Genomic DNA, 132,004 nt, shown 5'->3' with positions numbered 1-132,004 from the left:
CAGTTTTATGATGCAAAAATTGCATCATAATTTGGTTCAGATACTATCATAATAACATATTCCCTAGCTACTTGGTTTTGTCAAATATCAAAATCTAGTTCAGATACCTAAACCCCCTTCTTCAGTTGGTAAATTCCATTATTTATTTTTTTAAAATTGCTACATCAGCAAAAAAAAAAGAAAAAAAAATGAAACATGTTCTTGAATTATGTTTTTTTTTTGTTTTGGGAAGTAAAACTAAGTTGGTTTTGTTAAAAAAAATCCATGTTTTTTTTTAAATTTGAGACTCACTATATGGGAAAAGAAACACACTATTTAGCATTCTCATCCACACCTAGTACCATTCCAAGGTAACCTCAAGAATGCATGTTCCTTGCTACCTCCCCTCACATCACATGTCCTCACAAAACAATATTATATCATATGCAAAGAGCCCACATTTAGCTCACATTCATCTGCCCTAAAACTTAAGGTATTGTTCCCTTTCAATTCCCCATCCCACATTCATCTGCCCTAAAACTTAATCTGCTAAGCAAATGTGAATTATTTCGTTAACACTAGGTATGACTACGGTAACTTCTACCATAAAATATGGGGCAAGAAAATCATAAAAGAACGTTACTTTCAATAGGCAACCAATAAAAAAATTAAACATTCAAATTAAACCAGATTAACATGTTGCAGGAAGTATGTTTGGTTATTAACATTCAAACTAAACCCAGATCATCAAAAACTTTCCATATATAAATGATTATTATGTATATTTGGTTGTTTTGAAGATCCAACATCTTCTGACCTACTAGTTGCTATAATGCTCTTTAGTTATGACTTATGAGAAATTAGAAGAGGCCATTGGAATCGAAGCATAACATTAGCATGTAATGAAATTTGTTTACTCTAGTAATAGCATGGGTGGTGGTTTCAGTGGTTTTGGGATTGGGTGTTACCTTTGAATGTTGGATGGCTAGTTCAAAGTAGTTGATGGAAGCCAATCAGTCCTTCCAACTTCAAACTCTCAGAGTTGTACAAAGGACAAAGAAAAACCCAAATCAAGAAGAAGAAGAAGAAGAATCTAAGAGACTGAGACTATGAGAGGTAAGAGCCTGAGAGCTAAGAGTATCGTCGGGCATTGCCACATCAGTCATTGGGCGTCGGCTGTGAGAAACTGAGAGAGTGAGAGGTGAGAGGTTGAGAGATGACTAGCTGAGACTTGAGAGTACCGCTAGTCCATCGATGCCGGGCGTCGACTCAACTATGACGACTTTGTGATCGTGAGAGTATGAGTTTGAGACTGAGAGAGCTTGAGGTAGGGTTGTAGGCTTGCACGTAGCTCGTAGAGTCGTAGGGAAAGGGAGGGTTGAAAGTTGAAACTGAAAGGGTTTCTTGACATCTTCGATTGATTTTCCCTATTTCTCTTTCGTTTGCTAATTGCTTTCTTAGGTTAGAATAGGATGTGAATGGGGCCATCATACATCTGTATCCCCACCAATAACATTCTTTTCCAGAAATATAATATATGTATAATAAATATTACACACACACACAGGAAGAAAATGAAAGGGGATAAGGGGGAAGAAACTCCTTGAACCGATGGATCACTATCCTTCTCAGAGGCAGGCGCTGATTGGTCAATTTCCTTTTGTTGCAACACTATGGACCACTAATGGATTTTGTTCCTCGAGTGTTCATAGGATTGGTTTGTTCCTGACCTATTGATCCTATTTACAGGCACCTTGTTCTTGTGTCTTATGTGTTTTTACCATTTCTTCTCCTTATGGTTTGTCAACACCTAGTTTTTGCTCGATCCCTTCACCCTACCTCTATGTACCCTACTTTAGACCCCAAAATTTTGAAGCACAACTAGATCAGTTGAGACTTTACAAAACCAACCCCCCCTCCTTTTGACACAATCAAAGGATAAATAAAAAACTCAATATCAACATCGACATCTAGTTAAATGTGGCATACAAACTTAATAAACTATAAATTAGTCAAACTTCCACCGTTCATCATGCCAAATTCCTTTCTAATAGCCCTAGTCCAACAATCCACCGGCTTAAGATCACTAGGATACAATCAACTAGTGAATCCTATTACATATCCATAACAATTAATCGTAAAAACATAAATGTCCTATTTTGATGGCCCCGAACAATAACCAAGATCGATCATTTCTTTGTTAGATCAAAACCATCCACTTGACTCCTCATCATAAGGTGTGCATACCCACCAAATTTTATCCCAAAATTCTCACGTTTAACCTACCATCAAGCCCAAATCCTATTTCATCAAATCTCATCAATAAAAGCTTATTATCCATTATCCCAAATTCATTTGACCAATCAGACCTCATCACTATGTTCAGATATCCAAAAAACTCTAACATGTTAAATTTTACAACCAAACTCCTCCATTTGACCGTTAAGAAAGTGATATTTCATTTCAAGCTTTCTCATTAATTGATAAACCATTGGCTAAAACCTAGACCCAAACCAAATATATCAATCTACACTTTTAATCAAATATCCATCACCTCCATTAGATTAAGAATGTTAAAAAATTCCTACCCACCAAATTCCATCATTTGACCCTTCATCAAGCAAAGATTATACTTCAACAAATCTCGTTGATCTGAATTTGTCAGCCATAGATATCCATCATGACTCTATTTGGCCAATCAGACCTCGCCACCATGTTCAGAGACCCAAAAAACCTAACACCAACACATCAAATTTCACGATTTGATTCACCTATTTGACTGTTAAACTAGGAAAAATACCATTCTAACATGCCAGGTCGAATTACCACCTCACTTATCACAACCTGAAACATCAAAGGGGTGATGGCTAGTGTCAGACCCATTCTTGACCTGTTCAAACACCTGGACCAATGAAATTGAGCCTTATAGACTCAAAAAGCCCCAAACCCCAAAGATACCCCCACTTAAAACTAAGAAATGACAAAACCACTTTTAAAAGTTCGTTAAATTTACATTTTCTACCACTGACCGCCCAAAATACAAGACTACCATGACAAGCATGCCCCAAGCTCCCATTGGACGAACAAAACCAGTAAAAACCACCCCCAAATCGAAGAAAACCTTTTACCAAAGAAGAAGGCTTGACTGGACACCATTTTCTTTGACAAACTTTGCCTATTCATGTAAAAAATATCAGTTAAATGCCAGACACTATAGTTGAACGAGTTTCAGACCTCTTCATCTCCCTTCATCTATAAATACAAACCCAAATCAAGCTTACGAAAAAAAGGGAGAAAGCCTGAGGGAGGCTTTTATGAGAACTTTGGGTGTGGATCTGAAGATAAGAGATCTTAGGAGCACTCCCAACCTCTGTAAAACTCCCTTTCATAGGAAACCTCCAAAATTTTTAACCTTAAACTTCAAAACCACCATATGTGTTTCAAATCTGAAATTTTCCTAAAATCCCTAAGAATTCGTCCATCCCAAACCTCTATTGAGCCCATTCAACTACTATTTTGATTAATTCGATTGTTGGAGTATCGTTGTTAATGTTACATACAGGAGATAAGCCTCTCACCTTATCTGTAGCTCGAGTTTATGCTTTATGTATTGTTTGAAGTTCAGAGACATTGGATAGCCATTGTTTTCCACTTCTTCTAGGCTAAAAATAGAGGCAAAGAGGTGAGGGTCTTAGGAAAGTCAGTACCTAAGACCCAATAATATCAGCTTAAAATTGGTCTTAGGAGAAGTTGAGAGCATGTTTCTCTAGATTTTAGAAATTATAACAATTTTTTCTGTTGTTTTTTACGTGAAATAGATCCTAGACAACTAGGGGTGGCCCCAACTTCATGAGCTATTCGAGCTCGGTTCGGCTCGGTTTCAACCGATCTTCGAGTCAAGCTCAAGCGCAATTTATAGGCTTGTTTATTAATCAAGCTGAACTTGGCTCGTGAGGCTTGCGAGCCGAGCTTGAATAGCTACATACATACATACATACATACAATAATAATAATAATAATAATAATAATAACGAAATATAAAATTATAGAAAATAGTATATATAATAATTTTTATTTTTATATATAATAATAACTAATTATTATAATTCTTAATTTTTTAAATATCAAATAAAAATATTTATATATATATATTTATTTTTATTTTTATAAACACTTTTCTCAAATCGAGCTTGAGCAAAGCCAAGCTTGAGCTTACGAGATTTTGACTTGAGTCAGGTTCGAACTCAAGGTTCTAGTTCGAGCTCAAGCCCCATACTGCCTTGGCGACCCGAGCTCGAATAGCTAGCTATTTGGCTCAGCTCGGCTCAAATCCACCCCATAGACAACTCTCGTTTTGGGCTGCTACAACAGCTTGGAGAGAGGGGTGCCTAACTCCTTCCCTCTCCCAATCCTTCCAAATTTAGAATATCTCGGTTGTGTGTCTTTTCATGTATAGAATGGAGTACTATCAAAGATGTAAATTGACTATTCAAATCTAAAAATGATGGCCAATTTTCTCTAAAAAATGGGTGGCGACTCCATTTCTTTGAGCCGGCCATGAACTTCGTGGAGCTCACATGGTTTCCTTCAGGGATCCCTCATCATTAGTGGTCACTTCTTCTTATCCTATCTCTAATGGTTCTATTACTTCTGTTCCAAAGTATTCTTCGAAGAAGAGGTCCGTTCCAAACTATTCTAGCTCCACGATCTTGCAACCCTTTGTTGAGTTCATACTTCCAATGCTTGATGGCTGATTTATTTATTTTTTAATCAAAAAATAACATAGGTAGATGTTACTTGGATATGTGTTACTCGGGAAACACTTAGCTATAAAAATGAATTGAACCCTAGTGTTATTGAACTTAGGTTCAAATTCAAACAAACGGATACCATTTGTAGCCTTAAGGATAATGTTCGGTTCCATAACTCTTCCAAAAGGATTTGCTCTACTTCCTTGTTAACATGGTTAGTTGGTCATCCCAATTACCATCTTCTACAATGCGATCAATAGGCAAGGTTGTCCGCAACATAATTACTTTCTTTGAGCTTTAGTTTCACTTGATAACAAAATAACATGGGAAAAGGTTGAGGAAAAGTTCTTAAGGGTGTGTTTGGTTGTAGTGCAATCTTATTTGCACTTTATGAGTGCAAATGAGAAGAATGCAAATTACAGTCTAATTTTGTTTTGGGTTTTACTTCATCTTGTTTCAGATATTATTTTAGTTCACTTGTACTACAATCAAATAAAATAAGATAAATTTTGAAACAAAAAATAAATTAGAATTTGCATCCAAATCATTTGCACTACCTTCCTTTTGCATCTTTGCAATTTGCACTACAACCAAACACAGCCTAAGGAATTTTGATAAATCCATTTAACTGAATTGTGATTAAATGTCCTCAACTTTTTGTTTCTCTTATTTCCCCTTAAACCAAACATAGCCTAAACGCCTATTTAGGTTGATCTCTCCATTGTACAATAGAATATCTTGGTTTTGTTAATAATATCTTACCAGTGATTTAACTTTCCTTGTGAGTCTAACAATCACTGGTTGAAAATCCTCTTTAACATCACTTATTTGCACCCCAAGTCAGAAGTCTCACAACTTATTTAACTAACTATACCGTATGAACATTGATGGTAGTGAGTCCTGTTCTCTTGGCTTTTCCAAAAAAAGATTACTTCATAAGCATAAATCCCATTGAGATATTAAACACTTTGTTCATGTAGTTATTTTCTCTATATATAAATGTTGTTTTGTTTTTCTCTTTTTGTGCCACACATGCACCTCATGCAAAAAAAAAACACACTTTTTATATGATGTGAATTTAATAACGTGGTATGGATGGCAATTTCCCATAAAATTGGGGCCATACCCCGTCTGCCTTGAACATGTGCCTGAACCTAGTGGTAAATTAATTATTTAAATACACCATATGCTTAATTTTAATTTTTGAAAATACCCTTGAATTTTCTTTAAAATCCTAAAATCATAGGACCCATAATCCCATTACTAATATACCCCAAAATTCCCATAATCATATTTCTATAATAGCCCTGAACTAACATATTTTTTTGTGGTTGCCTCGTGATTAGGAAAATTTGAGGATTCCTCATCCTTGATGGGAGGGGGTGTTCCCCCCTAAACCTGCCCCACCATCAAAGATAGGGTAGGGAATTTTGACAATAAGGTGAGGATAAGGAGGGGATGCCCTACCCCATTGTGTTGGCAGGGGGCACCAAATTAGAGCCTTTAAATTATATGGAGGGATGTCTTGGTATGGTCACAACATTACATTGAAGTTCATGATTCATGGTTTCAACCTTGTACTAAAACTATGCCATAGCAATTGGGAAATATGTACATTTTGAAGCTCATAATCACTATGGAGTATCAATTTTCCGAATAAGCTAATATGGGATACTAAGAAATAACTAAGAAATATATTTGTTCATTGGCTGAGTTCAGGCCTAGCTTTAGCAAATTTTTAATGGGCCTAACTCGAATCCTGAGATTTAAGCAATGTAAAGTTGAACCTAAAGCCTGGTCCGTGAACAAGTCTTAAGGAGTATTGACGAATTAAATAGGATAATACGTGAACAAAACTTTGAGGCCTTAACTAGCTTGATTAAATTATGTGTTGGGTTAGCATTGAAGCCTTAGCTAACATGAACCTAACTTCATAAATATTATATCTTTTCTTTTTATTGGGTGGGGTGGGGTGGGGTGGGGTGGGGGGGGGGGGGGGCGCTGAGTGAGTACATGTGTATTCACTATTAATTGCATACGAAGGAATGTTTGGGGGAAATAACAAAGGGCAAAGAGGAAATGTTCAAAAGGAACCACCTGTGAGGGGCGTGTTAAAAAGGGACAATCCTGTAAATATATAATAAGGATGTCTTGACCATTTCAGGCATTTTCAGAAATCTGAAATCAGGGTGTGTTGGACGATTCATCCATTTCCATTTTTATAAATGGGTAAGATCTCTCTCTCTATATATATTTCTTAATTAAATATTCTAATAAAACTATATAATAACTTCAAAATATTTATTGAAAGCACAAAAATTAATTTTATATTTTTATAAAATATATCACGAAATTATGTACTAACAATTTAAATAATGTTTTTCCTGATTATCAATTTAAATCCTTTTCAAATATTTAATAATATGTAATAGATTTAAATAAATAAAATTTAAATAAATAAAATTTAAATAACAAAAAATTAAATATTTTATAGATTATTTAAATATTTAAGTAACTAAATATACATCATAACTATATTTTAAATAGTTAAAATAAATCAATTATGTAATAATACTATAAATTATGATTTTATGGATAATTAATATTTTAAAATTTACATACTTTACATATTATTTAAGTATTTAAATAACGAAATATTTTAAATAACAAAGTATTTAAAATAACTAGATTTTAAATAGTTAAAATAAAGAAATTATGTAATAAATTAAAATAATCTCAAAAGTAGAAAAAATAATTATAACATAATACTGAAATTAATAATAATTTAATATTTTTACATAATATTATAAATAACTAATTTCACTAATATCAAGTAATAATTTGAGAAAATAACTTTCAAAAAAAATTAATATTTATTAATAATAATTTTGGACTCTTAATCTGTATTTATTATATAATTATATATACTAAAATTAATATTTATTGTATTTCAATAATTATTTATTGTTTTTTGTGATAAATGTATTTTCAATGATTATGTATAAATTTATTTTGTTTTTTTATTTAACAGAAAACTTTCAAAAATTATTGAAGATTAAACTACTATTATTGAAAATTTTAAATTTAATTTATTGTACTTATTGTATTTTTCTTATAACTTATTGATTAATTAATATTTATTAGAGATTAAACTATTATTTGAGATTATACTATTTATTGACTAAGTTAATATATCTTTAGTACTTATTGTATTTTTTTCATTATCAATAATTGTGTACTTATTGTACTTATTGTATTTTCATTATCAATAATTGTGTATTTTCACTATTAATTTAGCAAAAATTATGAGTGTTCATGAGTTGGTTCGGTCCGATCGTCGGCTATTTGGCCAACCAAATTAACCTGGTCAGGTTGGGGAGATGGTTAGCTGAAATCGACTAGCCTTTTGTGAAAACCGACCCACTCAAGTTGTATCGGTTTGGGTCAGTTTTCACAAAAGGTCAGTCGATCCAAAAGATTTAAACTTAAAAATTAATTTAAATTTTAAAAATTACAATGCAATTATTAAAAAAATAAAAATTAAATTTATGAAATAAAACATTTTAGACTAAGAAATATGAGAAATTTCTCACTTTTTTCATATTAAAAATTATTTAAAATATAAAATATTAATATATATCCATGGTTAGGTCATTCAATTTTGGTCGGTTTACAAATGGTTAAAGTGAAACTGATCCAACTTTGTCAAATTGGGAATTTTTTTAACAAAAGCCAACATAAAATACTAGAAAACAGACCAACTCGGGTTGAGTTGATCGGGTTGGTCGGTTTCATAAGTTTGATGAATAAACCTAACTGAAATTAATTAGTTATTTTTGTATTATGAAAAATTTATTAAAAGTAGTATATAAAATATGAATAATTATTAATTATTTAAAAATTTGAAAATATAAAACAATTGTATACTCTTATGCTTTCTATTAGGGTCATTTAGTAGAACACACCTTATAGTTTTACATATTTACTTAAACGTACCTTATAGTTATCATTTTACTAAAACATCCCATATATTTTAACAACTTATTTACTTAATCAACCTTCCATTAAGGAGTGCTTGTTTTGCCTTTAGGCTCATGATTTTTTTTCCAAAAATACCCTTAACACTTTTTTATACAAAAAACAAAATTGGCCAAATATATCTAATAAAGTGGTTGCTCGTGTCTTATTAAGGGCAAAAATGATATTTTTATTTCTATTTTATTTTGATTAAATTTATTTAAATGAACATTAGGGTTAACACTATCATTTTCCACTATCATCTAATGGAAGATTGATTAAATCCGTTGCAAATTATAAGTAGTGTTTTAGTAAAATGCTAACTATTGGGTAGATTTTAGTAAATCCATGAAAATATAAGAGTATTTTAGAAAATGAACATTTCTATTATTTATCTTTCACTTAATAAATCTCGTACATTGCATAGGTCCCCACTATTAACATTATGTTTTGTTGTTTTCTAACTCAGTTAGAAAGCCTTCGCAAGAATTCGGATTTCCTTCACAATGGTTCCTGAAGACCTTCCTGTACATCCAATAAAAGAGTGCCATGTAAGCACTCTCTTGTGTTAAACTTTCACATGTGCTTGTTAAAGTAACGGACGTTTCAAACGTCTTTCTCCTTATTAGAATATTAAAATTTTAAAATAAATAAAAAATACTAATTAGGGTTTCCTATTTCATTCAAATAAAAACAAAAAAAAAAACAATCAAGAATAAGAGATACTCCAACTTCAGATTTCCAAAATTTAAACATGTGAAAGCTAAGACAGACTCTTGACTGACCTCCGAGTTCTAAACTCATGAAAGCTGAGACAACAACTCTCTATGATTGACTTCCGATTTTGAAAAACTAAACCTGCGAATCAATAGTCGAGGTAAAGTATTTGATTAACCTTTCTCTATCAATTTTAATATATAGATAGACATTATTTAATTGATCTTACTCTATCGATTTTAATATAGATAAATCATTTATAGCTTTTTTTGGGATTTGCATAGAATTCAATATTGTTGTCCATAATCGTGACATCAAACATTTACATTGTGTTCCTTTAAAAAATAAATTTTCTAATTATTAATTATTTAATCCTTGATTTTTGTTTTACATGTCAGCATGATTGTAATTTGTGCGGTAGTTTTTTTTTTTACCTAATACCTTTAAATTGAAAGATGAATATGTGAAAGGAGTTTTTCCCCTTTTTGTCTTTTGTTTCGACTTCCATCGTTCTTTAGTAATACTTAACCTGATCTCTCATTCATGGGTTTCAAAACCAAACTGGACTGGTGGTCGTTCCGGAAAAATAGAGAACCGGTTAGGTGATTGGTTCCGATTTTCCCCAAAACTAAATTTTTGCTAAAAACCGTTGATTTTGGTCAGCAAAGACCCAGGTGGTTAACCGTTCAAACCGTTTGATAGTTTTGACCATTTTTCATTTTTTCATTTTTGTTTTTTTTTTACTTTTTTGTTAGAACAGGTCAACCATTCGGTTTGAACAGTCGGATTGTTCGACCCAGGAACCGGACCCCTGACTGGTTCATTGTTCGGGTCGGTTTTAAAAACCTTGCTCATTGGTGAGCAAACAAACCAAAAAACCAAACCGACCGATCCGAATTGAAAAATCAATTAACCGAATCGATTGATTCGGCTTCAGTTCAGTGTTTTTAAAACTGAAGGTATCAATTCGGTTTCGGTTAACTAATTTAGAAAACTGGTGGTTAACCAAACTGACCGATATACATATATTTCTATATATTTTATATATATTTATGTATATTATATATTATATATTATAAATTAATAAATATGCATTATATAAAAATATATATTAATAATATATTATTTATTATTTAAAATATAATATAATTTATATAATTTTTTATTATATATTTATAATATATTTGTAAAAACTAAAAAACTGACAAACTGAACCAATCAACTGGTTAACCGATTGGCTTCGATTCAGTTTCGGTTACCGGTTTTCCAGAAACTGATAATACTGGTTCAATTCCAAAAAATTCCCCACGGCTCGGTTAGTCGAACCGTGAGCACCCCTACCTCTCATCGTTTCTTTGATACTTAATTGCAATCCTCATTGTTCAATACTTGTGTCTTTAGTCATTAGTGGGAAAATTTTCATTGAACCCTCTCTCAAGCTTTGATCTCCGACCCTCATTGTCTGAATGGTACTTAACCTATAATCCTCATTGAACATTGCTTATATTCACCTTTATTTGTGTGAAGTTTTAAAATTTTCTTATTATTATAATTATTTTCTCGCATTTATTTTCTTCTAGATATAACTTTAATCCTATTTACTTACAAATTTAATTTAGAAGCTATTTGCTTTCTTTCAAATTAAATGTTAATTGCTAAAGTAAATCCTATTTGTGTTGTATCAAAGATTATGGAGATTGATCCTTGTAGGCTGATTTTTGAACACAAAGGTGACAATGAACATTCTACTTCTAGTTCATTTGAGGTACATGAAAGGATTAACACAGTTGGAATGGATAAGGGAGAATGCACTTTGGATGATTTAACTACAAATAAAGAACAACAAATCATGGATGCATGTATGCATCGCCTAGTTTTTCATTCCTTTGGTGACAAAGAACATATAACTACTATTTCACTTGAGGCACATGAAATGGCTAAGGCTATTGATTTGGATAAGGGAAAATGTGTTGGTGATATGGCTACAAATGAAGAGCAACAAAGTCTGGATGCAAGTATAAAAAACAGTCTGAAGATTCATCTTTTGTCTATGCAATTCAATTGGACCAAACTGAATTAGTCACAAACATATGTTAGGCAAATGCACAAATAATTATAGATTGTGCTCATTTTGGTGACGTTGTGTATTTTGACGCAACCTATAGAACAAACAATGAGAATCGACCATTCACACTTTTGTGGGAGTGAATAACTATAAGCAATCAATCATTTTTGGTGCTGCATTATTATATGATGAAACTGTAGAAACATTTGAATGGTTGTTTGAGACTTTTATTAAAACAATGGGTGGGAAAAAGCCAAAGACTATCTTGACCGATGATGATGCAACTTTGGCAAAGACTATCAATTCAATATTATCAAAATCACATCATAGACTATGTGTTTGGCATATTTTTCAAAATGTTGCAAAACACTTTAGTGGGATATTTGAGAAATTTAAGACATTTTCTAAGGAATTCAGCAAATGTATATATGATTATGAAGAAGTGGATTTGTTTGAAAATGCATGGGAAAGCTTGATTACCAAGTATAATCTTCAAGAAAATGTCTGGTTGCAAAATCTATATAGCAAAAGGCATAAATGGACTCTAGTGTTTGGGAGACAAACATTTTCTGCTAGTATGGGTACAACACAAAGAAGTGAGAGTTTGAATAATTGTCTAAAGAGTTATCTTAACATCAAGCATAATTTGTTCAGATTTTTTTGACATTTTGAGAGAGTGGTTGCTGATAGGCGATATGAAAAGTTGAAAGCAGAATTTTCCGCAACACAAAGTGTTCCAATTTTGTCAATGCAATTAGATATATTGAATCATGTTGCTCGTACATGCACTCCACTTATTTTTTCCATGTTCAATGCTGAAGTATTACAACAACTAAATTGCAACATTGGTAAAGATCATATTGTGGATGAAACAATAACTGAATATGTAGTGAATGTATATGGAAAAAAACAACACAGAGTTGTTTTTGACTCAACAAATGATTCAGTAAGATGCAGTTGCAAAAAGTTTGAATATGTAGGGATCTTATGTGGGCATTCCATGAAAGTGCTTGATCTTAAACACATTAGGATGATCACCTCATGTTACATACTAAAAAGATGGATTATTGATGCAAAAAAAAAAGTGTTGATGCTTCACATGGCTTTAATATTAGTTTGGAGCAAAACACAAGAACAACAATGCACTATAAGGAGTTGAATTGTTTGTTTATTCAAATAGCAAGTAGAGCTGCACAAGATGAGGGTGTTTATAAAATTGCTGTGGAATCTTCCGAAAAGCTTCTCAAAGAGGTTAATGAATGTTTAAAAGAGACATATGCATCAAAGAGTTTGAGAGCAAAGGCTAATGAAACCATTAGCTCTCCTACAAATCCTAGAGAAATATGTAAGGATGTTGGTATAAATAATATCATTTCAGAAGGAACCACACCAACAGTAATCAAAGGAATTAAACACAAGGTGAGTAATACGCATTTTTCAAAGAGGCTCAAAAATGCTTTAGAAAAGACTGTAACACAAAGAACAAAAAGGAAGAAGAAGCAAACTAATGATGAATGTTCTATCCAACAACCCACACATGTATTTTTAAATTCATTAATATAATGCACTATACTTTTTTTTGCTATTATTGATTAAACTATTACAATGTAGAAAATTGGAATCGGAGATGATATAACTAATGTCTTAAAGAAGAGGACAAAAGTGACAAAGGTAAAAGAGTTTTGAGGAACCTTTTTCATCAAGACAAGTATTTATAAGATTTGATTATGAATTTGTTTTTAATTTTGATACTAAAATTCTTATATTATAGGATTCAAAGTTTGGAGAAAATAATGAGAATCAAAATAATGCTATTCATAGTCACGTATGAAATCGTTGGTCCAATTCCAATGACAATGAAAGTTGGTTTGCAAAATGTTTGTACCATTCATTATCTATTTTGGATAATTGTAATTAAAGTATGTCTTATACATTTTTTTAGGATTTTTTTTTGTACAGCCACAAAATTATTTCATGTATAGAGAGACCAATTCTTCCAGTAGTGATTATACCATGTCTCAATTATTACAGGTGAGTAGTGCATATGGATATTTTTAGGACCACTATTTATTTATTTTTTATTCACATGTTTTAATTAATCTCTCTTATGGGTTTAATATATTTTGATTTTTCATTCACTTTTTTTACATATGCGCAATTATCTTGTAATGTTTTTGGGGAATTTATTCATACCAACTCTCAAATGAAACATGTGAGGATTTAAGTGTTTACAACTCTTATATTTATTTTAAAATACATGTTTTGCAATTCATAATATCATTTTCATTGTATTAATAGTGCTTTGGGTTTTCAGGTTGAGCAATTATTAGGGATTGAGCACAAGGAAAAAAGTAACCATCCGGCAAAGAAATGACTTGAACAAATATTTTTTGTTTAAACTTGAAAAATGATATTTATTTAAACTTTGATACTTGGGTTTCGTCTCATGTGTAGCAATTACTATAATATTTTTTCAACACTTAAGCTCATATTATGGTATTTTTTATAGTGGTTATGGATGGAGTTCAACAAAATGGTTAGAATTCATTTTATGCTTAAACATAAAAAGGGTTGTATAATTGTTCATAGATGTGGAGGTATTTATATTTTAATTTTGTCTAAAGTTGAACAAATAAAAATCATCATTTATGTTTATCTTGTGTAAATAATAATAGGTTTTCAATGATTGTTGATTCTATTGTGAATATTGGCCAACCAATACAACATAAAGCTGATACATGTAATGTTGGAAAATCTGGGTTCATTTTGGTTAATGACTAAATATCTAATGTTTTTCTCCATTAGGGTTGATCTGGGTTGATCCATGTTCTGTTAACGGTTGTTTTTCCTTTATATGCACATGACCATGCCACTATGAGCAAGAATGATCACTCAATAAAAGCAAAAGGAAAGTGCCTTACCAATGACTTCCTATCAACCCACTACACCTTTAACCAAACTAGTAAAATTAATTGATTAACCATGTCCCACCGAGGGACCAAGATAATTAGTACATCCATCTTGAATTTTGTCAACCATAAAACAAATCAATTCACAAAGTAAATAGCTTCGTGTTAAAAAATAGCTAAATTATTAGCTTCTAAACAAACCAATTCACATTGCGTCTAAATTAGAAGCAATGTTCAATGAGGATTACAGGTTAAGTACCATTAAGACAATGAGGGTTAGAGATCAAAGCTTGAGAGAAGGTTCAATGAAAAATTCCCCACTAATGACTAAAGACACAAGTATTGAACAATGATGATTGCAGTTAAGTATCAATGAAACAATGAGAGGTAGGGGTACTCACGGTTCGATTAACCGAGCCGTGGGGAATTTTTTGGAACCGAACTAGTACTATCAGTTTTTGGAAAACCGGTAACCAGAACTGAATCGAAGCCAATCGGTTAACCGGTTGACCGGTTCGGTTCGTCGATTTTTTAGTTTTTAGAAAATATAATAAAAATTATAGATAGTATTATATTTTAAATAATAAATAATATATTATTAATATATAATGCATATTTATTAATTTATAATATATAAAATATATAATATACATAAATATGTAAAATATATAGAAATATATGTATATCGGTCAGTTTAGTTAACCAAAATTGAACTGATACCTTCGGTTTTAAAAACATTGAACCAAAGTCGAACCAACCGATTCGGTTAACCGATTTTTCGATTCGGTTTTTTTGCTCACCTATGAGCAAAGTTTTTAAAACCGACCCGAACAACAAACCGGTCAGGGGTCTGGTTCTCGTGTTGAACAGTCCAACTGTTCGAATCGAATGGTCGGCTCGTTCTAACAAAAAAATAAAATAAAAGAATGAAAAAATAGTCAAAACTATCAAATAGTTTGAATGGTTAACCGCTTGGGCCAGCGGTTTGCTGACCAAAATCAACGGCTTTTAGCAAAAATATAATTTTGGGAAAAATTGGAACCGACCACCTAACTGGTTCCCTATTTCCTGGTCCGACTAGTTTTAAAAACCATGAATGAGAGGTGAGATTAAGTATTATTAAAGAATGGTAGAAGTCGAAACAAAAGACAAAAGATTCACTGGTTTTAGGGTTGCCCAAGGTTCAGGTCCGTGGGCCTTTTTTTTGGACAGAACCGGTAGTACCGGTTTTAGAAAACCAATCATTAGAACTGAACTGAAACCAGTCAGTTAACTGGTTGATCGGTTTGGTTCATTGGTTTTTCGTTTTTTTTGATTTTATAATATTTATTATAAAAATATATAAATATATAATAAAAATATAAATATATATAAAATATTATATTTAAATAATAAATAATATATAATATATTATAAATATATATTTATATATATAGTGCGTATTTATTAATTTATAATATATAAAATACATATAATATATATATATATATAATATACATAAATATATAAAAAATATATACAAAATCATATATACCGGTCAGTTCGATTAATTGCCGGTTTTTTAAATTGGTTAACCAAAACCGAATCGATACCTTTGATTTTTTTAAAATCACCGAATCAAAACCAAATCGACCAGTTCAATTAACCGATTTTTCAATTTGATTTCGGTCAGTTCGGTTTTTCTTGCTCACCCCTAATTGGTTTAATTCTTGAAAGTCGAAAGTCAGTTAAGAATTTGTCTCAGCTTTCACGGGTTTAGAAATTGGAAGTCAATAAAAAGTCTGTCTTAGCTTTCACAGGTTTAATTTTTGGAAATCTGTAGTCGGCGGATCTCTTATTCTTGATTGTTTTTTATTTTTTTTGTTTTTATTTGATTGAAATAGGAAATCCATCAGTATTTTTTATTTATTTTAAAATTTTAATATACTAAAAATAAGGAGGAAGACTTTTGAAACGTCCGTTAGTTAACAATCACATGTGAAATTTTAACACAAGAGAGTGCTTACGTGGCACTCTTTTATTGGATGTACAGGAAGGTCTTCAGGAAACATTGTGCAGGAAATTCGGACTCCCTTCGCAACACACAGGAACTAAAAAGTTCGGATGGATCGTCTCGGAAGCCCTTGTTTCCCAAATTATCCAGTTTTTAAAACCGACAAAAACCAGGATGTTCTTTTGGCCGAACGGTCCGGCTCAAAAATTTTCCTTTGCCGTTCGCCATTTGATGTTTTCTGCATCCTCATTAACACAGGCAGCTAAGCCCGAATGTCTTTCCAGCATCAAAGAAATAGCTTACTAAGTAGTAACCATCTTCATTTTTTCAGATAGAAATTGAGGCAATCAGCAAATCAAATGCCCAGGTCTAAAGTGACAAACCTAAGCTCGCTGTTCGGTTCCGCCATTAAGACGACCTCGGAGAAAAGTTCGAGAAAGGTGGCTCAGGATATCAAAAAGCTTGTTGTTTCCTCGCTCGACTCCACATCTCCTTGCACTTCCAATTCGGCAGATGCAGATAAACCGTCAAAGAGTTCGCTTAAGGTTTTATCCAAAACAGCAGCTAAGTCCAAGAAATTCGTTTCGATAACCCAGAGTAAATTAGCGGTGGAACCTGTCTCGTCGGAGACACAGACGATTAGTTCCAGTAATATATCATTATGTCTTTTATTTTGAACTTTTATGTGGGGTGGACTGAGAAGTATGTTATTAATCATCAAACTCTCATTTACTTCCCTCACATTGGTCATGTAGGCGGCGATTCGGTGAAGCAGCTAATGAGGGACGTAACTTCTCTAATCTGTGGTAGGTTTTCGTGAACTGGGTTGTTACCAAATACATTGATATCTTCTATCCTCCAGGTTCTGTCACTTTGCTTATTGACATTTGCCTCTTTTCCCTGGCAAACAATCTGTCTTATTAAGACTAACAATTCCTCAATAACTCAATTCAGTTTTCATATTTTCCACACGACATTATGATCCTTATTCATACACGGAAAATATCACCTCTTCTTTTTATTCTATGTTGGTAAAGAATGGCCATATGGCATATGACCTTTATCGTATATATTGGTAAAGAATGATCTTTGGTTTTGATGTTTGCTCTTTTCACTGGTCTGGAGTTTCTATATTTTCAGGTAATACTGTCTTGGAGTCACAAAAATCCTCTGATTTGCAATTGCCTAATGATGAAAGGACCATAGAGAAAGTCTTAAATATACCATGGTTCACAAATATGTCTCCAACCAGCATATTGCAGCGTCGCAAGGATATATCACGTGAAAGGAAACAAAAATGGATTTTCAAGAACACCCAAACTCATCGTTTCCAGAAGTTGGTGAAAATGTGTGCGCAAAAACTGGGTACAGAAGCTACTCTTGAAGTGTTTGGTAAGTTAGGACGAGAAACTGGTGTCAAAGAATACAATGCATTGATAGGACTCTGTATCGAGAAGGCTAGGAATAGCAAAGATGAAGAAGTTTCAATAGACCAAATCCATAAGACTTTTCAATTATTTAAATCAATGAGGGAACAGGGTTTTCACATAGAAGAACAAACATATGGCCCGTTGCTTATGTATTTGATTGACATGGAAATGATACAAGAATTCCAGTTTTTCAGTGAAATCGTCAAAGAGGAGGGCCCTACTTCATTTCCTAGATTAGGTTACTATGAGATGCTGCTTTGGATTAAAGTAGATAATAAGCAGAAAATTCAAGAGCTTTGTGATGCTGTTGGAGATAGGTACAGCTTTGCAGGTAAACCACTAGTTTAATAAATCTACAACAATTATGCAAGTTTAATTGATAAAATATGGTAGCTTCTTTCTTCTGCATATGTTGTGGCAATTTTATGATATTCTTTGTTTTTCTTCTTTATGTGTTTTGGGTTAGATCTGTGGGGGATTCAGCAATGAAGCTTTGTATTCTCCTAGATAGACTGGAAAAGAATTGATTGTGAATGATTTTGGTTTTAAACTTGTGAATTTTTTTTGCCTCCATATTATTTCATACATGGCTCTAATTAGTATTATATTAAAATTTCATATTTTTCATATGCTTGTGCTTGTAAAAGTTTGCATGAGAGAGATACTGGTTAACTGTTTGTAAATTTTCTTCTTAAATTATATTTCTTTATTGAAACTTAAAGGAGAGCTTAGAAAGATTATTTGGAACTTAAAGAAAGCTTAGAAAGAAACAATCCTTCATTGACAATAGACAGATGGAAACAATATCTATAAGCTTACAATGCCCTTACAGCAAATTGTTCTACTTTCGATCTTACAAAACGCTGTCTTTATCTTTAGTCATTTTTATTTTTTTATGGTTGAATGCATCTAGGATTTGATGTTAGGGAGAAATAGAAGATCAGTTGAATGAGAAAGAAGGAAAAGAGATTTGAGAGAACGACTTAATAAGGGTCACACTCTTTAGACACTGTTTTATTAATTATGAAGAATGAAAGGAAATTATGTTATTGTATTGCCCTTAATTAGTTATAATCCTAGTCAACTTATAGTGTAAAACACACTCTAATATCACTCCCTCTCAAGCTGGCGTGTAGATATCTAGCTCCACTCGCTTATCAAGAGCACCCACTAACTGTGTTTTACTAATAGCCTTCATTAACATATTGGCGAATACATAGCTGGTCATGACTCTTACAAAATTTCCTTTAGACTGGTCTCTACCACGTATCCCTTTCTTATTACAGCCTTTTTGCCAATCATTTTACATTATCATTCCCCATTTGGCCCTGAAAACAGTAGTTGCCTATTCACCCCTTATTTTGCTAGGCATCTGCATTGCATTAACCATTCTTGGGGTCCAGTTAAATGGTTAAATCTGAAATTCTTGTCCATTCCCAATCATCTAATCTTCCTCAAAGTGATTGAGAGTTGCCAAGGAATCTCTCTGTCATTTCTCAGCCAGCGTATCTCAACTTTGGAATCTCCCTTCACAATCAGATTATTGATACCATTACCAAGGTTCCCAAAAACAGTAGTTGTCTACAATGTTTTAAAAATCCACCCGAAGGACGAACCGTTTTTGCCTCCAGGTCATGGGTCACTGGTTTGACTGTCCAGGTCGAATGGGGCAGACTGTGCCGCATCAGCACTCTACATTTTTTAAGTGTATATATATATATATCTATATGTATGTATATATTTTTATAAAGACATAATTTATCAATAAATAATGTATAATTACGTTATACATGTATATATGCATTATTTTATATTTACTTTATGTTTTTAATTTTTTATTTGTAAAAAAAATTAAAAAATGCAAATTGAGGCCAAAAAATGTTTTTTTTTGGGCAAAAATAGTGGGGCAAGGCGCCTATGGCTCCTTGGGACGCATAGATCTCGAAAAGTTACCCAAAATTTAAAAAAAATCATCCCAATCGGATATTGGAGCACAAAGTTATGGCCTCTAGAAGTTGCATACAGTCTGCAACCCATGACCTAGTCATCGGGTTGAACGGGTCAATGGTCCAACCGCCCGGGTCGGATGGTTTTTGACCTGGTTAACGATCTTGACCAATTTTTGGGGTTTACTAGAACCGAACCCAAAATCATGGCCAGATGATGGTTCAAATGGTTCAGCCGGCTGGGTCAATGACACTGGTTGTCTATTTACCCCTTATTTTTCTAGGCATCTGCATTGCATTAACCATTCTTGGAATCCAGTTAAACCTGAAATTCTTGTCCATTCCCAATCATCTAAACTTCCTGATAGTGATTGAGAGTTGCCAAGGAATCTTGCTGTCATTTCTCATCCAGCATACCTTGAAGTAGTGCCTTTAACTTTTTTAGAAAGGGTAAGGTAATTTCATTAATAAGTATTTGTAAATTTGTACAAGAGTGTTCCATGTACGGTGAGAGGCCTATGCACGAGACAAATGTACAAGTATACTGTATCTCGACCTTTTGACAAAAACCACTCAAGCCATTACATCAACTATGATTCAAAAAGTGTTGTTTAATTAAAACAATCCTGATGAGATACCCCCTTGAACAGCTTATGGACAGCAATCCAGGAATCCAATGTTGCTACTTACCAGTTACCACCTGAAAACGTCATCCCCTAATTTTGCTCGATTATCAAAGAACTTGCTGTGCCCAACTTTCTTGTTCAGCCTAGCAACTTCCAGCTTGTAATGAGTTCTCTAACCATTTGAGGAGGGCACCAACTGTAACCCATTAAATTGCTGAAATGATCCCAAACTCTTCTAGCACTGCACATCCAATAAATAAACTGTCGAAAGATTCAGGGTGAAGGCCACAAAGAGGACAATCTGTAGAACTTTGGTTGATACCCATATGCATCAAAGACTCCTTAGAGTTTTCCATAACTCCGCAGTCCAACAAGGAAATTCACCTTTGATGGGACATGGGATATCCATACCTCTCTCCAAGGGAAATCCCCAACTTCAGGTTCGGCCAGCTTGCTGTAGGAATTCACCAAGAACCTGCCATCTTTTGCCCACCTTCAACACCTTTCATCTTCTGGATTAAAAGATGGTTTTGCAGTTCTGAAGTAGAGATAGGAGCCACAGTAGGTCCTCTATCTCCCAATCGTTTAGTTGTCTTCTAAATGTTGGGCACCACACTAGTGTATGACCAGACCACTTCATTTGGTCAGCTAACAAAATGTCCCTATCTTCTGCCATGAGGAACAGAGCTGGGAAATCTTCCATTAAGGGTCTGTCCCCACACCATCTATCTAACCAAGATTTAACACTTCTTCCATTCCCAAATTTGAATACTGTATCCTTGGTGATCTGCAGTTGCACTTTCTCTATCCCTTTCCAAGCTGAACAGCCATACGGCATATTATTTGATGCCGGATCTCAATTTAGGTTGCTGATACTAAACATTTCTGCTATTGTTTTTCTGCATATACTGTTAGGGAAGGCATTAAACAATCAATGTCACCTACCAACCAATGTCACCTACCAAGCTGTACCCTTGGTGATCTGCAGTTGCACTTTCTCTATCCCTTTCCAAGCGGAACAGCCATACGGCATATTATTTGATGCCGGATCTCAATTTAGGTTGCTGATACTAAACATTTCTGCTATTGTTTTTCTGCATATACTGTTAGGGAAGGCATTAAACAACCAATGTCACCTACCCATAAGGGCTGTATTAAACTGCCGAAGCCTCTTGACACCTAGCCCCCGAAAACACTTAGCCCTCTACAATCCCTAATGGTACCCCTGATTCCGGAAGGGCCAGGATTACCCATACTAGTACCACAGCCATCAAAATTTAGTTTTAGAAAGCTTTCTTCTGGTGGCTACCATTAATAGTGGTCCCAAGGTTTAGTTATTGGGCCGAGGGGACCCTCTCTCTCTCCTTTGCTTTTCACTTTGGTGGTTGATCTACTAAGTAGAATGATCTCAAAGGCAGATGAAAGTAATCTTATAAGGGGTTGGAGAGTAGGGAGGCAAGAAGTGACTGTGACACACCTTCTCTTTGTGGGCGATATTATCATTTTCTGCGAGGAAGTAAATGAGGTTTGGTGGAGGAATTTGAAAGAAATCATCTCTGCTTTTGAGTGCAGCTCTAGATTGAGAACAAACTTGGGGAGGAGTTTTTTGATAGGGGTAAATATACAAGAGGAAGAGGTAGGTGGAAACCCTAAATCTGAGTTCTTTTGGAAGCCAGTCTTGGAGAAATTTGCAGAGAAGCTTGCAGTATGGAAGAGAAATTATATCTCTTTGGGGGGAAGGGTTTCTTTTATTAAATCAACCTTGGCAAATCTTCCAACCTTTTTTTTTTTTGATCAATAACATCAACTTCATTAAATTAAGAGAATAGAGGGAAAAGAATACAAAGGGAGATAAAATAACTTAGCTCCCCAAAAACAAAAAACACAGGGAATGCAAAAAAAATTAAAAACTAGCCCAAAAAACAGCCTCCCTATTCACTCCTTGCTTGGCCAACCCATCCGCAAATGAGTTGGCACTCCTCTTCACCCAGCTGTACTGAATCTCAATGTCCCTACCCAGCCATAAGAACTGTTTTTTCTCATTGTTAAAGTTCCACAAACCACTGTCCTCTGTCTTCAACCAATTAACCACCACCTTCGAGTCACCTTCCAGAATCAAATGGCTAATATTTAGATCTTTTGCTCTTCGAATTCCTTCATGCGCTGCAAGGATCTCAGCCCTAAGAGAGTCACCTTCTCCAATAGGGCCAGAGAATAAAGCAGTAACAATCCCTTCCTCATTCCTGAAGACTCCTCCAATCCCAGAGGGCCCTGGATTCCTTACACTGCTACCATCAAAATTCAGCTTTATAAAGCCCGAGGGGGGAGGGGACCAGGACGGACAAGGAGTCCTCTTGCATCTAGCAGTGAAAGTAATCTCTTTCCAGTTTCTTGGTAAGTCATCCATAGGACAATCTGAAAACAACTCCAAAGATTTTAGCCAGTGGACTGCTCTTATGAGGATTCGATCTAACAAATCTTCCAAAGTTTTTTCCTTGTCAGAAAAAATGCGTGAGTTTCTTTCTTCCCACAAAGACCAGCAAACCGCTGCCCTAATACACCTCCACATAGTCTTCCCTCGCTTCTTAGGCCAACTGAAAAAAGAAGGAGAAAACAAACCTTGGACAGTCTCCGGAGGATACCAAGAATGCCCAAAACGGGAGAAAACCCACTCCCAAACAGATTTAGCAACCTTACAAGAGACCATGAGGTGGTAGCTAGATTCCCCATCAGCTTTACAAAGAGCACATCTATTAGGAAGTAGACAATAGTTGGGTCTCTTTCTTTGGAGTAAGTCTAAAGTGTTGATTCTTTCTAGGAAAATTTCCCAACAAAAAAACCCCACCCGAGGAGGAATAGGTCTGCTCCAAATTTCCTTAACTGGAAAGGACAACCCCAGGGGGGTAGGAGGCTGAGTTAAGGTTTCAAAGAAAGAAGCACAAGAAAAGGTACCAGAGTTAGAAAGGGTCCAAAATCTGGTGTCTTCCTTTGCATGGTTTAGGAAGACACCCTCAAGGGAGGCTAGTAGAGCTACCAGGCTATCCAAGTCCGTATCTCTAATTGCCCTACGCAGGCCAAGGTTCCAACTAAAGCTCGAAGTGGAAGCTGAAGGGACTAAGAAGGAATAAATGGGTTCATTTTTCAAGTCTGAAAGAGCATACAAGGAAGGAAACTTGTCTTTCAGAGGAGAATCCCCGACCCAAAGATGTTCCCAGAAATTTATTCGGTTACTAGAGTTTAGACCATACCTGATCCAAGGGGAGAAAACTGGAAGCAGATTGTGGATGGATTTCCAAGGAGAAGCAGCTGAAGCCCTTGCCAAGATTCCAGGATCCCAACCATTGTCTTCTAGCCCATGAATGCTAGCCACAATCTTAGTCCACAATTTATCCCTTTCCAAAGAGAACCTCCACAACCACTTCCCTAGAAGAGCCATGTTCCTTTTCTTGAAATTACCAATCCCAAGACCTCCTTGTGTTTTACACCTAGAGACCACCTCCCAACTCACCCTATGATCTCTCTTCTCCTCTCCAAGCTCCCAGAGAAAGTTCCTTATTAATTTTTCCAAAAGATTTGAAACCTTTGAGGGGATCTTAAACACTGACATAAAGTAAACAGGAAGGTTGGCTAGGGTAGATCTAATGAGAGAGACTCTTCCACCTAAAGAAAGATAACTCCTCTTCCAGGCCGCTAGCCTCTTCTCAAACCTCTCTACTACTGGAGCCCAAAAGCTAACACTCTTAGGATTATCTCCTAAAGGGAGGCCCAAATAAGTCAGGGGCCAAACCGTAATAGCACAACCTAGCTCGTCTGCAGATTCCCTTAGATCTCTTTCGTTCACATTCACTCCCACCACACAACTCTTGTCAAAGTTTACCTTTAGGTTAGATATCCGCTAAAAAGTTGTATTGTCAGCTTTAGATTCCGGATCCAACTGAGGTTCCCTCCTTCACAGAAAAGGATAGTATCATCTGCAAATTGTAGAAGAGTCAAGGGAACCTCCTCCCTTCCTACTCTCCACCCTCTTATCAGATTCCTCGAGTCTGCTCTATGGATTAATCGCCCAAACACATCAACAGTAAGGGTGAAAAGAAAAGGGGAAAGAGGATCTCCTTGTCTTAGACCTCTCAATGCCGGAAAGAAGTCAACCACAGTCCTGTTCACCAGGATAGAATAACGGCAAGTCCTAACACAACCCCAGATCCACTTGCACCACCTGTCACCAAAACCAAAACTCCTCAACACCTCCATCAAGAAAGACCAATCAACCAAGTCGAAAGCCTTCTCCAAATCCAATTTGCAGACCCGTCCCTTCTTCTTTGACTTTCTAAAGCTCTCCAGGCTCTCATTTGCAATGAGGATCTGATCGGTGATCTGTCTTCCCTCCACAAAAGCACTTTGGTTGGGTGCAATAATAGAGGGGAGCACCTTCTTTATCCTGAGAGACAACATCTTTGCAATGATTTTGTACAAGCTAGTCACCAGACTGATAGGTCTAAAATCTTTTGGTTGAGAAGCATCTTTCTTCTTTGGGACTAAGGCAATGAAAGTTGAGTTCAAGCCCGGGTTTATTACACCCCTCCTGTGGAACTCCTCAAAGACCGAAGCAAGATCATTCTCCAAAATATCCCAACAATCCTGGTAAAAGGCCATTGTGAACCCATCTGGACCTGGAGCTTTTGTCCTATCCATAGAGAATACTGCTTCCTTTACCTCTTCCATATCGAACATTTTTTCTAGCCACTCTCTCTTCTCTGCACTTAGAGTCGGCCAATCCAAACCCTCCAACCATACTCTCTCATTCATAGGCCTTCTAAAAATAGATTTGAAGTGGTTTACCAGGGCCTCTGCAATTTCAGCCGGGTGAGACAATACTGCTCCATCAACTTCCAAGTTAGAGATGTAGTTCTTCTTTCTCCTTCCATTTGCCACTGAATGGAAAAACCTTGTGTTTCTGTCTCCCTCCTTTAGCCACTTACACCTAGATTTTTGCCTCAAACTGATTTCCTCATTGATCAGGATGTCCTCCATCTGCCTCCTTAAAACCCATCTCAACTTCCTTTCTTCCTCTCCAAAGGGGCCTCTCTCTTCCTTCAGGTCCAAATCCTCAATTTGCTCCACCAGAACTTGCTTTCTCTCTTCTAATATTCCAAACTCTAGCCTATTCCACTCCTTTAATTAATTGAGATTTTAGGTATTGGAGTTTCTTGTGGAACCTCATTCCCTTCCAATCAACTACCGGATTAGCTTGCTCCCACCACTCTCTGATTTTCTCAGTGAAACCCGGATGAGACAACCACATATTTTCAAACTTGAAAGGGGTAGGCCCTACTCCTCTTAATTCCTCCTTGACCAAAACTATTGGCCAGTGGTCTGAAGTAAGTCTAGGGAGAGCCCTAGAAGTAATATTGCCCCAATGTTCCTCCCAATCTGTTGAGAACAAAAATCTGTCCAACTTAGAGCAAATTGGCCGAGATTGAAGGTTGGACCAAGTGAAGTTATTATTTAGGAAAGGAAGTTCTTTGAGATTAAAAGAGTCCACAAATTGGTTGAACTTCCTCATACTTGTTGTCACTCTCTGTCTAGGGTTGTTGGTTTCCTCCATAAATCTCACTACATTAAAGTCCCCTCCCACACGCCAGGGTCCATCCCAAAGGCCTCTAATGTCACTCAATTCTTCCCATAATTTCTCCCTTTGCCTATAGTCATTGAGGCCATACACATTTGTTAGTACCCATTCATACCCATCGGCCACCTGTTTGAACTTCAGGGAGACAGAGTGATCTCCAATTAGCTCCTCCACACCTAAGAGAATCTCTTCTTTCCACAGGGTCACAATCCCTCCCGAGGAACCCCACGAAGGAGCAGCCACCCACTTAATACCTCTAGAACTCCACACACTCCTTGCCTAGCTGCAATCAAAGTCCATTCTTTTGGACTCCTGAAGCATAACCACATCCGGATTAAACTTCTTAATTACCTCTTTGATTGTTGCTCTCTTCCTACTGCTGCCCAACCCCCTCACATTCCAACTTAGGATTCTCATTGAAAACTATAAGCTTTAACCCCAACTCCTCCAAGAACTATTTAGACCCTTTTCTTCTAATCCCTTTCACTTCGAATTTCTTGTCCCCCTCAATATCTTTTTTTAATCTCTCCACTTCACTCAACCTTCTAAACTTCATCTTGCTGTCCTCTTTATTTTGCATGTAGGCTTTTAGATCATTCGGGTTCTTCAGCTTGCACCCCAACTTTTTCACAAACTCTGCAACTGACTCTTCCCCAAAAGTTTCCTCTTTTTCTAAAGAAGCACTCTCCTCACTCCTAGGAAGCTTCTTGTTCCTTCTCACATTACCTCCAACCACAGCCCTGTCTGTCCCCTCCAGGCTCCCTCTCTGCAAGTCCTTCCTTTCCACTTCACCCAAGAGGCTTTCTAAGATTTCCCAAATTATTGTCTCTCAGCAAGTTTCCTCACCCACTTCCCCCCCTTGTAGACTCACTGTGGCTTTCAGACCAAGGGCTTCCGACTCTTGGTTGGGAAGAGAATCTGGTACAAGAGATACAAAGTGCTCATCAGTATCCAAAACTGAATTGACAGAGTTGAGGGATTTACCTGAGGTAGAGAAGTGAGGAGAGAGCAAAGGCGAAGGAGAGGTAGTCACTTTCTTTTTTGAGAAAATAGAGCACTCTGTCTCCCAGAGATGGGGGAGGGAAATCCCTGTCGCTGTATCAACACAAAGACCCCTTTCTCTCCATTTTTCGTATCCCGACCAAAGTAGCACAGAAGCTAGAGAAAATCATGAGAGATTTCCTTTGGGAACCGGGGGAGGAAAAGAAAGATCACTTGTAAAGTGGGAGATAGTGTGTAGACCTAAGAGTCAAGGGGGATTAGGTTTGGGAAACTTGAAACATATGAGCACGACTCTACTTGGGAAATGGTTGTGGCACTTGTCTCAAGAGGAGAGTTTGCGGCACAAAGTCATAGTAAGTATAAGCGATGCTTTGGGCAATGGATGGAATGCAAAGGTCTCGCCTCTTGCTTCAACTTCTTCCCCTTGTAAAGCCATTAACAAGGTACTTCCTACTTAAATTTTACAAAATTTGATGTTGGAAATGGTAATAAAGTCCTTTTTTGGGAGGATGTTTGGTTGGGGCATATCCCTTTAAATTCCCAATTTCCTTTGCTCTTTGCACTTTCTAGTCTTCAAAAGAAGCCCATTTCTTGTTTTTGGAATCTCTCTTCTTCAGGGCTAAACTGGGACTTTGGATTTAGAAGGGGTTTAAGGGACAAAGAATGTGAGCTTGTGATAATCTTGTTACATAAACTACGGTCAGTCTTCCTGGATATAAGGGTGGATGACAATAGAATCTGGATACCTTCCCCTTCCGTATCTTTCTCTTGTGCTTTCTTTGACACCTTAGTTTCCTTAGAACCAGAGGGGGGGGGGGGGTTCCTGTGAAAGAAATTTGGAGCAAGCATATTCTTTCAAAAGTCCAAGTCTTCTGTTGGGAAGTTTTCCTGGGAAAGATAAATACCTATGATGTGCTTCAGAGAATAAGGCTAAACAAATGCCTATCCCCTCATATGTGTATCTTATGTAAGGCAAATGGTGAAACAACTTCCCACCTACTACTATCTTGCTCTTTTGCAAATTATGTTTGGTTGTGCATCTCTTCACTCTTTGGCTGTAGGTGGGACCCTCAACAAGACTTCACTACTCTGTTCAGCTCAACTTTTTTCAGGCAAGCAAAAAAGAGAGGAAGATTGCCATTGAAGACAGCTAGGGCAGCAACAATATGGATACTATGGGAGGAAAGAAATGAAAGGCTGTTAACAATATAGATACTCTGTTCAGCCCAACTTTAGTGAAATCGTTTTTCTGAGTATTGATAAAAAAAAGGAAATGAAAGGCTGTTCAAAGAAAAGGCAAGGGGCATAGAGGATATTATTGAAAGCATAAAGATCAAAATAGAAAACTGGGTAAAAACTTTGGAAGCATTCAAATTGGTGGCAGTGGATGATGTTATCAGAGCTTGGTATGAAGTGGCAAATTCAGCTGCTGTGAAAGACAATGGAGTCTTGGACTGGAAGCCTCCTCAGCCTAACAGACTAAAGTTAAACTTTGACAGAAGCTCTTTAGGAAATTCTGGGCTGTCAGGAATTGGAGGAGTGTTCAGGTATGATGCAGGGAAAGTGCTAACTCTATTTTCAGGATCAATGGGAGTAGGGGCTCGGCAAGAGCAGAAATAACAGCCTTACTTCAAGGTCTGAAACTAGCAAAACAGTGGGGTTTATGAACTTGGAGATAGAAGGTGATTCAAATTTAGTAATTTCCTGGATGGATGACAGCAATCCAGGTGTGTGGAAGTTCAGACATCTAATCAGAGAAATAAAGAGCTTGGCAAAGGACCTTGAGGCAAGCTTCAAGTGGGTTAAGAGAACAGCAAATGGGATGGCTGATACTTTGGAAAAACAAGGGGTACATAGGGATCAACTTTTCTGGGCAGATTTGAGATAATCTTGTAAATTTTGTAAAGCTCTGCTTCTCATATGTATTTAAAAATTGATCTTAATCTGTACTGTATGTCTTCCTCTTATAATTAAATGAAATCCTATTGATTACCAATAAAAAAATGGTTTTGTTATTGTAGAGCCTTGAACCCATTTCCAACCTCTCCAATAATCCTCAACTGAGAAGGGGTAAAAAATGCTCATAGTGTTGACCTAATGAGTGACTTTCACAGTAGGTCTATCAATCAAGGCATTTTTGACCAGCTCTTATATTTGAAGATCCTTTCATTTCTTTCTTCCCAAATGGTCCATAATGTAGCTGCCCTTGTGCTTCTCCATGTGAGCTTTCCTTGCTTCCTAGGTGAGTTAAAAAATGAAGTCCTAAAGAGGTTCTCCACATCCTGAGGAGGAGGCAACCTGCAATAATATATAGCAAAGAAGATATCAAAAAAAAAAAAATATAGAGCAAAGAACTGTTCCAAATTCTGTCCACAAAAGGACAAGAGATTAGTGAACAGAAAGTAATTTCTTTGTTAGCATTACATAGGTAACAAATATGAGAAATACGCACCAACTAGATCTTTTCCTTTGCAGAGTTTTACAAGTATTGATGTTTTGGTGTAGACCTCCCAACAAAAAGCCTTCACTTTCAAGAGTATTTACCCTGAATTTCTGAAGCTGTAAAAAGTCATAACAAGGTTAGAGGGGGGGGGGGGAGCAGAGAAGAAAGAAGCAGAGAGAGAAGAGCAATAAAAGTTTAGTTATCCATTAAAAAAGAGCAGTTTTTCTATATTGGAGAAGGTTCCAGTGCTGCATCCCAAACTTTCTTAACTGTTTGAAGGAACAAAAAGGTCCTACCAACCTGTTGATGCATGGAGAAGTAGAAGGGGACTCCCAATTAATAATCTTATGGACTTGGCAAGTCAATTCTGCTCCTTGGTTCTATAGACATGCTTTCAGGGAAATAGACTCCGTTGCAAGAAGGATCACCTATGCTATTAGATGGATAAAGAGAACACCAAATGGAACGGTAGATGTATTAGCAAAGCAGGGAGTTGAAAGACCAAATCTATTCTGGGCAAAATTGTAATCTGGAGCTGATTGGGTTGATGGTTTCCCAATCAGTTGTAATTTTCTCTGGAGTGTAAATTTACCTTTCCTTTTCTGATAAAAAGCCTGTTGAAGCATGGAGCAAAGTAGCCATGACATAAGCATTGAACTCTCCGACTCCCACTTCTCATAATCTGAAGTGCCCTTTGCCAGTTTTGTCATTTTACATTTGATGTAGCTTTGCTTGTCATGTCCCTAAATAAATGTTGCTGATTGAGACCATTCAAGATAAATTGGTCCCAATCAACTTAACTATCATAATCTACAAAGGAGGTTGCTCTAATGTTGTCATTACTTCAAACATTAGCAAAAGTGGAAGCAATCTCTGTCAAACCACTGTTTACAGACATGATTCACTTCTCTGTGTGTAGGCTTGATACTCCACAGACCTTCACAATCAGACTATCAGGTCAAAGGAGTCTATAAACTTCTCTACGTGTAAGATTAGTACTTAATCCTTAAACACTCTCTTTGATGAGACCAAAGATATAAAAAAGAAAGAAAAACCTTTCTGGAAACACTCACTTTTCATGCTTAGAGACTAACCTGCATGATCTTCTCATTGATTCATATTGACAGAATTCTGAAAGAAAGAACATACCAGGTCTGGTGGCGAGGCAGAAAAATAGATTCTGACCTCTCAATACTACACCAATCATAGTGAAACCACCTTCTTTAGCTTTAAAAAATTGTCAGGTATCAAATGATATACACCTGATTTGCTATAAATCTGTCCTCGAAGTGCCACAACCATAACTCTTCAATCTGGATTTTATTTTTAAATCTTCTTCAAAAAGGCCATGTGAAATACTGATATCTTCACTACAAACCATGAAAAATATGTTTTGACTCTCAAAAAAGATCCTTCAACAGGCAGTGGGATCTTCTATTTTCAGGAGTTCTATTTGTACAGCCCATGACATAATCTGTATGGCACTGTTATTCAGAAGCCTATGTGTTGTCCTTGATCAGCCTGGTGAAAAGGAAAAAAATCATCCCTAGGGATTGATGATGCTTTGACACCAAGTTGAATCAATGTATCTGGGGTTTTCTGTTAGTGATAAAGAGAACATCAGTCAAATGAGAAAGAAGAGAGATCTTAGAGAACAACTCGATGAGGGCCATGCCATTAACACTTTGTTTTATTAAGCGAAGAATAAGATGAAATTTATATAGTGCCCTTAATTAGTTATAGTTCTAGTAGTAAACTTATACTAATTAGTGCAAATGGTCTGGCCGATGTATTAGCTAGATAAAGTGAAAAAAGGGATCAGTTATATTGGGGAAATATCCCCTGGGATTCTGATGATTGAATGTAAGAAAAAGGTGAGAACAATGAGCTAGGAAGCAGGGGTGGCCTAAACTTTTCTTTAGAGGTAGGGGGGTACTAGGAACAAACTATATTGTGCGTCATTCTTTTTCACAGCTTAATATAGTTTTAATCAGTTATTAATAAAATAACATTTTAATTGTTATAATAATTTTTATGTTCTTAACTTCTTTTTTAATAGATAATGGATTGCATTAGAAAAGAGGAGCAGATACAAATTTGATGCCAGGAAGTGGGTCTAGTAAGAAACACTCTATATGAATCATAATCCTGTTTTACAAAATCCCTGTCCTCTCTAGCCTTTGCCAAATTACTGGATATCATTTTTGCCTCCTTATAAAGACACATAACAATGCTATTTCAAGCAATAGTCACAAGAATATATCTTAGCAAAAGTTGTATTGGTGGGTTGAAGATAGCAAATAATGAGCTAGAGTCCCTTTCTTCTGTTTTCTGTATGAGAAATCTAAATGGACCTTAAAAGTCCTCGGTTCCCCTTTGGATGTAACCCTAGAGCCATTGAAAATAGGGGTGCATCTCGGCTTGGCCTCACTTGGCATTTTACACCGTTTTGGGCTTGGGCATTTTTTTTTGAAGATAAAAATGAAATTTCATTAAAAAAGAAAAAAAAAGATACATCCTGATAGGCGATAAGGCATCAACCTCATACAACCAGAAAAGCTAAACAGAGCAACATACTAAAAACCATCCAAGTTACAAATTTGATATTCCAAAATCTCCCCTAATCTGTCACTCAAATCTTCTTTAGATCGAGGAGAGTGGAATTTATGACTCTCTGTAGAAGTCTGTGTAAATTGGATGTGGGAAACCATCACCCTGTTCTTACCTACTTCAAACCCTTTCAACAAGCCTGTCTTCCGCCAGAAAAGTTAAATAGCTAAGAGCATCAGAAATGAGAATGTGTTTTCGTTTGGAAATGGTTTACATCTATATATATATATATACACAGAGAAATTATTTTTAGATTTCTCTTGATATTTTTAGGTGATTCCTTAAATAAGAAAACATCTAAGGTTTGATTCCTTCCGCTAATGTTTGTTGTTCAAATTCCAGACTGCATTATGTGTTTTTCCAATTAAAATAACTTGTTCTCTTTATTTATACTTTCAGACTAAAATGTTTCACAATTTGTTTAATAAGTCTATGGCTCTATGCTTTTATTAAATGGGTCTTCTATTCTGATTAAATTTACACATGGTCCTGAAGCTACCAATGTTATGAACTTACAGTCTTGTCTTTGTAAATGATATCATAGATTTATTTATTTTTTTGTATTTCTGAATCTCCTTGATTACTGGACATTATCTATTTTATGAAAAGGACTAGATGACTTGGCAGAAAACAGATTTGTTTTGCATTATATCTATGCACACATGACACCTGCATTACTGTCTGAAAGTTTTTCAGTTTTGACACTGTTGTCCTTATTTGATATTTTTTTGGGTGGATAATTTTATTGTTTGGTATTATCTATTGTGATTTCATTGTAAGCAGTTATATTTTTCCACTTAAGGCATAACTTGAAAACTGAATAAACTTTGGTCATTTGGCAGAGAGCTATTTGTTGGCATTGGGTGAAAATGACAGGAAAAAGGAGCTGTTGCAGCTTTTAGAAGTTGTGGACATAACAAAAATTTCATCATTGAACTGTGTTGCTAGTGTCTTTAAGTCTTTGGGAAGGCTTTTACTTCATAACCATATGGAGAAGTTAATTTTGGCATTTAAAAACTCAGGTATGTTCATGATAGATTTTGTCATCATACTAGAACTAGATCTAACGAGGCATTGGAAGGTCATTCAAATGAACCTAAAAGTTTGATGAGCCACAAGTTCTTGTGTTTTGTGATTTTGAAATAAACAAAATCAAGTTCTTTGGAGGCAAAGTATCCGGAATATGGAAAAACCTTCTTGTAATTATTACCATGCACTGTCTCAAGGAAAGAAAGATTTAGTAAAATATAATATTAGATGAAAGAGCACATATATGCCTTGGCTTTTGGAAAATCATTAGGTCTAAAAAGAAGTTTTTTTTTTTTTTTTTTTTTTGTTTTTTTAAAGCAACATGTTCTTTTATATCAATAAAAAATTATTGGGGAGAGGGATAGTCTCAAATGTGTGAAGAAAGGAGTTAAGGAGGTGGTTGAGAGTATTCGACGCGGTAACAGAGGGCTTATTGATAAAACCTTCATGGGAGGCAATCCCATAGGGAGGAATCAAGAGATTCATATGGCTATCTAGCAATATGATTGTTGCGAAATATAGAGGGAGAAAAGAAGATTTTCTTTGTTGATAATGAAAACATATTGAGCATACAACTTAAATAAGAAAAGATAGGAAAGACAAACCCCTAGAATGTCTCTCAATCAGGGATTGACTAAATCTTTCCCTTAATCCTAGGATATGACTTTCCTAAATTTATTCAAATCTAATCTTTCCTAAATTTATTCAAATCTCTTAACCAATCAAATAATATCTTTCTTAATTTTCCGCAAATCCTATCTTTCTTAATTTGCCGACACTCCCCCTCAAGTTGGTGCAAAGATATCTATCATGCCCAACTTGCTAACTTGAAGTTCAAATGGCTGTCTCAACAAGCCCTTAGTCAAAACATCTGCAACTTGCTGCGTGGTTGGTACAAAAGGAGTGCAGATTATTCCTTCTTCAAGCTTCTCCTTTATAAAGTGTCTGTCAATTTCAACATGTTTAGTCCTGTCATATAGAACCGGATTATGAGCAATGCTGATAGCTGCCTTGTTATCACAATACTGTTTCATAGGAAAGCTCACTGGTCTCTTAAGATCTGCTAGCACCCTCTTTAGCCAAAGAACCTCACACACTCCTTGAGCCATTGATCTGAATTCAGCCTCAGCACTACTTCTAGCAACTACACTTTGCTTCTTGCTTCTCCAAGTAACTAAGTTGCCCCAAAGAAATGTGCAGTACCCCGAAGTTGACCTTCTATCAGTGATCGAGCCTGCCCAGTCCGCATCTGTATACACCTCAACCCCTCTCTTCTCATTTTTCTTGAAGAAGAGTCCTTTTCCTGGTGTGCCTTTTAGATACTTAAGGATTCAATACATAGCTTCAAGATGTTCTTCGAATGGGGAGTGCATAAATTGACTCACCATGCTCATAGCGAAGGCAATATCAGGACGTGTACTTAAGAGTGAACACCCATTTACAACCAACAACTGTCTTTCCATCCGGCAGATCCACTTTCTTCCAAGTAGCATTCTTTTCCAAAGCTCTCATCTCCTCAAAAACAACTTCTTTCCACTCAGGAACATTTAGAGCCTCCTGGATACTGTTAGGAATGGATACACTAGACACTTGTGAAATAAAGGCACAATATGAAGGTGAAATATTTTTGTAAGATACAAAATTTGACAGAGGATGTTTTGTACAAGACCTAACACCTTTCCTAAGAGCAATGAGAAGATCAAGTTGACTGGAAGAATTAGAATTACCTAGAGGAATATTTTCAGGGATTTTTGGAGAATTATCATAAATTTCATGATCCAACCTCAGATCAGATTCTTGTTGATGCTGCGGAATAGTGCCTCTCCTTTTCTGTGCTAGATATTCCCTTGAATATACAAGGGCTTTATACTGTTTCGCACGCATCTCTGTTGTTTCAGTTTTTTCATTTTGAGATGGCATCACCAAAGGTTGTTCATTTTCAATATTTAATTCATTTGTTTCCACTAATTTTCTATTTTCTGCCTCACTTTCTTTCGATGACTTGGTTGTGAGGAACATCATTATGGACAAATTCAAACATTAAATCAGAACCATATAAAAAACCATCTTCACTAGTGTTGCTCTCCCCCTGAAGATGGGAGTTGCTATAGTACGAGGTTCCTTCAAAGAATGTGACATCCATAGTCACAAACATCCTTTTCAAAACTGGATCAAAGCATTTGTAACCTCTCTGATTAGTGGGATAGCCTACAAAATTACATTTATGTGCTTTTGGATCAAGTTTTTAACGTTTAGGATCATGGTTATGAACAAAGGCCACACTTCCAAAAATTTTTAAGGGAATGTTTGTCACTCGCCGAGAGTTTGGAAAATAGTCAATGAAAACTTGTATGGGTGTTTTAAAATCCAAAATTCGTGTAGGCAGTCTGTGAATCAAATAAGTGGCTGTTAAAACAACTTCTCCCCAAAGATACTTATGAACCTTAGTTTGAAAACTTAGGGCTCTAACAACTTCAAGGAGATGTTTGTTTTTCCTTTCAGCCACCCCATTTTGTTGAGGTGTATTATTACACGAACTTTGGTGTACAATTTCTTTCTCAGCAAAAAAATTCCCTAACACATTGTTAAAAAATTACTTTCCATTATCACTTCGAAAAATTTTAATCTGAGTCTGAAATTGTGTTTGAACCATGTTATAGAAATTTTTGAACACAGTTTCAGCATCATATTTCTCTTTTAAAAGGAAAACCCAAGTGACCCTAGTATGATCATCAATAAAAGTAATGAACCAACGTTTTCCAGAAAGAGTTGTTACACTAGAAGGGCCCCAAACATCACTGTGAATCATGGTAAATGGTTTTGATTTTTTATATGGTTGAGATTGAAAAACAACACGATGATGTTTTGCTAATTCATAAGATTCACACTTGAAATTTGAATGATTTTTATTCATGAATAACTTGGGAAATAGATGCTTTAAATATTGAAAGCTAGGATGTCCTAATCGATAATGCCATAACAAAACTTCACTGTCACTAGAAACAGAGATAGAGCTGAAACAAGTCTGTCGGTCTTGCCTTCCAAAGGTTGATCCTTTATTAAAGAGGTAGAGACCACCATCCTGTTTAGCACCCCCAATCATCTTCCCTGAGGTTAAATCCTGAAATTCACAACAAAAAAACCAAAAATTAACTCGACAATTATTATCAAGGGTTAGTTTGCTGACTGATAAGAGATTGTATGATAGGTCGGGAACATGTAGAACATCTTTGAGGTTTAGAGAAGGAGAAATAGATACAGTTCTTTTCCCAGCAACAGTAGCAAAGGAACCATCTGCAATCTTAACCTTTTGATTCCCTGCACAGGGTGTATATGAAGAAAAGAATTGCGAAGTGCCGGTCATATGATCAGTGGCACCTGAATCTAGTATCCAGGAGCCATTAGATTTGGTACAAGCAATGGCTGTAGTGAAAGAATTACCTGACTGAACTAGAGAACATGATGGGTTAGGATTTCTTAATGATTGAGATTGAAACATTTTATATATGTGCTCTATTTGTTCCTTTGTGAAAGGAAGAGACTCTGAGGATGATTGCTGCCTTGGATCCGAGTTGCTTACTTGAAGTGCGCGGACATCTCCCCTTGACTTGTTGTCACTGCCTAATTTTTTCTTCCAACCCGCCGGTTTCCCGTGCAGCTTCCAGTAGGTTTCCCGAGTATGCCATGGCTTTCTACAATGATCACACCAAGGCCTCTGCTTTCCTCCTCGTTTATCTCCGTCTAAGTCTGCACCTCGGGCCACAAGAGCGGACCCTTCATTCTCTGTTTTTGTTTCACTAACATTCTTCAACATCACTTACCGCCGTGCTTCTTCTCTACGCACTTCTGAAAAAACCTCTCTTATAGTAGGCAAGGGCTTTCGTCCTAAGATACGTCCCCGAACCTCATCGAGTTCTTTGTTCAAACCAGCCAAGAAGACAAAAACCTGACCTCTTTCTATCTTTTTTTTGTACCGAGCACTATCACTGGGACTTTCCCATTCTTCTTCTTCTTCAAATAAATCCAACTCCTGCCAAACAGCCATCATCTCATTATAATAAGCTGTTACTTCACGTTCACCTTGCTGCATCTTCCACATTCGGGTATTCAGCTCGAACAATTGTGAATGATTGTCCAAATCTGAATAGGTTTCCCTAACAGCTTCCCACACATCGCGAGCCGTCGGCAGAAACATGAATGGTTTTCCAACCACCGGATCCATAGAGTTGATCAACCAGGCGGTAACCATCGAATTTTCAGAACGCCACTGCCTGTACTTTGGATCATCAGTGGCTGGCGGTTTCACTTCGCCATTCAAATAGCCAAGTTTCCCTTTGCCGTTGATCACCAACTGCACGGACTGAGACCACTCAAGATAATTTTTTCCATTCAATTTGTGAATGGTAATTTGAAGGGAATTCTCAGAAAGAGGAATAGGCGCTGACTGAATACCTCCCTCCGAAGACGTCACACCACTGGTAGCATCCGAAGATGCTGAACCTGAGCCAACCATGGTGGCCTTAAAATTCATGATCGAACCCTAAAGCTCTGATACCATGTTGCGAAATATAGAGGGAGAAAGAATATTTTCTTTATTGATAATGAAAACATATCGAGCATACAACTTAAATAAGAAAAAATAGGAAAGACAAACCCCTAGAATCTCTCTCAATCAGGGATTGACTAAATCTTTCCCTTAATCCTAGGATATGACTTTCCTAAATTTATTCAAATCTAATCTTTACTAAATTTATTCAAATCTCTTAATCAATCAAATCATATCTTTCTTAATTTGCCGCAAATCCTATCTTTCTTAATTTGCCGACAATGATTGTAGGGATCCAATGGGAAAGAAGATCAGTCAATGGGATGGTGAATTCTCTAGCTAAGAAAGGGGTGAATAGGGATCATTTTTATTGTGCTAAGTTGCAATTTTCTGTGTGTGAGAGGGTGCACCTTGTGCCTCTGTTTGGGATGCATGACATTCTTGTATTCTCTTGTTAATTGATATTTTATTAATATAATTTCACAGCTATCTATTGACGTTGGAGATTCGTTGAAGGCAGAAATAATGTCATTAATGGAGGGAGTTTACAGAGCAAAGGAGCTTAATGTGCATAAGCTGATTATTGAAGGAGACTTACAATTGGCGATAAAATGGCTGAGGAATGGAGAGAATACCTTTTGAGTGTACAAAAAATGAATTAAAGAAGTTAAAATGGGTGAAAGGGACATGGATGTAAAAGTTCAGGGGGTGCAAGGGATATCTAACTTCCTCGGCAAAACAAAGGGTAGGGAGAGATCAAATGTTTGTGCTCAGCTGTAAATTTTGTGGTATTTGGAGATAAAATAGCTTATCTCCAATGCTAATTGTACAATTAATTTTGATTTAATCCTAACGAAAGTTATATTTATTGATAAAAAAGCACAATTATTGAAAGAAAGGTGAATGAAAACTGACCAGGAACAAAAAAGGGAAGAATAAGTACTAAAACAACCTAAGAGTTCAAATGTCGCCAAAAACAACTTTAGATCTGATCATTGGTGTTCTGACTGGATAAAGTACTTTAAAAATGAAACACAAGAGTAGGAACTGATTGAATTGTGACATCAAATTCTCTTAGAAGACTTCTTCCATTTTTTTTTTCTAATTCTTAATGCATATTATTTAATTACAGAAAAATGTCCATGCTCTGTAAATGATGATGTGGTTACTTTGGTAGTGCAGAAGTTGGAGCAGAAAATGTCTCACTGTTCATCTGTTACTATGCTACTAGCATACCAAATTTAGTGGTGAGCAACTTCTCATGAAAATGTTGGTAATGCCCTCAAGGCTACTGCTGTGGGTTTAAAGCATTATGTCCAACTTAGATATGTTTGGTTTACTTGGTAATAGACCTTTCTCGTTTTATTTTCTTTCTTTTTATTTGGCACCTGCAATTAATCAAAACTGAATCAATTAATAGCATCTACTGCTCAAGTTACCATTTCACCTTCTAAATATACATTTGAATTGTCAACAACTGAAAACAAAAGATGATGCGGTGCATGATGATTATTTTTTGATTGGCAGTTGTACATGATCATCATCAGTTTTAGCCTTTTCATAGGATCTTGCTTGGACATACCTAAACTTCAATCATGTCTATAGCAATATCTAATACTTGGTATAGCTAATATGGTTGAATTAACGACTGAATTTCAGTGATTTACTCAAATTACCAGAAAAGGTACCAACATATGGAGAATATACCTTTTAAGGCGATAGTGAACCTGATTTTGACTTGGACGAGTCTTTATTTGAGAGAAAATTTGGTAATATGTCTTTTATAGTGATAGGAAACCAGATTTTGACAGTCTCAGTAAATGGAAACATTTCTGTCTTCTTGAACTTGTGAGGCAGTAGCAGTCAATGTTAACTTGCAAAATCTTGGAAGGTCATTTCGTTATTACAATGCACATTTCACCTGATGAAAGATTACCTCATTGAGATCATTTCAACTAACCTTTCTTGTCCTTAATTCTCTTTGTTCTAACTCCATTAACGTGTAGCCACCTTCATATCAGCTTTGCTTGTTTTTCATGCCCCATTTGTACCAACTACTTCCTGCCAACAGGCTAAAATTGATGTAAGCATTGGTATTCAGAGCCTCTCTCTTCCTGCTCTAGTCCTCCTCTCCTTCAATTCATCTCTCTTGAAAATGTTGTCAAAATCTTACCATTTACGATTTGAATCATGAATCCCAAGGCTTTTGATTCGAATCTTATGTCTGAATCCTTTTTTTTTACAAAAATTCTCTACTTTGTTTTTCTTTGTTTATGTTTACTTTTGCCATGGGAGACTTTTTTTAAAGCCCTTACTAGAAAATGATTTATTTACATTATTCAAGACTAGAAATTGAGTTTATTTTCTATCATATGTAAGTTCAAGGGCCATTGTATGTAGGTTTGATTGATTTTCAAGTCAAACTTGATTATATCATCTTAGGTTTCTATTGTGTAAGTGGTAAATTCTATTGTTTTAGGTACATATATGGTAGATATAGATTAAAAATAGGGTAAAGTCAATTTCCTATATATATTTAGCCTTTTAAATTTTTAGTATATCTATATTTAATTTTTTGACAAGTTTGAAAAAATAGAAATAATCTTACGGTTTATGATATGATTCATGATTCAATTTGATTCAACTTTCTCTGCGATTTACAATACGATTACGATTTTCAAAACATTGTCTTGATCTTTCAATTTCTCTTCAATTTTGTTTTTTATGCTATTGACCTGAACTTTAAGAGATTCTAATGCAGTTTCAAAGTGGCTGCTATCATTGCTTCTATGTTTGAAACTGAACTGTTTTTCTCTGTTTTTTTGATAAATAACTGAATGAATTTCATTAAAAGTAAACACCAAACTACTCACCAATGTGAGTAGCAGGCCAGAGAGTACAAGATATTTCTCCACAAATGGAGCTTTGAAACAGTACAGAAGAAAACAAACTTTTACAGAAGAGGTGACCTAATTATTACTAAAAGCTCTGAGAATTGGAACAGTACAAGATATTTCTCCTAAAAGCTCATAGAGTTGGGAGGTTTATCATGGAAAGATTAACATGCGACTCGCTACAGAAGAGAAGACCTAATTATTGCTTATCCCTATTGGAGTTGGCAGTCAGGGATATTTTAGTCATCGTAGGCTGGTTTATTAAAAGGTGTTTTGTCTATTTTGTTTCAGTTTAGTAGTTTGCCCCATACTTAATTAGGGGCATAACTGTCTTTGTATAACTTTCACAAACCTATAAATAAATCTGGTCGGCTGAGAGGTGCGTGATTTTCTCTCTCAAGCTTAGATCTTTCTTTCATTTGCTCTCCTACTTTTCTCCTCTTTCTCTACTTCTTTCTCTCTTTTTCCTTTTATTTTTATTCAAACCTAGGGCTGAAACCAGTGTAACCATACTGTTAACATTGTATGTGAGCACCAGTAATCAACCCAGAATTCTTCCATCGCTTTTTAGCCCCTTGTTTTGAAGAGAATTCATCATTCGGTTGGCAAACCCAAGTAAGTAAAGGGGAGCTCACCAATTCTGCATTCAAAAGCATTGTCACAATCCAGCAGAACTTCTTTATCAATATTTCCAACTCCAGTCAGCACTCTTTGAAAGGTTAACTTTCAGAGCTGAAATCCAGAAAAATCAAAGTATCATCTTTGCTTGTTGCTAGTGCGAAAGACATAGTGCGTTAGTGCATCCAGCTTTCTTGCTGCGCATCGATATAATTATCAAGGGTTACTTCTTTCTTCACTCCTCTGCTTGCTTAGTAGTGATCTTTCCTTTTCCAGAGTAGTCATTGAAAAAGAGAGGGGAATGCGACTCAGGAAAGTGAAATGTGATGCATCATACAGATTGGCCAAGAGAGGCTGGAAAAGGATGAGCGATCTAACCAACATAGGGAAGCACTAGGCAGCAGGCGTCTGTTATTTTGATGAAATGAAGTTGCAGTCCTTCGTCCCCACACTATCTATTAGACCGAGACTTCGAAAAAAAAACTATTTTCTCATTATTGTTGATTGATGTTTCATTCCTTCCTCAAAGTGAGGCCTCTTTTAGACCTACCTGATATGATTTATATCTTCTTACGTAACGCGTGTTGTGGGCGGTACTGTCCTATTGACGGTCTTGGTAGTCAGTGATGCAAATGATCTGGTGCGTTAAAATAGAATATTGTGTAATGCTTCTGCCAGTGGACAAAAAGATAGATGAGATATACAAGGACCATCCCTTCCCACTTTAAAACCCTCAATTAACCCCATTTGCCCACTTCTCATTAAGAGAAGGTTCAGCATCTCCATAACCAAGACAAAAATCATAGGAGATATTGGATCTCCTTGTCTCAACCCCCTGGATGCTTGAAAGAACTCTGAGGATATGCCATTTAGCAGAATAGAGAAGGAGACAGTAGACATACATGCATACATCCAAGATCTCCATTTTTCACCGAAGCCCATCAACCTTTGAATTTCTTCTACAAAACCCCACTCCACATGATCGTAGGCTTTCTCTATATCAATCTTACATACCAGACCTGGTTTACCACTCCTTGATCTGGAATCAATACATTCACTTGCCACTAAGACTCCATCCAAAATCTGCCTCCCTTCCACAAACACCATTTGGGATTCCCCGACAACCTCATGCTGAACTTTCCTCAATCTTTTTGTTACAACTTTAGCCATATGGGCTACTAATCAAAGAGATGAAAGGAGCATTCACCGCTCCCTCCTTTTTTGGAATCAAAGAGATGAAAGTAGCATTCACCGTCTTCTCCAAGATTCTCTCTCTATGAAATTCCTTAAACAAAAAATCAAAATCTCTTTCCATCACACTCCAGCTTGCCTTGATAAAAGCAAAGTTAAATCCATATGGACCTGGGGCTTCATCTCCATTCAAATCTCTTAAGGCTTCTTTGATCTCCTCCATCCCAAATTCATTTTCAATCCACAATGCAGAAGCATTGCTCAACTTCTTAGGAATCATCTCCCCTAGGGACACCAAGCTCCAAACTCTAGAGGTGCATAACCTCTTGTAATAACCAACCACCTTATCCTGAATTTCACTCCAGTTTTCTACCATCTCCCCCCCACCTGAATTCTTGAAATAAAATTTCTCCTTCTTGCACTAGCAAGGATTGAAAAAAGGCTGTATTTTTGTCGCATGCTTTTAACCAAGATAATCTGGACTTTTGTCTCCAGCTCCCCTTTCTACCAAAAAAAAAAGTCTCCAGCTCTCCTTTGAATCAGTAACTGTTTTTTTAAATGGTAAGAGATTAAGTATTGCTCAACTCAACTCAACTAAGCCTTGTTCCAACTCTTTGGGGTTGGCTACGTGAATCTCGTTCCACCATTTCACTTTATAAAAGATCTGTAGAGAAGATGGGCCGAATGGCCCATAGGCTGTTTATCCTTTCTTACTGTTTATGTTCCTTTCTGTAATGGGCCTTATTCTGGGCCCATCCTTTCTATGTTATGTTCTTTGTAATTTCTTGCCCAACTAAGGGCCTCCTTGTAATTATTCAAATTTAACTTAATAAAATAGTGTTAGGGTGTTAGAGAGAGAGTAAGGGTTCGAAACTCTCATACTCTAAACCCTTATTGCCACCATTTCCTTCTTCACCTTCTACTCCATAGAAGAAGTATTTTTTGCTGTTCTTTTCGATTTCTTTTGATTTCTGCATCTCTTCTAAACAGTCCCACACTCTCAAGGACTGTTTTTCTTCTTGGTATCAGAGCAGGCCTGAACTTGGCTTGGGCTCTCATGTGGGTGTAGTCCAGCCGACTACATGAGAGTGTTCTAGGGCTGGAAGCTTCAGCTTGTGTTGCCTGATTCTTGGAGGTCATTGGAGGGTGCCCAAGACTCAAATCTCTTGGGGAGTGGTTCGGTGACCAGGAAGAATCAGAGAAAAAGAACAGTTCGGTTTCTGATTTGGAGCTTAAGTCAGAGATTGTAAGTTGTGCTCAGTTATTTCTGGGTTATTTTTCTGTTTTTGGACTGTTGAAGTGTACGAAGTTTCTGTGAAAACTGTACAACTATTCGGCTGTTTTTAATCTGGTTTAACCCAGAGATTTCTGGGTTGTTTTCATTCCTTTTCTGGACTGTCAAACTGCCGAAACATCTTTGGATTCAGTGCTGCGTGTTGTTGCTTCTATTTGGTTGTTTTTTTGGGCCCTGTACGGACTATTCCTGAGGTGTTTCTCACCTTTGACAGTGGGGTTTTCTTTGCTGCCCACACTATGTTTGTAAAAAGGCCTCTTCATCAATACGGACTTTTCTTTGCTCTTTTTGGGGTACGTTTTGGTGAGTACTTAGAATTTCTGATTAGAAAAGGAGCTTCGACTGGGTGCACAGTGCTTGGAGGTTTTCTAATTACTTCTTGAAGGCCGAACCAAGCTGTTTAGTGTCTCGTGTAGACAACAAGGTGCTGCTTCAGACTTGGTTCTCATAGCTTCCGGGTGTGGTTTAGCTTTGTGTATTGCTGTTTTGAGGCTGGTTTAACACAGTCCTTGCTCCATCCTCATTCAGTACACTTGTAGAAGTCAGCTGAAATCCTATTTGAACTGTTTACATGATGGACTCCTCAGAGATTGAAAACAAGAATGTTGCTGATTTTGGACAAGTTCAGGGGACTCTAGTTGATTCTTTATTGACTGTGAGTCTGTGACCACAGTCAAGCTGGATGGAACTAATTATCTGGCATGGTCACAATCAGTAATGATTTATATATGTAGTAGAGGAAAGTGGGGCTTTATCGTCGGGAGCAAGAAGGCTCCCCCAGAGGATGATCCATCCTATGAGAAGTGGATGCAAGAGAATTACACTGTTATTGGGTGGCTTGTGAACTCAATGCAGCCACAGATTAGCCAACACTATCTATGGATGAATTCAACAAAGGAAATCTGGGACAGTGTTGCAGAAACCTATTCCCAAAAACTAAATGTGGCTAGAGCCTATAAATTGAGAAGTGATGTGAAGTATTTAAGGCAGGGGGAGAAATCTTTAGCTGTATACTTCTCAACCCTGAAGTCTCTGTGGCAAGAAATAGACTTAATAGAAGCTGTAACTTGGGACACTACCAATGATGCAGAGACCTACAGGAAACTGGTTGAAAGAAACTGGGTGTTTGAGTTCTTAACCGGACTAAACCCAGGATATGATATCACAAAACAAAATATTTTATCCAAGGAGAGTGTCTCATTGTCACAAGCATATGCATTGGTGAGCAGTGAAGAGAGCAGAAGGATTGTCCAGGTTCAAGGGGCTGGTATTAGTGATCATTTTGTGAATATGGGGGTTAAACCCAAAGGAGTTGCAGGGACTTCTAGTGGCTTTGGGAAGAAAGAGGTTGTATGTGAGTACTGTAAGAAGCCAAAGCACACCAAAGACAAGTGCTGGAAATTACATCCTGATCTTGTTCCCAGTTGGTTTCAGAAAAAGCATGATAGTAAAAGGACAGGGAGTGCAAATGTGGGTACTGGTCCAAATAGTGACAAGTACTATACTGAAGAGATGTCTGCTTGTGCACAGTTGGCAGCCATGAAAGCAGAATATGAAAAGTTTGGGAAGATGATCAGTCATCTAGAGGGTGTGACTTCTTCTTCCAACCCTTCAGGAAATTCAGCTTCTTCTGCATTTGCTCATTCAAGTATAAGGGCTTTTGCCAATCATGCAACCACTTCAGGTAATCTTAAGATCCCTTGGATTATTGATTTAGGTGCTTCTGATCATATGACCAACCTTTCTACCTTGTTTGTTTCATATGATTTGCTTCCTGGACGTGATAAAATCACCTTAGCCGATGGTTCTCTTGCCCCTATTTCTGGCAAGGGAACCATCAAGGCGACAGATTCCTTGTTCCTACCTTCTGCCCTTCATGTACCTAGACTAAATACAAATTTGTTATCTGTAAGTAGTCTAACCAAGTCATTAAACTGTTGTGTAACCTTCTTTCCTTTCTACTGTGTTTTTCAGGATCTGGAGTTTCAGAAGGTGATTGGGAGTGGCCATGAGGCGAACGGAATATACCTGCTTGATACTCCGGGAAAATGCCCTGATCATCCTGGGAGTGTTGCTTTTGGGTCTGTTTCTTTAGAGTCTATTAGTCGAATTATGTTGTGTCATCTTCGTTTGGGTCATCTTTCTTTTTCTGCTTTGAGTCATTTATTCCCTGAACTGTTCAAGGGAATTAGTTTGTCCAGTTTTCATTGTGAATCTTGTGAGTTGTCAAAGCATTGTAGAAACAACTATCCTTTGAGCAATAAAAGATCTATTCCTTTTAATATTGTGCACTCTGATGTGTGGGGGGCCTTACCACTTACCCTCTATGGGTGGCTACAAATATTTTATCTTGTTTATTGATGACTTTTCTCGGTTCACTTGGATATTCCTGATGAAATCCCGTGATGAAGTTCCAAGACTTGTAAGATAATTCCATGAATTTGTTCTAACCCAGTTTGATACCAGGATTAAAATTTTCAGATCTGACAATGCAAAAGAATATTTTGAGGAGAACTTATTCTGCTATCTCTCTGACATGGGGATTATTCATCAAAGTTCCTGTGTTAGGACCCTAGAACAGAATGGAGTTGTTGAAAGAAAAAATAGGCATATTGTTGAAGTTGCAAGAAGTATTTTGTTTGCCTCACATGTTCCTACAAGGTTTTGGGGTGATGCTGTTCTCACTGCTACCTAATAAACCGTATGCCATCCAGGGTTTTAGGGTTTAAGTCTCCCTTTAATCTCCTTCATCCGGACAAGGACCTTTTTCCTATTCCTCTTCGTGTCTTTGGCTGCACCTGTTATGTACATGTTCCAAGTGTCCAAAGGCATAAAATTTGAACCAAAAGCCCACAAGTGTATTTTCCTTGGTTATTCCCCCAAACAGAAGGGTTACCGTTGTTTTGATCAAAAAATTGACACTCAGTATGTCTCAATGGATGTCACCTTTGATGAGCTTTCTCCCTTTTATGGTTCCTCTCTAGAAGGACATTGTCCATAGGGGGAGGATTTGTCACAGGTGTTGCTCTTCCTCTTCCTGTCCCAGTCGAGTCTTTTGATGAGTCAGCTTCTCCTTCAAATGAATCAAGGAAGGATTAGTCGTTCCATTCTCCCTGCCCCAGTGTTCTTCCTCCTTTACCTCCTCGTCCTATCCTCAATCCCAAGGTGTATCAAAGGCAAAGATCCAAAAATGAGCAGGTTGTTTCCCTTACAACACATGAGCCTCATGCACTTCCAGTCACAGATGAGACAACAGGTACTGTTTCAGCCCCCTTGGAGCCATCTTTCCCTGACCTTGATATTCCCATTGCTGTTAGGAAATGAAAACGGAAGTGTACTGCACATTGCATTTCCAAACACCTTTCTTACAGTCTGCTTTCCCCTTCATACTTTGCCTATCTCTCTTCTGTTGCCTCTAACCCTATTCCCAGGTCTGTGTCAGAAGCTCTTAATATTCCAGAATGGAGGGATGCTATGAGATCTGAAATTGATGCCCTACACAAGAATGACACTTGGGAAGTGGTTGATTTGCCTGAAGGGAAGGATCCAGTTGGTTGCAAGTGGGTTTTTACCATCAAATATCAGGCTGATGGCACCATTGTGAGGTACAAGGCCAGGTTGGTTGCAAAAGGCTATACACAAACATATGGGATTGATTATCTGGAGACCTTTGCACCTGTTGCCAAGATGACATCTGTGAGGGTTCTTCTATTTCTAGCTGCTCACTCTGACTGCCCCCTTTATCAATTGGATGTAAACAATGCATTTCTGAATGGTGAATTACATGAGGAGGTTTATATGTCTTTTCCTCCAGGGATGTATGGAACAAATATGAAAGGAAAAGTATGCAGGCTGAAGAAATCTCTTTATGAACTAAAACAGTCCTCTAGAGCATGGTTTGAGAGATTTAGAACAACACTTGTTAACTTTGGCTATGCACAGACACAGTTTGATCATACTCTTTTTGTGAAGAGGAGTGGACCTCTGGCAGTATACCTCATTGTGTATGTAGATGATATTATTGTGACTGGTAATGATGTTTCATGAATTCATGATCTCAAATCTTTCCTTCATACAGAGTTTGAGATTAAAGATTTGGGGGAATTGAGATACTTCCTTGGCATAGAAGTTGCTAGATCCAAGGATGGGATTCTTATCTCCCAAAGGAAGTATGTTCTTGACTTGCTCTCTGAAACTGGGAAGATGGGTGCTAGACCAGTTGCTACTCCTATTGATATGAGTCATAAACTCTCTGCTTCAGATGGAACATTGTTAGAAGACAAAGGAGTATTCCAGAGACTTCTTGGGAAACTTCTGTACCTATGCATGACTCGGCCAGATATTGCATATGCTGTCAGTTGCATTAGCCAATTCATGCATGCTCCCCGAGACACTCATATGGCAGCAGAGCGAATCCTGTGTTATTTGAAGGGCTCCCCAGGAAAGGGAATTCTGTTTTCCAAGCATGGTCATATGAAACTTGAAGCCTATATTGATGCTGACTGGGCTGGAAACATTGATGACAGAAGATCTACTTCTGGGTATTACAGCTTGGTGGCTGGTAATGTTGTTTCTTGGAGAAGCAAGAAACAATCGGTTGTTGCTCGATCTTCAGCAGAAGCAGAATACAGGGCCATGGCACATGGAGTTTCTGAACTATTGTGGCTAAAATCATTGATGGAGGAACTAGGGGTTGAGCATGACAAGCCAATGATGTTGTACTGTGATAATCGGGCCGCCATCAACATTGCTCACAACCCAGTGCAACATGGTAGAACTAAGCATGTTGAAGTTGATAGTCACTTTATTCGAGAAAGGGTCTCTTCGGGTGAAGTATGTCTTCCTTTCATCACATCTGAAGGACAGTTAGCAGATTTTCTCACCAAGGGCATTCCCAAGGCAAAACTTCAGCATGATACTGACAAGCTTGACATCTATGCTCAGTTTGAGGGGGAGTGTAGAGAAGATGGGCCGAATGGCCCATAGGCTGTTTATCTTTTCTTACTGTTTATGTTCCTTTCTGTAATGGGCCTTATTCTGGGCCCATCCTTTCTATGTTATGTTCTTTGTAATTTCTTGCCCAACTAAGGGCCTCCTTGTAATTGTTCAAATTTAACTTAATAAAATAGTGTTAGGGTGTTAGTGAGAGAGTAAGGGTTCGAAACTCTCATACTCTAAACCCTTATTGCCACCATCTCCTTCTTCACCTTCTACTCCATAGAAGAAGTATTTTCTGCTGTTCTTTTCGATTTCTTTTGATTTCTGCATCTATTCTAAACAGTCCCACACTCTCAAGGACTGTTTTTCTTCTAGATCAAATATTACTATTTTGCAAAAATAGGGAAGCCCAGAAGATGCAAATATCTTTACATGGTTAATGATCAAAAGAGCCAAATACAAGGAGAACAAGCCTTATGAACGGAAGGGTCACTACACCACAAGAAGGAAAAAACAAAAGACTGAAATAATACCCAAGGGAGGGACCATTGAATTGAGCTTCACAACTTTGCATTTGTTTTAATTACCCTTAATTACCCTTATCACTTATTCTTAGTATTACTTGGTGTTTTTTGTACTGTAATTTGTTAATTGGAGATCTCATGTGGCATCGTCAATTTACAGAAAATAGGTAGGGGTCCTACAACTTTCGTGTCTGGTGGTGCTCTTTATAGGTGAAGAAAAGCGATTTGGGTGATTAAAGATGATGAATATGGGCAGAAAAGCAAGTATACAACTTGCTTTCCACAAAAGAATGACTAAGAATCTAGATTCCAGATAGGAAGAACTTCATTTTCTTTTTTTAATTTTTTGATTGGTAGAAAGCACTTTAGAATTAAGAAAAAATAGTAGAAGTCTTTCTGTCAGTACATATAGCAGTAGATAGATTATTTAGAGGCAGAAATGAGTGTAGAGAGAGAGACCTGGCTACAACTAGAATTCACTTAATGAAACTTCTGTTCATCAAATAAACTCTTCTAACTTTTAATTACAATGACTTTATTTATCGGGTCAATAAAAGGGCTTGGATATTCCTTTCTTAACTCCAATTCCAATTAGGAAATTGGCCAGAATTAACTTTTAATTGCATTAAAACTAAGGAAAGCACATATATAAATTAAATTTTTTTTGATCAATAACAAAACTTTCACTAATCAATCAGAATAGTTAATTATACAAAGGGGGAGATAAAGTCTCTTAACTCCCCAGCAGAGGCATGAACCCCCACAATGAGAGAACCAGAATTACAGCTGAGCCCAAAATATAGATTCCCTGTCCACCTCCACCCCTAGCTTAGCTAACCCATCAGCAAACGAATTAGCAGATCTCTTCACCCAGCTGAACTTTATTTCCATGTCCTTAACCAGCCATCTGAATTTTCTCATTTTGTTGTTGTATGCAGCCACCCTACCACCACCTCTGAATCCCCTTCAATTGCAAGCCTTCTAATGTTCCCTTTGCTCTTTGGGCACCTTCCAAAACTGCAAAGATCTCAGCCCTGAAAGAACCACTGCTCCTGATTGGGCCTGAACTGAGCTAAAACAGTCCCATTCTCATCCCTAGATACACCCCCTATGCCTGACTGCCCAGGATTCCCTCTACTATTACCATCAAAGTTCAGCTTTATAAATCCAGTGGGGGGAGCGGTCCAAGACAAGCTTAGACCCGTTTTGACCTGGGAACTGCTAGCAATCTCTCTCCAATTCCTTAGCAGATCATCCATAGTAAAATCTGTGAATAGGTCCTATGATTTCAGCCACTGAACTACCCTGATGTGAATCAGCTCTATCAAATTTTCAACACTTCTCTCTCTTTCAGAGAAAAGTCTTGAATTCCTTTCTCCCCAAACTGACCAGCACACTGCAGCCCTTAGGCATCTCCACATAGTTCTGCCCCTTTTCAAATGCCACCTGAAAAAAGAACAAAAAAAGGCTCTGCACATCTACAGGGGGGGTTCTATCCAAGCCTGAAGAGAAAGGCCCATTCCCTAAAAGTTTTGGCAACCTGGCAAGAAATCAAAAGGTGAAAACCAGTCTCCCAATCAGCTTTACAAAGAATACACCTATGAGGGGATAAACAAGTCTTGGGTCTCTTTCTTTGAAGCAGATCACTAGTGTTGATTCTATTCAGAAATAATTCTCAACAAAAACTTCCAACTAGGGGTGATCATGGGCCGGGCCGGGCCGGGCTTTGCCTTCATAACAATGGGCTTAGGCTAGGCTCAGGCCTGGCCCGACCCGCATTATGGGCCTAAAAATATAAGCCCAGGCCTGGCCCTACATGGGCCCGGATTGGGCCGGGCCAAGATTCCGGGTCTAATTATTGTATTTCAGTTCCAAAATTTAACAATTATACTTTTTTTTTCACTTATTGTCATGGAGACTATAGTGACATGTAAGAAACTTTAAACTTAATATCAAGATAAAAGTTTTTAGCATAGTTATTGATAAAAAAAAAGTTAAAAACTTCTAACGTAAAAGAAATTAAATAATTATACCTTGTAATTTATAAGTTTCAATTGGTATTAGTATGCTAAAAATGATAATTTTAACAAACCAATTCTTCTATCAACAAAAAATCAACCTAGAACCTATAATATCTATCAAAAAATAAACATTCATTGTCATGTAATATCCACAAAACAACTTTAAACATCTCTATAAGGGCTCCATCTCTGTAAGGTGCAGTACTACAGTGGGTTTTGACTTTTTTTTGTGAGGGAAAGATTGGGCGGTGGTTTTGTGAAATTGGTGAGAGAGAGAGAGAGAGAGAGAGTTAAGAAGATTAGGGTTTAGTAATTTCTATCAATGTTTTAAAATGTGGAGCCGTGACGTGAGGCGTTCCACTACCTAGAGGCATGAGGCGTAGTTCAAAACGCAAGAGGCGTAAGCCTCCCGAACACAAGGAGGCATAAGCCTCCTTAAGAGGAGGGGGGTTAGGAGGATGAAGAGGAAGGGGGGATCTCATTTTTTCTTTATTTTTAATAAAAAACTTTTATATTAAGAAGGACAAAGATGCATAACATTAGTTGAAGGGGGGGGGGGTCTTGTCTTTTCTTCCCTTCCCTTCCCATTTCTTTTCTTTCTTTTTCTTTCCTTTTCTTTTCTATTTTTCTTCTCTTTCTTTTTCTTTCCCTTCCCTTTCTTTTCCTTTCCTTTCCTTTCTTTTTTCTTCTTTTTTTTTTCTGTCTTTTTATATAAGATGTGCATGAGGCGTACGCCTTAGAGCGTTTTGGGCGCCTCCAGACATACGCCTCCCACGCCTTTTAAAACACTGATTTCTGTATTTCATTAAATGCTAGATTAAAATTTGGTAAGATCTAGGAGACTAGCCATAGGATTAAAATCTTTAATTTCCTACAAATCTCTATTTAATATATAAAACATCAATTATCAAATATTTTTAAATAATATATATACATAAAGAAGAAAAAAAAGAAGAGTAAGAAATTTGATGGAAGGGGTTACTGGTGTGGTTCTTATCTGGTTAAGGACCAATAGTCAAGGATCTTGGCACTTGGCAGTACTGAAACATAATACAGGAGATAAGAAGATTAGAAAGGAGCTGGGGACTTCTCTTAGTTTCAAAGATCAGCATACTGCTTGGCTGATGCAAAAGGCACATAGGAACCAATGTTTTTGGCGTCAGTAATAAGAGTAAGAAATGTAAGCATTAATAGAAAGGTTTAGGTCACAGATGCTAGCGTAAAAAAAGAGATGCTTATATGTAATTCATTTTTTATTTCATGACCAATAAAATTTAATGATTAGTACTAACATACCATTAACTTTTGAAAAATCTAATTCTCTCTAATTTGACTCTTCAAACCACTATGAACCTTCAAGAAAATTATTCCCATTCCTTATACACCAACAAGCTGGAAAATAATTTGAAAGACTCAAAAATATCAATACATACATCACCTAGAACTATGGAATTACCACTAGTTCAAGAATGTGAAGAAATTTGGTTTGTTCTTCCATGGTATCTTTCTTTGCTTCTGCACTTTCTTCATCAATTATGTCAATATTGATGTCTTCACTTCTAAGGTTATGCACTTTTGAACCATTGAAAAATGTTTCAGGCTTTCAGTGCTGAGATTCTGTGGCAAATTACCAGCCAGAATTGGAACAAGGACAAGAATTGCATTCTGAGTGACTGGATTTCAGCATCTTGGTTCTTCCATAATTTTTTATTTCTCTTTTTGCTAGGGTTAGGTAATCATTTTTAACCAGAAACGTAATACACAAGTAATGTTGTCAGTATGAGGCTATCTTATCTCTCTCTTTCTCTCTTGTTAACAAGAGTTTTTTTTTTCAATAAGTTACTGTTTCCTTTTGATCTGTATTTTAAGCATTTTCATAGTATTTGAAGCTTACTATGCAGTCATTTGTTCTTTTCTTCCTAATGCAAGGTTATTCTATCCATTGTATGTGCCTTTAATTTTTTTTTTTTTTGTTATGATCTCCTTGTGTGCTGACTATTCAATTTTGAAGGTTGAGGACATTGCTTTGAAGTTCAGGGACTTGCATGAGATGCTCGAAGTAACACCTTCATCCACATCATATGAGAAGCTCATTATGTATTGCTGTGATTCATGTAAGGTATGATCAGCCTTATTATCTAAGAATTAAATCTATTGCAAGTAATACTTTTATTCTTCAAACTTGTTGGAGATAAGGGTTTTTTGTAGTGCTAAGAAAAGGAGGATAGCAAAAGATCCAATTAGAAGACACTGGGAATTTTCGATTTTCAGTGACTGATATAATAAGTGCGTGGAATGAAGTGGCACAGTCCTCTAAAGAAAAGCTTAGGGTGATCATGGAATGGAAACCCCCAGCAAGTAATAAAATAAGGCCAAATTTTGATGGGAGTTCCATGGGAAATCTGGGAATGGCAGGTATTGGAGATGGTTCTAGAGATTCTTTAAGCAGGTTTATGGTTTTGTATTTGGGACCTATAGGGGATGGAGATTCACTGAAAGCAGAACTGATGGATTTGTTGCAAGGTTTAAGGTTTGGTAAGTTATCTCCTGGAAGTAGAAGGGAGTCTAGTTATCTCCTGTACAAGCAGTATTTGTCATGTGCCTTGAATCTATAGGCATGCTCTAGGGAAATAGAAAGCCTGTCAAAGGAGTTGAATACCCCCTTCAATTGGGTAAGACGCACTCTGCAAATAGGATATGTGGTAGTTAGAAAAACAGGGAGTTTATAGCCAATAGCTGTTTTGGGCATTGTTGTAACTCTTTATTTGGGCATTGGTTTATTAACTATTTGTACATTTAGGTGGGTGAGTATCTAATCTGTTGTACATAACTTCATTCACCAATTAATAAAATTTCTTGCCGATCCAAAAAAGATCCATTTAGAAGACAAAGGAGGACTTGGCAATCTCAGGGTTTCTTGACATGTAACAAGAAAAATTTTATTAAGGGAAAAAAGAACTGAATACAGCCTAACGGCAGGTGTTAAGATGACACCTCCAAAACCACAAACTACTTCTAACCACCTAGAACAACAAAAAGCAGGGAGAGAAAACAAGAAATTACACCACTCTTGCACAGCAACCGCAACACCAATGACACAGATACTAGGCATAGGTCAAACTTACACCACTCTTCTGGGCCTCCTTTCTCATCCCAAAATTCTCCCCCTAAAGCTTCAGGAACCTTTCTCAAGCTTTTTCTTATTTCCTCTTTCTCTTGAATACTTGGGCTGCGTTTTGTTTGTGGGAAGATTTTGGTGGGATGGGATGGGATGGGAAAGGGAAAATGGGTGGAAAATTTTCATGTTCCATTGTTTGGTTGCAAAAGGGAAAATAGTGGGAAAATCCACCTTAGTAATATTTTTATTATTTTATATTGTACTATTATTAATTATTAATATTTTAATCAAACAATCTTATAATTAATTAATATTGATAATTATCTAATTAATTATTAATTAAGAATTAATATTTTAAAATATATTTTATTAATATTTACTCTGAATTAATTAATAATTTTATTTTTACTATTAGTTATTTTTATTGAATCATTAATTAGATTAACAATAAAATCCTTATTTATTTATTTATTAATTACTTAATTAATTATTAACTATTTTTTGTTAATTTTAATTAGTTATTAATACTATTTATTATTTATTATTTTATTATTAATTAGATATTAATTATTTAAAATTCATAGTTATTTAATTGGTTATTTAAAATTCATAGTTTATAAGTTATTATTAATATTATGTTTTATTAATACCCATGAATTAATTAATAATTTTAATATTTTAATATTAGTTATTCATAAATTATCAAATTATTTTTCATTGATAAATTATTTTTAATTAAACTATTAATTATAAAATAATTATTTAATGATTTAATTCATTAGTAAATTAGTTAATTATTAAATTTTTTGTTATTAGTTCTTAATTATTTAGTAATATTTTTATGATGTAGTAGTTTGTTGTTAATTATTATTTTCTAATTAATTACTAAAATTAATTAATATTTTAATTTTTATTACTTTATATTTTATTATTAATATTTTATTTTATTAATACTTATGACCTAATTATAGTAGAAATCTGCTGAATTAAAAAATCTGTAAAAGAAAAGATATTTTCTTGAAGAAGAGGAGAGAGAGAAGAAGAAGAGGAAGAGGAAGAAATTTGAGAAAGAAAAAGAGAGCTTAATTCTGGCCGCCCCCTTCACTAGTATTTATATTAAAAATATAAAGTGGAGTGCAATGACTAATATGCCCTTATAGGGCGGAAGCATCTAAAAACACATAAAAGACTTAGGAAACAATCAACAAAGGACCTAACATAAATGCTGTGGTCCCCACTTCCTTTCTGACAATTAACATATAAAAAAATTAACCGTTAAATCTACACAAAACTGATTAAATCCTCAACAATTATTATGTTAATTTTTTATTATAAAAAATTAGGTATTAAATAATTTATTGATTCATATTTGTTTATTTTAAGTTATTTATTAATTTTTTTAATTAAATTATTTTATTATTATGTCTTTAAATAATTAATAATTTATTTATGGGTCATGGGTCAAGTATTAACTCTTAAAAATACTACAAGGAATGTGTTTGTTTTTGTTAAATAATTTTCCTCCTACATCCCCACTTGTTTCCCACCAAAATGGTGGGACTCCACATCCCAAGAATTGTGATCTATATTCCCAACTTTTGCCATCCCATCTCATGATACCCCACAAACCAAACATGGGAAGGAAGGAATATTCCAGATTTTCCCTTCTCATCCCACAAACCAAATGGAGCCTTATAAGATGTTTTATCTGGGCAAGGAGCTACTAGAATCCTATTATACTGGGGGGTTGTTTCTTTGATGCGGCAGGGGGGGGGGGGTTAATTTCTAGCTTGTAACTTGCTAGAAAGATGGGGGAAAGGAAATTTGGGGTAGTGGAGGCTGACCTAATATTGTTGGGGTGGTAGGCACAAATACAACCTGTATGCTATTCCTTACTACAAATTAAAAAAAAAACCACTGTTTAGTTACTCATCAACAAAAAGTTTTTGGAGATGAGATTATTTTTTCCTGAGATGTTGTAGTGCCCTGAGGGAATCTATTTTTTTCCCTTCTACTTTTAGCTTCAACACTTCAAGTGATGGGCATATTTGTTTTTGTTTGCAGGTGCATGAAGCTCTGAGTTTAGTTGAGCAAATGTTTCAGTCGGGTTTGACCTTATCTGTGGACACCTTCAATTCCATTTTAAGGGCAAGTGGGGAGAGCTATGAATTTGATTTGGTAGGTCCTAATGGTTCTTTTTATATAAACCAAATGATAAGTTTGATGTCATTTCTGGTCTTATTTGTGTATGTCGTAATTGTTAAAGTGATATTTATCTTATTTGATAGTCATCAAGTGAAATTACAGTATGAAAATGTCCTTTTTCACCTTGCCTATGTGTATCTCCATGGAATCTTAGGATATCAACACATGAAATTTGCTTTTTTTTGGTTTTATATGAATTTTTCCATGAATGAATATGGGACTCACTGCATATATGATATCAGTTGTTGTGCAATATATGATTATCTAGGCATCAAAAGACATCCCCATGTGTTATACTTTCTTGTGCAATATATGATTATCTAGGCATCAAAAGACATCCCCATGTGTGATACTTTCACATGGATCACTGTTTTTATGCTTTTGGTCTTTCTTATTTCTGATCTTTAGTTGTTGAGTGGTTTATTATAATAGTGTGTAAGTTGTAGAGGTATTTCTGTCTCTTTGTATTAAACATAACATGTAAATGTTGGAAGAAGTCTGACTGCCCTTTTATTTATTTTTTTGATGGGTAACTTTGACTTTATATATTGAATATGGGAGAGAATAAAGAATGAAAAATGTACAAATATGCCAAGTATTTGTCATCTTAGTATGATCACTGCCACCTAATCCCCCCTTCTCATTTATTACGTTTCATAGTTCCTTAACTGTTCTCAAAGCAACTATGTATCTCTTTAGTTTTACCTGGGCATCTATTTTCTTCCTCTTATTTTCTCTTCTTCTCTTTTATTATTTCTCTTCTTTTTCTTCAGTTTGCTTACTCTGTATTAGTGAAATATTTTTAAATTCAATAGTTAGAAATGCTTGTTTAAATTTACCTATTCTTGAATTGTCTTTTCTTGCAACCTCTTTTGATGAATGTCCAGATTTCATATTTTAGAATCTTTTAATATGGATTATGGATCTACTATGTTATGTCTTCTAGTTATTTCTGCTATGTTTCCTGATATTGATCCTATATAAATGAAACCGCTTATTTGGAACTTGAATAAAATTTAAAATGTTCTATTTTACTTATTCCATATTTTTATCTGAAGGTTCATCAAATGTATTCAGCAATGCAACGTCATAACTTGAAGCCAAATGCTGAGACATTTAGGAGCATGATAAATTTATGTGTAAGAATGAAAGATGTAAGTTTACACATATGATTTTTTTCCCTTGTATTTGAATATATAGTTTCATTCTTGATTTTTAACAAAGGATAACATGAAGATAAGGGGAAAATAAATAGATATGGTCATTATTTCTTGAAAGTTTTCTTTTGGAGGAGGGTTAATCTGGCAAGTGCAACTATCCAACCATCAGCTGGAAAAAAAAAGAACCACACAGATACTCAAAGTATATAAACTTTAGTGGAAAAGAAGATCTCCAATACATGTCATCCCTCAATTCTACTAGAAGTTTTATGTATTTATTTTTTCTGAAATTGAGGTGTCTTTCATAAATCTTTTTCTTTTTCCCTTTGTAGTTTGAAGGTGCATATCAAATGTTAAAAGATTTGGAAGGAATGAATATAATGCCCACAACAAACATGTACAATGCCATAATGGCTGGATATTTTAGAGAGGTAAGTAATTTTATCTTGAGAGGCAAGAAGTTTCTTAGAGTTGTTTTATGATGCTATTCTGTTTTATTTGTTTATTTCTTACAGAAATCCAGAAGTTCCTTTTTTCTTTTTCCTGCACAAATTGTGTTTATATCTTTTTGTTTGTTACATGGTACATGATACAGGTGAATTCAATTATCTTCTATTGTTAGTTTTTGGTCAACCATTCCATTATGCTACTGTCATGCCTGAGCCATGAAAGGATTAAACATTACATAACATATATGTGTTGTATAAGTTGCTGCTTATGTGTTGATTGCATAGAAGCTTAAAGATTTTTTTTTTTTGTTGGAAGTTGCCAAATTGTCTGAAGGCAAAATCTTCGAGAACAATTAAAAAGAATCCTTAGATAAGTTGCTTCTTTTGGCCGCAATTATGAATAAACTCGAAGTTAGCTCTGGGGTCTCTATTTTCCGTTTTGATGATAAAAAGGCTATTCTGGTCTCTGGATACTGGTCCGGACTTGTTTGGGTTTTCATGAACTCGTTTGGTGTATGCATAGTTTTTAAGGCGCCAAGGTGAGGCTAGGTGACAGGGGGGCACCTTGTTGCCTAGTCGACGAGGCGGGCGCCTTGGCGATGGATTTTTTTTTTTAAGTAAAACCATATATCCTAGTGTAGTTCCCTAGGTTCCATAACCATCTTTCCTTCATAATTATTCATAATTTTCATAAGACAAGTATAAAGTTCATGTTTTAAGTTTAGAAAATCAACATTTTATGAGAAGAAAAGGAACAAAGGAAAGAAAATTCAAAAAATATAGGGGCTGAACCCCTACTTCTGTTATAGGAAAAGAAGAAAATAAAAGGTGGAAGAAGAAGATCTATAAGGAGAAAATGTGTTTGATTAGACAAAATTTTAAGTTCTACCCTTGCTTATTGGTTCAGGTTCTGAAATCTTTGAGGATTCGATCAAGGATCAAAACTTCGATACGACATGCCCTGTATCGGGTGTATTGTATTGTATCTTTGGTGCCCCAACACACATGTTTACAGGTGTTTTCGGGAACCCATATTTTAAAATAATATATATATATATATATTTAAAAATGAAATTGAAAACAAAGAAACAAATAGGGGGAGTATCGTTATAAGTATTGATACACCTCTGCCTATACACAGAGGTGTATCAATACTTTGAATCATGGGTTCGATATAGCAGTTAACAAGGTTCAAAGTATTGGAAATGCAAGGTATATTGGAAAGGTAATTTTAAGAGACGTATTGACATATGCTTTGGAAACACATAGATACGGACAAAAAATCAGGATACGCATGGATACACTAGAAAATCCAAAAAAATCCTTAGAAAATATGAACAACAATAAAAATGAGTTTTATATGATTCTAACTAATTTATTTAAACATAAAAATCATTCTTTAATGATTTATATAAAGTATCGGGATATAATTAGTAACTATCGAAAAATAATAAAAGATCTAAAATGTATGTGTGTGTATATATACTAATATTTATTTGAAGTCATTTATTAGTTAATATTTATTATATAGATTTAGATAATATTTATTATGTATACAAGTTAATATATACCTTAATTTTTAATAAATATATATAATTTGTATTCATCTTATTATTATATAAATATTAATAATCAAATTTTAGCATTTGTTGGGAAACATTCACAAGGCAAGAAAGATTACTTTAAGTATAAAAAAACATGTTTTAATAAGCAATTAAGGTTGGCATAATGGTTAATTAATTATTGTTGTAAGCAAATTACTTGTGTTCGAAAATTGTTACCTTCAGTTTGTGATTTTTAACACGTTATTTGACTTAGATAACATTTAATGACATATTAAATGTCGAAATTAAAGGTAACTCAATTGAGCATTTAATTAAATGATATTAGCATTTAGTGACGTCTCAAACTTAAGGCTTAATTAAAATTGATATTAATGAGAGGGAGAGAAGAGATGAATTAAATTTAAATTTAAAAAGGAGAGGGAAATTAAATTCGGCTGACGGTCTGATACGAGGCCGATACAAACGAAAAAGTACGAAGCCATCTAATTATACATGTTCCATGTATCAGAACTCTTTCGAAATGATACGTATCGACCAATACGTTGCGAAATTTAAAACCTTGGCAGTTAGCAATGTTTGTGTTGATTAAACCCTAACAAATAAGAAAATAATAAAAAGAAATTAGTACATAAACACATAAAATTAGTATTATAGTTTAATAATGCCTTTTTTATAGTTATATTGTCAAAAAATTTAAAATATAAAAGTATTTTATAACATAGTGCACAAAACTACTTGGCGACTGGGCGAGGCGAGTCTCCGAGGGCGCCTTGTCGCCTAGGCGTCACCTTGACAACTATGGGTGTATGGATTAAGAATTTAAGACCCTTGCATGGACTTGTTTAGGCTATGGGTGTAGAATTTAACTGAGGCAATGGTGCACTAAGCACACACCTTTTCAAAGGGGCTATGCCTGGGCCTAGGTGAGGCATAGGTCTTGAAATGCATCTTGCTTGTGTGCTTAGGTGCACTTTTTAAATCACTAACTATATTCCTTGAGACACCAACAAACTAGAATATAAATTCAAGAACTCTAAAAAACTAATATCGAAAACACCCAGAAATTATGAAATAGCCATTGGAGGAGGAATTGGGGGAAAACCATTGTTTCTTTCCCTGATTCCATTCCTGCATCACAATGTACAGAACCTCTGTAGGGTAGGGATTGATTTTTTATTGATAGTAAATGAAAAAGAAAATTCATCAAAATGAAAGAAATTTATGTTTTTGTTGTACTTTCTATATCTTAAAGAGGTCTACTATTTTGATTTTCTTGCACTATTTGTTTGAATTACCCCACTTGAAGTGGCACAGTCCTCTACTATTTGAGTTACTCCACTTGCTGACAAATTTCTTGTTGCAGAAAAATGTTCATGGTGGATTGATGGTTCTTAAGCAAATGGAACGTGCAGATGTAAAACCAGATTCTCATACATTCAGCTATTTAATTGGGAACTCTGGATGTGAAGAGGACATTATTAAGGTATTTGTTTCAGTAGCATTAAGTTTTTGGTGGGACCTGGAAAATTTTCTCAACATTCTAAAGATGATAACAAAGCATAAAAAATACCTATCTATCATCCTCATGGACTTTGCTTCCTCAAGTTGACTTGCCCGTTCTGCTTCTTGTTGAACATGTACAGCTTAGAGATTTCCTCTTTTTGGAACACTAACATCAGAGGGGGAAGTTGGACTATTTGCACTTTTCAATGCATATGGAACAGATATTGCTTAGATGTGTTATTTGGCCAGAAAATATTTCATTCCACAATAATTGGCTTCTAGGATCTTGGGCAACTTTCAGCTGTTCATGTTATCATTGAAAAATCTTTTTATTAGTCTTGTAGCATTTGGAGTCAACAGCAACCTAAATGGGAGTGATTAATACTACACAAACATAAGAAACCAAAAACAAATTGACACAAGTCATGTAATACCTGATGATGAAGTGATGAATGCCAATACCATATGGGTAATTTTGACATTTTCGTGCCTTTTATTAGAGGATTTTAATTGAGGGGGTCTACTTGCAACTGTCAGAAAATTCAAGGGAGGTGATTGCAATTACCTAACTTCAGGGAAGGTTTCAGCAACGGTCAGAAACTTCAGGGGAGGTTTGAGCAATTTACCCTAAAAATATTAGTACTATTCATAGAATCTCAGAAAGCTGGAGTGGCGACCTCCAGACTGAACTTTGGTTCTTGAAGTGCTTGCAGTATTATGAAGAAATGCAGTGTGATAAATTGTGTACCTGAGCCTTGTTTACATGCAAAAATGTATTGTTTAAATGGTTAATGGCGTAATGAGTTCATTTTTTTGAAAAATATTAGTATTGTTCATAGAATCTCAGAAAGTATGGAGTGACAATCTCCAGATTGAACTTGGTTCTTGAACTGCTTGCAGTATTATGAAGAAATGCAGCGTGATGGAGTTCAAGTGACAAAGCATATTTACATGGCACTTATAAATGCTTATGCAAATTGTGGACAATTTGATAAGGCAAAGCAGGTATGTTTGTGCATGGCACTTAAATTGCTAGAGTTTTTTTTTGGAATTAAAAATGCTGCATCTGAGATGTGCACTGAGATTTAGAGGAAAGGTTAGGGTCTATTGATCCATTCAGTAACATTTTTATCTTTTTCTAAAAAGCATGTAATTACATAAATATGCCTAACTATACCTCTCTATATCACAATACTCCCTGTTAATGTCGACTATGTAGGGGTATTTTTGTCTTTATGCTTATGTTTAAGTTGCTGATGTGCAAGGCTATGTTGGATCTTTTGTCCCTCTTTTAAGTAGGGGCACATGTGTCATTTCCAGAGTATTAGTAATATAAAAACATATCTGGCCGAATGGGAGGGGGGGGGGACTTTTCTCTCTTGTTTGAACCAGATTTTTCTCTCCCTTTCTTCTCTTCTCATCTTCTTCTTCTCTCTCTTTCTTTTACGTTGACTATTATCAGTCTAATAGGATTCAAGGGCATGCCGAATCCTAATATGGTATCAGAGCCAAACTGAGCAAATCGGATCTGCCCAGAATTCTGTTATTTGCGCAGCCAGTCTAGGGTTTTCCCTTGCTTTCTTCGCCATCAGTTGGAAATAAGGGAAAGGGCTGAAAAGGAAAGATCGCCCTCTCCCCTTGGAGTTTTGTATGCCTCCAGTTGTGCTGTTTGTGGTTGTTCGCCGCGATTTGTAAAAAGCCCTCCCTTAATCGATGAAGAGAAGAGGGCTGGTTCGTGTGGTGCAGTGGGTGCCTTGTGTGGTCTGATTTTCGGGTGATTAGGTAAGAGGTTTCTATGCAATTTCTTGTTGTGAATCTAATGATAAGTCTGCTTCAGATTGTATGGTGGGAATTCAGATTGTTGTGTGCTAGGGTTTATGCAAATTTCAGTGTGATTCGAAGGGGGAGTGGTTCTCAAACAGTGTGGTGAGTTTTCAGGTAGTCGTGGGGTAGGGTTGTGGTGTAGAGAGTGCAGTTTTCAGCAACAATACGTGCTGAAAACAGTGTGTTCAATGTGTAGTGTGGTTTAGTGTGCAGTGTGCCGAATTCAGCAATAATAGAATTCAGCAATGGGAGACAACAGTGACAACAAGACTAGTGTGATGGTCCCTACTGACTACCTGAATGTTTAGATGACCTCTATTAAACTGAATGGAGAAAACTATGTACCTTGGGCTAAATCTGTAGAAGTCTTTCTCAAGTCAAAGAAGAAGGTGAAACACATAAGGGAAGAAAAACCCTCCACTGATTCTCATTAGTATGATGACTGGGAACAAGAAGTTGCACAGATTATCACATGGTTATGGAACAATATGGAACCCAAGATTAGTGTAAATTTCATGTTTCTTGATATTGCCAAAGAAGTGTGGGACTATGCTAAGAAGTTGTATTCAGGTCAAGACAACACAACTAGAGTATATCAGTTGTATCAGGAATACTTTAATCTGCAACAGGGTAATCGGAGTCTTGAAGAGTACTATGCTAGTATGAGAAACATCCGTAATGAGTTGAATGTTTATCACCCCCTCATTTCTGATGTCAAAATTCAGCAACAACAGAGAGAACAACTAGATGCGACTCGATTTTTGGTGGGGCTGAAGTCTGAATATGAACCAATGTGGGCTCAAATACTAGGAGGATCAGCTCTCCCTTCCTTAGAAGAGGTGTTTGCTCGACTTGGGAGGATTTTTATTGGATCTACCGAGAACCCTAGTGTTTCCGACAGATCAACCTTTGCAGTATCAAGGGGCTGTGGTGTTAGAGGTGGAGCTCGGGGAGCTCAGTCTGGCCGTAGTGGTATCAGTGGACCGGTATATGGCCGGAGTAGTGGTGGTGGACCTACATATTACTGTGGTGGTGGTCGTACTTGAGGTCGAGATTCAAGGGGAGCCCGTGGCAGAGGACATAGTTCAGGTCTGAGGAGATGTACACATTGTGGTATGGATGGGCATACCTTTAATTATTGCTATGATTTGCATTGTCCACCTTCAACTTGGGCCAATCATGTCATGACTAGTGACAGTAGCTTCAGACAGGAGAGTCGTTCAGCTGATTAGATGCTCTCTACATCCACAGATGTTCCCGGGAAGGAGATGAGTGTTCCCCGTGATGAGTATGAGAGGTTTGTCCAGGCCAAATCTCAGTAGAACACGGCCACTTTCGCACACTCATGTATGGCTTGTCTGGCATCCACACCCAATCCTTGGATTATTGACTCCGGAGCCTCCGATCACATGACTAGAACTCCATGTGTGTTTTCTTCCCTCTTTTATTGCTCAACATCACAATCTGTTACCCTTGCTAATGGCTCTGCATCCTCCATTTGTGGTGTTGGTAATGTTAATGTAAAATAAGAGTAAACAGAGGAAGAAGAAGAATTTGTTATATTATTCATCAATCTCGTATGTATATATACAAGTTACAAATTCTATGTTAGGAAAGAAGACTAATCAAATTCCTACAAATCTGTCATACAATCAAGGTAAATCATATCTCCCTAGTATTTACTTCCTATTTTAGTTATACAGTCTGTAACATCATATCTCCCTAGTATTTACTTCCTATTTTAATTATGCAGTTTGTAACATCATCCTATTTTAATTATACAGTCTGTAACATCTTCCTATTTTAATTATACAGTCTGTAACACTCCCCCTCAAGCTGGAGCATAGATATTAATCATGCCTAGCTTGTTACAAAGATAATCAACCCTAACCCCATTAAGAGCCTTCGTGAAGATATCTCCCAATTGTTCTCATGTTTTCACATAACCTGTGGAAATCAAACCTTGCTGAATCTTTTCACGAACGAAATGGCAATCAATCTCGATATGCTTAGTTCGTTCATGAAAAACAGGATTAGATGCAATGTGAAGAGCAGCTTGGTTATCACACCACAACTTGGTTGGTACTGAAGTTTTAAGACCTACTTCAGTCAGAAGCTGATATATCCACATTATTTCACACACAGACTTGGCCATAGCTCTATATTCCGATTCTGCACTCGAACGTGAGACAACATTCTGCTTCTTGCTTTTCCATGAAACTAGATACCCTCCAACAAATACACAATAGCCTGAAGTAGACCTTCGATCTTCCTTGGATCTTGCCCAATCAGCATCTGAAAAACATTCAATTCTAGTATGACCATGATTGCCATACAAAATTCCTCGCCCAGGTGCTCCTTTTAAGTAGCACAAAATTTGTTCTACAGCTGTACAGTGATTAACTGTTGGAGAGGACATGTACTGAGTCACCACACTAACTGAATACGCAATATCTGGACGAGTTACAGTAAGATAATTCAACTTTCCAACCAATCTTCTATATCTCTCAGGATCTTCAAATAATTCACCATCTTTTGTGAGCTGTAAGTTAGGAATCATTGGAGTGCTACATGGCTTAGCTCCCAACTTTCCCGTCTCGGACAACAAGTCAAGTACATATTTCCTTTGAGATAAGAATATTCCCTTCTTGCTTCTTGTTACCTCAACACCCAAGAAGTATTTCAACATTCCCAAATCTTTGGTATGAAACTGAGTGTGGAGAAAGGATTTAAGGGATGAAATCCCTGTAGTATCACTCCCTGTAATGACAATATCATCCACATACACAACTAACAAAATGATGCCAGCAGCAGAGTGCTTGAAGAAAACAGAATGATCAGACTTACTTTTCTTCATACCAAAATTCTCGACTGCCTGACTAAACTTTCCAAACCAGGCGCGAGGACTCTGCTTCAACCCGTACAGAGACTTATGAAGATAGCAAACTTTTCCATACTCCCCCTGAGCAACAAAGCCAAGCGGTTGCTCCATATAAACTTCTTCTTGAAGATCCCCATGAAGAAAAGCATTCTTGATGTCTAACTGATGAAGGGGCCAATTATAAGTAGCTGCCATAGAAATAAACAACCTGACAGAAGTAAGTTTAGCAATAGGAGAAAAGGTATCAGAATAATCCACTCCATAAGTCTGAGCATATCCTTTAGCAACAAGACGGGCTTTCAATCGGGCAATGGACCCATCAGGATTGACTTTAACTGTAAACACCCATTTACACCCAATAGCCTCCTTATTTGAAGGTAAATTTACCAAGGTCCAAGTACCATTATCCTCTAAAGCATTCATCTCAATCATAGTATTATGCCATCCAGGGTGAGAAAGGGCTTCTTTAACAGTCTTAAGAATAGAGATAGAATCAAGAGATGCAATAAAAGAACAAGAAGAGGACGACAAATGATTATAAGACAAATGAAGATACTGGATAAGTACACTTACGCTTACCTTTACGAAGAGCAATAGGAAGATCATCATTAGAGACTGGTTCTGATGACGAAGGAATAGGATCAGTTGAGACTGGATCTGCCGACGAAGGAGCTGGTGCAGGACATGGATCCAAAGGGGTTGGTCGCCGAGAATAAACCTGTACTGTAGGTGGCTTAGGCCTGGCAGGAGCAGATTCAATACGATGTGAACCAGATGATGTGACAGTATAGATTAACAAATCATCATCCTCCCCCCGACTTGAATGAGGAGTAGATGGAAAGAAAGGTGTATCTTCTAGGAAATTAACATCACTTGACATAAGATATCTGTGAAGAGTAGGACAATAACATCTATACCCTTTTTGAACACGAGAATACCTAAGAAAAACACACTTCAAAGATTTTGGATCTAGTTTGGTAACCTGAGGATGAACATCCCGAACAAAGCATGTACACCCAAATACCCTAGGCTCAATAGGAAACAGTGTTTTATTTGGAAATAGAACATGATAAGGAGTCTTACCCTAAAGGACAGATGAAGACATATGGTTAATAAAAAAACATGTTGTGGAAACTGCATCAGCCCAGAAAGGTTTAGGAACCTTCATTTGAAATAACAAAGCTCTTGCAGTTTCAAGAAGGTGTCTATTTTTCCTTCAACAACCCCATTTTGAGATGGTGTATCTACACAAGAAGTTTGATGAAGAATGACATGCTGAAGCATGTAAGTTTGAAAGGATTCTAGCAAGTACTCCTTAGCATTATCACTTCTCAATATTTGTACAGAAACATTAAATTGAGTTTTAACTTTAGCACAGAAAGCAGAAAAATGAGAAAACACCTCAGAACGATTTTTCATTAAATATAACCATGTCATACGAGAGTAATCATCAACAAAAGCAACAAAATACTTAAACCCAGTTTTGGACTCAACTGGACACGGACCCCAAACATCTGAATGGACTAATTCAAAAGGAGCATTAGCTCGTTTATTGACTCTAGGACTCGAACTAAGACGATGGTGTTTAGCAAACTGACAAGATTCACAATTTAATGACGACAAATTCTGAAATTGAGGATAAATTTGCTTTAACACATGGAGAGAGGGGTGGCCCAACCGACAATGTGCTTCAAAAGGGGTTACAACTCCAGAACAGGCTATGGATCTTGGAACTTGTGTATCAAGGATGTAGAGACCTCCAGACTCATGTCCCTTACCATTAATCTTCTTCATCGTAAGATCCTGAAATAAACAATAATTAGGAAAAAATGAGACACAACAATTAAGTGTTAGACAGTTTTGTATGCCCTTAGCTTCAATCAGAATGATGTACTTTATGAGTTTATTGTAAATGAATAAAAGTGCATATTTGATTCATGTTCCCTTGGTATGTTTCTGTGTAATACCCTTAAACTGGACACTTAATGAGACTCGTGTTAGTTTAGAATGTTCACAGCCAGTGGGTCGGTCTGGGGAGACCTATCCTGATAAGGCTGACATTGTGGTGCCACCAAGTCGGTTGTGGCCTGTCTCAGCTGCCAGGGTGAGACCCTAGGCACATACAATGTAAGATTAATTGAATCTATGAACTGGACCAGATTTCCAGTATTGCCCTGGACCTTGGAGATTGATGGGCAAAACTGGAAAGTTACACCCGACCCCTAGACTCGATTATGATACTGCACTAGGTGTCGGATTGGGCTGTTTTTGATGTACCAATCAGTGAGATCCTTAGCGGGGGTCAAAACTTGGGTATGTTGGGACAGTCTGAGAATTCATCTGAGTGGGTGATCATAGTGACAGGATCAGCCCATTTTTCGGACAAAGGTAATGATCGGGGATGCACTCTCACTGATGGAAACCAAGACTGCCGACAGCCGATTTCAACCATTGAGATTTGTTTTGCAAAGTATATTTTATATGAGATATAAAAGTATATATATTATGGTTTCTAAAATGTTTGCAAGAAGGTTTTAATTCCCGGGATTCACATAAGTAGAGAGTGCAACGCTGTTCCTTGCAGCCGAGGGAGAGGTCCTCTCTTGTTGGCCAGTGTATGATCATTATGGGTTGAGGGGTTAAGTGTAAGACCGTTGAGGATAATGCCTGATGGGCTAATCTTGCATCTGCTCACAGTCCCTGGGTGTTATAAGGTGGCTTGGCCCAGGGACCACTTAGGGTAAGTGTTGGGCCCATAGAGCCTATAAAATGGTTTTCAGGGGGTGCACTGTCCATAACAGTGTATTCGGCCAGGCCTTGTAACAAAGGCTGGGCCAAACCCATGTGGCTGATGTGTAGATCAATGTTTGGGTCCTACGCCATAGAAGGAAGCCCAATTGGGCAGCAGTTAGGAAGGATAAGTGAGTACATAAGCTTAATGGGCCTAAAGCCCATTTCGAACTGGGCAATTTATTTAATTGATAATGAGGCGAATTCTGAGATGGATTAGCAGATAGGATAGGGTCTTGACCTTATCCACTCAGAGAGTCCAGATCTGAATGTGATTCAGATCTAGAATCCTCTTAATGAGATTAGGAGAAAGCTAATCTAATCTGCAGATAAGATAAGGGTTTAACGTTATCACCTAAAGAGAGGGCTGATCCAAATATGATTTGGATAAGCAGCTCCTAATGAGATTAGGAGCTGATCATTTAGGATTAACAAAAAGAAGAAGGGGGCGGCAGCCTAAAGAAGACACACATTCAGATCCTCTTGAGTGCTGAAATCACAAGAAGAGAGAATTCTTCACCCTGCGAATACTCTCTTGCCGCCGCCATTACCTTCAGTTCGATCTCCAGTTCTTGGGAGAAATCAAGATCTGATCTTGATACCAATCTTTTGGGAAAAGATTGATTGGAACTGTATTCACAAGCCATCCAGTTGATTCTTGCAAAGGGTCAAGTTCTTTTGGAAGAACGTTGCTGATTCTGCTCCATCCTGCACTGCGCCATCTTCAGTGGGAGCAGAGTTTGGATCCTCCTTGGGCGTGAACACCTCCATTGGGAGATACTGTTTCTCTGTATCAGGTACATCCTCCCTCCTACTCTTTTTGGTTCAGATCTGGTTTGGTTTATGGTTCAAGATTGATCCTTGAAAAATATGTTTTTCTAAATAGGGAATGCGATTCCCAGTTGAAGGGAGAGAAAAATTTTTGAAATTCGCCCCCTTATTCTGCAAGATCTGGGCGGCCATACGATGGATCTCTCATCCCTTCATTAAGGATACGAGTGAGTTTGCTAACAGAAAGTAAATTAAATAATAACTGTGGTAAACTAAGAACATATGACAAAGGAAGTGATGGTGTTGGACTAATTGTGCCAGACCCAATAACACAAGATGTTGACCCATCTGCTAAAGTAACAGGAGAGGTAGATTTATGTGACTGAAAGGTAGAAAACAGACTTGAATTACCTGTCATATGATCTGTAGCTCCAGAATCAATGACTCATTTTGAAGAGGAGGAAACAAGACATGTATTGGGTTTACCTGACTCGACGATGGCAGTAACAGGAGTAGATTGAGGTTTCAATGATTCTTGGTACTGAGCAAATTTGGCATATTCATCTGCAGACATCATAACAGACTTCTCAGGAGTATCCGTGGTGGATGCAATATGGGCTGATTGAGTTTTCTTATTCTGCAACTTCCTGCAATCCCGCTTCATATGTCTTGGCTTATGACAGTAATGACACACTATCTCTCCTAACTCTTGTCCACGAGTATTAGTATTCCTGTCATAGTTACTTGACCTACCACTACCACTCCTGTATTGTTGTCTCCCCGATTCAGATGTATTATTGCGGCTGACAAGGGCACTACTAGGCTGAACAGGTGGAGAACATTCTGTACGAAGGACCCTACTAAAAGCATCTTGTAGAGAAGGGATCTCTGAACTGGAAAGAATCTAAGATTTAGCAGTCTCAAATTCAGAAGGTAGGCTAGCTAAAAAACTCATAACATCCATATTTTCTCGCTGAACTTGTTGAACAGTCACATCAGTACTAAACGGAAGCAACATATTAAGTTCTTCATATGTTTTCTTGAAATCCATGAAATAGCTTGTATGAGATCTATCGCCTTTGTCTGCCCTGTAAAAGGCTTCGCACACGTCATAAATGCGGGAAATATTCCCCTTTCCGGAGTACAAGAACTCTAGATAGTTCATTAATTCCTTAACAAATCCACAGTGAGTGACTAAACCAACCACCTCACTTTCAATGGAGTTGCGTATCTACAAGAACAAACGGGCATCCTCCCTCAACCAAGACTTTCTCGAGTCATCATTAGGAGGGTCATCAGTCAAATGGTTATCCATAGCAATACTCAACAAATATAGTTAAATAGTTTTACTCCAATCCAGATAATTAGAGCCATTAAGCTTATGCTCAGTTATTTTTGACATCACTGGAATAACATCCGACATAACTACTGATTTCTTGTCTGCCATAATCTCAAAATTCAAATAAACAGAATATTTTGAACACCGAAAATCAATCAGAGCACACCTGTTGAAAACACCGGAATGGATATGCACGTAACAAAGCACAAATATGTGCTATACAGGACGAGGCGAGCCAAAAGACAACGACCGAAAAAAATTTTCCGGCGACAGATGTGCCTCCACGTGCCGGCGCGCGTGACTGTGGCAGAATCTTCAGGCGGTGCGTGAGACACACGCGCAGGGCTGCTGACTGCTGGACTTTGCAGAGACTAGATGCTCTGACTGCTCCAAGGAGGTGACCCGAAACACCCAGAAATTTTCCTCTACCTACTGTTTACTTAAAACAAAAGGGCAGGCAAAGACTAGATGCTCTGATACCATGTAAAATAAGAGTAAACAGAGGAAGAAGAATTTGTTATATTATTCATCAATCTCGTATGTATATATACAAGTTACAAATTCTATGTTAGGAAAGAATATATTAGGAAAGAGGACTAATCAAATTCCTACAAATCTGTCCTACAATCAAGGTAAATCATATCTCCCTAGTATTTACTTCCTATTTTAGTTATACAGTCTGTAACATCATATCTCCCTAGTATTTACTTCCTATTTTAATTATACAGTCTGTAACATCTTCCTATTTTAATTATACAGTCTGTAACAGTTAACATGGACCCTTTACCCTTATCCTCAGTTTTGTATGTCCTTAAATTTCCGTTTAACCTTATGTCAGTTAGTAAGTTGATCAAGTTTCTTTATTGCTCTATTACTTTTTACCATTATTCATTGTTTTTCAGGATCTCAAGACGGGGATGAAGATTGGTGGAGGGCATGAAGTTGGTGGATTGTATTACCTTGACGATGGTGGAAGTACGTCAACAACTCTCCAGTCATCTCTTTCTCCTTTCTAGTGGCATTGTTGATTTGGTCATCCTTCGCTAAAGTTTTGAAGTCTTTGGTTCCTTCGTTGAGTCATCTTTCTGTTTTGGATTGTGAATCATGTCGGTTGGGGAAACATCATCGTGTTCCCTTTAGTCCTAGGGTTGATAATCGTATGTCGAGTCATTTTTCTTTAGTTCATTCAAATGTTTGGGATCCTTATAAAGTAATGTCATACAATGGATATAGATATTTTGTCATTTTTGTTTATGATTATTCAAGGATGACGTGGCTTTATTTAATGAAAGAAATGAGTGAATTGTTTGCCATTTTCCAAAAATTTTATGCTGAGATTCGCAACCAATTTGGTGTCCACATTAAAATTTTTCGTTCCGATAATGGCCGTGAATATTTCTTTACATCATTTCAAGAATACTTGGACCACCATGGCATTATCCATTAGACTTCATATACCTACACCCCGCAATAAAATGGGGTGGCTGAGAGAAAGAATCGCCATCTTTTGGAAACAACTCGATCCCTTATGCACCACATGACTGTACCCAAACCTTTTTGGAGTGATGCGGTGCTTACTTCTTGCTTCCTGATTAACCGGATGCCCACGTCTATCCTTGATGGTCATTCTCCATTCACCACTTTGTTTCCTACCTTGTCTCCGTTTCCTCTTTCTCCTCGGGTTTTTGGGTGTGTCTGCTTCATTCATAATCTAGGGCCAGGAAGGGACAAGTTAGGTGCACGATCCATTAAGTGCATCTTCCTTGGCTATTCTCGGACTCAAAAAGTGTATAAGTGTTATCATCCTAGCTCTCGACATTCCTTTGTGTGTGCTGATGTTACTTTCTTTGAGTTTACTTTGTTTTTCTTGGGGTCCGGTGATGTTTCTTCCTCCTCATCACCTCCTCCCCTTCCTCTTTTAGTTGCGGTGTCTGTTCCTCTTGTTTAAGTTGTGACCAAGTCCTTGCCTCCGGTGCCACCACCTGTTGAACGACCACCTATTCGTCAAGTGTATACACATCGTCAACATGTACTGACTCCTCCTCCAGCTCCATCATTGTCGATAAATCCGACAGTTGTTCCCACACTAGCCCCAACCCCAGTATTTAATCTTGATCTTCCCATTGCCTTGCGGAAAGGTAAACGCAGTTGTACCCTTCATCCTATTTCTAATTATGTTTCTCTCACTCACCTTTCTGCTTCCAGGAAGCCCTTGCCTCTCCAGGATGGCGCCGTGCAATGGAAGAAGAACTCTCAGCTCTAACTCATAATCATACATGGGACCTCACCACTCTTCCTCCTGATGGTAGTGTAGAGTGGCTGAAAGCTAGATTGGTTGCCAAAGGGTACTTCCAAACCTATTGTATTGACTACACAGAGACCTTTTCCCCGGTTCCTATGATTGGTTCGGTTCGTGTTGTGATTAATCTTGCTGCTATGTAATATGTACGATTGGCCCCTCTATCAACTTGATATCAAGAATGCTTTTTTGCATGGTGATCTGCTCGAGGATGTCTATATGGAGCAACCACTGGGGTTTGTTGCTCAAGGGGAGGATGGTAAGGTGTGCTGACTAAAGAAGACTTTTTATGGGCTCAAACAGTCTCCTCAAGCATGGTTTGGTAGGTTCAGTGAGGTGGTAAAGAAGTTTTGTATGAAACAGTGCCAAGTTGACCATTCAGTCTTCAGTCATGACTCTCATGCAAGAAAGATCCTATTAGTGGTGTATGTAAATGATATTGTTATTACTAGAGATGATAAAGTGGGAATTGATAGGTTGAAAACTTTTCTATTGGAACATTTTCAGACAAAGGACCTTGGTAAACTAAAATATTTCTTGGGGATAGAAGTAGTAAGGTCTAAGCATGGTATTAACTTGTGTCAGAGGAAATATGTTCTTAATTTGCTAGAAGAAACATGTTTGTTAGGTGCTAAACCAGCTGAAACACCTACGGAAACAAACACTAAGCTGAGCAGTGATATGGGTGAAGAGTTTGAAGACCCTGGCAGATATCGGTGACTTGTAGGCAAACTGAACTACCTAACCTTTACTTGGCCAGACATTTCATTTGCGGTTAGTGTGGTAAGTCAGTTCATGCAGAAACCTCTGGTTCCACGTTGGGATGCAGTTCTAAGGATTGTGAGGTATTTAAAGGGGGCTCTTGGTTGTGGTTTGATATACAGAAATGGTGGAAAACTTGAAATAGAAGGATACATTGATGCTGATTGGGCCGGTTCTATATCTGATAGGAGATCTACTACAGGCTATTGCACTTTTTTTGGGGGTAATCTGATGACATGGAAAAGTAAGAAGCAGACAGTTGTGGCAAGCAGTGCAGAGGCAGAATATAGATCTATGGCACATGCTACTTGTGAATTAGTGTGGTTAAGGAACCTTCAATAGGAGATGGGATACACCGTTGACACTCCAATGAAGCTCTACTGTGACAATCAGGCTGCAGTCCATATTTCCTTAATCCGGTGTTTCATGAGAAAACCAAGCACATAGAGAGGTTGACTGTCACTTACTTAGGGTTGCCATTAGGTGATAATCCTATGAGAGAGAGCTTTTGGAACCCGGTGGTGGAAAGGTTTGAAAAAAGACCGGTATCCTGGAAAAAGAACTACCTCTCTCTTGGTGGGAGAATTACACTAATTAAGGCCACGCTTGCTAACTTACCCATCTTTTTCCTGTCGGTGTTTAAAATCACAGTGAAGGTTGCTAACATATTAGAGAAGCTAATGAGAGATTTCTTGTGGAAGCCGGGAGAGGAGAAGAGGGATCATGGAGTTAGCTGGGAGATAGTGTGTAGGAATAAGACTTGTGGTGGTTTGGGGCTTGGGAGTATTAGGAGAAGGAATATGACTCTATTGGGAAAGTGGTTGTGGAGGTTCCCTATGGAGAAGGAGAAACTATGGGCTAGAATAGTGGCAAGTACACATGGGCTGGAGCACAATGGATGGGACGCTGGAATCAGAGGTAGGACCACAAGCAATTCTCCTTGGAAAGCCATTCATGACCTACTACCAGTTTTCTCCCCTAATATCAGGTATGATTTGAATTCCGGTAACTCCATAAAATTTTGGGAACAAACCTGGGTGGGGAGTGCCCCTTTAATGGATCAGTTTCCTTCTTTTATGCTCTTTCTGATTTGAAAAATGAGCCAATCTCGTCTTTCACCACCCCGTCTTCTTCCACTTATGGGATTGGGTGGAACTTGGGTCTAAGAAAGGATTTGAGGGACTCAGACTTCGATAGTATTTCGAGCCATATTGCACTTCTTGATAACGTTGTCTTAGACCCCACTAGGGCAGATTCTAGAATTTGGACACCTACCCCCAATGGCATATTTTCTTGTGCTTCTTTCTTCAAAGTCTTAAGTCAGTCCACCAGTCCTACTTTCCCCCCTTTCCCTGTTGATGCGGTTTGGTGCAGAGCAATACCTCCTAGGGTTGGTAGTTTTTGTTGGGAAGCCTATCTGGAAAGAATCAACACTGGTGATCTACTCCAAAAGAAGAGACCCAATACTTGCTTGTCACCTCTGTGGTGTGTTCTTTGTAAAGCAGATGGGGAGACTGGTTTTCACCTACTGGTGTCTTGCCATTTTGCGAGGTCAATTTGGGATTGGGCTTTCTCCCTATTTGGATGTAGCTGGAATCCTCCATCAGACTTGCAGGGCTTTTTTTCCCTTTCTTTTTTCAGGTGGCGGATAAAAAGGGGAAGGACTATGTGGAGAGGACTAAGGGCTGCAGTATGTTGGACACTTTGGGAAGAAAGAAACTCCAAGATATTCTCAGAAGCTGAGAGAGGAGCAGCAGATCTGAGGGCTATCATACATATTAGGGCGGTATAGTGGCTGAAATCTTTGGAGCTATTCACAGATTACACTGTGGATGACATGTTGAGGAAGTGGGGTGAAATTGCAAATTGCACACAGACCAAGCCAATAATGAGTGTGGCTTGGACCCCTACACCCGGTGGATTTTTGAAATTAAACTTTGATGGGTGTAGTAGGGGAAATCCAGGACAATCGGGGATTGGGGGTGTTTTTAGGGATGAAAATGGGGTCATTTCTGCCATTTTCTCAGGCCCAATTGGAGTGGGTGACTCCCTTAAAGCTGAGATCTTTGCAGTTATGGAAGGAGTCCGGAAAGCTAAGGAGTTGAACATTAGGAAACTCATAATTGAAGGGGATTCAGAGGTGGTGATAGGGTGGCTGATTAAAGATCACAATGGCTTATGGAAGTACAATAATGAGAGGAGGAAATTCAAGTGGCTGGTGCGGGAGATGGAAGTTAAGACATGTTGGGTTAAAAGATCGGCTAATTCCCTAGCTGACGATTTAGCTAAACAAGGGGCAGAAAGGGATTCACTGTTTTGGGCTAAGCTGTAACTTTAGTGTTTTTTTTCTTTTTTTTCCTTTTCTTGAGGTTCTTTGTTGCTCTTGGAAGATAAGTGTGTTTGTCTTTCTCTTGTAAATCTTCTATTGATGATTTAATGAAAGTGTTATTGATAGAAAAAAAGAGGTTGACTGTCACTTTGTGAGAGAGAAGGTGCTAAGTGGAGTGATAGATACTACATATGTTAACACAGGAAACCAGTGGGCAGACTTGTTTACTAAAGGGTTGAGTCGGGAAAGAGTGGACTACATATGTAACAAGCTGGGATTATATGATATATACTCACCAGCTTGAGGGGGAGTGTTAATGTCGACTATGTAGGGGTATTTTTGTCTTTATGCTTATGTTTAAGTTGTTGATGTGTAAGGCTATGTTGGATCTTATGTCCCTCACTTAAGTAGGGGCACATGTGTCATTTCCAGAGTATTAGTAATATAAAAACAAATCTGGCCGAATGGGAAAGGGGACTTTTCTCTCTTGTTCGAACCAGATCTTTCTCTCCCTTTCTTCTCTTCTTTTCTTCTTCTTCTTCTTCTCTCTCTCTCTCTCTTTTACTTTGTTATCAGTCTAACAGGATTCAAGGGCAGGCCGAATCCTAATACTCCCTTTCAAGGGGAGCATGGATATAAATCATGCTCAGCTTAACAAATATATCAAATATACTGTCTAATTTATGCTTTATGACTCCTTTAGTCACACAATTGGTTGGTTGGTTTTTTGTCTTCATGGGTAAACAAACTTCCTAGGAGGACACTTTTTCGCTAACTAGGTGTTAGCTGACTTCAGCATATTTAGTTCTATCATGTTGAAATGGAATGTGATCTATATTAATAGCACTTTGGTTATTGCAATAATCTGATGGGACCAGTAACACCAACATTCAACTTACCAAGTAAGTTTTTGAGTCATATTAGTTAAAATGCCCAATGAGCCATAGCTTTGTACTAGACTTCAACATTGGTGTAAGCAACAACAAACACCTAAAAGAGTATGATAACCAAAAGTTGACCTCCTACCATCCTAGTTAAAATGCCCAATGAGCCATAGCTTTGTGCTAGACTTCAACATTGGTGTAAGCAACAACAAACACCTAAAAGAGTAGGATAACCAAAAGTAGACCTCCTACCATCCAAGTAATTCCAATCAATGTTGTATATGCTTCTAGATTGAGATAACTATGATCAGAGAACCAGACATCCTTTCCTGGAAAAGACTTATTTTGGAATTAAAAATAGGGGTGCAACATGGTGACCTCACAGGTGGTCACCCATCCTAGTACCTACTCTCATGAGGGCTTCAAGTGGTGCAAAACTCTTCCTAGTGCTTAATTGAAGAATTCTTATGGTTTAAAGCGTCTTTGTGCTTCCTCATATTTCCAGAACATGTTTCCATTTCCATGGGCATTGACACAGAATACTACTGGAATATATCTCAACGTATTCCTGAATGCACTAATATCTTTTATATTGTTTCCAGCAAGTTTACTATGTTAATTATCTCAACAGTGGGTACCATATTTTAAATCCTTAAGTTGATTCTAAGTGGATGAAGAGTCACCTTGAAATGGTTTAATCATTTGGGAAAAATCGTTTTTGTCATTCTTGTTAGAGTATTCAGATTGCAATGCATATGAGATGTGGCTATTCTAGGGAAAAAAATTATATTCAGGGACTTCAATGTAATATCATCCTCATTGATGACTTTTTTTGTAATTTTTGATAATTCTAATAATAACATGAAGATTATAGATGTGTGGTATTGTTTGCCCCAATGTTTTCTCTTCTCTTCTATCCCATCTTCTTTCTTCCTTCTCGTTATTCACAACAAGATGGTATCATTCAGAAGAGCAGGAAGAAGACTCTTATGATGATGGTGTCTTCTGATCTATTAGCTAACTTTAGATTAGTAATTTAAATATCTTGATCATCTAATTTTCTTCCTCTAAATTTTTAGGTATTGTTCTTGCTTTCTTTCACTCAGTTGATGTTTATTGTTTGGCATTTTGGTTTTTTCTTAATAGTTTTGTTACTATGATATCCTTACAAATATTGACTTTGAATAGTAGCTATTTTGATACGTAGGAATATGACAATTACTATAAATATTAGTTGCAATAATAATTTTTTTTTTTGATAAATGAGAGTAGTTTTATTAATTCAAAAAATAGCAGTACATTCAGCCTAGGAAGAGGCACGAGGTGTTACCTCTCCCTAGGACTGAGTCATAAACACTAAACAAACACAAGCCTGAAGCACAATTACAAAGTGGCCCAAAACAGATCTCCCCTTGACACCCCTTGCTTGACCAAAGAATCAGCCATTGCGTTTGCTGATCTGATGACCCACTGAAACCTGGTTGACATATTCCTTGTCAGCCATTTAACTTTCTTTAACAGATCCTTGTAGCCCCCAACAAGCTGTCTCTGCACTTGTGAACCAGCCCACTACTACCTTGGAATCCCCTTCTACTATCAAATTATTCACTCCAAGTTGACTGGCCATCTGTATACCTTGTACCGCTGCTAGTATCTCTGCCCTACAGAATCACCATACCCACTGGTCCTGAAAATAAAGACAACATGTTGCTATCTTTGTCTCTCAGAATCCCTCCTATTCCAGATGGCCTTGGGTTATCTTGGCAGCTACCATCAAAATTCAGTTTTACCACTCCATCCGGTGGGGATTCCCATTCAGCTTGTGATTTGTTTTTTGTGGAGACTGTAGAAGCCACTGCTGCCCAGTTTCTCCTCAAGTCATCAAAGGAGTAATCTGCCAACAAGTGTGAAGATTTTAGCCACGAGACTATCCTTGTCATTATGCATTCCTTAATTACAGCAAGACTTCTTTCCTTTTGTTGAAATGTTCTAGCATTTCTCTCCTCCCATAAAGTCCACAAGGTAGTGGCTTTGATACATTTCCACATTAGCTTCCCTCTTTCTGTCAATCTCCCAAGGCAGCCGGAATAAATAGCAGCTTTACTTCGGAGGGCAAGTTCCACTTGCACCCAAATAGTGAAACAACCTGGTTCCAAATATTGGCAGCAAAAGAGCACAATATCAGTAAATGGTTACAGTCCTCACCCTTCACTTTACATAAGCACCAATTTGGGGACAAAGACAAGTAAGGTTTCTTCTTTTGCAAGTTTTCCACCGTATTGATCTTACCCAAGTAGGTTTCCCAATAGAACATTGCTATTTTAGGAGGAATTGACCTTGACCAGACCTTTTTAACAGGGAACACCTGAGAGGAGGGATTGGGGCAGAGGGCTTTAAAGAAAGAAGCACAAGTGAAGGAGCCAACCAGGGTTAGAGGCCAAACCCTTTTATCTGGGTTAGGGGGGTCTAGGCACACTGAGTCTAGAAGCAACAAGAGCTCTGAAACACAAAGAAGTTTTCATCCCTTAACCCTCTTCGAAACCCAAAATTCCAGTTTAAATCCAAAGGGTGAACCAGGGGGGGAATTGGTTTCTTTTTAAAGAGGTAAATGGAATAGAGAGAAGGAAAGCGGTCTTTTAGGGGTTGAGTGCTCACCCAAATATCTTCCCAAAAAAGAATGGAGTTTCCAGAACAAGCATCATATCTTACAAATCTGAGGAGCTTTGGGAGAATGCCATAAATAGCCTTCCAAGGTGTTGTGAGCGAAGCCCTTCGGGATACCCCCGTGTCCCAACCTGATTAAGAACAGCCATGGATACTTTTCACTACTTCATGCCACAACCTCTCCCTCTCCAGGGGCCACCTCCAAAGCCACTTAAAAGAGCTTCATTCTTACCACATTCCCTAAGCCTAGGCCTTTTTCATTTTTGCTTCTACTCACCACCTCCCACCTAATCAAGTGGTCTTTTTTCTCTTCCCTAGGCCCAGGTTCCCATAAGAAGTCCCTAATCAGCTTTTCCATCCTCTTTGCCTCCCTTTTAGGAATTCTAAAGACTGACAGGAAGTATAAAGGCAAGTTGGCTAGAGTTGCTTTAATCAAAGTAACTCTACCCCCTAGGGAAATATAGTCTCTCTTCCAAGCTATCAACCTTTTCTTTCGAACTTTTCCACCACCGGGTTCTAGAACCTACTTTCCTTTGGATTTGCGCCTAAGGGAAGTCCTAGGTAGGATAGAGGCCACTAAGACCATGTGCAATCTAACGAGGCTGCTATAGACTCCATCTCCTCTCTACTCAAATTTATTCCCACAACACAACGTTTCTCAAAATTTATCTTCAAATTTGAGGCCCTCTCAAAGTGAATTATCAAATCCTTCAGATTTCTTACCTCCATCAGATCACACAACATTTACAAAAGATTATTATGTCATCTGCAAATTGAAGATGGGTTACTGAAACTCTATCTCTACCTATTCTCCACCCTCTTAAGGATCTGACCCTATCCGCTTCTGAGAGAAGTCTACTAAAAGCATCAGCAGCTAAAGTGAATAGGAAAGGTGACATGGGGTCAACTTGTCTCAGACCCCTACTAGCTGGGAAGAAACTGTTAACTACCCCATTGACTAGGATGGAGTAATGGCAAGAGGAAAGGCAACCGTTTATCCATTTGAACCATCTATCCCCAAACCCACACTTCCTTAGCACAAGTGATAGAATCCCCAATCCACTTGGTTGTAAGCCTTTTCAAGGTCTAGTTTACAAACATAACCTTTACGACCCGATCTCCTCATCTCCTCCACACATTCATTTGCTATTAGGATTTGATCTACTATTTGTCTCCCCTAAACAAAAGCTCCTTGGGCTTGGTTGATAAGACAATGAAACACCTTTTTAATCCTCAAAGATAAGACCTTAGCCACGATCTTGTATACACTAGTCACCAAACTAATAGGTCGAAAGTCCTTTGGATGCTTGGCCTCCTTCTTCTTGGGAATTAAGGCTAAAACAGTAGCGTTAACTCCATGACTAATCACTGAATTTATCTTTGAATTCCTTGAAAACCTCAATCAAGTCTTCCTTGATTATGTCCCAACAATTTTGAAAGAAAGCTATTGTGAAACCGTCTGGCCCTGGTGCTTTAGATCTGTTCATGGAGAAGACAGCTATTCTTATTTCTTCCCCCTCAAAATTCCTTTCCAGCCAGCTTCTACTCTCTTCTGGAAGCCTCTGCCAGGTCACACCTTCCAACTCCACACTAGGACCTAGGGGCTTCCTTAATATGGATTTGAAATTGTCAACAAAACAATTGGCTATCCTCTCTTGGGAATCAAGGACTAGTTCATCCACTTTCAGTTTGGAAACTAGGTTTTTCCTTCTCCTTCCATTGGCTAGTTCATGAAAAAATTTAGTGTTCCCATCTCCTTCCTTGAGCCGCCTGCATCTAGATTTCTGTCTCCAAGAAATTTCTTCTCTCAAAATGACTCTTTGGGATTCCTTTGCATCTATTTCCTCTATTTGGGTCATCAAAGAGGATTTCAATTCTTCTATTCTTCCAAAATGCTCCCTATTCCAATCCTTCACATGTGCTCTCAAACTTTTTAGTTTTTTAAGAAATCTTACACCTTTCTACTTCACCCCCCTTATTCTCTCCACCATTCCTCAACCTTCTTTACGAAATTTGGGCGAGTTAACCACATGTTTTCAAACCTAAAGGATCGGGGTCCTTGCCTAAACGGCTCCTATCTTAGGCCAATGGGGTAATGGTCAGATGTGAAACTAGGTAGAGCTCTTGTTATCAAGTCCTCCCACTTGTTTTCCCAGCTTTCGTTGAAAAGGAACCTATCTAACTTGGAGCAGGTTGGTGTCTATTGAAAGTTGGACCAAGTATAGAGGGCTTGCAATGATGGGAGTTCCTTCAGCTCACAATTATTAATGAAATCATTGAATCTCCATATACTGGTTGTAATGACCTGTTGGGGGTTATTTGATTCGTTCGTAAATCGAATTACATTGAAATCGCCCCCCAAGCACCACAGACCATCCCAAATCCCTTGAATCCCATGAAGTTCTTCCCAAAAATCATTCCTTTCTCTATATTTGCTTGGTCCATACACATTAGTTAGTGCCCAAGTAAATCCATCCTCTACCATCTTGAATTTTAAATACACTGAAAAATTACCTATTAGCTCCTCTAAAACCTCCACGTATCTTCTCTCCAAAAAGTGGCAATTCCTCGCGAAGTCCCCCAAGAAGGTGCTGAAACCCAACTTATTCCTCTAGATTTCCAAATGCTTCTTGCCCATTTTCTATCAATATCTGCTAATTTGGTCTCCTGTAGCATCACTATATCCGACCTTTCTCTTCTAAGGAAGTCCTTAATTAGCCTTCTTTTCCTAGCACTCCCCAGGCCCCTCACATTCCAACTGATGATTTTCATGGAGATAAGAGAATTGGCTTCCCCTTCTGAGGTCAGGCCCTTACTTGGAGGCTTTCCTTCTCTCCCCTCTTCTGCTAAATTCTATATCTCCTTCTATATCTGAGATCAATCTTTCCACCTCTGATCTTTTCTTCTTCCTTCGGTTGTTTATTGTTCCGGATTTACTTAAGACTGCTTTTGTTATGTTCCGCCCTTCCGCAATGCCTTGATTTTTCTCCAATGATTCCTCTTTTTTCCTATACTCCTCAAGGAAAGCACAAATCTGTCCCCAAATCCTCTCTAATTCCTCCCTCTGCATCCTTCCCAAGATTGATTCATCCCCAACTTTTTTGCTGCTTTGAACCCCTGTTTTTACTAAAACTTCTTGAGCCTCATATTTTCCTACCACTTCCTCTTTTTTCTTGTACTCCTCCAAATACATACAGATCTGATCCCAGATCTTCTCTAATTCCTCTTCCTAGGATATCCTTTTCCTCACCTCTTCCACTTGTTCTTTGCCCCCCTTGTCCCCACTTAAAAACTTTCCATGCATGGCTGCTGCTTCCAGTTGAGCTGCATAGGTACCTGTTCCAGGCACAAGACCCACATCAGTATCAAAAAACAAGTTGACAAGATTACCTGAAAGGTTGTGGGAAGGGGGCAATGACTCCGGAGAGACGACACATGGGGGGTAAGGTCACGGCTAATCCTTCCAAAATAGGTGATTGTGGGTTCCCATTGTGTTCAATCAATGTTGTTTTAGTCCTTGCATCAGAATCTGTCTTTAGGTGTTGTCCCCTGATTGATGACTCTGTGATCGGTTGCCGAGATGTGTTCTGTTCCTCTAGTCCTCTATCGATGCCATACTGCTCTACTGAACTGGGAGCATATTTAGGAACCGGTATCCCATGCCTCTCCTCTATAATCGCTACAGTAAACTCCATTTCCTTGGGTAGTTGAGAGTACTTCTTCTGGGCTGAGTCTGTAATTTCAAAGCCATCATTTTCCAAAAATAACAGCTCCTTGTGTAAGCTCTCATCAGCACTGAGTGATTTGGTTTTTTTAAGTCCCACACTTCCGATACTTGAGGAACCTTCCAAATCTGATCCTGAATTGCTTTCTTCCTCTGTCGCACAGTCTTCAAAAGGATCTGTAACCTCCAGATTTACTGTCTCTGGAATGAAAGAACACCCTGACTCCACTGTTGTTGGGTGCTTCTTGAACCTCAGGATGCGCTGTTTCGGGGAGCTGACTGTTTTCTTAGAGCTTGGGGCCCATGCCCCGTTCTGATTTGCCGCTCCATTGCGACTGGGTTTCTTTCCTGCGAGTGGTGGCTGCTTCTTGCTCAATGGGGACGATAATAGAATGTCTTTTTTGTCTATTATCAACCCTTTTCCTTTAGTCACGGCTAGACCTGTTCATGGGCCGGGCCGGGCCGGGCTCGGGCCGGGCTTTTAGTGTTCATTAACGAAAAAATAATTGGCCCGAGCCCGGCCCGACCAATGGGCCTAGAACTTGGGCCCTGATAAAAAGCCCGAAGCCCGACCTAATAAAAGAAATTAAAATTTTTCCCTACATTATCTATTTTAATTCAGATGTTTTTTCCCCTATTTAAATAAACACAATTTTATATTCTTAAATCAAAAAAATTATTCAAATGGAAATCACAGAACCCATTTTAATTTCATTCTTTTTTTCTTACAATCAAGTGAATCAACAACCTTTTTTAAGGTTGTTTAATATATTCCCTGTTGTTTGGTTGTTTCTATACAACCAAGGCAAACCTGAAATAAAACACATAAGAGGCTTAAGAGCAAATCATATAGGTTCATATTCCTACAAATAGCATCACACACTAAAACTAAATTCATATAACTTCAAGTTCATGTTCCTCCAAAGTCATAAAAAAATAATCTGAATAAGACAAACAAAATCCATAAAACATGTTCTCCATCCATTCTTGAATTCACCAACAACATGGAATATTCCAACTCTCAACTTCCAAGCCATTCTAAAAAATAAAATAAAAGACTTCATTGCCCATATGACCATATCAAATAGAACATGTTCTAGGCTTCTAGCCATCTCCATTCATTCTTGAATTCACCAACAAGATTGAACATTCCAACTTCCAAGTTCCAAGCCATCCTACAAAAGAAAATAAGAGATAAATTCAGTACTCATGTCACATATGTAATTTGTTATCATGTCAAATGACAAATAAGTAATGGAAATATATGTTATTATAATACCTAAAACATATCATCAAGTTCAACATTTTCATCATCATCATCACTACTATTTGATTCTCCATCATCTTCTAACAAGCTTGGTCCTGAAGAAGCCCCTAATAAGCTTGATCCCCCTGCATACAATTGGAAAATCTATTAGAAAAAATTCAATGAATCATATATTTTAATAAACAATAAATAAAAAAATTACCTAATACAAGGCCTTGTGCATGAAGCCAATCTTCAAGACAAACCAAAGCTTGAATTGTCTTGGACTTAAGTGAACTTCTCCAAGGATTGATCACCTTCTTTCCAATGCTAAATGCAAATTCGGATGCAACTGTAGAAATAGGAATAGCCAAAATATCTCGAGCCATTGATGCCAATTCAGGATACTTAAGTGAACTCTTATTCCAATACTCCAAAACATCAACATCTGCTTTGATATCAAGGTTTTGTTCCTCCAAGTAAAGGTCTAACTAAGTTTTTTCACTTTGAATCTTTTTTTTTGAATTCAAAAATTGCTCATAATCCTCAAACCCATCACCATCATCATTTCTCTCACTCATGTCAAATCGAATAGAAGATCCAACAAAGGAGGTGGAGGAAAAATTTTCTTTGTATTCATTACACAAATCATTGAGAGTTTTAGTTATAGCATTAACATGCTCCTTAGCTTCATCCCCATAAAGTTTATCAAAACAATACTCCACTGACCTAATCTTGTAACGAGGATCCAACACAGCAACACAAGACAAAATCATACTATATTCAGCCCAATATTTATCAAATTTCTCCTTCATTTTTCTAACCATGTCAGTTATAAAATTCTGAGGTTCCTTACTCACTAACATCAAATGTCTACGAATCATCCACACTCCCTTGAAGTAAATGTTTGAAGTAGGGTACTTAGTGGCAGAAAACATGCAAGTAACATCATAAAAAACCTTTAAGAACTTGTGAAGCTTATCCACTTTTCCCCATTCTTCTTCCGAAAGCATAAACATTTTAAAAATATTATCCCTTTGCCCCCAATGTTGTAAGACTTGCTTATAATAAATGGCATGTTCAAGCATCAAATAAGTTGAATTCCATCTCACACACATATCTAACCTCAATCTTCTAGTTGTGTTTAAGTGAAAACTTTTCTCAGCAAGTTCATAAAATCTATGCTTCCGGGTAGCTGATTTCTTTATATTTTTCACACCATCCCGAATCTTACAAACAACATCATCAACAATATTCAAACCAGCTTGCACAATAAGACTCAAAATATGGCTACAACAACGAACTTTGAAAAAATCACCACCACACACCAAGGATTTATGTATTGAAGATCTCAATTTCAAAGAGTTAGCCATCACATCATTGTAACTAGCATTATCTAATGTGATGCTAAAAATTTTTTGATCAATATTCCATTCGCTTAAGCACATAGCCACCTCATCTGCTAAAGACAGTCCATCAAAAGGAGGTGCCAAATCTTTAAAGCGAATAATTCTTTTCTGTAACTTCCAATTGTTGTCAATCCAATGAGCAGTTATACACATGAATTCATCATCAGTGTGCTCAGATCTCCAATTATCGGAAGTTAAACAAATCCGACCAAGTGTATTAGACAAATCACTTTTCACACCCTCTCTCTCTTTCACATAATTAGACATGATATCTCTTTTAGCAGTATGCCTACTCACATTTTTGAATTCAGGATTTATAGATTGAATAAAGAATCTAAAACCAAGTTCTTCAACAGTAGTAAAAGGGTGTTTTCCACATACAAGAAAAATTGATAATGCCCTACGAGACTCTTGTTGATCAAACTTGTAGTTTTTCAAAGAAGTACTCCCATCAATGTTTGATTGAGTAGTTACTTTGTACTGTCTAATATCCTGAATTCTACGTCTAGAGCAACGCTCTAAATGACGCTTCAAGTGAGTAGTTCCCTTACTTGACTTACCTTGTAATATTTTCATGCAGTGCTTACATCGTGCCTTTTCCGAATTAATCTTTTCCATTTCTTCCCACACCTTAGATGTCAATCTTTTCTTAGTGGAAGTCTGGTCAAATTCTTGATAGTCATCATCAACTATATCTACTCCAACAGCCGCATTTTCACTTGCCATTGACATGATAGTAATTATTAAATATGAAATAACCTGCATAATGAATTCTAATTTTATCAATAAGACAAGCATATATTAAATAAAAAACTAAAAGAAATTTCTACAATTTGTTTACATTAAAAAAGAATATAATTTATGAATCTGCAAAAAAAAAAAACCAATTGCAGATTATCCAATTTAAATTCTGAATTCAATAATCAATATAAATTAGAATTTATTTACATTAAAAAAGAATATAAATTCAGTATAAATTCTGAATTCAATAATCAATATAAATCAGAATTTATTTACATTAAAAAAGAATATAAATTCTGAATTCAATAATCAATATAAATCAGAATTTATTTACATTAAAAAAGAATATAAATTCAGTATAAATTCTAAATTCAATAATCAATATAAATCAACATTTATTTACATTAAAAAAATAATATAAATTCTGAATTCAATAATCAAATAAATCAAAATTTATTTACATTAAAAAAATAATATAAATTCTGAATTCAAGACAAAATAATATAAATCAAAATTTATATAAATTCTAAAGGAGAGAAGACCAACATTACCTAGTAAATTTCTATTTCAAGACAAACAATAGCATTCAAGCAAGATAATAGCATTCGGCTATCACTATTGTTTCTTTGTGCATGTGAAGACTAATAGATTTTCACTCTTCCTCTTCTTCTATTTCTATCAGTTTTCACTTGAGGTATGATGCTTAAGTCCCATGGGTTATAGAATTTTCAAGAAAAATGACAATCAAACTTTATTAGTATTGTGATAAAGATGCTGTACAAATAGGAAAAGCCAACATTTCCCTCGTATTGGGCCAACACCTGCTACCCACCCATACACTGCCTTTTTGGGAAATAAACTATCAATACATTTGCTCCCTTCCCACCCCTTTTCTTGCAGGAGAATCAGCCACACAATTGGCTGATCTTGGTACCCATCTATAGTTAATTCTCAAATCTCTAGTCATAATTTTAATGTTTCTCATTGCATGTCTATACTGCCATGAACCTCCATTATCATTTCCTAATCAACCAACAACTACTTGAGAATAGATGGCGGGTGCTGTTCACAGTCGATCAGTATTCTGAATTTCTTACGTAGTTTCAACGGGAAAACCAAAAAGAAATAAGGGAAAAACAGAAGATGCATTTTCTCAATGTTCGTAACTGGTACTAACAGAATATATTATCTCCAACAGATAATCTCTACCAGATTTTAAACAATACGGTGGTGTTTAAAATCAATACGGTTTTCTGATAAGCGTATGAAGTATGAACAGGTCTAAACATAATATATGGTACTAAGTCCCAAGTGTTTCCTGAATGAAGATTTTCAGTTATTCTACAACACCACTAATGGTGATCCCCAGTTGATGATGTACTCCGATTCCGATGATACACCAATTTTTAACATATCTCTGCATGGGCAAGTGGCGACCACCATGTGGGCGGCTTCCGAATGTTATGTGGGTGAGGGAAATGACCTGGTAGTGATACTAGTGAATAGCCCTAACTGGGAACTTCCAGAAGCGGACACCAGAAACGGATTCATGACTGTCGGTTGCGACACCTCTGGAACTTTGTATGACTACAATGGTGAGGCATTCTACGTGGGTTGCAGATCAGGTTGCCTGAATGATACGAAAGTGACGGGGTTATCATGCGACGATGGCCTTGGATGCTGCCAGACCACCATACCCAAGGGCATCACTGATTTTCATATATACACAGGAAGCGTTTACAACTTCTCCTACACATGGAATATCAGCAGATGCGGGTATGCCTTTCTGTGTGACAAGGATTTGATGGCCTCACAAGTTTCACGCCTTTGCAGCATGAGAAACGAAATGAAATATCTCGAAAATGTTGGCATCCAAACTCTAATAATACTGGATTGGGCAATTCGAAACAAGACCTGCGAGGACGCAGGAGGAATGGAAGATAATATTGTCTGTGGTACTACTAACAGAATTTGCAGAATATATGGTACTAATAAAATGGTAAAGAGCACTCACCGCCGCCGCCGGTGATTGTATTCGCCGGAGAGTTCACGGTGAGTCGGTGACTGTGGTCTGTGAGCTGCGAGCCTGACCTGCGATTTTGACAATGTTCACTTGATCAGTTTGCGTCTGAGAAAGAAAGAGAGAGAGAGAGCTCACCGCCGCCACCGGAGTTGTTGCGTCGGTGAACGTTCGCCGCCTCGCCGGTTGTGGCTGCCTGAGAGTGTGAGGATGAAGGGTTCAGCTGTGTTGGATGTGGAGATTGGAGATGAAGGGTTCGGCTGGAAAAAAGAATGGGAAGAGGCAAAGAGGTCTCGAATAGGGTTTTTACATAGTTTTAAGTTTTAACCATGGGTCGGGCCGGGCTGGGCTCGGGTCGGGCTATTTTGGCAAATCCCGAGCCCGGCTCGAATTTATTGCGGGCCGGGATTTTTGGCCCGAGGTTAAGCCCGCGGGCCCATATACTTGTTCAAGCCCGTCCGGGGGTCGGGCCGGCCCGTCGGGCCGCCCGGCCCATGAACAGGTCTAGTCACGGCCCACTTAAAGGGGCACAGGACTTCTTAAAGCTTGGGTCCGCCTGTTTTAAAACAACCGACCCAGTCAAAGTAACAGGCCAGGGCCCAAACCCCCAACCTCTTTACCAGTCACGTGCCCACTTAAAGAGGCACATGACTTCTTAAAACTTGCGTCCACCTGTTTTAAAACAACTGGCCCAGTCAGAAGAAAAGGCCCTTTATCCTGAGCCCTTGCCGACCTATGCTCAGTTTCTTTTGAAATTTGAACTTCTGTCTCATATCTGATTCCATTTAATCCTCCTGTCACAGTCTGAACATAATAGGATCTGCCATCCCTCTACCCACCCTGCCATGCAGACTTTCCCCAACTCTACATGTTTTCCTCTTTTTCCTTTTTCTTCTTGATATCCTCAGATGACTTGGCCCCTTTTGTAGTTACTGTACTGCCTTGCAACCCACGTAACCAGGTCTGTTCTGTCCCTTCATCTTCCTCCCTTTGTCCCTCCCTCCACAGCTGGGCTTCAATGGAGGTAGCAAGCCAGACAGGGTATATACTACACCATCTAAAACAACCTCTAACTTCCTTGGGATATCACTGGGTTTAACTCCGCCTAGCTTCAATGCAACTGAATGAAGATCCAGATCACAGACACCATCTAGTCTTGCATCACAGATTATAGCAATGGACTGTAATATCTCCTTATTCGAGAGATTGAAAGGTAACCCAAGCAGTCTGACTAATACATTGTCTTCAATCTCAAAACTTTTAGTATTTGAGAGAGGACACCATTTCGAGACTGGCGGCACCAACTTCTGATTGAATATTTAAAGCTGAAATCTCTACTTCAACTTCACCCAGATCTGTCAGAGCTTTACAAGATTCGTAATATCACTATTGGTTTTGGCAGGTTAATTCTCTGAGTATCAACTGCACAATACCCCTCCAATCCTTTGGTGGCCTTGAAGTTTCCACTACAAATTTCTTCTCCCAGTCCTCCTTTCCTGCTATTGCTACTAGTTTACAATTTCTTTTTCCTTTTTCTACAATCATTCGTTTCCTCTCAATAGATTCTTCTTCTCTCTTTTGTTTACCCACTTTCTCTTCCTTTGCCACCACCTCTATTTGTTCTGATTTCAGCTGTTGAGTAAAATCACTCAGTACCTCTGCCACTGCCTTCCATCCAATACCCCTTCTACCTTCTGGGAAGCAAACTAACAGCTTCTTTCTTCCTCCAAAGAATTCTTGCAGAGTTATATAGTGTCCTTTTGCATTCTTTTTACATTCCAGCTCATATCTTTTTCTTCCATCTAAGTTGAACTCCATAAAGCTCACTTGTTTACCTCTAGAACTTGCTTCTGAAAAAAACTTCTGCATCCATTCGATCACTTCCAAACCTTCCAACAGTATTATAGCTTTCTTTGCCTCCCTAATCTTCAAGCTCTGCAAGCCTCTGATCCTCAACTCTTCAAGGATGAGGTCTTTTGCTTCAATCTTCATTGCTTTCCTCCATCTTGTAACTACTACAAACCTATTCTCCATTGTTGATTCATTGCCTAACCTTTGACCAAAACTCAGTCTTCTTCTTATTAGTTGCAATAATATTACAAATATTGACTTTGAAATTTACTATAAGTAGTAGTTTTGTTTTACGAAAAATATAAGTACATGCTATCAGCTATGTTATTCTTGAGTTGCTTAGTTTTTAAGGATTTATAGACTATTCAAGCGATTTTTTTATGCTTAGAAAAGAGTTTTACTGGTTTCTTCATGAAATCAAGAAAACTCATAGATCCTATTACTATAAATACTAGTGCTTTTTTGTTTTTGGTCTAAATAAAATGTCGTGCTCAGGACTATTTGAGATTCTTATAAATTTCTAGATCCAATTACTCAAATCTTATTGGATACTATGAAGAATTGAGTGAACATTTCCTGTTTCTCTGTTTTTATTATGGCACCATTTGGGAGTTATCCCCTTGAATCTTGGCTGTAGGCAAAGGTAAGGTTCAAAGTGTCAATAAGATATGCCTCGTATTGGGCATATTGTATCTTTAGGGGTCTGAAATGCTAACTAGAAGGAGTTAGGATATCTGGCCACTTTTAGAGGTTAATACCCCTCTTGGAGACGTCCTGCCTCAATTCTTGAACTATAATTATTTTTCTTAGTATTTTGCCCATTTGAAACACCTGATATGCAATTTTTTTTTTTTTTTTATATTGAGTGCTTCATACTTTGAACCATGGTCAAGTTTTATTTGTTTTAGGCCTTTTTGATGATCAAGGATCATTTATTAAAGGTGTTTGGAATCAATGGATCCTTTTGGTAGTCACTAGAAAGAGTGATACTTTTTTTTATCAGCAAAAGGAAATCGTTAGATTAAAAACGTATTATATATACACACACGTGCGTGCACACACACACAAGCAAAATTTGCATGTGCTTTGCATGTGGTAATTTTAGGTGATGATGATGTGTTCAAAATTTTCTACAATTTTTATATTTCTTTGTGTATAAAAATAAATCACACTTATTTTTGTTTAATATGACGAAGATGAATATATAATATTTGATATATGCCCAAATGCCTTTTTACAAAATTTCTTTATTTTTATGTTTTTTGTCTTTTTGTATTCATTATTTAATTATGACATCAAGGGTTGTCACACTTAACTTGAAAGGTTGAACCGCTAACCCACCACTAAGCTGGAAAATAATTTCATTTTTGAATTGGTTTTAAATTTTGTATTTAATTTCTATCATCAATAAAACATTTTTTGTTTACAACACTTATTTCTTTGATATGATTAACATAAAATATCAGAGATGTGCCCAGATTTTTCTACAATTTTCTTATGTTTTTTTTTGTATTTATTTCTATTTAAAATTTTTTATTTAACCATGACATCATGGGTTAACCCATTTTATTAAACATCATGTTTACCCCTTTCATACTTTCAATAGAAGTGAGAAAAAATATCTTACACGTAGGGTTTAATGAGAGAGAATGAGAGTTAATACCTTAAATATAATAATTAATGAGAGGGAACTGAATTAATGAGAGGTAGTAATTCAAATTACATATTCTTCCCTCTTAATCATGGTTTCAAATGTCGCGACATTTCGCTAATGTTGCCTGACATATGTCGATGTCGAGGCTCATTGACATGAAAATGGATGGTAATATAAAAATTACATTATTTCGGTCGACATTTCCTATATTTCGAAAATGCTGACCAAATCAGTCCAATTAACAAAAAAAAGATAGTTTTTCCTATTGTGTCAATAGGATGTCGACTAATGTACATTAATAATATAATATATTAGTATATTATATTAATATAATACAGTATATTAATATAAATTATTCCATTAATAATTTCTATTTAATATTTTAATTAAAATATTTATAAAAAAGAATTAACAAAAAATAAAAACAAAAGAATAAATTCATTACTTTGTAATATAAAACATAAAATATTAACTAGTTAGTATTTTTAGAATATTTATTAAAATCAGAAAATATTTATTACGTTTTATAATAAATTATATTCTAAATTTAATACAAAAAATCAGAATAAATTTTGTTGAGTGGGCCGACTTGTGTTTAGTTTATTTTCTTTTAAATTAAGATGTTGTTGGGCCTTGGGCCCATTAGTTTATTATTTTTTAAAGAGCTGTAATTATTTAGTTTTAGTTGCCGCCCTACTAAGGGCATCTTTGTAATATCTCATATTTAAGTTAATTATAAATAGAATGAGAGGCTGGCGGCTAGGGTTATGATACACAATCCTAGTTGATCTTCTTCTTCTTTTCTTCCTCACCTCTGTCTATTGCTGAAATCTACAACTTTCTCCTCTTCCTTTCACAAGAAGCTTGGCCGAATCAGCACATAGGGCTTTCTACTAACTTATTAAATTTTATAATAAATCATAATTTATTATAAATTTAGTATTGAAAATCATAATAAATTCATTAAGTTTTATAAGAAATCAGAACTTATCATAATCTTAAAAATACAAAAAGGAGAATCAATTTATTAAATTTACAATAATATATAATGTATTATAACTTTAATATTTAAAAAATCAGAATAAATGTATTTCTATTTACTAGTGTGAAATAAATAAATTAGAATTTATAATAAATCAGAATTAAAAATAAGAAAAGAAAATACCGGATAACCTTGTAAAAATATCAAAATGCATAATAAATCAATACATCGTCATTTACTAATTTGTTATTGATCTTAGTTTCTTAGCTTTATATAATGGTTGGGAATAAGATAATTGTCTAGAAATATATATTAATGCTTCTTTTATCATTTTACAAAATATCATTGCATATTTCCACATATTTCATAATATTTCCACAATGTCTCTAATTTTTACAATATTTTCCCTCGACATTTCCGACATATGTCCTATATTTTGGTAAGCAACATTTTCATTGACATTGAGGCATTTTAGTCAGGAAGAAAGTTCTGCTGTGTGTGTGTGGTGTGTGCTTGCAAAATATAATGCACTCACCGGTTGACCTATTTGATTTGGCCAGATGAACCACTGACCCATCACCTGGGGGCAAAACAGATTAGCCTCCGGGTCAATTTTTCAATACACTGTCTTGCTTATTTTTAGTTGTTCTTATCATACTTGTGGTTTGATCTATGTTAAGCTGGTAGTGTATGATTGTCATCGGGATTTGTACCAAGAGGTGGACTTGATGATTTGTGCTTTGGGTAAGAGCTATGGGCCTCCATGAGTATCATGTTGGTTGTGTCTTTGAGTAAGAGTTGAGCTATGAGCCACCATTCATACCATCTTTCAATTGAAGACTTGTCTTACCATGGGTAAGAGCAAAAAATGACACCATAAGTTGTACAATTAATTTAATTGGATCTGTAGGTGTGGTGCAAAAGCTAGTTCTGCTATACTAGAATCTTCAAGTTTTCTTGTTCAATAGAAGCTCTAGAAATTCAATTGGTTGCATTGCTTCTTTCTAGGCATTTTAGCTCTAGCTTGAGGGGAAATGGAGTATCTAGATTATACATTATGTGATTGTAATGCTTGTGAGTGATGGGGTTATTTTAGAAAAGAAAATTATATTCAAAGACTTCAGTGTAATATAAGCTCCATTGGGTCTTTTTTTTTGAATTTTGGATAATTCTAATATTAATAGAAAAGTCTCTCTCATTAGAGAGAAACATAGGTGTGTGGTATTGTTAACCCCACCAGTTTCTCCTTTCTTTGATCTCTTGTGCTCTCTTCTCTTCTCTTGTCTTCTTTTGTTCTTTCACATTATTCATAACAACTTTATAATGATTTAATACTTTAAAACAGTATGTCAATTTATAGTATCATAAGATTTTTACAATAAATATATAAGAAATTTCCAATATTTTGTATAGCTTGAGGGGCTTTCTGCTTTCATATAATACAAATCTTCTTTTACCTTTCAAAAAAAAAAAAGTGGTCGACATTTTTATCTAAGTTGACATTTTAAACCTTGGAACTCTAAGATCATACATGTATTGGTTAATCATTTTCAAGGCGTAGACAATGCTTAGCCAAGGTTCAAAGTATCGACACAGGCCGATACGCCGGTAGGGGAAATCGGCCAGTACCAGTACTTTTTTTTAGGTTTTATTTATTTTTTTCGAAACCGGTTCAGAGGGGTCAGTTTAAGGCCCAACTACCCTCTGAACAGGTGTTTGACCCAATACAACCCCTGGAGGGGCGTATTAGGAAGCCATCGACACGATACGTATCGGCTGATACGAGCCGATATCGATACTTTGAACCTTGTGCTTAGCCTAGATAAAGAAGTTGATTTCCAATCTTTAAAATCTTCTTTTATTTATTAGCTAACTACTCTCCTTGCCAAGCATTCAACATCTAATTGGGAGGATGAACTATGTTGGGCACCAAATTCCTAGTATCCTTCAGAAAGTTCAGAACATACTTAAGTATGAGATACAAATATATTTCCTTGACCTAGAAACCTCAATCCTTAGAAAATATTTGGAATTTATATTTCAGAAAAGTCTTGAGTTGCTTAGTTTCATGAGGACAGCTACTTGTTGCAATAATGTCATCAACATATACAATGTGGAATGTAGTAAAATTTCCATCATGCTTAAGCAAAGAGTATGATTAGCATGGTGATGTTCCCATCTTCTTAATAACCTTGTTAAACAAAGCTTTGGGAGAATATTTAAGCTCATACCCGCATAGATGGATTTCTTCAATTTCAGAAAATTTCTTGGGAACATAGAGGAGACAAATATATACCTCCTCATGAATACCTCTATGAAGGAATGCATTTTTGACATTTAGTTGAAGTAGAGGCTAAGAGTAATCTGTTGCAATAGAAACCGATACTTGTATAAAATCCATCTTAGCATTAAACAATCCTGTATGTTAAAAGAATTAAAAAAAATCTTGTATGTTTGAATGTACGCCTTAATTGACCCATAAATCTACTTAAGTGCCATTAGTTCCCCGGTGCTTGGAAGATCTTCCAACTCCTAAACTGATTTTTAGCAAGGCATTCATCTCTACTATGACTGCCTTCTACTCTGGTTTTAAAAGGATCTCTTTAACATTATGAGGGGTGGCATTCATCTCTACTAGCAACTTTGTGGACAGTGCAAGCTTATTTTATCTCTTTTTTGTCCGTAGGTTCAATTTATACTTTTTTTTGATCAATAACATAGGTTCAATTTATACTAGTGGGGACCCGTGTGATGCATGTGATTTGTTATGTTAATGATAAACAATAGAAACATGTAAGAGTATACAATTGTTTTATATAATAATTAATAATCATTTATATTTTATATACTACTTTTAATATTTTTTACAATACAAAAAATAGCAATATGGTAATTTCCCCATTTTCCTGATCTCCATGGGGATCCACCCTGAATGGGGCGGGGATGGGGATGATTTTCCCCCCGTGGGGATGGAGATAGGGAAATTTTCATCCCCGTTGGCGGGGAGAGCACTCCCTGCCCGATAGGGACCCCGATCCCCATCCCATGGGATCCCCCTAATATATATGCATATATACACATACGTTTATATATGTATATATTTACTCATGCGTCTATATGCTAATACTTTTAAAAATATGGTTGAATACGTTTGTATCTTTTCTAATAGGATTGTAAATGCAAATTATTTTATTTTTATTTTTTAAACGAAATCAAAAACAAAAACATAATGGTTGACATTATAAAGAATCATGGGGTGTGAGGATTCCTATGGGGATGGGGATCCCCATGGAGACGTGGATGGGGATCCCTGTGGATCCTTGTCCCCGCCTTGCCTCGTTGCCATTCCTAATCAAACTAATGAAACCGACCAACCCGATTTCTATATTTCCAATCAGCTTTGGTTCAACAATTTGCCAACCCGACTGGGTTGGATCAGTTTCGCTTTGGCCATTTGCAAAGTAACTAAAATCAAACGACCCAACCATAGATATATTGATATTTTATATTTTAAATATATTTTTTTAATATGGGAAGTGGGAAAATCCAATGTTTCTTAGGCTAAAATATTTTATAACATAAATTTAATTTTTAAATTTATTTTTTAATAATGCCATTGTAATTTTTTTAAAGTTAAACTTAATTTTTTTAAGTTTAAATCTTTTGAACCAACTGACCAAACCGAAAATTGACCCAACGTGGATGGGGATCTCTATGGATCCTCGTCTTCGCCCTGCCCCGTTGCCATTCCTAATCAAACTAATGAAGTTGACTAACCCGATTTCTATATTTCCAATTGGCTTTGGTTCAACAATTTCCCAACCCGACTGGGTCGGATCAGTTTCGCTTTGGCCATTTGCAAACTAACTAAAATCAAACGACCCAACCATAGATTTGTATGAATATTTTATATTTTAAATATATTTTTTAATATGGGAAAGTGGGAAAATTCCAATATTTCTTAGGCTAAAATATTTTATATCACAAATTTAATTTCTAAATTTATTTTTTTAATAATGCCATTGTAATTTTTTTTTAAATTTAAACTTAATTTTTAAATTTAAATTTTTAAGTTTAAAACTTTTGAACCAACTAACCAAACCGAAAATTGACCCAAACCGATATAACTTGAGTGACTAACTTCCCAACCTGAGCATGCTGATTTGGTTGGCCAAACAACCTACAACTGAACCGAACCAACACATGAACAATAGTTTAACCTCCAATAATTATTAAAAATTTATAGTGAAAATACACAATAAATTAAATTTAAAAAGCTAAATAACAGTAGCTTAAACTCCAATAATTATTGAATATTTTCTATTACATAACCAAAAAAAATAACTTTTTTACATAATTATTGAAAATATATTTATCACAAAAAACAATAAATAATTACTAAAATACAATAAATATTAATTTTAGTATATATAAATATATAATAATATAGATTAAGTTTTTAAAGTTATTATGAATAAACATTAATTTTTTGAAAGTTATTTTCTAGAATTATTAAATGGTATAAATGGAATTAGTTATTTACAATATTATTTATTTATTGAAATAATATCATTATTTAAATTTTAAAATATTAATTACTTGTTGAATTTAATAATCCATAAAATTATAGTACTATTAATACATATTTTTTTATTTTAACTATTTAAAATCTAGTTATGTTAAATATTTCTTTATTTAAAATATTTAGTTATTACCTAAATATTTGAAATCTTAATCTATTTATTATAATTTAATGCTATTCAGTAAATAGTTAAAATATATTATTAATTTATTTAAAATGTTAATTTTAATATTTTGTTATTTAAGATATTTATATAATATTTCATTTTTTAATGTTAGATTCTTATTATTTGAATAATATTTAGATTGAATAATCCAGAAAATCATATTCTTATTGTTTTAACATAATTTCGTGATGTATTTTGTAAAAATATGTAATTATTAATAATATGAATTTTATTAAAATGATTATCTTTTTAATAATTATTTTAAAGTTATTCTATAATTTTTTAAGAATATTTAAATAATTCTTAAATTTTCAATTCAAACTTTGTTTAGATAGATGTAGATAAAAAGTGTGGGAGAAGATAAATAAGAATTAGAGATGATTTAGGAGAGAAACTCTCTACTAAATTAGAGATAACTTAGGAGAAAGTTGGGGAGAGTAGAGTTTCTAATTGTTAGTTTCAAACTTTCTAGACTTCCTTGTTATATATATATATATATATATATTCTTTATTTTATGTTTTTCTCAACTTCATTTTGTATTGTTTAATACTTATGTGTTCTTTTTCTTTTCTTGGTAATAGGTAGTCTTGGACCAAGGGTTGCCAGCTAAGAGCATAAATGAGATCAAGAGTGCGCTTGTATCAGCTCTTTCTTGCCATGGGCAAATGACAGATGCACTTACATTATATGAAGAAATCAAGAAAGCTGGATGTCATGCAGAGCCTAAGGCCATTATAAGTCTCATTGTAAGCATTCAAAATATTCTAATATGAGTGCAAAGATGCACAACCAAGTTTATAGTATTGCACCTTATACACTCACATTAATTTGCAAATTATGGACAAGACCTCTATGCTTAAAGTCCCTGAAATCATTAAGAGCTCAATACATGAAGAACTGCTAATATCAGTGCATAGGTGCACCAAAGGCCTCGTAGGATTACAGAAAATTCTTCTATTCTGTAACAATATCAAATATAGCCATTGCTCAAAGTGTTCATGCAGCTGACCCCATATGGTTGGGATAAGGCATGAATGATGATGATGACCCAAAGTGTTCATACTCTGCCATTCATGGTGCAAGTAGATCAAGACAAAATGGCTTCCCGAATGAAAAAGGGGCAGAGGCACAACTAAAGAATAAATGCTCGAAAGTAGTCTAGAGAAAAAGAAATACTTTGGCTAGGCACAAATTGTTCACTGGCTTAGCTGAGCTCCTATTTCTGTTTCTTCTTATCCATTCTTTATTCCCTCTGCTCTGCCATTCATGGTGCAAGCAGGTCAAGACAAGGTGACTTAGAACAAGGTGATCCAGGAGTTAGATGACTTAGAACAAGGTGATCCAGGAGTTAGATGACTTAGACCAGGAGCAATGTGGAAGTTTGGATGGAGAGGGCAGAAAAAGGAGGGGAGATCTAAAAGAAAAGAAGTGGGAGCAGTTCATAAGGAGGGAAGAAATCTTTTGGAGGCAATGATCTCGGGTGATATCGTTGAAGGAGGGAGATAATAACTCTAAATTCTTCCATAGCTAAACTTCAGGGAGGAGGAAGAGTTTTATCTCAAAATTGAGGGTTGGGCAATTAGAAGTAGAGGATCAAAACGAAATTTCAGATGTTATAGTGAATCTCTTTAAGGAGTTGTTTTCGAAGGGGGATATCATTAGAGCTAAACTGGCATACTGGGACGGCTCTAAGTTGACAGAGGAAAAGAAGACTTGGTTAGAGAAAGCCTTTGATGGGGAAGAAGTGAAGCAAGCAGTGTTTAATCTAGATGGTGATAAAGCCCCCTGGCCAGATGGGTTCCCTATCTTCTTCTATAAGACATGCTGGAATACAATCAAATCAGACCTTTCAGAGGTTTTTTCAGATTTCTACCAGTCAGCTATTGTGAATAAAGGCAATAACTCCACATTTATCTCCTTAGTTCCTAAGAAAGAGGGCGCTTTGGAAGTAAAGGACTTCAGACCAATCAGTTTGGTGGGGAGTTCATATGAAATCCTAGCTGAAGTCTTGGTGACAAGGCTGAAGGAAAGGGAATTAATTTCAAATAACCAATTCGCGTTTGTGAAAGGGAGGCAGATTATCGACAGTATTTTAGTGGCCATTGAACTTTAGTAGAGATTCTGTTATGGACGCCTTCCTCGGGAAGACGTACCATCGCTGCCGGCAGCAACAGGCCCCGGGCCCACCGCCAGCAGCAGCAAGGATTCAGTGATGCTCATCCTACCCAGTTCGGCAACAGCAGCCTTATCTAGATTAGATTAGCTCATTTTGCTTGTTCTTATCTTATTGTTCTTATTTCTTATCTTATCTTGTTAGTAGCTTATCAGATTAGGATTAGCTTGTCTTATCAGATTAGGATTAGCTTAGCTTATCTTATCTTGTTAGTAGCTTATCAGATTAGGATTAGCTTATCTTATCCTTAGCAAGATAAAACTGGAAGTCTCCCTATTCAGCAAGGAGACTCCCTTTGATTAGGACTCTTGTAATCTCCTATTTAAGGAGACCCCATTATTGAATGAGATATCAAATTATTCAGTCAAGAGTGAGTTAGGAGAGTTGGTGATCTCTTGGACAAATCACCGAAGGTGCCAAGATAGGTTCATCACGAGCAGGAAGGAACAAGGGAAAACAGGAGGTTTTCCCCGTGGACCGACCCGTGACGAGATCCTATTCCCGGGCCCGCAACAGATTCTCTTTCATAAAAAAAAAAAAAGAAAATGTTTGGCAACAAGTGGGTCAGATGGATAAAAGGCTGCATCAGTTCCACCTGGTTTTTGATTCTGTTAAACAGAGAACCAGATGGTTACTTCAGTGCTATCAGGGGTTTAAGGCAAGGCTGCCCTCTCTCCCCTTTACTCTTCACATTGGTAGTCAACATCTTCAGCCATCTGACTGAGAACGCGAGAGATATAGGCTTGCTAAAAGGCTTTGAAGTAGGAAGGGAAGGTGTTCAAGTCTCTCACCTAATGTATGCAGATAGCATAATTTTATTTTTGGTATCTGATTGGGAAAACATCTCCAACCTTAAACAGGTCTTAAGATGTTTTGAGCTGGTGATTTGACTTAAAATTAACCTCTCCAAGAGAAGTATTGTGGGAATAAATGTGGATGAGCCCCTCCTGGACAGGTACAAGGAGCTGTTGGGTAGTAGAGTGGAAAGATTCCCCATTTCCTACTTGGGAATGCCTCTCGGTGGGAACCTGAGAAACCAAAATTTTTGGGACCCAGTGGTGAAGTGTGAGAAAAAATTGGCTACCTGGAAGATGGTGACAAGAGGAGTCAAATCCTCCCAACCTACTTCCTATCGGTCTTTCAGGTCCCAGGTAAAATAAAAAACAAGTTGGAGAAACTTCAGTGGGATTTCTTGTGGGATGGAGGTGGTGACAAGAGGAGTCAAAGTCACTTAGTTTGCTGGAGGCAGGTTTCTAGGCCAAAGAAGGTCGGTGGACAAGGTATAGGTCACATCAAGGAAAGGAACACTGCCCTCCTTGGAAATGGTTGTGGAGATATCCTCTCGAGCTTGAAGCTACATGGACGACAATCGTTAACAGAAAGTATGGGAGGGATGCCAATGGTTGGGACAGCAAGGTCCACTTGACCCGGGTAAAAGCAACTAATCCCTGGAAAGGTATTTCTTCTACCTACTCTCTTCATTGCTCTTGTTAGATATCAGGTGGGAAATGATAACAAAATTAAGTTTTGGACTGACATTTGGTGGGGGGGAAAACACCCTTGCACTCTCTTTCCCCAGAATCTTTAACCTCTCCTGGTCCCAAGAAGCCACAGTTTCCACTTGCCTCAGCTATTCCCCTTCAGGAACTTATTGGAACTTAAACCTCAGAAGGCCCCTGAGAGAGGTAGAACTTGCAGAAATAACAGACCTTGTAAACTCTCTAAATGAGGCCTATATCTCCCCCACTACCCCTGATCTTTGGTTTTGGAAACCTAGCCCAAATAGCAAGTTCACTACCAACTCCTATTTTCAAGGCTTTAGTTTCGGATGGCCAGGACACCACCTTCCCAGTCAGGAAGGTTTGGTGTTCTCATATTCCTCCTAGAGTCTCCTTTTTCGTTTGGGAGGCTTGTTTAAGAAAACTAAACACTTGCAATGTGTTACAGAAGAAGCTCAGAGGTAGATGTATCTCTCCTCATGTTTGCCCCCTTTGCCTCAATAATGGAGAGACAGCGGAGCACCTATTCCTGCACTGTCCATTAACAAGGAAGATCTGGTGTTTCTTCCTCAACTTAGTGGGGGTACAATTGGGTCTTTCCTGAACAAGTTTTGGATCATCTGCAACAGTGGCATTGCAAAGGTCTAGGAAGCAGGGGCAAGATCTATTGGAGCACGGTGATCCATGCAGTGATGTGGGGTGTTTGGGAAGAAGGGAGCATTAGAACTTTTGAAAACAAAACCAGGAAAACCGAAGACCTGATCTCTTATATTACTTTCTTATGCACCATTTGTGCTATTAATTCTGAAGTTTTCAAAGGTATTTCCCTAAATGACCTTCAGAGTAATTTAGCAGAAGTCCTCTAATCCTCTCTTGGAAATGTTTTACTCAAACAATTCGTTCTAGTGAGGAGGATCTGATAACTCTAAGTTTTGACGTAGTGCTCAAGGATCTATAGGTCAAGCAGGAATTGGAGGAATAATCCATAGGACAGGGGTGGACATCTTTTGGGCTTTCAGTGGGTTGACTGGGAGAGCTGCTGCTACCAAGGCAGAGATCTTAGCTGCTCTCACAGGTCTCTGTTATGTCAAAATTTTAGGCCTTTCCTCTCTATCCATCGAAGGCAGAGGAGCGGAGGACCTTGGAGGCTTGCTCATCTACTGACCGAAGCTAGAGATATATTGGTCTCTCTGAATGTGAAGTTAGTTTGGATTCCTAGGGAACTAAACACTGTAGCTGACAGCATAGCCAAATCAGGAGCCCATAGAGTTTCTATGTTTTCTGATACTTCTTTGCTTTTGTATTTCTGTTTCTGTCTCTAAGGCTCTTGTACTTTGTTAATTTTTCTCTGTTAAATTTTAATAAATCAGTCCATACTATTTTCTTGTCGCCCTCTATCTTTTCTGTTTTTGATACCACTTTCCTGCCTTTCCTTTTGGTAGGAGCATACTCGATCTGAAGGCGAGTTAAATAGATTACTTCAGCTGCTTGGGGAGTTGACTGATCCAGGTTATTGGTTTGATGGGTGCAGCAGAATCATCCTGTATTGTATTCGACACAATCATCTAAGGTTTGCTAGTACGATATACTTTCATTAGAATTTTCTTTTACGTTGTTCTGGTTGTCATTTTGTTTGTGTTTTTATTTTCATTGTTTATTTTTTGGGGTTCAGTTCTACATTTGACTTACTCAAGCAACTCAAGGATAAACATGGATCAGCTATGGATGCTGTTCTAGAGCAGGTTATAGTCTCATTCTCTCTTTCATTCGAAGAAACTTTTACCAAGTGGTTGCTTATAGATCATTTTTATCTCTAAGGTGTCTTTATGGTTCTTAACATTAGAAGGTCCTATAGTTTGGCAATTTATGAATCTATTTATTAATGTTGTTAATGTCTTTGTTATGGGTATTGGTCTGACCTGGAAAAAGCTGATTGGTTGTTTGTAATCTAACAATAGTCATTAGATTTGTAAGTACTTAGTACTGTATCTCTGCTTAAGTAGGTGTATGAAGTATTTAGCTTCCAGAAGTAACTGAATTCTTAATTTCCTTCATTTTTTTATTATTAGTTTGATTAATCTAATAATACCACTCTAGTGCAATGAAATGCAGGAATCTACTTTGGGAAAACTATATTAGATTAACCAAATTTGAAGTATAGCTAGCAAGATTATTAAAATTTAGAGTGGGATTTGGTCTAAATTGGGTAGGAATGTATCTGAATCTGATCCAATAAGAATCCAGAAGATCTGGATTAGATTTGGCATCTGACTGATATCAAATCTTGGAAACAGCCTCTCTGTACGTGCAGGGGTAAGGCTGCATGCATCTCTCCCTCCCTAGACCCTGCATTCATGGGAGCCTTGTGTCAAGGTTCAAAGTATCGATACACTTCTGTGTATCGGCAGAGGTGCATTGGTGCTTTATACAATGTGCTTTTTATATTTTTATTTTTTTCAAAATTTCATTTTTATAAATATTTTTGTGTTAATAAATAAAATTAATAGTTTCCTCAAAACACCTTTAAATAGGTGTATCATTCACCCACTGATACTATATGATACGCCTGATATGGGGCATATCATATCGAAATTTTGAACCTTGCTTCTGTGCACTGGGCTGTCCTTTTTTTCTGACTGATTTGTGAAAAATAGATTCAAATTCAATTTATTATGTATCCAATATCCAATTTGAATTTGATTCAATTCTGGATAGAGTATGCATAGAATTAGTATAAAACTACAAAGTTAAATGTAAAACAAGAAACAATATGTTGTAAATAAAAAATGTTTATCTAAGGTTTTAGTTAATAAAAATAGATTTCTTCATTACTTCTGAAAGAATACAATGAAGAAATTTTAGTTAATATATACAGATCAACTATAAACTGTCAGAAAAAAAATTTAGTAATTTGCTTTGAGTTAGAATTCTTTAAAATTCTGCTCTTCCAGAAGATGTGATGCTTTCTTTTTCTTTTTTGGGAGTGGTTCCTTGAAATCTTAGATTGAGAGCAGAGATTCTTTTCTTCTCTTAATGTATTAATTTCTATTTTCTTTTTTACCAAAGAAGCTTTTATTTTCTTTTGTTGTATTTTTCTAGAAGTCAAGAATTTTTGCATTGCAGAGGTTAGTTGTTATATTGTTTGTTAATTAGCAAAAAACTGAAAATATTTCCTTATTTAGTAAACCGATGTGATCTCACATCAGTCTGAGGTTACTATTGCACCAAGCAATAAACCCCTATTGTAGATATCATGGTTGAAAGCATTAATACACACGATATGCCCAAACATGTGTATTGGATGTTTTGGGTGATCGATACTTTTTTTATTTTTTAGTTTCATATTTTTACAGGGGGTTTATAATACTTTAACAACTAAAAACATCAAAATTTTCAAAAGCCTAAGGCATTTTGGTGACCCTCTGAAATGATACAATATTCCAGATGCAGGGTGTGTTGCAACATACTTTGAACCATGGTTTTCAAAACCGGACCGGACCAAACCCGCTTTTTTCCCCAAAACCGTTGATTTTGGTCAGAAAACTGCTGAACTGGCCGGTTAACCATTCAAATCGTCCAAACCGTTTGAACGGTTTTGACCGTTTTTCAAATTTTTTATTTTTTTGTCAGAACGGGCGAGCCATTCGGGTCAAACGGTCGGACCATTTGGACCAGTAACCGGACCCCTGACCGGTTCGGTTTTAAAAACCATGCTTTGAACCATGGTAGACATTAATCTCCAATGTAACTCAGTAGTATATCTGCTAGATCAATCTAAACCACTTTGTGCAGAAGAGGAAAAAAAATAGAACAGAAAATCTATAGGTTAGATCTGTATCTAGTCTACCCCTCCCAAGACCCCAGATAGCTGGGACCAAAATTGGGTAATGGTCTTTTATGTGCTAGACTGATTAAATGGCAATTGCTGTAAAATTTGTTATCATTTTTTTCCTTCAAGTAGTTTGAACTTCTTATTATCAATGATGGCTAGGTATTTTGTCAAGTCTCGGAGATGGAACCCACATATTTGCAGGTTGGGTTGGATATGCTCAAAGTTATCAAAGAACTTGACCTCCATCCTTCTCGAACAAGTTTGGATTTCCTTCTCAGTAGCTGTTTAAACGCCAAAGATCCACGAAGTGCTCAATTGATTTTTGATGAATATAAGAAAGTTGGTCTTCCATATAATGTATTAACTTTCTTAAGGTCAGTATTGTTGATGGCATCTTTTCCTTTTTTTCCTTCACCAATTTGTTGCTTCCGAAACTTTGAATTTTTACTTAAAGGACTTTTTGGAGATTATGGATGTCCATTTTTATTTGTGTGGTTTTGCTACTGTTTGAGAGGGAGGTGGATCATAAAGGAAATGTTTTAGATCTCTCATGTGCAGGCATACATTCACACCTTAACAAGTTTGATTCTTTGAATGTTGTGCAGGATGTATCAAGTACTTTTGGCTTCAGGAGAAAACAAGTCTGCTAAGATTATGCTGAAGAAAATACCACCAGATGATCCCCATGTACGCTGTATAATCAAGGCGTGCCAAGCAACTTATAAGAAGACCATATCTGTAAATAAAAATAAAAAGAAACGAGATAGTAGCCCATCCTCCAAACCCATAAGGCCATAACAGCTCCAGCCCCTGTTGAAAAATGTATTTTTCAAAATTATTGAAAAATGTATTTATTTCCTAGCTTCTGCCCCCATATTATTTTCTCACTGACTTCAAAAAAAATTATTTGAGGTATGATTTAATAACATGATTACGTGCTTTCTAGTTGGGGCATGAAATGGAGCGGGTCAATCTTAGATTTTTTTTTTGAAGATTTGAGGTCCTATTTACCCGTATTTAGTTGGTTACTTGGTTATACTGAAACACATTTTAAGACAACACTAACCAAATCTTACAATATTAATGTGATCAAAGCTTGACTGGGTATCTATCCCACCATGTGTGCATCAGCAACAAGGTTTAAACTTTAAAGCAGTGTTTTCAACCTAGTGTTGATCCGTTGAGGATATGTGTAACTTGTTATGTATCCATCGGATCTAACGTTATTATTATTATTATTATTTCAAACAAAAAAGAAAGAATAAACGAATCTCTCGGATTAAAGTCTTGTGACGTTGGCCTTGTCCATCCCAGTGAGCCTCTATTGTTCCTTACTGAGGAGTGAGGACTGTGGGCAACAGGCTAACTCAGTAATAATGTAATATTGCAAATTGCAATTACTGCAACTTTTTTGGCTCTATTTGGCGGGAGGATCAAGGTTCAAAGTATTATTGTAAGCATAGAAGTTCAAGGGAAAGATTATTTTGAGGATGCATCGTGATACACTTTGAAAGTTTGAATATCATTGGATATAGTAGAAAAAATTATATCAATACCACTATATGTGTTGCTTAAGTTTTAAGTAACTAAACAGCGCATATGCATTGATAGGGGGACACGTAAAGACCTTGTAATAATATTACTAAAAACCCATCAGCTAATACGTCAGCTCCCAATCCAGTTAAAAAAATTGAAATATATTTTAATGTTTTATCATCATCATCATATATTTTTATTCTTTATCATCACCACTTACGATATGTATTAACCGGTTAGCATGTTATTATTTATTTTATATTATTTCTTAATTATTAATCATAGAAAATGTATTCAATCTAAGTTATTGGATTTAGATCCTTGATAATGGTAAAATGTTCATAAATTCAACTATCCAAAAAACAAAATGATATGTAAATGCAACAGTTAAGTCAAATAGTCAATTATATTTTAGTTGTTGTCTAGTTCTAAAAATCACCTCAAAATTAGGTCAAGACGTCAAGTAAAAGTTAAATACAGACATCATATTGATTTTATAATTTTTAACTTCAAGAATTGAATTTTAAATGCTAAAACATTTTATATTAAGATTTATTTTTGTTTATGTAAGTTACCAAAAGCCAAGTCATATGGTCAACTTAATCTTAGTGTGCCAGCTAATATTCTTCAGACAATCATATAAGCCTCCGCATGTTTTGGCTCTAACAAACACCGCCCTAACACTTTTGAAAAATATATACAATTACTTCCTTTGGATCAAGCTTTCAGATGGAAGACGCTACATTCAGATATAAATTTACTAAAATACCCTACAAAGACCATTTACAAAAGGGTAAATCGCTAAAATCTCCTCTGAAGTTTGACCCCCTGAAATTTGATAATTGTATTCCATGAATTTTTGATATGGTTGCAACTGCAAGTAGACCTAGTAGAATCTTCTAAAAAGAGGCAAAATTGTCCAAAATACCCATGTAATTACTGTTGAGTCTGGTTTTTATAGAAAAAACAATACAAATTTTATAAATAACAACAAATAGAGAATTTAAAGTTGCAGCTTTGCCTTTGAATGATTGATATGAAGAGCAAATTTGAAAAATAAATCAATTTCAGAAATGAGATTGGAAGTGCTTTTGGGTTAGCAATTCATTTGAGGAGAAAATTTGGAAAATAAGCATTTTAGTCAAAAGTAACTGTATGGTTAGGGGTGAGCATTATTCGGTTAAAACCGAATTACCAAACCAAAAATTTCGGTTTCAGTTTGTTCGGTTTTTGGGTAATTCGGTTTTCAGTTTTGGTTTTCAGATTTAGAAATTCGATTAACCGAAAAAACTGAATTAACTAAAATTTCTTATATAATATATAATTTGTTATATAATTATATATTAATATATTATATATATTGTATTATAATGAAATTAAATTTCATAATATATTATAGCTTATAATATATAATATTATGTATATATTAATTAAATTCGGTTTTAACCAAAAATTTCGGTTCGGTTATTTTGGTTTTATTATAATTCGGTTTTCGGTTCGGTTTTCATTTTCAAAATTTGGTTTATTCGGTTCGGCTTTTAACCGAATAAACCAAATGCTCACCCCTATGTATGGGTATTTGAACATTTTCATGCCTCTTTCTAGAAGATTCTAATAAAGGGATCTACATGCAACTATGTCAGAAAGTTCAGGGAAGGTGATTGCAATTACCAAACTTCAAGGAGGTGATTGCAGTAACCTACTGGTTTAGGTTTTCTTTATTTTGTCATGTTCTTCCTTTCTTTTCCCGACTAATGTCAGATAGCGAAACCATATAAAACAAAAATCTTGGCCACCAAGTATCTTTCATCTCAGTGATTTCACGACCCCTTTCTCCACTACCTGAGCCTGCTAATTCTTATATTGTGTTAAATGTGCTCTCATTTGGGGATGGCGAGGGATGCAGTCTGCCAAACAGAATCAACAACCTTACTTGTTCCAGATTGGTTACTCTTTCATGATCCTATCTACAATATTCAGAGGCCCTTGTGAGAGTGGCTTCGTGGTTCAGGTAATGCCTGCAGAAGTAGGCCCTATGGTAGTGGGAATCAAACCTGAGACTGGGATACAAAAAGGATGAACAGAGAAAATGGAGTTTCAGGGGAGTAGACTAAGTGGTAATGGCTTCATGTTTCAGGTAATCTCCCAATGTTTTGATTCTAACAAAAATGCATTCTCCAGTCATGGAGTTTGGGCAGGGAGAATTGACTCAAATAGAGAGAGGACTTGCAAGGTAAAGGTGAATCTGGTATGATGGATAAATCTGGCGTTTTGAAAAAATTAATGCATTATATCAATATTTCCATCTTGAGAAGTGAGAGGGTGTTCAACAATATGATTGGTTTTGTTTCTGAAAACGAAAACAATTGAAAATATCCCATATAATGGAAGGAGGTAATTGTATGCTTTTTCAAAATTATAGGGAGGTTTTTGTTAGGGTCAACACACCGGGGAGGTTTATATGATTGTCAGAAAATCAAGGATAGATTTTTATATTTTGTCCCAAATTATTTTGATTAAAGAGCATTAGTCTTAATTTAAAAAGTAGCTTATACATACATACATACATACATACATACATACATACATACATACATACATACATACATACATACATACATACATACATACATACATACATACATACATACATGTATGGGGAATAATGATAGAGTAGACACAATCCAGATATAAATCATATGAAAATATGGAATTCATAAAGTTTTATTATTAAAGCACGTATTAGTAAATTTATGCAATACAGTAATCAAAGGGTTTGACTATGATATCGAAAATATATGATATCTAAAAGCTTCTAACCAATCAACTAGGATCATAAACCTAATAGCTAATAAGGTGTTATTTATCAAAATTCATGAGTGGCTTCAAGGTTCTAAATATCGATACGGGCTGATATGCCAGTAGGCGTATTAGCTTGTGTCGGTACATTTTTTTTATGTTTTATTTATTTTTTTGAAACTGGTTTAGAGGGGTCAGTTTAAGGCCCGACTACCCTCTGAACCGGTGGCGGACCCGATACAACCCTTAGAGGGGCGTGCTGGTAAGCTATTGGCATGATATGTATTGCCTAATATGGGCCGATACATATCGATACTTTGAACCTTAGGTGGATTTTGGTTGGTCAAAACTCTTCCTATATCATGTCTTTTCCGCATCATAGATTTTTCCATAATCAAAGGGTTTGACTATGATATCGAAAATATATGATATCTAAAAAGCTTCTAACCAATCAATTAGGATCATAGACATAATAGCTAATAAGGTGTTATTTATCAAGTTTCACTTAATCTAAAATTCTGATTGTTTTCATGTTGTTTTCTTTTCTTCATTTTTTTTTAGATATTACATCATTAGGTTGTTAAGATCTTGTCCACCAAGTTTTAGAGTAAAAAGTGTATGTGGAAAAAGGGTTAAAATAACTTAGGGGATGTTTGGAACCATGGCCGTCTTTCAAAAAAAAAAAAAAAACAAAAATGGTGCTATGTCGGATCCACATAGGCGTTTATTGAAAAATCAGGCATGCTTTGTAAATCAGGACCCCACCGATTAATGAAACGCCAAATTTGGCATTTCATGCATCGGTGAACTGTTTCCCCCAACAGTTGACTGATGTGTATCCTATGTGGTGCTTACCTGTGAACACATACATGAAAAGCAGTGATGAAAATCATCTTACCAAACAACATAGTATTGCTCACTATCTATGTGGCAGAAGCGATTTTTTTGTGAAAAACGGATCTTGGAAGCATGAATGTTTTTTCTTGAAAATCGGTCCCAAAAAGCATCCACACTTCCAAACACATCTTAAAAATTCTACTGTTGTGCTTCAATACACGGCGATACATATTGTCATACTGACATTCTGTCGCTACATAGCGTATAGAAAAATTAAGACATAAATGTTATAATTTCTGTTTTTGTTTTTATCCACCGACTTTTGTTTTTTGTTTTTGTCTTTTTTTTTCTTTTAAAGAGGTATCGATGGATATGTTGTTGGGAAGAAACCAAGTTTATCCACAAACTATTTTTCTCCCAAAAATAAAAAAAAGTTGTAGATATTCAAGTAGCACAATTCCAAGCAAGATATCAACCAAAAACAATCATAAGCCAAACAAAGAGAGAGACACAATATTTAACGTGGAAAACCCCTCCAATGTGAAGGGTAAAAACCACGGGGCCAAGAAGACCCAACCAAAATCTCCACTAATAACTTAAGGTAACAATTACAGCAACTCAAACACCATAATATGCTCACAAACTTAGAGCAAATACATTCTCAAACATACACACGAGAATACCAAAAGCTGTGAAAGGAACAGTCAGAAAAACTCACAAACGCGGCTACTGTTCAGGCCACAACATGGAGACCTCTAGTGCTCCAAATCAGATCTCCACCGTTCAGATCGTAGGTCTTTGAGTTTTGAACAAGTCCACCAAATTTCAGCCAAATCGGACCACAAATGACCATTGATCAAAGTGATTGATGAAGACTATCGTGAGATGTTTTCTTTTCCCAACCAACTGCGAGTTGCTTCTGTTCGATCTTAAATAATCGGCAATTCAGAGCTCCGATCAAAGATCCAACCGTTCAGAATGAGGAAAAATGAGTCCACCTATTATCCAAATTTCAGCTCGATCGGATGGTGGATTGGAAAGTTACGACCGTTTGATGAACTCTGCGCACTGAGAAATTTGCACAGTATTTCGATTTCTCTATTTTTGCTCTCTCTCTTCAACACGCTGCGCGCAAATCTGATGTAACCCTAGTTTTTTTTTTCTTTTTGAAGACAAAAAAACAGTGGGCTGAAGGAGAATGGGCTGTAACATGGGTCAATATCCTATAATGGGTTGGACCCAACAATTCTCCTCCTCCAGCCCATGAGAAAAGGGAGACACTTCAAAAAAAAAAGGCAACTATGCAAATTTAAGGCCGGCTGCTTCGACAACAGTTCAACCTTCTCTCGAGGCACCACTTTTGTCATCATGCCAGCAACATTTTTGTTAGTGTGAATCTTTTCAAGTTCAATCAACTTGGAGTTCAAAACATCTCGAATCCAATGATATCTTACACCAATATGCTTCGATCTATTATGAAATGTTGGATTCTTACCAAGATGAATAGCACTCTGACTATCACAATATAAGACATACCTCTGTTGAGTGAAACCAAGTTCATGCACAAACTTTTTCATCCACAACAACTCCTTACATGCTTCAGTAATAGCGATGAACTCAGCCTCAGTCGTAGACAATGCAACACACTTCTGCAACTTAGATTGCCAGGCCACAACTCTCCCTGCAAAGGTAATCAAATAGCCAGAAGTAGACTTTCTAGAATCAACATCCCCAGCCATGTCTGAATATATATAACTACAAAGAATAGGTTTCCCAATTCCAAAACAAAGTTTTAAACTAGAAGTACCCCGGAGATATCTCAATATTCACTTCATAGCAGTCCAATGTTCTTTACCTGCATTGGATAGAAAACGACTAACAACACCAACTGCATGAACTATATCAGGCCTTGTGCAAACCATTGCACATTAAACTTCCTATTGCAGATGCATAAGGAATATGTTGCATGCCTTCTTTTTCTTTATCACTAGAAGGAGCTTGTCTAGTACTAAGCTTAAAGTGTAAAGCAAGAGGTGTATTTACCACTTTAACTTTATCCATATGAAACTGTTGAAGTATTTTCTCAATATACTTCTCTTGAGATAACCACAACTTTTTCGCCTCTCTGTCACGAGTAATCTACATGCCAAGTATATGCCTTGCTCGTCCCAAGTCTTTCATTGCAAAAGACTTACTAAGCTACTTTTTCAACCTATCAATTCTAGAACAATTATGACTAACAATCAACATGTCATCAACATAGAGCAATAAAATGATGAAGTCATTATCAGAAAACTTCTGTACAAAAACACAATGGTCTGAGGTAGTTTTCTTGAATCCCTACTGGATTATAACAGATTCAAACTTCTTGTACCATTGCCTTGGGGCTTGTTTCAACCCATATAGACTTTTATTCAATCTGCAGACATAGTCTTCTTTACCCTTTACCACGAAACCTTTTGGTTGCTCCATGTAAATTTCCTCATCCAAATTACTGTGAAGAAAAGCAGTTTTTACATCCATATGCTCAACCTCTAAATCAAGGCTGACTGCCAAACCAAGAACAACTCGGATAAAAGACATTTTGACAACAGGCGAGAAAATCTTCTCAAACTCAATTCCCTTTTTCTGACGGTAGCCTTTGACAACTAATCTAGCTTTGTATCGTGGATTAGAAGTATTCTCCTCAGTCTTTAACCTGTAAACCCATCGATTCTGCAAAGCTTTCTTGTCCTTAGACAACTTGACCAGTTCAAAAGTATGCTTGTCAACCAAAGATTTCATCTCATCATTCATAGCAGCAACCCATTCTTTCTTGTGCTCAGACTCCATAGCCTCTTTGTAGCATTAGGTTCTTCCCCATCAGTGAGAAGCACATATTCCTTAGACGAATAACGAGTAGAGGGAATATGCTGTCTAGAAGACCTTCTAAGTGGGGCAACATGTTCACTAATAGCACCATTGGCAAAAGCATCAAGATCATCAACAATATCATCATCATTATCCTCAACCAAATCACCATGAATATGATTCTGGCCATCATCACGATTACCAAACTTAGCTACACTGGGCATATATGTCTCAGGAACTGGGTTAAGATCAACCAACCCATCAGTACTCGAAGACTGATTTCTTTGCCTTATCAATATCCTCAATGGTCTGATCCTCCATAAAAATTACATCACGACTTTTCACAAGCTTATTTTCAACTGGATCGTACAATCTATAGCCAAATTCATCATGACCATAGCCAATGAAGATACATTGTCTTGTCTTGACATCTAACTTGGACCTTTTATCTTTTGGCACATGCACAAATGCTTTACAGCCAAAGACACGTAAGTGGTCATAGGACACATCTTTTCCGTACCAAACCCTGTCAAGAACATCAGCTTGCAAAGCAACAACAGGAGATAAATTAATAACATGTGCAGCAATATATAAAGCCTCACCCCAAAAAGATCCAAGCAACTTTGCTTCTGAAAGCAAACATCTAACTCTCTCCATCAATGTCTTGTTCATCCTCTCTGCCAGGCCATTAAGCTGAGGAGTCTTAGAAGGTGTCTTCTGGTGTGTAATACCCTGCTGCCTGCAGTACTCATCAAACGGTCCATAATATTCACCACCATTATCAATGCGAATACATTTCAGTTTCTTCCCTATTTCCCTCTCAACATAAGCCTGAGACTGCTTAAAGACACCAACTACCTAGTCTTTGCTTTTCAAGACATAAACCCAAAGTTTCCTTTAATGATCATCAATAAAAGTAACAAAATAAAGTGCACCACCAAATGTTTTTGTCTTCATCAGACCACAGAGATCTGAATGCATCAACTCAAGCAACTCTGATTTCCTAGAGGGAGGATGGCTCTTGAAAGAGACTCTATTTTATTTCCCAACCAAGCAGTGAGCACACTTTTCTAACCTTGCACCTTTCAAACCTGAAAGTTGATTCTTCCTGGCCAAACAATCAAGTCCCTTCTCACTGATGTGGCTAAGTCTCTTGTGCCATAACACTGATGGGTTATCACACTCAACTGCATTCACACCATCAATGTAAACTGAAGTCTTGGTTCAGTACAGACCAGAACACTTCTTTCCATGAGCCACAACCAAAGAACCTTTAGAGAGTTTCCACTGTCCATTACCAAAGGTACTAACATAACCATCATCATCAAGAACACTAGTAGAAATCAGATGCAAACGAATGTCTGGTGCATGTCTAACAATTTTCAAAATCAATTCAGTCCCATTACTTGTTTCTAGACAAATAGTGCCAATGCCAATCACCTTTGACAAGCCATTATTACCCATCTTTAAAACCCCATAATCACTTGGAGTATAAGATGTGAAAAAAATCCTTTCTCGATGTAACATGAAAACATGCACCACTGTCAACAACCCAACTTGTCTCATCACAAGCAACATTAATCAAATTGTCATCACAAACAATCACAAGATCACCTGCAGTGATGGTGGCAACATGATCATCATTGTCATTATCTTTATTTTGCTACTTACCTTTGTTACCTTTATTGTCATTTTTCAGCTGAAAACAAAATCTCTTGATATGTCCCTTTTTACCACAATAGTTGCATTCAAGGTTTTTGTACTTAAACCTTGATTTGCTTCTAGCCTTACTTTTACCTCTACTACCTTGTCCTCGGTTTCTATCATTGCTTCTCCCCCTGTTTTTAGTAATCAAAACCTTTGATTGAGAAGATGATACTTGCTGAGTTCGTCGTCTGACTTCTTCATTCAAAACAACAGTTTTTACATATTCCAAGGTCACTACACCACCAAGAGCAGAATTGGACAAAGCCACACGCAAATTTTCCCAAGAGTCAAGTAGCGTATTAAGCAATCAAAGTCCCAAAATTTCACCTTCAAATTTAATACCCATGTTAGACAATTGATCAAAGGACCCCTGAAATTCACTTATGTAATCAGAAATAGGAGTACCTTCCTTGTACCTCAAATTCATAGCCTGTTTCAACAGAAATAATTTATTGTTCCCAGATTTAGAGGCATACAAAGTCTCAAGCTTATCCCACAAGATTCTGGCATGTGAATCATTAGCAATATGATTCAAAACATTATCATCTACCCATTGTTGAATAAAGCCACAAACCATCTCATGCTCAAAAGCCCATTCTTCATCAGATTTATTTTCAGGTTTTTGAGTAGCAAAAACTGGTAAAGGTAACTTTTTCACAAATAGTAGATCCTTCATTTTTCCTCTCCACTTTTGGTAATTGGTGCCATTCAAACTAATCATTCTACCATAATTAGGCTCCATCATGCAATCAAGTAAATCCGTAAACAAATAACTTGGCTCCGATACCACTTTGTTGGGAAGAAACCATGTTTATCCACAAACTATTTCTCTCCCAAAAATAAAAAAACTTGTAGATATTTAGCTAGCACAATTCCAAGCAAGATATCAACCAAAAACATTCATAAACCAAGCAAAGAGAGACACACGATATTTAACGTAGAAAACCCCTCCAATGTGAAGGGTAAAAACCACGGGGCCAAGGAGATCCAACCAAAATCTCCACTAATAACTTCAGGTAACAATTACAACAACTCAAACACCACAATATGCTCACAATCTTAGAGCAAATACAGATTCTCAAACATACACACGAGAATACCAAAAGTTGTGAAAGGAACAATCAGAAAAACTCACAAACGTGGCTACTATTCAGGCAACAACATGGAGACCTCCAGTGCTCCAAATCAGATCTCCACCGTTAAGATCGTAGGTATATGAGTTTTGAACAAGCCCACCAAATTTCAGCCAAATCGGACCATAAATGACCCTTGATCAGAGTGATTGATGAAGACTGACGCGAGATGTTTTCTTTCCCCGACCAGCTGCGAGTTGCTTCTGTTCGACCTTAAATAACCGGCGATTCAGAGCTCCGATCAAAGATCCAACTGTTCAGAATGAGGAAAAATGAGTCCACCTACTGTCCAAATTTCAGCTCTATTGGACGGTGGATCGGAAAGTTCCGGCCGTTTGATGAACTCTACGCACTAAGAAATCTGCACAGTATTTCGATTTCTCTCTTTTTGCTCTCTCTCTTCAACACGCTGCGCGCAAATCTGACAGTGGGCTAAAGGAGAATGGGCTGTAACATGGGTCAATATCCCATAATGGGCTGGACCTGACATATGTATCAATACTTAAGAATCAGGGAAGATTTTTTAGGTCAAACTAATAACTTTTTTTTTTACCATTTTTGTTAATCTAACATCAGCTACTGTATAGAAAAATTATAACAGAGATGTGGTGTATTGACTCAGTTTGGAAAGGATGAAAATTCAAAGTTTAGAAATACCAATATACCATCTATAACATTAGATTATTTTGCATTACTTTCTCCAAATTGATCCTTAAGGCTCAGTTTGGAAGGAGTACAAATACAAATATATAGAGTGCAAAACCTTGTATGTTATATGTATTTGTACTGTACATATTTGTATTTGTACTCTTTCTAACTTGAGGCTCTGTTTGAAAAGAGTACAAATGCAAATACCTTAATGATGATATTTATTTTCTTTGTGAGTGGTAAGGTCATCTAATAAGTGATAACGATGACTTATGAATTGTAACGCACAAATAGTAGAAGTATATTAGAAAATGGTGTCCTAATGCACTGGATCTCTTAAATTTAAGGGGAAATTTCTTAAACTATTCTTATGGTTCAACGAATTGATTAAGTGTACCTTTATTGTTTGAAAATTGCTTGATGCTATCTCTACAGTCAAACATGTGGCCCATCTACATTCAGACACCTGTCATTCCAAAGATTTAAGCAAAATGGACACATGTCAAATTCTGATTAATGGTAGTTCAAGAACAGAGCCCACTAGACATGTGTCAAATTCTGATTAGTGGTAATTCAAGAAAAGATCCCACTAACATGCAGAGTGGAGCCCACCACCATGTAGAATTGTGAGAAGTGGGAAGGTCCGACTTTCGATCATTTCCTAAAAAAAGGGAAACCATGCTATTAATTACTCTTAACTATTAAACTAATTAATTAATTCCAGCTATTGATTACTAATAATAATTACTATTAACTACTTCTAATTAATTAATTCCAGCTATTGATTACTAATAATAATTACTATTAACTACTTCTAATTAATTAATTACAGCTAATAATTACTAATAATAATTATTGTTAATTACTAATTAATTACTGTTAACTACTTATAATTAATTAATTCTAGCTATTACTTACTAACATTAATTACTCATTGATAATAACTAAATACTGAAAATAATTTCTTAGAATAATTACTGCTATTACTTAATTGCTGATAATAATTAATTAGTGATAATATTGCTCATTATTATTTCAGAAAATAATTTCTTATAATAATTACTGCTAATACTTAATTACTGATAATATTTCTCATTATTAATTCGAAATGATAATTAATAAATATTTTCATAATGGCATTTAATAATTCGGAAATAATCATTTTATATTTATATAACTAATACTAATTATTTTAAAAATAATTATTTAATGCTAATTATTTATATTATAATTATTATCAGAAATTATAATTCATACATTATATGAAATAATTAATTATATTATTATAAGTAATTATAATTAATAATATTATATTAATTAATATAATTATATTATTATTATCAATAATTATAATTAATTATTACTCATACTAATGATGATAATTATTACTTCAGAATGTTAATTGGGATATAATCATTTTATATTAATATTAATTCATATTAAATATTTTATAAATATATAATTAGTGTTACTTATTTATGTTACTATTATTATAAGTAATTAAAATTAATACTATTATTATTCTCCAATAATTACTTCATTTAGTGAAAGTTTAATTATAAAACTTTCAATTAATCAATATTTTTAAAGAATTGTAAAAGCAAATATTATTTTATGAATTAAATAAAAATTGTAATTATAACAAATTAATTACTTAATAAAAATAAAAATAAAAATAAAAATAAAATAGTAATAATAGTAGTAGTATTAATAATACTTTAATATTACTGATTTCAAAACCAATACATACATAATACGAATATATTATTAGTTAATAATAATAATATACATACATAATACGAATATACTTATTATTATTTCTGATTTCATAATCATTAATATATTATTAATCTATTAATAATACTGATTATTATTAAAAAAATTTAATAGAAAATTTTAATTATTTAAAATTATTTGCTGAAATAACCCATTTTAAATCGGATAGATAATTAATTATTAATTTTAATTTCTTAAAATTATTATTTACTGAATAATTTTAATTACTCTTTGATTTAATGTCCTTATTTTTGAATAATTGGTTTTTTATGTTCAATATTTTTTTTTGCAAAAATCCAAATAATTTTTCATTTGCAATGCTAACCATTTTATTTTTCTCTTATTCAGTTTTCCAAAAGATAAAAATTAAATTAATGATATTTACCTATTTGTATCAAATTATGTATTTATCAAGTTGTTGTCATTGATGATGACGATGATGATGAATCAACTTTTTGAAATAGAGTACTAATAATAATAATTAATGACTTCTAATTAATTAATTTTAGCTATTAGTTAATGATAATAATAACTCACTGATAATAGTTAATTGCTGATAATAATTTGTTATAATAATTACTTCTGATACTTAATTACTGATATTAACTAATAACTGATAATTATTACTGATAATATTTCTTATTATTAATTCGGAATGATAATTAATAATGATTTTCATAGTGGTAATCAATAGTTCAGAAATAATCATTTTATATTTATATTAACTCATATTAATTATTTTGAAAATAAATATTTAATGTTAATTATTTATATTAGAATTATTATCAGAAATTATAATTCATACATTTATATGAAATAATTAAATATATTATTATTATCAATAATTATAATTAATTATACTAATAATAATGATTTCTGAGAAAAAATATCTATTGATTATAATTACTTACTAATCATTAATTCCTTAATTATTACAAAGATAATTATTACTGTAGAATGTTAATTAATTAATGATAATTAATAAGTATTTTTAATTGGGATGTAATCTTTTTATATTTATATTAATTCATATTAATTATTTTATAAACATATAATTAGTGTTACTTATTTACATTATTATTATTATTATAAGTAATTGTAATTAATACTATTATTATTCTCCAATAAATATTTCATTTAGTGAAAGTTAAATTATGAACTTTCAATTATTCATTATTGTTAAACTAAAAGAATTATAAAAGCAATTACTATTTTAGGAATTAACTAAAAATCATATTTATAACAAATTAATTACTTCATAATAAAAGTAAGTAATAATAATAATAATAATGATAATAATAATAATAATTTAATATTACTTATTTCAAAATCAATACACACATAATAAGAATATAATATTAGTAAATAATTATTATTACTGATTCCATAATTATTAATATATTATTAATTTATATTACTTAATAAAGACATGGAATAAAAAGTATTCAAATTGCCACTAAATGAATGAACTAAAAATCTATGAGTATTCTAAATGACTTGAATTTGACACATCGATCAACCTACATTTCCTATTTCTATCTCTCAATTCTCATAATTCAAACATACCATTAGGTTATGTACATGTCCCCTATCTTTTTCTTAAAGATAAATTTTAGCCAATTTACGTGCACTGTGGGAGCTTAGACTTAAAATCCATAACCATGATTGACCAAAAGAAGTGTTGCCACCTAACTTTGCAGGTGACTTCCATACTCAGGATGGTCCCATTATCCTCCTTTCATGTTTCCTCTGTTGGATGGGCTTTGGAGTTCTGATTATATTATCAGTTGATTGTAGCCATATATGATGATGATTTGAGTGTAGTCATATATTTTTCATCTCTTACTTCAGAGGATGGATGCATCTACAAATGTTGTTTGTAGCCAGTTTACGTGCACTGTGGGAGCTTAGACTTAAAACCAAAACCATGATTGACCAAAAGAAGTGTTGCCACCTAACTTTGCAGGTGACTTCCATACTCAGGATGGTCCCATTATCCTCCTTTCATGTTTCCTCTGTTGAATGGGCTTTGGAGTTCTGATTATATTATCAGTTGATTGTAGCCATATATGATGATGATTTGAGTGTAGTCATATATTTTTCATCTCTTACTTCAGAGGATGGATGCATCTACAAATGTTGTTTGGCATTGATTGTTTTTCTTAGCAGCTCTTTGAATGATTTTCTTCATTCTTTGCCTCTTTGAATGGATATCATTTAAATGTTTTTTATCCATCCATATGCCCCTAAATATTAAGCAGTATTGGTGATATTGTTTTAAACACCCATCTAATTTTACTATTTTATAAATAGATTAATGATTTCAAAGTTATTGATACTTTTTGGGAGGTGGGCTGCTCAATAGGACATTGATTTTTTATTGTTAAACAGTAAATTTCAAATTAAATGATACTATAGTTGCCCCTTACTTAGTATGGGGTCATTGTCTAGATAAAACATGGTAAGTCTCTTAAATCAAATAAAGAACCTACCCTAAATGTCTATTATAAATAATTAAAAAATAAAATAATTCAAATTAAATCAAATAATTACTTGCTGAAAATGACTGGATTAAGTAAATAATAATAACAATCAATTATTTATAGAAATAATTAATAATAATAACAATCATCAAGTACTTAATTGATTAAATAATAAAACACGAAATAACAATCATCAGTTATCATTAGTGTTTATTCAAAGCATGCCCCATAATAATTACCGAATACAGTAATTAAACCTTAAATAAGAATCAATGTTTATTAACAGTCATTAAAATTGTTAAGCCAAATCATTAATGTTTATTCTTAAATGCAAAATATGAATTAACAAATCTATTATATAATAATTATACTCGGTTGGAAAAAATATTTCAAGTAAATATTTAAATAATTCCAAATTTAGTTATTATTATTACTATATGACAAAAATTTTAAATTAAATACTAAAATAAATTAATAATAATAAGAATAAGAATGATTAAATTAATGTAATAAATGGTTCAAGTTGAATTTAATGACCCGTATAATTTTACGGGTTTGACATATAAGGGTCAATTTATGTGGACCCATAGAATAGACCCAAAATGATACAACCCGAGTTGGCGGATTTTCACTAGTGGTTAATCGGTTTCGGGTGACGAACTCCTGACTTAAACAAGTCGATTTGGTTGGCGAAAGAGCCTACAACCGAACTAAATCAATCCTTGAACATCGCTAATTTCAGCTAAATTAATAGTCTAATATCTAATAAACAAGAATAGTTTAATCTCCAACAATTATTAAAAATTTATAGCAAAAATACATAAATATTAAAATAAATTTATAATGAATACAATAGATATCTAATAAAAATACAATAATTACAAAAATACAATAAATACTAAAAATATATTAAATTAGTCAGTAAATAGAATAATCTCAAATAATAGTTTTATCTCTAATAAATATTAATTAATAAATTATAAAAAAGTACATAATTACTAAAAATAAATTTATAACAAAAATACAATAAATATGATAAATTAAATTTCAAAAGTTAGAGATAATTGAAGAGATAAATAGGAGCTAGTGATAATTTAGGAGATAAATAGGAATTAGAGACAATTTAGGAGAAAGTGGTGCCACTTGGCTAAACGTTAGAAAAGCAAATCCCTCTTTCTTTATGGTTGTTAGAAATAGTTAATCCCATATTATTTCCTTATTAATTTAATGAGTAATTATGTGAAATTAAAAAAAATAAAAAATTCAAAAAAAAAAGAAAATTAGGAAGGAGAGTTTATACATACATATATATATATATATATATATATATATAATTTTTGGGCTGGTTTGGGCTAATTGGGCCTCAGGACCTGAACCAAGCCCACATTCTGTATTGACTTAGATGCAGGTCCAGGCTGGGCCAGCCCATTCTCACCTTTAGTATCCACCTATCACATATATAAGACTTTGAATGCACCTCTCCAATTTTCCCTTGTTCTAATTCTATGGATAACATGCATCCTCAAATTCTCATTTATTGTAAATTATTGAATTGAAAAATGTCACATTCAGTTATCTCTTAGTGTCCAATCTTAAGTAAATCCTGATTTGCAAACCTAGTATTATTAAATTTACATAGCAGGTATTCTAGTTTAGTCCAAATTAATTATTTATAAAACCTCTTGTTTCTAAGGTATTTGTTTATAAACTGAGTTTTACATTTAATTGGTAATAATTTGTCAGTAATTCCATCAATTAAAGCAACATCATTAGCAATCAACAAGTATCAGAGACATGGGATCAAATCCGGCTGCCACCAGAGTTTTGTAGTCACATGAAGCAAAAAAAAAAGAAAAAGAAAAAGAAGAAATACCTACCACCGGGTAAAGAGACAAGTTGTTTTCCACTCTGAATCCAGTGTATTTTAGAAGCGCCATTCGTTGCTTGCATCTTTGAAACCTTTAACCGGCGGATTTGTCTAAAAAGAATTAAAACAAACCCAACTGTGAAATGCATCAATGAGCAATAAATAAAGAAGGTGAGGCATCTCAAGAGCTCTTCAATCCGCGTCCTCAATCTTATTTGTTTTTATTGTTTTAAAAATTAAAACGAAACTGAACTCATTGGGGAGACTGAAACATGCTGTTCAATTGGGCATCTCAAAAGTCCTCATCCCTCTCTCCTCTTGCTCTCATTTCAATGGTTTCTTGCGAGGCAATGTGGCAGTCACCATTGAAGAAGCAAGCCCAAAGCTGACAGTAACGATATTCACGATTCTTCGGCATCCAAATAAGCTGAGAACCTCACTCAAGTCACCACTGAAGAAGCGCCCAAATTAACAAAAAAGATGTAAACAGTAGCAGATGTTACTCCAGCAGCTATGGAAAAACTACCATTCTTGCTACTGAACAAATGAAGACTACCACAACAGGTTGTTGAAGTAAAAACAGAACCTAAGAAGAGAGTAATCCTATTGCACGGGGTGTGTAGGCCAAGGCGGGGTGGACTTCGAGTACGGTAGAAGCCGAGGGTAGATGGCCGAAGTGCTGCTAGGTAGAAACTTGTCAGAGGTCCCGGGTGAGAACCCGAGGCAGAGTCTCCGACGGTCAAGTTAGTACAGGGTGCGAAAGGAGAGTACCAGGACAGGATCCTGGTGGATAGTTCTAGACTAGAGTCACGATAGCAGTTATTGCAATAGCTATTATGACTTTAGTTGTAGGTCTTGAATTTTTTTGTAACCCCTTTACCTGGAGGGGGGTACCCCTATTTATACTTGAGCTGCCTGGAGGTAGGTGGAGATGAACGCCTGAGATGGGAGCTATACGAGGGCCTGCAATGGGTTTGGTAGGGTCATGTGAGCGCATCGCGGTTGGCTCCGTACGATGGGGACAAGGTAACCCCTGTTTTAGTGGATCTCGTTCCCTGATTTGACGCTCGTGGGCTGGGCCTCCCAGCCTCAAATGCGTTGGGTTGGGTCACTCCACATTACTTGCCCCCCACTCCCGAGGCCGAAGAGGAAAATTCGGCTTCGGTTGATGGGAGTAATAATGGTGAGCACCAGTGGGCCTAACAGTCGAGGTGTAGCCTGTGATGGTGTCCTCTTTCGTGTCTCTGCCTGGATCATCCTTATGAGTTGGGTCGGGGCTGCGAGTGGTTTACGACACTGCTACTTCGGATGAGTGATTCGGGAGGCGCGCTCAATGCAGATGTTCTGGTGCCGTCATTTGGGCTGAGAACATGAGGGACCAAAGGTTGTTTAGGCCAAGGACTTGTGGAGCCAAAGGCTGTTTAGGCCGAAGACCTGTGAAGCCGAACACCTGTGAAGCCCGAGGACCCGTGCACGGGATGACTTTTCGGTTTGACCGGTGCGCGCATTCACACGGTTGGGTCACATAGGCTGGTGGTCCATAGTGGGCGGACATGTCGGTTCACCCGGAGCATCATTTCGCCTTTCGAGGGTGAGCATTTAGGGATGCGGCGCAGCTGGATTGCAGGTGCGGAGGTGTTTTGCATCCGTTGGATCATAGATGATCCGAGCTGTCGCTAGCACGTCATTTCGCCTTTCAAGGACTTCACTCCCTCGTCATGTGGTATGAGGGTGCCCGAAATAGGCGGATGGCCGTGGAATCCTAAGGAGGGGAGATCTGCGTCTACCAACATTTCCTCCAATTCGGTCTTCGGTTTCCCTTTCATCCGTTGATTTCTGAATTGTTGAGGGCGTATGGGATTACTCTCAGCCAGCTGGTGCCCAACGCCGTTAGGACCATAGTGGCCATGCTGGTGGTGGCTTGGTTCCAAGGGGTGGAGCTGACACTAAGGCTCTTTCTAGCGCTGTTTGTGCCAAGGAGACATTCCTCTGAGAACGGCATGTACTACCTCCAACCCCGTAAGACCAAGCCGATAGATAACACTTCTTCCGTGCATAACTAGAAGGGAAAATTCTTCTTTCTGTCATGTCCCGAGGGTTGGTCCTTCCAGTTGGGGTGGGGAGAGGTTAGCCAGGCTACGGAGAAGAGTGTCCCCGTGCTCACGAGTGAGGAGAACGATGATCTCGCGCAGTTGCTCGACCTGGGGTTAGTCTGAGCCCAGCCCCTAGTGGAGGAGGAGGTCCCACTAGTTTTTGCGGGGCTCAGCCTTGCTCCCCTTGGTAGGAGAGACCCTGCAGTCTTTTAACACATCCTTTTTCCCCATCCCTTTTTCTTCTCTCTTCTCTTCTTCTCTTTTTTTTTTGCTGCCTTACTGATGGCTTTACTTTGTTTGTAGAGGTACCAATGGGTGCCCGCAAGTTTGTTCTGGAACATGCTCGCGCCATGCAGAAGGAACGGGCCAAGACGCTTCAGAGGCCTTTTGATGGTTAGAAGGAGAAGGCCGAGAAAGTCTCTACCCCTGCAAAGGGGGTTCTTCCCGCCAGGTCCCTACCAAGGGGACGAAGGCACATGTCCTTGCCAAAGGGACCTCTTCAACAGCTCCGCCGAAAGGAGCCACTTCGCAGATCCCCGTGAAGGGGAAGGGGCCCGTCGAGGAGGGCCAGTCGGGGCGCGAGGAGCAAGCGCCACAACAAGTTGAGGTGCTGAGAGGACCTGCTGACGAGGTCGAGGCAGGGAGGAAGAGACCGACTGAGGGGGCCATGGAGGGTTAACTGCAGCAAAAAGTGGCCCGCACTAGGAGCTCTACCAGTGACAACTCAAGGGGGTCCCACACGGAGTGTATATGGCCATTTTCTGCTCCCACGTTGTTGGAGGAGCTCACCCAGCGGTCTGATCAGATCTACCACCCTCAATGGGAGGTCCACGAGGGGGACTCAATCCGCAATGCAGAAGTTGGCCCAACGCTGGTAAGCGGGTCCCTGCTGTCTCAGGACCGCTTCCAAATGTTGGGGATGGCCCCTGATAAGTTGTACGATCAAGGGTTGCAGAGCTTGGCCGAGGTAATAGTCTGTTCCTCTTTGCTTTTCTTTTATTTTTCTTTCATTCTTTTTGTTGGGTACTAACTGTTTTCTTGTTGCAGGTCTGCCTTCATTTTGTTGGTGTAGGGGATCGATTGAAGTTGACCCTGGCCAATATGGATAAGCTGGAGGCTGAGAAAGACAAGTTTCAACAAACTGCCGCAAATGCCATGGAAAAGCATCGCGAGATGCAGCAGTTCTTCGCTGACGAATAGAAGTTCTGCAAGGAGGCCAAGGAGAACTTGAAGAAGACGCAAGATCTTCTTGCCAAGGAGTAGATTGAGAGGGCTCGGGTCGAGAGCCTAGTCTCCAATGCCGAGCGGCACCTCCATCAAGCCGAGGAGGACATCTCTAAGGCCAATAGGCGGGCGGCCAAGGTAGAGCGGAGGGCTGAGGAGGTAGCTAAGAAGGCTGCTGAGGCCGAGCAGAAGGTGGATGGTGCCGAGAAGAGGGCCCCGAAAGTAGATAATCGAGCTAGTAAGCTGGCCAACATCGCTTTTGGGGCTTATTCGGACGGGATCGAGGACACGAAGAAGGCACTCCTGGTGGTGCTTCCGCACTTCGATGTTGAATCTCTGAAGGTGATTCCCGATACTCCCAAAGAGGCTGCCGACTCTACACTTCCTCCTCCAACTAGTGGCGAGCTTAAGCCAAGCTTCTTTCTTTTTATTTGTATGTATTTGGCTTGAAGGGCCATGGAACAAATTTGTAAAGGCAAAGGAATTTTTTGTGCATAATGAAAATTAGAGGAATTTTTAGATCTTTTGCTTCGACCGTTGCACTTGTGTTTTGTTGTGTCATCTTTCCTTATATGTTTTCGTACTATTTTTTGCACTTATGCTTTTATTGTCGAAGGCTCCTTGCCCCTCCAAAAGCAAAAACACAATGCGGGACAGGCGTATTTCTCTTCGGTTTACTTTGTTTTTACTTTTGCACGTCAGGATCATGGCGAAGGGGCGGCCGAGGTGAAGCCTCTGAGGCTGAGCCGGGGCTTGCTTGGCCTAACACCCTTTTAAGCATTCACTTAGGCAAGGCCAAAGAGGTATGTGATGGGGAGAGGCCGAAGTGGGGCGTGAAGCTCACCTGTCTCTCTTCCTTTTACTTAAGTGGATAGCAAGATGACCTGTCGATGTAGAGTGGGGCCGAGGCTGAGCTGGGGCTCACCTGTCTCCCAATCTTCTAAGTGTTGGATTTGACAGGGCTGAAATGGCCTTCCGTATTAAGGGGTGGTTGAGATGGAGTTGGGGGGTGGCCGAGACAAAGCTAAGACTCGTCTGGTTCCGTGGGGCTTCGGTAGAGCTAAAGCTCCCCTGGCTCCCGTGTCCTCGCACGTTTGTTTTGACGAGGTTGAGTGCAACACTCCGAGGAGGCTGGCTTCTTTTGCTGGTAGCACTAAGTGTGAAAGTTCAGGAGGTTAGTTGCTGCCGAGACGGAGCGTTGAGGCGTGTGAGGCCTTGACCGTCCTGGTGTATTCTGATGCGTTAAGTTTTTAGCTAGGGTGTTCACTACTTACTCATCAAATCCTACCGTCGGTCTAGCGAGGGAGTATGGTCCTCAAAGGAGACTATACGCCCCTGTCGGTTGCGATGCCGAAGAGTTGTAAGAACTTAGTAGGTACATGCACTAAGCATTGAGCCGAAGAGGAACTTTGCTTCATTCATTCTATAATTTCAAAAAGGTGTTACAATCATTTGTAGTTCATCCAGAAGTTCTTCGAATTCCATGTCCGAGGTACAGCTCTTCCATCTAGGTGTTCTAGGTGGAAAGTGCCAGGGCCGGCGACTCTCTTGATTTTCTGTAGGGGCCTTCCCAGTTGGGACCCATCTTCCCTATTCCCGGTTCAGGGACCATGGCTTTTCTGATGACAATGTCTCCCTCTTGATAGTGTTTTTCTTTTACCTTGGAGTTGTAGTAGGGGGCCACTCGCTGCTGGTAAGTAACTACCCTTATCTGTGCTTGCTCTCGGGCATCTTTCAGTAGGTCTATGTTTGCTCTGAGGCCTTCATTGTTCTCAGCTTCATCATATGCTTCAACTCGGAGTGTCGGCTGGCCGATCTCTTCTGGGATTACTGCTTCTGTACCGTAGGTTAAGCTGAATGGGGTTTCTCCCATGGCTGTTTGAGGTGTAGTTCGGTAAGCCCAGAGTACACTATTCAGTTCTTCAGCCCATAGGCCTTTAGCACGGTCCAATCTGTTCTTCAGTCCATCCAGTATTGTCTTGTTGGTGACTTTGGCTAGGACATTAGTTTGGGGATAGCCTACCGAGGTGTACCATTGCCTGGTGCCGAGGGAGGCACATCCACTCTCGGAACTTGGCGTCATCAAATTGCTTCCCGTTGTCAATGACAAAAGAAGCGGCAGATGACGTTTTTCCAAAAGAAGTTTTGGATGGCTCGCACCGTGATGGCAGCCAAAGGCTTGGCTTCTACCCACTTGGTGAAGTATCTACTGCAATAGTGAGGTACTTTCTGCCCCCCGTGGCCGGAGGAAAAGGGCCAAGGAGGTCCATGCCCATTTGGCAAAGGGCCATAGGCTACTGAGGACCAAGAGAGTGATTGCCGGCCCATGGCATAAGTTGGCGTGCCTCTGGCATGGGTCACACTTGTGCACCAAACCAGCTACGTCCTTGTGGAGGGTAGGCCAGAAGTAGCCCTGCCTTAGACCTTTTTGGGTTAGGGCTCTCCCGCCAAGGTGGTTACCGTAGATGTTTTCGTGAATTTCTTGTAACACATAATTGCCCTCTTTCGGACGGAGGCATCGGAGTTAAGGCAAGGTGAAGGATCTTCGGTACATCTTTCCCTCCAGTAGGGTATAGTGGGTTGTTTGTTGTCTGAGTTGCTTTGCCTCATTTCTATCTTCGGGCAGCCCTCCTATTGACAGGAAGTTGGCAATGGGATCCATGCATGAAGGTTTGGCCTCTATGGGGAGCACTTGGACTTCTTCGATGGAGGGCCGAAGTAGATTCTTGACGTGCACGGTCCGGCCGAGGGATCCGCTTGAGGTACTTGCCAACTTGGAGAGAGGGACCCGTTGCAGGGAGAAGCGTTGTAAGTGGCGGGCTAGATCTTGAACTTTGGTGAGGTACTTGGACATGCTTTGTTCTCTAGCCTCGTACTTTCCGTTCACTTGATTCACCACTAGCTGAGAGTCGTTGAAGACTTGGACATGTGAGGAGCTGAGGTCCCTTCCAAGCTAGAGACCGGCAACGACGGCCTCGTACTCGGCTTCGTTGTTCGATGCTTGAAAGTCCAACCTTAGCACATACTCTATGACAATATCATCTGGGGTGAGGAGGATGAGGCTCGCTCTGCTTCCTTTAGCATTGGAGGAACCATCAACAAAGAGCTTCCATCGAGGCTGAGCCTCATCGTCGACATGATCCCCCTCAACGTTTTTTGGGGGCTGGCGAAGGGCTTAACTGAAGGTGCACTCCACTATGAAATCTACCAGGGCTTGTGCTTTGATTGCGGGCCTCGGTTGGTATTGGATGTCAAACTCCGATAGCTCAATGACCCACTTCGTCAAGTGTCCTGAGGTGTCAACAAAACTTAGGAATATGCTTGATGTTACGCCGAAGGCACACTTGCTGGGGTTGAGTTTTATGTTGTACTTCTGCAAGGTGTCGAAGGTCTCGGCTATGTTTGAGACGTGGGTCTTGGCCTTCAGGCTCTTTAGTACCATGTCATCCACATAGGCTTCGACGTTCCTCCCCATCTGCTCTTCGAACTAGGGTTGTTCATGGGTCGGGTTGGGTCAGTTTTCTGATGTTTTTCCAACCGACCCAACCTGGTCGGGTTGCCTAAAATTGAAACCAAAACCGACTCTGTGTTAAGCAAAACTGACCTGATCGGTTTGAGTCGGTTTGGGTTGGTTTCGGCTCTACTTAGTGGTGACTTAGTTGCTGTTCAAGTGTTCATTTTTGGCTCTACATTCCCAAAGGAAACCATCATTTCCTTAATGTTTTGTGGCCCATCCATGGATCTAGTTGTGGAGGGAGCAGAGATTGAGAGTACTATTTGCCTAGTGTCCACTTACACTATAGAGATGAGAGATATATAGTGTAACTAAGTAGGTTGTACTACTAACTAGGAACTAACTACTAAGTTGGTTCGGTTCGGGTTGGTTTCGGTTTTCACACATGAAAACCGAAACCGAACCAAATCATCAGTTTATGATTTTTTATAACCCAAAATCGATCGGTGATGAAGAAAACCCGGCCGACTCGGGTTGGGTCGGTTTGGTCGGGTTGGGTCTTTTTATGAACAGCCCTATTTTGAACACCTTGTTGACAAGGAGTTGGTAGGTGGCCCCAGGATTCTTGAGGCCGAAAGGAATCACACGGCAGCAGTATGTGTCATGCTCGGTGATGAATGAGGTTTTCTCTTCATCATCTGGGTGCATCATTATTTGATTGTATCCGGAGAAGGCATCCATGAAGCTAAGCAACTCATACCCTGCAGTGGCGTCAATGAGGTGGTCTATCCTCGGCAAAGGAAAATTGTCCTTTAGGCAGTCTCTATTAAGGTCTGTGAAATCAATATAGATCCGCCATTTCCTGTTACCTTTCTTTACCATAACCACTTTCGACAACCAGTTAGGGTAGTGTACCTCTTGGGTGAAGCTGACGTCGAGTAGCTTTTTAACTTTCTCCTCTATGGCCTTCCAACGTTTTGGTGCCAAGTTCCTCTTCTTTTGCCAAACTGGCCTAGAGCTCGGGTCCACGCTCAGCCTGTGTGTAATGACCGAAGGGTCAATTTCGGGCATGTCAGCGGGGACCAAGCAAAGACATCGGCATTGAGGAGCCACTATCAACAAGGATCCTTTTGACTACGAAGTTTGCAATGACAGCCGAAACCACCAATGCGTCGTCATGGGGGACTGCTACCCCCTTTAGGTCCTCATCCATAAAGGAGAGGGGTTCTTGCTTCTGCTTCTTGGGGCCCGACCCCTGGATGTTTAGCTAACTGGCATAGGTTTTGCAAGCCAAAGCCGAGGCTCCATCTGAGGTCGTGCCTCCCATTATGACGTCGATGATGCCTACTGTTGTTGTTGCTGAGAGGACGAGGCGCCAGCCTCGCCTCCGATGTATTGCTTGAGGTGGCCTCGACGAATGAGGGACTTTATCTCGTTTTTGAGATCATAGCAGTCTTTGGTGTCATGGCCGTTGCCTTGGTGGAACTTGCAGTATTTTTTAGGATTCCCCTAACAAGGGTTCTTCAACTTTTCGGGCCACTTCATAAATTTCTCCTACCCAATCTACATCAAGATCTGCGTGAGGGTGGAGTTGAGTGGCGTATATGGATTATAAACCAAGGCTGGGGTTGAAGGCTTTCTGTTGTTGTTGTTGCTGCAGCCCTGGTTCCTATTTTTCCTCTTGTTCTCGGGGGCTCTGTCCTGGTGCTCCACGCCCCTCTCATGGGCGTTCGTGGCTGAGGTCTCTTCAATCGCAATATACTTCTAGGCCCTTTCTAGGAACTCCAGCTTCGTCTTTGGTTGGCTTTTTGGCCACGGAACATTTGAGGGCAGAGCTAGGGAGGAGCTTGCTGATAGCAACATGCGTGGAGACCAGGGGGTCGAGATCATGGATTTCAAGTTCTTCTTTCTTGAAGCATTCAATGTATGAACGCAAGCTTTCCCCTTCGCTTCTGCTTGATAGTCATCAGCGAGACGACACTCTTTTGAGGGTGTCGGCTAT

The 132,004-nt window shown here is 36.9% G+C and overlaps 2 protein-coding genes across 4 annotated transcripts; one reads left to right on the top strand and one right to left on the bottom strand.

Moving 5' to 3' along the window:
* Nucleotides 1-16,571: 16,571 nt before the first annotated feature.
* LOC104585690 (pentatricopeptide repeat-containing protein At4g04790, mitochondrial-like) lies at nt 16,572-106,554 on the top strand. Of its 3 annotated transcripts, XM_010242651.3 has the most exons (16): nt 16,574-17,079; nt 17,187-17,237; nt 17,572-18,192; nt 32,960-33,139; nt 38,875-38,939; nt 53,184-53,291; nt 56,355-56,468; nt 57,554-57,649; nt 57,988-58,086; nt 61,033-61,152; nt 62,073-62,177; nt 98,673-98,837; nt 103,206-103,333; nt 103,436-103,505; nt 105,755-105,969; nt 106,201-106,554. In XM_010242651.3, exons 1-16 carry the CDS (start codon nt 16,791-16,793, stop codon nt 106,391-106,393), a joined length of 2,619 nt encoding a protein of 872 aa, XP_010240953.1. In that variant the 5' UTR covers nt 16,574-16,790; the 3' UTR covers nt 106,394-106,554. The 3 variants fall into 3 exon arrangements, with proteins under 3 accessions (XP_088750649.1, XP_088750650.1, XP_010240953.1); XM_088894523.1 differs by lacking the exon at nt 62,073-62,177 and having other exon boundaries at nt 16,572-17,079; XM_088894524.1 differs by lacking the exon at nt 98,673-98,837 and having other exon boundaries at nt 16,572-17,079.
* Nucleotides 106,555-128,064: 21,510 nt separating this feature from the next.
* On the bottom strand, nt 128,065-128,421 carry LOC148803929 (uncharacterized). The gene has a single exon (XM_088898532.1). It carries the CDS (start codon nt 128,419-128,421, stop codon nt 128,065-128,067), a length of 357 nt encoding a protein of 118 aa, XP_088754658.1.
* Nucleotides 128,422-132,004: the final 3,583 nt, after the last annotated feature.

Source organism: Nelumbo nucifera, chromosome 1 (genome assembly GCF_055504915.1).
Source record: "Nelumbo nucifera cultivar China Antique chromosome 1, China Antique-T2T, whole genome shotgun sequence".
NCBI classification, from domain to species: domain Eukaryota; kingdom Viridiplantae; phylum Streptophyta; class Magnoliopsida; order Proteales; family Nelumbonaceae; genus Nelumbo; species Nelumbo nucifera.
The sequence above is the reverse complement of the archived record's forward strand: the minus strand, read 5'-3'. Positions and strand labels throughout refer to the sequence as shown.

Bases quoted from the DNA above. Each gene is read 5' to 3' on its own strand.
- LOC104585690 (XM_010242651.3), top strand. From the start codon at position 16,791: ATGCCCAGGTCTAAAGTGACAAACCTAAGCTCGCTGTTCGGTTCCGCC. The intron at 18,193-32,959 runs GTAAACCACTAG...GTCATTTGGCAG, and splicing joins AGATAGGTACAGCTTTGCAG to AGAGCTATTTGTTGGCATTG. The intron at 62,178-98,672 runs GTATGTTTGTGC...TCTTGGTAATAG, and splicing joins AATTTGATAAGGCAAAGCAG to GTAGTCTTGGACCAAGGGTT.
- LOC148803929 (XM_088898532.1), bottom strand. From the start codon at position 128,421: ATGGGAGAAACCCCATTCAGCTTAACCTACGGTACAGAAGCAGTAATC.